This window comes from Homo sapiens, chromosome 4 (genome assembly GCF_000001405.40).
Source record: "Homo sapiens chromosome 4, GRCh38.p14 Primary Assembly".
In the NCBI taxonomy this organism is placed as follows: Eukaryota; Metazoa; Chordata; class Mammalia; order Primates; family Hominidae; genus Homo; species Homo sapiens.
In genome coordinates this window covers 133,091,387-133,235,565 of record NC_000004.12, presented here as the reverse complement: position 1 = coordinate 133,235,565, position 144,179 = coordinate 133,091,387, and the positions used below count along the sequence as shown (strand labels likewise).

Here is a 144,179-nt window from a genome sequence, read left to right as displayed (position 1 = left end):
GGGTTTCTTCTGAGAGATCTTCTGCTAGCCTAATGGGGGTCCCTCTGTAAGCAACTTGACTCATCTTTTTAGCTGCCTTTAATTTTTTTCTTTTTCATTAACCTTGATGAATCTGATGACTATGTGCCTTGGGGATTGTTGTCTTGTATAGTGTCTTGCCAGGATTCTCTATATCTCTATATTTCTTAAATTTGAATGTCAACCTCTCTAGCGATATTAAGGTAATTTTTGTGAACTATATCCTTAAATATATTTTCCAAGTTGTTTATTCTCTCTCCTTCTCTCTCGGGAATGCCAATGAGTCGTGGATTTTGTCTCTTTACATAATCTTATATTTCTCAGAGGTTTTGTTCATTTTTATTGATTATTTTTTCTTTTGTCTGACTGAGCTGATTTGTAGAACCAGTCTTTTAGCTCTGAGATTCTTTCCTCAGCTTGATCAGTTCCAACGTTAGTACTTCTAATTGTATTATGAAATTCTTGTAGTGAATTTTTTAGTTCTAGAAATTCAGTTTGATTCTTTATTTAAATGGTTATTTCATCTTTTTGTTCTTGTATCATTTTACCAGCTTCCTTATATTGGGTCACAACTTCCTCCTAGATCTTCATGGGCTTCTTTGCCATACAGATTCTGAATTCTATGTCTGTCACTTCAGACATTTCAGACTGATTGAAAACCGTTGCTGGAGACCTGTTGAACTTGTTTGAAAGTAGGAGACACTCTGGCTTTTTAAATTTCCAGAGTTGTTGCACTGATTCTTTCTCCTCTGGGAGGGTTGATGTTCTTTTAACTGTGGTGTAACTTGTGTGTGGTCAATTGCCTTCATTTCTAGATACTTTCACAGGGCCAGGGCTCTGGACAGGGTCTTTATGGCTGAATTCTTGCCCTTGATTTCACAGGGAAGTATGTTAGAAAAATACTTTTTGTATTATAGTTTAGGCTGCAATTCAGTAAATGGTGCAGTTGTGTTCTGCAGTTCAAGGGACAGAGAAGTGACCCCTCTTACCTGGCCCACTCCTGGGCTTTGAGGCAACCCCATCTTATCACTGGCCCTGCACCCACATTTCTTTTGTTAGTGGTTCCAGGCTGTGGGGTTCCCTAGGCAGAGGCCATAACAGGGAGATAGGCACACACCCTTTCCAGGACTGCCCTGTAGAGGAAGGCACATCCCACTCCCACTCCAGCCCACAAACCCACACATCTCACCCGTATTATTGCTGTGAGAGTGTGGGCTTCTCTCCCGCTCAAGTGCTGGCCATAGATCTCAGATTGGCCCTCCTAAGTTACATGTTGCAGCCCTGAGGGCCCAAGATCAGCTGGCGGCTTTGTCCTTTGGACCCTCTGAGTCAGGTTCTGGGTGTGACTGGGTATCTGAAGTGCTCCCAGGCTGCAAGGAACATAATCAGGTGGATCAAAGCACCCTGGCTAGGCAGCGGAGGCTGCACTGTGCACATGGTCTTGCAAGGAGGTCATACAGGTGCCACGGGAGGGCCTGCAAAACAGATGTGCCCTAGTCCCATGGGTAAGTCGGTGCCACATTCTCTTTGCCCAGCGGTCAGCTGGGACTAGAGATTATTGGACGGAGATGAGGAGCCCTGGGTAATGGAAGCCTATGGCCACACTCCACCAGAGCTACACCATGCACAAAGACCCCTGGTTCCACACCAGCTGAAACCCTGTCTCAATCTACTCTGTGGGCAGATCCCTCTGTCAGCTCAAATGTCCATGGAAGACATGGGATCACCTTCAGCCAGGATTCCAGAGGTTTTCAGAGAAGGTGGGCAGTCCCACACTCCCTTTACTCACCCATTTCCCAGGAGCCATTTGGAATACCCCACGTAGGGTTCCCAGCCTCCTCCTTCCTCAACCTCAGTGTCTGCTTCACATCTCCATCCACTATTGGTGTTTTCTCTCTGAAGATCTGTTCAAATTACATTTGTTTACTCAAAACCTTGGTCTGTCTCCATGAAAGTGACGTTTCCCGGCCGTGTCTAGTCAGCCATCTTATCCCTGCCACCAAAAAAAAAATACCTAAACCCACTTTAGATATAATGACATACACTAGATTAACCAAAAATTCTGACAACACCAAGTGTTTGCAAAGATGTGAAGTAATCCTCTTATGGTGCTGGTGGAAAATTCTGTCAGTGTCTACTCAAGATGGGTTTCTGTCATACAGTATATTACTGTCATAAGGAGAGCACAAGGGATTGCAATTCCAAATTGACTAATTAATTATCAATTGTCAGCATCTCTGTTAAGGAGAATTCAAAACCTGTCAAACTTGGAGCATTCGGGGCTGTGATACTTGGGGATATATTCCAATATTAAGAAATTTGGCCTTAACAAGAAGTGTAAGGAAAGTAATATGGATCAAAGCCTAACCTACCATGTTCCACCAAGGTTAGACATTTTGTGTAAATTGCCTATTCTACAAGGGGCATCATTTCAATTGCAAGCTATGTAAATGGAATGCTCCAGACCTATGAAGTACACTCTCCGATGATTTTAAGTGACGGTCCTTTCCATGAGCAGATAACTAAACAAACTGAGGACTGGATATAAAGAATCACATGTAAAAATTCACTTGGGTTCACCTAAAACTAACAGTTGAAAGAAAATAGAGAAGATGCCTGTAAGTATACCTTTGTAAAATATTTTCAGCAGACAATAACAATAACTAATAAGACCTTGACCATAAGTACTGGTCAATGTTATGAGTGAAAGGTCAACAGTTTTTGTGCACACTGCTAGATTTAATTATTAAAATAATAATTTAAGTGGCAATCATAATGTAAAATGAAAGATATTGCTTTCAAATAGATTATATATTTAAGCATTTATAAAAGAAAATAAAATAGGAAGCAGCCGAACTTACAAATGAAAGAGCGTTAACATTTCTATCTAACTTTACGTTAGGTAAAATAAAGCAGTGAAGTATTTTGTTGGTATACAGCAATTATGAGCAATTGGTGCCAATCACAGTAAATTGGATAGAAAGTGGTAATAACTACAGTATTAATAGATAAGTTTTTCCCCCTGTAGTATGATATGTCAAAATGTTGACCATACAATAGATTATATTTAAAAAGAAGTGCATTTTCCCCCACAATATCTGTGAAACAGTCTCTGTTAACACATTTTCCCACTAAAGTATTTTGTAAATAAATAAAAGATTTTTCAAAATGAAATTATATTAAAGCCATGCTTCATTATGAAATCTGGTATACACATATAAATTAGCTTCGTAAAGTATTCCATTGGTTCTGAAACTAGATTCACTGCCTAGTAAAAATACAGATAATACAGAGAGCACATTTATTCTTAAAAGTTACCACCACATGCAATCTATCAAAACACTGTGGCAGTAATGTGTTATGTGACCCCCGTTAATGTCTCATCATGTAGAAGCTTATTTTTGAAGAGCTTCTAATCGCTTTCATAATTCACCTATAGGGCACAGAAAACCTTACTCTTATGCTAGCCACTACTAGTTAAAATTCCCAAGCTTAAGGTAAATGCCCATCATCAGTATAATAAATTTTTGAAAAGAAAGGAACTGATTGTCTACTTTGTGGCCATATCTTAATGGGAGACAAAGTAGGGAATAATTTTAACAACTGGAAATTTATCTGTTAACTCTCAAGTCTGCATTTGTTTCTTACTCCTAGTATTAATTATTCTGGCAGAAAAAAGCCAGATGAAATACATTTGGAGAAAGTTATAAATCAAATACTGAATTAAGTAAAAAGGATTTGTATCACTTTTCAGAAGAAAAGACACAGATAGTGACCTATTATGAAAGACATTAAATAGTCTTTTCTATAAGCCCTGCAAAAATTGAGCTGAACATGGAATCATCTTCCATTATCTCCTCCATATATTTCTTGGGTACTCAACTTCTACGCAGGGGAAAAAGTAAGAATTTCCCAAAGATATAATCTTTGTAAATTGATTTATTTAATTTTTCAAATATTTATTTGAAGAAAAGTTATTAATTACCTTCTGTATTAATAAGAATACAGTTGGTGGCAAAGAATAGAACACCATCAAAAATTAATTAATGATAAAATGATGAGTTATTTCACCTGAATTCTAAGATTCAAATAAATAACATCAGATTTCTTTCTCTTTCATTGGCTCAGTTTTGCTTACCTTCCATTTTTATCTCATTCTTATTTCTTTCTCTGCAGATAGCCTGTGTTTACTTGCTTGGAAAGAAGAAATTCCAGCAGCTTCAGACTTAATATCCTTGTTAGGTAAAATCCAAAAAGAGAAGGTAAATACTACCTACTTACAGTTCAGAAAATTCTGGGCAATGGGACACTTTGGACTATATGCCTATACTCCAGGTATGGTTCAATGAGCAATAATCACACCAGGACCACAAGTAGTAGTTATCTACTCAGCCAACACTTTCCTAAATTTATGCTGTACTCTCTCAACTGGTTGGCTAGCCTTCCTTGTTGTGTTCCGAACACCTAAAACCATGCCTTGTACACAGTAATGCCTGGTCTACAATTATATGATTGTATACATCAGTGGTTCTTAAAGCATGTTCCAGAATCTCTCAGGATTTTTAGACACCTTCACAGGGTCCACAATATCAAAACTATTTTCATAAAAATACAAAGTTCAAAAAGTTGATTGACATGGCTTCAGAGTTTGCATTACCAGTAACTTTCGGAAACAACCATTTAAGTTTTAGTATAGTATCAGGAAAAATATCTACAAGTATCTAAGAAAAGTATTAAAATACCCTTCCCTTTTTCAACTATATGTCAACTATCTACTTTATATTCTTTGATCCTAAAATTACATAGCAAGAGATTAAAAATGGATGCATTTATAAGAATCCAGCTCTCTTATAATAGCTAGGTATTAAAAATTTGCAAAGATATAAAACAAGGCCACTCTTCTCTTTTTTAATTAATTTATTTATTAATTTGTTTACACAAGATCTCACTCGGTCACCCAGGCTGTAGTTCAGTGGCACAATCACAGCTCACTACAGCCTCATCCTCCTGGGCTTAAGCAATCTCCCATCTCAGCCTCCTGAGTGGCTGAGACTACAGATATGTGCCACTTCGATTGGCTGTTGATGCTTTTTTAATTTTTTGTAGAGATGGGGTCTTACTACATTGCTTTTGAACTCCTGGGTTCAAACAGTTCGCTCACCTTAGCCTCCCAGGGTGCTGGGATTGCAGGTGTGAATCACTGCTCCTGGCTTCTATTTCTTGTTTTGAAAAATATGGTTGTTAGTTATAAAGGTGTATTATTTATATCAACATGCCATGGTTTTAATTTTTTAAACTTTTCATAAGTTTCTACAGATATATTTACAATTTTGTTTGTTACTTTTAATACAGAAAATATCAGTACATAAAACCCATATAAACAAAAGGTCACTGGTGTCCTCGATAAATTTTTAGAGTGTTCAAGAGCTTTTGACCAAAAAGTTTGTGAACCACTGCTATATGCACATAAATATATAAATATATATAATATAGTAAACCAAATACAATTCTGCATGAGCAATTGAACTGATTTTACTAAGAGGCTAAATTGTTGTCAGCCTGCGCTCGGCACTTTCCAACAAAGAGTCCTTCCAGATCAGAGCATCAAGGGTACCAAAACAATATTGTGTATTTTAAAGTATGTACATCAGGTTTCTTCATGAGACTGAAAGTGAAATATTTTCCACAATTTTAAATTTCACTAGAGCATTTTCTTCTGTACACTTCTTCTGAGACTGAAAGAACGGCAATTATGAAAAGTCTAATGCAAATATGAAGTGGAATGTTTCCACTTCAAAATTTCCACTTTAAAATTTCCAAAATTTTAAATTTCACAAGAGCACTTTCTTCTGTACGCTGAAGACAGAGCATGAATAAGACACTCAGAATGTCTGCTCTCATAGAGTTTACGTACGTTTGGCTGCATACAGAGACCATGCAGGTAAACAAAATAGACAAGATACTTCCAGATTCTTATTAGGGTTTTTAGAAAAGAGTAAAAGAAATAAATAAGCTAGTAAGAGACTTGCGAAGAGTCCATAAGAATTTAAGTGAGGTACAGGAATGTCTCCATGAGGTGAATTTTGAACTGAGATTTGAATGACAAAAAGAAACCACACAGCAATAGATGTTTGGGAAAAAAATTTAAGACTTTGGTTTTGAACATAATATGTTTGAGTGTCATACGACAACCAGGTAAAAATTTTGAGTAAGCATTTTTATAGAAAAGTCTGTAGTTACTGGGAAACATAGAAGGCCATATTATCTCCGCTGTGAATCTGCAATCTAACAGAGCCCAACCAACTACACACTAAATGAATATTTGTTGAGTAAATAAATTAATGAAGCATCTACTTCCCTGACTGTTAATTTTTACTCCTCATGTAGTCTTCTATTTAATTAGTTCATTATTAATTACCTTCCAATCTTGCTCCATATGAGGAGTAATGACATAAACAGGAAATCTGAGCCTTCCACTTACTGAAATCTTGCTAAATAGGTTCTTAAATTGAAATGCTTCTTATCAATTGAAATAGCATTAATACTTACCTACTATATGAAAAATCACTGGAATAACTAAGAAAATTGAAGTTTCTGCTACTATATCTGCCTATTATAAGTGTTTACCATGACAGGCTCTGCCTAAGATGAACATATGTATTCATGTATGTGTTCGTTCATTCATTTATTCATTCATTTTTGATAAACACTTGTTGAGTCTTTACTCTGCTGCAGCAATTTCCTAAGTATTAAAGATACTCACACATAAGGAGATTGTCTGTCTCTGCTTTATAGGCCAGAGCTGGAGACTGTCTGTGCCTTATAGGCCAGGATGGTAACCAGTACTTTGGATTCAAGAGAATGGCAATTATGAAAGGTCTAATGGAAATATGAAGTGGAATGTTCTATCAACTTCCTGGGGAAGTTAGGAAATATTTTGTAATATTTACATGAAACTTGGAACACAGGGTGAGAAAGGCCAGTCCAAGCAAGGGCAATAGCATGTCATCTAATTGGCATATTATAAAAACATTGTGGTACTATTTATTTATTTATTTATTTATTCATTTATTTATTTATTTATTTTTGAGACGGAGTCTCGCTCTGTCGCCCAGGCTGGAGTGCCCTGGCGCGATGTCGGCTCACTGCAGGCTCCGCCTCCCGGGTTCACGCCATTCTCCGGCCTCAGCCCCCTAAGCAGCTGGGACTACAGGCGCCGGCCACCTCGCCCGGCTAATTTTTTGTATTTTTAGTAGAGACCGTGTTTCACCATGTTAGCCAGGATGGTCTCTGTCTCCTGACCTCGTGATCTGCCCTCCTCGGCCTCCCAAAGTGTTGGGATTACAGGCGTGAACCACCGCGCCCGACCGGTAATATTTTTAAAGAGAACCTGAAAAGGTTGGTGGAAGGGAAAGAGAAGAAAGCAGGAAAATAGGGACAGAGAACAGAATAGGAACGTTATTTGAAAAATTCAAGGGAACTCCCTGAACTGAGGCAGTGACAGCTGGGATGAAGAGTGGCTTCCAAGTTTCAGTCTTTGAACTTTGGGAACAGATAATGTCATTCATCTGGAGGTGCTGAGGGTAAAATGGAAGATTAGAATACCCAAATGGAAGTATCAGATGGGCATATCTGGAAGGAGGTTGAAATTTAATCTTTAAAGCATTGTTACATAAGTGACAATTTAAGAAATGACCATGAATATGATCACCCAGCAAAAGTAAAGAGACGATTGGAGAGGTAGGACCTAATAAAAACATGTTTAGATAAAGGAAAAAGAGCATATGTAAAAAACTGAGTAGACAGAGATACAAATATGGAAGAAAGGAGATGCAATGTCTTGAAAACCAAAAGAAGACAGTACTTTGAGGATAAATTAAATAGTGCCAGATGACACCACTGTGAGTTTTAAAGTATAATATTTTAAATCAATTTTGATGTAGTGATGCAAGATGGAAAAGAATAATGTCCTACTATCGTTTAGACCAATGTCTATAATTTTGCTGGGAGATTATGTGGAGTTTTGAACAGTGTAATTCAAGAAAATGGTCTTTGGAGAAGGTTTAAAAGATAATTAAAATGCTACAAGATTTGGCACAGCAACAGAAGATTAAAGAAAGTACAGATCTCCAGTCTATGGAAAGGATAATTTAACGTAGTTCCTTGAGTAGTTCTCACTTATATGGAGAACTCTTAAATGGAGATTGTCATCTGGAACAAACCTTTGGAAGTCAAGAAGTTGAGACCTGAATATTTCACTGGGAAATGCACTATTCTAGTTTAGAAGAGTAGAACTAGTTTGTGATAAATAAAGAGAAATGTATGTGTGAATTTGTTTGGGGTGGGAAGCATTAGGGAGGAGTTATATAGCCACACATTATGGTACCTAAGGAAACACTAATGTTTAATTCAAGAAAATAATGTCATATTGAAGTATTTTGGGAAGTTTTATTTTCAGAAAAAAATAAATATACATGATTGTGTTTGTAGACTACATGAATGTAGCATTTTATGGAGATTAAATAGCTTTTGCTTCAAGTTAATAAGTGAGTAATACTATGTCACTTTAATATTCCCTCTAAGTTTCAACTGTAGATGCAGCTTTATATTTCTAGAATGAGTATGGCAAGCACAGTAAAACCTTGCTTTTCATCTCCAGTGGCTTCTGAACCTGGAAGATATCGTAAGCATTAGAGTCATTATTTAATGTTTATTAGATACTCTGGGATCATATGAAGGTTGAAGCTATAATTTAGTAATAAAATAAATATAAGCCTGCTCTATTTTTGTTGCAATCCAATAAAATAATGTAAATCTAAGTTATCCTTATAATTCTGGTTTAGGATGTATTTTTATTGATCTTAATAGTATGAAAATAGCAAAACATTGTCTGCTTAGCTATACATAAAACTAGACTTTAAATGATAGAATAGTATATTTAGAAATATATGACTGGCCTTTCATAACTAATGGTTTGTGATTTATTATTTTACTTCCTTCCATAAAAGTGGACTTTAAGAGACTGACAGATACTTAAAAAAATTGAGGGACTTCTTCCTGTCCAAATTTATGATGGACTTTATTATGCTTCCAAGAAGGAAAAGGATAGCTTCAAGTATGGTGATCTTGAGTATAAATTCAGCCATTATTGATTATGTTTTACTCTAGTTGAAATTGCTAATCCTTCAGTTGATAGCAAATGAAAGTAGAGTAGTCTGATTATTTCACTTTGAATTTTAAAAGGCACACAGTCAAGTTTAAACTTAGCCATCTAAAAATAAAATAATGGAAAAAGGTGTTGTCAGCTAACTAAACAAAAATAGATATGTTTTCATTACTTCAAAAATAATGAAAATATATTTTAGTAAAGAAGAAATCAACACTCCATTTCCCAACATTATTTTAGAAACAGATCTTAGAATGACAATGTAAGAAGACCAGATGGAAAACACAGGAAATAAAAATTAGATTTTTGAAATAATTTAGTATATGGTATAATAGAATCTGGAAACTAAATCTGTGCTTTACAAATATAATTAATTACACAAAATTTACCAAATATCTTTTTCATTTGGGCTTACATAAAAAAATAAAGTGTATATGTGTGCATACATATACGCACTTATATAGTGTCTGCATATTCAAACTTGTGTAATATAAAACATACATTCAGGTACAATGTATGCAGATTTTTGTGAGTGTGTATGTGTGTATAAATATGCATATGTTTTAAACTATCTTGGTCTCAATGAAGTGAAACAGAAAATTGGAAACCATTCAGTTGTTTTATAAATTGTGTAAAAAATAAATTACAAAACCTTTTTTGAATGTCATAACACCTAGTATGGTACTAAATTTAACCAACTGTAGCACATTATAAATTATTTTCACAAACAGCTTTCTGTTATGACCATAATAGAAATCATTGCTAATAGTTTCCTCATTGGAACTTGTACTTTGTGTTTAAAGAGAACTTCAAAGGCAATTGCAAAGAAAATAATAGTAACAATCATTTCTTTTCAGTTCAATATGAGAAAAATGACACACAATCTAAATTAATATTAATGTATTATATATGTAATTTCACATTTTGGTTAAATAGTCCGTTTATCCAAACTTCAGGGCCCAATTTTAAAAATCAGTGTCTGTAATTTTTAAAATCAAATGCCATTGAACAGAGTTATTTGTACATTTTTTACAGCTGTGCAACATCAAATATGATCAGAACTTCATAGTTAAAAATACATAGAAAATTTATTAAATTATTTTGATCACTGAGATCAATATTTCAATGTAATTTTTTCATATGGCTTCTTTTGAAAAAAATAAAAGGGTGGACCATGGAATTGAAGCAATTGACTGTTAAAGGCTTTTATGGTTTCAAATAATATGATTAACCTTAGAGAAATCTATGCTGAAGAAGATGACTATCAGTCATGAGATAATTTCGACCTATTAATATATATTCTTGTGAATAATTTAAACTATGTATAAAAAGAAATCACAGAGCACTTTAATATATTTATATAAAGTGTTACAAGTAATTCATTCATTAAAAGCTATTAAACTTACTATTACCCTAGACTATAAAAGGTGCTTAGAATAAAGACATGCATAGAATGCGGTTCTTCAACTTGAGAATTGGAGTATCTCATGCAGGGGGTAGACACTGTAATCTAGCTTCTATATCTCTGAATCTATCATCTGTATACCCATCTTTCTCACTTCTATCAGGCCACAATAGCCTACCCTTATTCCTCAGTTGCCACAAAGACTTTCCCACCTCAGTTGTTTGTGCTTGAGTTTCCCTCTGCCTGGACTGCTTGACATGAGTCCTTCTCAGTCTCCAGATCTTTGACATCCAGTGCTATTTGCCTATACTTCCTTGTATAATAGTCAGTATGCCTCATCTTTCCTTAAAATGTAGTTTAGGAGACAGAGATCATATTTGTTTTAAGCCAAATATAACAGCAGTCTACAATTTTCTAAGCTCCTTTGCTGTTAGAGCACAAGTAGTTCTCAGTTGTGAGGATACAAATTAAGCAAAAATCTGCTGTGCACTTTTTTATGAAAGCTTTTGCTTCCCTAAAAACAGACATAGATGTGACTATTCCTTACATCTTTCTGCTTGGATCAGAAGTAGGAAAAAAAAGTTATTGCAGCGAGGTATGCAAAAAAGTGAAGGAAACTTCAATCAGGTTAAAGAAGTGTGATGGAAGAGGACTGATATATTAAAGAGACCTATGGGTTGAATCTATGCTTTAGTGATGAATTATAAGAAAAAAGATAATGCCATGCAAGTATTACAAAAGGAGAAACACTTTAGGCAGAACAATGAAATCAGTTTGATTCATATTGATTATGAGATTCCTATAGAACAGTAAGTTGCCATATGTCATGATGATTGCTAGGCAGTAGTTAATCCTAGATTGAAAGTCTAAGAAATTGTCAGGTCTGAAGATACAAACATACAGGTGTTTGTTGAGAATATGGGAGTAGACAGATTCCTTTCATACAGTGCATAGAGAATAAAATGAAAAGAAGGTCCAGGAGCAAACTTTGGGAAACCCAATATTGAATGGGCAAGGATGAAGAGAAAGAGAAAGAAAGTGAGAGAGAGAGATGGAGAAGTTATAGTTAAAGACCTAGGAAATCAGAAAAAAAATTCTCAGGATGCAATTAAAAGGACAGTACCATATTTGGTGATAAAATATTTTAAGTGTTAACAATATATCAAGTTAGAAGACAATGTCAGAATGCATGCTGGATTTAATATTTAAGACGTCTGCACTCAGAACAATAGAAAAATATATGTTACATATAAATTATTTTTTGACTGATACACATTTATGTACATAACTCTGCTTTTTGCAAAATAAGAGCAGTTAAAGAGGAAAGGTCCACTTTAGTGCTTGACAGTGGACATCTCTCCACTCTAGTCAATGTGATAGTAGAGCCAAATATAATTTAATTTCAGAAATCAGAAGATATTATACCTACAACTCACAACTTAAATTGAGAGCACTACTGAATATGACTACCTAGTGAAAAATAAAGAGTATATAACTCGTCAATGTATATAACTCTATCAGAAACAACCTACACATTCTCAAGTTACAGTTTCCAGTCGTTTTAAGAACATAAAATGACAAAAAACTACTAGTTCATATTATTGAGCTGGGAGCAGTAGCTCCCATCATTCCCTCAATATGAGAAAAAATCTCTCTATTTATTGAGGGATGTTTCCAACTTAGATTTATATAGCAAACACTGAATTTGGACCTCCACATTACATGGTACAGTAGTTTTTGTATACATGATTATTTGGCTCTGTATAAGTTATTTTGAATTCTTATGGCTACTTCCTCTTTATGCATCATGAGCAGTTTATTGCTGTAACAAAATTCTCTGACATTCTCCCAAGAAGGACCTTTTTATTTTTGTATGCCTTTTCAGCAATTGTGTTCTTTATTGTTTCTTTAACTTTTTGCTAAACTTTAAAATGCATATAGAAAATTGCACATATCATAATCATAAAGCTTGCTGAATATTTACAAACTAAACACAACTAAATAATCAGCACCCAGGTCAAGAAATAGGATTACTCCAAGACCCAGAATCCCTCCTCGTTCACCTTCGGATAGTCCCCAACAAAGGGTAGCCATTATCCTGAATTCTAATACCATATATTATTTAGCTTCTTTTTGTACTTTATATCAAGATAATTTATAATGTGTGTTACTTTGTGTTATATTTTATTAGCTCAACCTTATATTTGTGAGAGTGCTCATATTCTGTATAATTATAGATGATTTATTCTTATTGCTATATAATAATCCATTGTATACCGATAATTACACTGTATCTATACATCTACTTTGACTGGTCATTTGAATAGACTTTTGTTTTGTTTGTCTGTTTTATGGAAGCTATCTTTTTTGTTTTCTTTTAATGTATTGCTTTTTGTGAGTGTTTCCCACAAATAGAGATTCCAGAAATATTCTCAAAATGGGTTTTGGTGAACTTATATAACACTTTCTTGAAATGATTCCTTCTTAAAATGTGATGCTCAACTTTGGTCAATACTGCCCATTTTTCCATACTGAATAAGAGTTTTTGTTGCTTCATACCCTGCCCAAGAAATTGTAGTGGCTGTTTTTCACTGTAGACATTATAGTGAATTTGTAGTATATCTCACTGTGGTCTTAACTTGCATTTTTCTGATAACCAATGTAGTTTAGAACTTTTCATATGTTTGCTGATCTTGGCAACTTGGATCTTTTTTATTGAGTATCTGTTCAAATCTTTTGCTCATTGCGTTTATTTATCTTTTTCTTATACTATTACTTTGTAAGTGTTCTTTGCTTATTTTGAATACAATTTCTTTTTTTCTTTTTGGGTACCTATACTGTGAAACTGTTTCCCACTCTGTGGGTTGCCTATTCATTCTATATATGGTGTCTTTTGAAGAATAGAACCTCTTATTTTAAGGCATTCCAAATTACCATTTTCCTTTATCACGAGTTCCATTTAAGACATCATAATTCCTCCAAAGTGATAAAGATACTACATAATTTTTTTCTAAAATGTTCACTTCATTGGTATTTGATTTTTGTGTATGGTGTGAAGTAGTAGTCAAGACATATACATAAATGCATACACATACATATATGAATATATGCATATTTAAACAATGCATATTTAGCTAAACCTACTTACTTCAGTTTTACTTTGATAACATAAATGGAAAAAATTCTAAAGCTGCATATTATAGAACCCATTATTTTAAAGTGGCAACCTAAAACCTTTGAGGCTTTCTTACAGTTTTAACATGCAAACTATTGCAATAAGACAAGACCATGCTATCCTGACACCTACTATAGAGAGTTAATTACAATGAAACACAGAAAATCACATACTAACACTGCGTTCTCATTATGAAGATCCTGTAATGCAAAGCCCACACAGAAAGCACTGAGCCATGGAGAAATGGAGACACAGAGGCTAGAAGGCAGAGTAGAGACATATATAAAAGAGTTCTACTGGCCGGGCACGGTGGCTCACGCCTGTAATCCCAGCACTTTGGGATGCTGAAGCGGGTGGATCCCAGCACTTAGGGAGGCTGAGTTCGGGAGTTTTAGAGCAGCCTGGCCAACAGAGTGAAACCCCGTCTCTACAAAAAATACGAAAATTAGCTGGGCATGCTGGCGTGCACCTGTAGTCCCAGCTACTCGGGAAGCTGAGGCAGGAGAATCGCTTGAACCTGGGAGGCAGAGGTTGCAGTGAACCAAGGTCCACCATTGCACTCCAGCCTGGGTAACGAGCTAAACTCCGTCTCAAGAAAAAAAAAAAGAGAGAGAGAGAGAGATCTATTTAGTGAAAGTTTTCATAAGAAACTAGACATACTATAAAATTCATACGCTCTACTCTGTTTTCCCCACAACAATCTTTAGTAAATTTCTAACCCACTTAATAAAGAATAGTGATTTGAAAGAGCACCAAGTTAGTAATCTAAAGATGGCAATTGTATTTCTCAAATCCTTGTGCATAATGGATTTCACTTTATAAAGTCATGTCACATCAGTAGTCCTGGTAATATATACCCTGTAATGTTTCATGTGTTTGGGTATAAGTAGTCTCTTATAATGTCTGAAAATGTAGAAAACTGTGGTGGATACAGAATGACAAACAATATCAGGAGCAGATGTACACAGGAGATTTCAGCAGGCTTTCTTGTCCAGCACATCATTCATTAGATGGCCCAAGATATTTTTATAAGAAATGACAGAAGGCCGGGCGCGGTGGCTCACGCCTGTAATCCCAGCACTTTGGGAGGCCGAGGCGGGCGGATCACGAGGTCAGGAGATCGAGACCATCCCGGCTAAAACGGTGAAACCCCGTCTCTACTAAAAATACAAAAAATTAGCCGGGCGTAGTGGCGGGCGCCTGTAGCCCCAGCTACTTGGGAGGCTGAGGCAGGAGAATGGCGTGAACCCGGGAGGCGGAGCTTGCAGTGAGCTGAGATCCCGCCACTGCACTCCAGCCTGGGCGACAGAGCGAGACTCCGTCTCAAAAAAAAAAAAAAAAGAAATGACAGAAGACATAAAAGTTACACTGTTTAAAGTGTTTCTGAGTCAAATGACATTGATGGTTTAAGTTACTGCAATATACAGACACAAAAAAAGAGAAATACATTCTCAGAAAAAAACATTTGCCTCTTAACACCCAAAGTTCAATACTGAGGAATCATTAAGTTTATCAGAGATTTCTTTTAACATTTTAAGTGTAAAGATCAGTTACTACTAATGCCTAACTTGCTTCCATGGGAAAATAAAAGCAGCATTTTTTACCTATCTATATATTATGAACTTTATTAGGCTACTCACATTTTGCTCTATTTTAGACTTGATTTCAAACTCAAAGAATAGTTTGTCTGCCTTGGAGCTCACAGCAGATCGTAAACCAGAAAATATGCTCAAGAAACATCTATTCTGAAGTTTTACGAAATAATAAGTAATGAGCGTATTATCCTTTACTACAGAGAGGAGAAGTTCTTCTTTGGTGGCCGTATGCTTACATGTATATTGTAAAAACAAAAAAGATGCATTATTTTATTAATACAGAACTCAATAATTCGGAAAAATTCAATCATTCAATAATTTTTGTGTCTTGATAAAACTTTTCTTACGACAATGTAATGGCATCGTCCTGATTATGGGTAGTTTCTTGAGTATGGCAGTGGAAGAGCGGTCACCTGCTTATGATAGATACGACAGTAGTTCTCCTGGAACTTAATCTTACAGCATGGCTTTCCTAAAATCTCAACCAAAAATCGTTCCTGTTTTAGCACTACTCAGGATTATGTAAGCCATTTAACAATCTTTAACAAATTCCTTCCTGCTTAAAATACCTACAGGGGACTTTTTTTTTTCCCAATTGTATTTTGACCAACAGTGTTTGTGGTAAGAATTACATGTAATGTGTATTGTTTAACAACATGATTAGGATACAGTCAAGGTTCAACAAAGGTTAGTGAGAATCATGATTATTGAGAAGTTCTCAAACTTACATGAAGCATTAGCTATAGTTAACCAATTATAGATAAAATACATTCCTAAAAAGTTTAAAAACAAAGTAAATTCATGGGAATTTTGAAATATGACTGGCTGTGTTCTACAATTCATCCTTGTTGTCAATTGTAACTTACTTTAGAGATGTTAAATTCAGTGTGAAGAGTCTAACAGCATTCTGCCTCACTTATAATTCAGAAAATATTAAAAACTCATTACTGATTGCCTGCTTTGAAACAGAGTATGGAACATAAGATATAGTTGATGACTGAATGAAGGAATACAACTTATCTTTGGTTGTACTCCAAGCTTATTTTTCTAAATTTTGAATTCAAGCCAGAAAGGATGCTATTCTGCTCCATCTGATAAAAGGAGAAAATAAGTTTGTCAGACCAGATGAAGGCAATTCAGTCCTCGTTGCTTCGCATTTTAGTGTTCTTCACAATTATAGAAAATTTGTGCATAATGGGAACATTGGAATATAAGTTTTTGGTTTGTTTGTTTGTTTGTTTTAAGACAGTTTCACTTTGTAGTCCAGGCTGGGGTACAGTGGCATGATCTTGGCTCACTGCAACCTCTGCTTTTGGGGTTCAAGTGACTCTCATGCCTCAGCCTCCTAAGAAGCTGGGGTTACAGGCGCACACCACCCCTCCTAGCTAATTTTTGTATTTTTGTTAGAGACGGGGTTTCACCATGTTGATTGGCCAGGCTGATCTCGAACTCCTGACTTCAAGTGATCTTCCCACCTTGGCTTCCCAAAGTGCTGGGATTACAGGCATGAGCCACCATGCCCAGCCAGAATATAAGGTTTTGAACACCAGAGCTGTCTTACTTATTGAATCTCATGGTCTTATCTCAGGACCTGTAGTACTGGCTCACTTAAAAATCACTATTTTTGCCATCATTAATATCAGAGCAACAGCAAAAAGTCTACCAGTTATTGTCACTTTATAAAATGTTCATATGACAATGCTTGAGAAAAATCATTACAAACTCAAATTTACCTAGGGGCTCTGAGGCTCAGGGAAATTACCCACAGTTACAAAGACAGCGGCAAAACCAAACATCAAACACAGATTTGTTTAAAACAAATGTTAATGAGTGAATAACAGAAAGCAGCTTTGGTGTGAAATATTGTTTTTCCTATGGTATTCCAGAGATTATGCCACTATCTGCCTTTTCTATTATTTTTATCAGATAAGCACAATGGGAATTTACTGACCATTCTGTTTCTACAACTAAAGTTGTTATGGCTGTTCAAGTTTCTCCCCTAGCTTAAAGAAACAAAAATAAAATAAATAAGAATGTCCTGCTTGAAGCCAAATTATTCTCTGTGACTAAGTCAAAAAGATATTTAGAAAAAAATGTTTTATTAAGAAATAGAAAACTGCCAAAGAAAAAAAGATACATCTACATTGATTATGCAGATTCCATAGGGAAAAAATGACAAATATTTTCATTTTTTTATTTTTTGAGATGGAGTCTCGTTCTGCTGCCCAGGCTGGAGGTGCAGTGGTACAATCTCAGCTCACTGCAAGCTCTGTCTCCTGGGTTCACACCACTCTCCTGCCTCAGCCTCCCCAGTAGCTGGGACTACAGGTGCCCGCCACCGCGCCTGGCTAATTTTTTGTATTTTTTAGTAGAGACGGGGTTTCACCATGTTAGCCAGTACAGTCTCGATCTGCTGACCTTGTGATCCACCCACCTCAGCCTCTCAAAGTGCTAGGATTAGAGGCGTGAGCCACCGCGCCCAGCCCAATATTTTGATTTTTTAAAACATTAAAGTATAACATAAAATAGTGAATTTTTTTTGGAAAACTACTGTATGTCTATACAATTTTCTCTGCAGAATGTGTCAATTATTCCTAGAAGTCACATCATTTCATTAAAGACAAGTCACATTAGGAAGATACAATTATAAAGAGTTGGAACGCTATCCAGGTATGCCTTCTGCTCCAAAGTTAATTTGTCTCTGCTTTTATGGCATAATAAAAAAAATTACATTACTTCTCAGATTAATGCAAAACATCAACCTGAATTGAGCAGCTTTATTCACAAATCCTTTCAATTTATATTTATTTAAACCATACTAAGCACTGGACTTGGCACAAAGCTCCTGAGTAAAAAAATGAATTCTTTATAGTTCCTGATTTTGAGAAGATTTATTTCAAACAAAACCCTGCAAATAGAAGAATCCTAAATAGTAATCATCAAAATAGTAATTTAAATTAACATGGAAAAGAACCTTCAAAATGCTTTTCATTTTATTGCTCTAAAATATCTAGAGTTCATTTGGATGATAATACATAGATAAGATAGTAACTGATATATTCAGCAAAAAGTTAACTATTCTTACACAAATTTAAAATTCCTCTGTGGTTGTTATATTAAATTCTTTATTTCATCAACATATTGCTTTAATATGTAAGTATTATCACATCAACAAAATGAAGTAGTACCCACCACAACACTTACGGTAGGAGCATACATATTTATTACCTATAAATTATAATAGAGGTAATCTACTCACACATGATTGAGTTTCATTTGTCTTCTGTAATCTCTACTTAAATCTAATCTTCACAAATAAATTATCCTCTACCTGCTTTCACTCCAAAATCTCTTACCTCATAAGTACACCTTAGACAATTCTTATATATTGTCTTTCTCATTTCTAAACATTTTGTATATGGTTTTTTGTTTTTGTTTTCGTTTTTTTCCTGAGATGGAGTTTTGCTCTTGTCACCCAGACTGGAGTGCAGTGGCACGATCTTGGCTGACTGCAACCTTCACTTCACGGGTTCAAGAGATTCTCCTGCCTCAGCCTCCTGAGTAGCTGGGATTACAGGCATGCGCCATTATGCTCAGCTAATTTTTGTATTGTTAGTAGAGACGGGGTTTCACCATGTTGGCCAGGCTGGTCTCGAACTTCTGACCTCAGATTATCCTCCTGCCTTGGCCTCCCAAAGTTCTGACGTTATAGGCATGAGCTACTGTGCCCAGCTTGTATATGGTTCTTAGATGTCACTAGATAATAAACTCCCTGAAGCCAAAAGTCATTCTTTGATTCATTTTCAAATAACAATAGTTTTCATCAAATCTAGATAAGTCAAAGACAGGTCTAGAAAATTAGCATATGACCCATTAAGGAGTGAAGAATTAACAGGGATTCTCTGGGCAAAAAGTAATTGAGAATGTTTTATACACAATGAAGTAGTTTATGTTTTAACCAGTAAGGCAGTGCGGTGTTCAAGCAATATTAGCAGTGAAAATCATTTAAAATGTTATTTGATATCTTACATATGAAAGTAGAACGCTAATAGTTAGAATAGTAACCCAAATATCCAAATATCTTCTTGTCACAACCCCATCTTCAACACAACTGGCTCTATCTTCTAAGTTTAAAGATTTTTAAATTAAGATCATGGTTTCATGTTCATGCAAATAATGCCTTCAGTAAGGGGAGGACTTGACTCATTTGAGTTGGAAGAGAAGCTTACCAGCTCTGAAAACGTGGGCAGAACTAAAAGCCAATTATAGTTAGCAATTGAATTATGCATGTGCTAGCTTTAGAGGGGACCTGTTTCACTTCTGTGACAAAGATAAATCTAAAGCAAAGAGGACAAGTTCTAAGGAGATTCAAAGTGAGGTTTTAATTTTCAGATATATTGAGTTTGAGGAGCTGGCTTTTAAAACAAGATTTGAAGTGAAAAGGTGTCTGAGTGTTTGAGCTAGGGTATCTTAAGACAAAGGGAGAGACTACACATAACAATGAATTTAGATGTTGTGGAAGGATATGTAAGTTTGGATAGACTGGACATGTTTATGTACTGAGGGAAAATACACTGGAAGTGATAAAGAAAAGGAGGAGATGACTGATGGACATCCAAGGAGGCAAGCAGGAAGAAATGGGATTCAAAGGACTAATGAATAGATGAATCTTGGAATTTCAAAATTAGTCTTCTCATTTGGATCCTTGAATGAACTCATGCAGGAGCCTTCCAGTTACCTGAGCCAACGTTGTCCTTTTCTCTTAATCCAGTGTGGGTGGATGTTCTGTTGCTTGTAATCTGACAAAATAAATAACGACCAAAAAATGCTTCTCTTAAAATATAAGGATGGCTGCAGATGACGGTGAGATTATGAGTGTCTTAGAGGATGTTATAGAATCTTTTCTGATGCCTAAATTATTTCTCTGAACTAGAAAGCAAGATTATCCACTGAATAGCGTGGGTGAGGCAGGCCTGAAAATAGTAATGGAAACATTTTAACAATTTAAAGGAAAGAAAGGAGAATAGAAGTATATGTGATAATCAACAATGAAATGTCACTAACTATAGAGTTACTGAGAGAATATCTTTCAGATTATCAAATTTGCTTAAAACTCCTTGTCTCTTGAATTTAGAATATATGCATACTAGAGCTATTCAAACTTGAAAAAGTTGTTACTCACTCCTGCAATCCCAGCACTTTGGGAGGCCGAGGTCAACGATTGAGGTCAACTCACGAGGTCAACAGATTGAGACCATTCTGGCCAACATGGTGAAACCCCGTCTCTACTAAAAGTGCAAAAATTAGCTGGGCGTGGTGGTGCTCGCCTGTAGTCCCAGTTACTCGGGAGGCTGAGGCAGGAGAATTGCTTGAACCCGGGAGGCGGAGGTTGCAGTGAGCCGAGATCGCGCCACTGCACTACAGCCTGGCGACAGAGGGAGACTCCATCTCAAAAAAAAAAAAAAAAAAAAAAAAAGTTGTTACGTGACTTGCTATTACTGATAATTGCACACATCAAATATTAATCAGGTAAATCATGTTAGAAAGCCTTTCTGTAATAAAAGAAAAAAATCATAATTTCTTCCAGTGCTTACATTAATTCCTTTCTCTCCTCCAAGGTGTTATTTCAATCTCCTTTTTAATTAAGAATAAGTGATGAATATAATTTATCAGTGTCTTCAAGAGCTCCTTAGTGGCCTTGATTACATGCAAATCAATTACTTACTAATAATCTGTTTTTAAACAAACAGTATTATTTTTCACATTATTTCTGAAGAGCAATAGATATACTTTTAGATAATTCGGTAAAATATCATTACATAACAAATATATATGTGTACATATATATACAAAAATGGAAATATATGTGTGCATAAAATATGTGTGTATACATATACCCACACTCAGTATATACAGTCATCTTTTGGTATTTGTGGGGGGTGGGTTTCAGGACCCCCATGAATACCAAAATCCAATGATAATCCCGTCCCTTGTATAAAAGGTGTGGTAATTTGTATAACTTATGTACATCCTCTCATACTCTTTAAATTACCTCTGGATTACTTATAATACCTAATACAATATAAATGCTGTATAAATTGTTGTTATGCTGTATTTTAAAATTTGTATTTTTGTTGTTTTATTATTTTTATTGTTTTGGTTTTTAAAAATATTTTCATTACAGTTGATTGAATCAATAGATGTGGAACCCATGGATACAGAAGGCTGACTGTACAGAATGTGACCATGTATTTCCTGGACCCAACTTTGTAAAAGAATGTTTATTTAAAATTCTCATTTTCTGATCAAGAGAGCTAAAATATATTGAAGTGTGAAATAAAAATAAATTATATGTTTGCATTCATTGTACTTCTATATAAATTATCTAAAAAAAGAATGTTCTACAACAGTAAAATCAATAAAATGTGTTTTATCCATATATGGAGAAAGATAAGGCATTGATTATATTTTCATCTGTATTATTCAAAACATATGACTGAAGAACATTATTTTTGACAATCCCTGATTATAAATAATTTCTTTGCTAAAAGTTAATTTATAAGATGAATTTTTATGTTACTGAGGTGTTCCCAGGTCACCTGGCTACCACATGAAGACTATTCAGCAAGTAGATAAAACTTGTATATATTGATAAAAGAAAATAATTTCACAAAAGTCAATATAATTACAAATTGTTAGAATACTTAGCTAAAGCTCCTCTTACACAGGTATTCAAGGCATAGTTAGGTAAACTTCAAATATGACACTTAAAGTGTACATAGTTGATATAAAATTTGTACTATCTTTTATCTGATGTAGAGAAAAGAAGAAACAAGTGAAGATAAGCAATATTTTTCTGGAAAAAACATGAATGTTATTAAAAAGAGGTTTTAAAGGTGTTTTAACATTCTTATAATTATGGTCTTTTTAGATTCTTTTCTAAAGTCAAATATTATTAAACTGATAAGCAATTTGTATTATTTTCATGTACTTTAAACAATCTGTCTCCTTCCTTCAAATATTATTCTCACGTTAGTCTTCAAATAGGAAATACAAAAACACTGACATCATTAAGTCCCTGGTAGGTGATCTGACTACCTTTGACTTCTAAAATATAAATCATTGTTAAGTATGTAATAAGGATGAAGAAATAAGATTTTAGCACCTTATTACAAGTTATAATTTACAGAGAGACATTTATAATCGATATGGTCTGACTCTGTGTCCCCACCCAAATCTCATCTTGAAGAGTAATCCCCATGTGTTGGGACAGGGACCTCATGGGAGGTGATTAGATCATACAGGCAGTTCCCCCATGATGTTCTCATGATAGTGAGTGAGTTCTCATGAGATCTGATGGTTTTATAAGAGGCTTTCCCCACTTTGCTCTGCACTTCTCTCTCCTGCTGCCATGTGAAGAAGGACATGTTTGCTTCCCCTTCCGCCATGATTGTAAGTTTCCTGAGGCCTCCCAAGCCAGGTGGAACTGTGAGTCAATTAAATCTCTTTCTTTTATAAATTACCCAGTCTCGTTTATTTCTTCTTAGCAGTGTGAAAATGGACTAATACAATAATCCTCCAAAAATCTCATAAGTATAGTTGTTGCTACTTCCATTAATGAACTAGTGAGTGATATATCCAGGATCTGAACCCACACGGAGAAATTCCAAAGCCGTGTCACAATTTTAATTATTTCTCACCTGTCAGACATGTAATTCTTTAATGATAATGTCCAAAGGTTTTTTTTTCTTAAGGTGAATTCTCAGCAGTACCATTTCTTGCTTCCTACCAATACACAAATAAGATCCTAGAGCTTACTTGCAAAATTAATGAAAAGGAACTATGTAGAGCATTTAGTACCTTGTAATAATTCTTCTACAATCTGTCTAAACATATATAACATACTACAACATTTATTGTAGCCATGATACATATAAATTTTATATGCATTATCCATGGAACGTGCTGATAATACATTGAGGAAAGTTAAATAATTAGTCACAAATTACAAAATAAAAAACTAAGGCACAGTTTGGTTAAGAGATTTTTCAAAAGTCATACGGATTTAAAGTATTAGAAGACAGATCTCAACCCAGGACCTCTACTTCCATCTTTCAGGAATTGATATAGGATGCAAATCCATTTGAAAATAAAAATTCCAATACTTCACCTCCATGCCCACCCTCAATCTAGTGGAACTGAAGGCTCAGGGAGCATACATTTGAGAATTTTAAACAAGATCTTTAGATCTGATTTTATTCCAATGTATTCTACTGTGCTTCATTGTATACTATTCTATTCATTACCAATAATGTTACCATCTATCCTAAACTCATGTCCTGAGTTTGATGTATGCATACAACGTGTCAGCTTTGTGTATTTCAATTCCAATTCTGCTACTAGGTTGCCACAGGACTTTAAGTCACACTCCCGTGGGCCTAATTTTCCACTTCTGCAAAATATGTGGAACAATAAATCAACGTTTCCTAAAGTATGTCCCTCGTAACTATCATTTGTGGCTGCTAATTTTATAAAAAATAGTTTCATGATCAGTGGTTAGGAATAATAGGCTAAAAAATGTTAAATAAGATTTTTTTTAATTGAAGGACTCAAGACTTTTCTTGTTTTTTGTTTTTGATTTTGTTTTTTGTTTTTTTTTTTTTTTTGAGATGGAGTCTCACTCTGTCTCCAGGCTGGAGCTAAGGAATTGTACATCTTTCAGGAATTGATATAGGATGCAAATCCATTTGAAAATAAAAATTCCAATACTTCACCTCCATGCCCACCCTCAATCTAGTGGAACTGAAGGCTTAGGGAGCATACATTTGAGAATTTTAAACAAGATCTTTAGATCTGATTTTATTCCAATGTATTCTACTGTGCTTCATTGTATACTATTCTATTCATTACCAATAATGTTACCATCTATCCTAAACTCATTTTTTTCTCTCTCTCACACACACACACACACACACACACACACACACACACACACACAATATAATATGAGATATACTGTCATAGTTTGGAGATGTAGAAAAAAGCATAAAACCTACAACTTAAGTCTTAAAGTCTGTTGATCATTTCAATTATTTGAACCATGAACTTTGTTTAAATAACACAGCTATTTGGTTTAAATATGGGAGGGATTTATGTATCTAAAATAATTTCTCTTTAAAATTCAGTACATAAGATATGTATTTTAGACCTTTTTAATAAACATTAAGTGATGAATTGCTTCATTTTATTTTGTCTTATTTTCCATACCACTTAAGGGAACTAACAGCAGGTGTCATTTGGTCAGAGGTCACTTCTCAGCTCCAATACTCACTAGCCTTATAATTAAGAAATAAAGTGTACATGATCTTCACATCTTTATCATTTTTAAAAGATTAAAGATAGTACCTTTCTCATGTAAGTGTAGTGATGACCAGCATAGTACTTGTCACCGAAGGAGCACTCAATAAGTATTAGCTTTCACTGTAACTTTAGAACTATCTTAGTTTTTATTTTTAAATGAATCTTATATGCTTGTCATGGTTTGTGCCACAATTTGGAGTTGCATTTTCTTACAAAACATTTTTTATTACTTTTGGTGCATATCTTGGTATGGACTTGTATAAAAATTCATGGTAGAGATGCTCTTTAATTCCCTTTATTCATTGGAATAAAATGAGCTCTAAAGATCTTGTTTAAGAAGAGATGACTTGTCATGCCTGCTGATAATATCTAGAAACTACTACTGCCCATCATCAATGACTGGAACAATTTTAATAAGTCATTAAGAGTATTATAAGATTTTAAATGTTTATTTTGCTTTTTTATTTCTATCCAGAACTTCCATTGAACAGGGAACTCCACATGAATACATGCAATGAGTATGCCCCCAGATCATAAAAGATTCTCCCTATAAAATGGAAATTATTTTGTCTAACATCATTCTGATTAAAATTTAATTCATGACCCTAATTCAGATATAAGAACTAATTTTTGTCTCTGAGTTAACTAGCAAAACTTCACCAAGGTCACATGATTTTAAGTAGTAAAGTGAGAGTTCAGTTTGTAATAATTTTAGAGTCATCATGTTATCCATTATATATTGTCTGTGTATTTCCAAAAGTATCAATTAATTAAGTGGCACTAACCTAATGTATACCTTAAGGCATAGGTTTGAAACTTTTGAATTTTTAAAAAATTTATGTTAATTATTTCAGGAAAAAAGCATTTTAGTAGATTGGATTTTTTGAAAAATTGTAGTGTCAGAGCTAATTAACAATTATGTTTTCCTTGACTATTACTTGAGTTTTCATCATTTCTTTCCAATACATGCTTTACAGATTATAAGTGGTAAAGTTTGCAAAGTGCAAAACATGGTAGAATTTCCTGGCTTAGAATGAATAACTAAGTATTGTATTCCTCACATACACAATTCCCTTTGAATCAGCATTAGTTTCAAAGTGTATGCTTTGTTCAAAAAATTTTTGCCCTCCTCTTATACTGATTTCAATTGTACCTACTTAATATCTGCACATTCTAGAAACACCAGAATTAAGGGTTTTTTGTCTTAAATTTAAAAAATATTTCTTTTTACTGACAAACCCAGATAATGTGGATATTCAATTCCTTTGTTTGGATATAATTTCAGGAGAGGATATACACTGTAAGAAAAAAAATGGATTCTCTATGAATAGCTGATGCAAGAGAACAATTCTAAGATATATTTTTACTTAACTCAAAATAGGTATGATAATTATGGGATATTAAAAGTTAACACTATGTACTCTTCCAATATAAAGTTGAGTTTCTTTATAATCTGTTTTTAAATAAGCATAGTATTGATTTCAAGTTGTGAACATACAAAAACCCATTTTTTTAAATCTTCCTGCTGTTGGTAAGAAAGAATGTGGGTGCTTTAAATACTCTTGATGTGTCTGTCACTGGCTGAATAATCGCCCCTCCTGTGCAGAATAGGCCTTTGTTTGTCACTGGGATCACTATGTAGGTGAAGATTGCCATGTTGGTTTTCTATCGACTTCTTAAAATATAAGCACCTCATCTAGGCTGCCATCTCTAGAGTGACAGATTGGGTAGATGATTCCATCACTAGATCGCACTGTGTTTTGCCATTTGAAACCAGATGTCATTTTTGGAACGAGAGTTAATGCTTTTGTCACAGAGTATTTCTCTTGTTTCGCTTAACATCTACTCACCTTTCAGTACTGAAGAAATACAAAATACAAGCTGATAAGGCTATCCCCAGGCAGAGTTTTCATGCTACCCATGGCAATCTCTGCAGTTATAAAGACCCTTCAATAATCTGTCAAAAACTGACATCACTGTGTGAAGAGCCGTTCATTTCTATATCTCATTTTGGATTGATGTATGTGCACTTTTATATCCTTCAGTTAGACATAACATTTGGCCTTTCATGTTCTCAGTTTAAGCTACAGGGAATTCAGAGCTATTTCAAAGCATAATTATACCAATCTGCATATAAAAGGCTATACGTCCTACAGAGGATTCTATGGAAAAGCAAACTGTTTCAAAGAAGAAAATTAGAAGTAATTCCCACAACTAAAATTCACTAAAGTTAGTACATGTTTCATCTGGTAAGTACAGCTTTATTTTTTTTAAGCCAGTAGATCAATCCCAAAAATAGTGGGGATGATTTTTTGTGTGCAAGGTCAGGGAAAGAGGAGTAAGCAAGAACTGAAAATTGAAGACGAAGGTAAAGCAACAGGGTGTGTACATTATACATATTGGTTTTGAAAATGGCCACATCACACCAGAAAAATCAATACTTCATATTACTGTATCAGACAATAGGATTCTCACCTACATAATGTATTAACTATTTATTGCCACATGGCAATATACCCCAAAACCTCACAACATAAAACCACAAATATTTATTATCTCACAATCTGTGTGGTTCAAAAATTTTAGTGCAGCTTAACTGGGTGCCTCTGGCTAAGGACTCTCAAAGGTTGCAGTCAAACTGTCAGCAGGGGCTGTGGTCTCATCTGAATGCTCAACTTGGGAGTCTGTTTCCAAGCTCACTCATGTGGTTGTTGACAGCCCTTGATCTTGTGCCACATGTGTCTCTCCACATAGCTGCCTCCACAATAGCTCTGCAAGGAATCCAGAAAATAATGAGACAGTATATAAGAAGTTCCTCAAAATGGAAACAATAGCATTTTGATACCCTAACGTCAAGTGTGAAATCACTTCACTTTTATCACTTTGATTTTTTTAGAGGTGGTTTACTAATCCCACCTACATTCAGGGGAGAGGTATTACTCAAGGCTGTCAATGTTAGGATGTGAAAATCATTATGGGCCATCACAGAGGCTGTCAACCCTACATAAACACAGTCATGTTAAATTGCTTTAGGTACTTTTTTATATTACAAAAGACATTTCAAAATGCAATTTCTGCCAGTGTGGTTTTAAACTAAAAGTAATTCTACTACACAAATTCTGCAGTCTTTTTTCCCAAATATATTGTTCTCCAAATATAATCTTGCTAGTTTTAGAAAGTTTCATAACTTGTAATTGATGAGTACAGTTACTTACATTTTTTGAGTAACAATTTTTATCTTTTTTTAAACATGAAAAATTGAGATTTGAAAAAAAAACCTCACAAATATAATTGTGTAAATTCTGGAGCTAACAAAGTACTTAGCACAGAAGTTATGCAGCATATGGTTATCCTAGTCCCAAACAGTAAAATGTGTCTGTATGTGCCAGCTCTTAATTATCAGCTCATTAACACTCAGGTGTCAATTGCTGGTGGCAAAGGCAATGCCCAAATGGCCTAGTTTCTGTCATGCACAGTGTAATTAAATTGACCTCAAGTATTGAAGCTTGCTAGTTGCCTGATACTATTTGGACACTAATTTCAGGCCACTATTCAAAATAGAGTAATATGGTAAATAAACCAATGCAATGACCAAAAAGGGATATTGAGTTTTATATTATAATATAATATAATAACCTTAGAAACAATTGAATAAATAATCGCTATTCTAATCTATAACAAATCTAACAATGCATATTACCCCTTTGGTTTTAACATTATTGATTTAAAATTACTTTAGATATCATTTCAAGATAATGATATTACAAAAAAAGTAAAAATAAGTTATTAAAATAGTGGCATATGGAAAAATGAATTACATATTTTATTATTTTGTTTATTGACATGTAATGAAATAAACCAATTAATATTTTAAATTTTAATTATGAATTCCAAAATGTGATTCAATTTCAAACATGTCAGTGCTTTTCTATATAGCCCTAACAACAGCAATAAAAAATCTACTGAAGAGAATCCCACATTCAAACTCTCAATAATGTAAGATCAAATTTCCTCATGACATTCTGCATTATGCTTATAAGACTTTTCTTTTTATGTCCATAGTTTATTTTCAAGCTCCCATTTACAGAGAGGGGAGAGGTCAATTAATGCACTAACCTTTCTTCCTCCTAAAACTTTATGAATGTGAAAAAAAATTAATGAAAAAGCTACAATGACAAATAAAAGACAAACAATTGAGGAAATAACTATGACAACATTCTGAATGTTTGGAAGTAGATAAAAAGTTATAATTGACATAGTAACTGCAAAAGTTTTAAAACCTTAGCTGGAAGCTAAGAGTGTAAAGAAGAAACCTGGTTTATCCCACAAAAAATTCCCAAGGCTTAGTAATTGACAGCACAAATTAGTTCTGAAGTAGGGGTAAAAATAAGCCTAATAAAAAGGACCAAAAATGTTATTAAGAAGCAGTTAGACCTCCCAGATGTCCTCATCAACTGTGCACATATAGGTGATCAACTATTCCCTCCGGTTAAGAGACACGAGATTTATTATTCTCTAAGGAGGTTGAAACAGAGAGCTCCTACATTAGGAAATAGCAGGCACAGTTTAATGTGCAATCGTCATACAAAGAAGTTTGGATCTTGGGTCGTCTAGATTTTTTTTTCCCAATTAGTTTTCAGAATTCAAGTACCCAGGCTTACACCTCCAGGCAGAAGACCTGAAAATATTTCTCTTGGTTATCTAACAAGACCAGGAAGAAAAATATGTCTAAACATATTGACCAGGAGTTCCCCAATTAAATGTTACCCAGATTACCCTACAGACAAACATACTCAAAAAGCCCTCCACACAGGGACAGAATTTATCTTCAGCGTTTTAGAGTACCTACATTCTTAATTATGAGCTGACAGCCAAGTATCATAAGACATTAAGAAAAGTCTCTAACATAATTCTAGGAGACACTATTCGGAAAAAATAAAATGAAAAATAAACTGTCATCAATATATTGGATAAAATTAAGTATTGCATATGCAAAGAGTTAAAAATACTTTAAAAGAGGAACATTCTGAAAACAAGAAGAACTCTTAGAATTCAAGAAACAATAATAATAGTAGTAATAAAATAAAAACTCAGTAGAGGTTTGGAATAGATACATAAGAAAATACCCTAGAAAGTATATTTTTAAAATATAGAGAAGAAAAAGTAATGAAAATTGACAGACAAGTAGAGGAGGTTCAGCATCCAAATAACGAAGGAGCCAAAAAGATGAAGAAAAATAAGGGAAGAAATGATGAGAGTAATAATTTGAGAAAATTTCCAAAAGTTGAAAGGCTTGGATTTGAAGATTGAAAGAGCTCACAAAGTGACTGCAACATGGATGAAAATGGACCGTCAAGTTCCACAATACCAAATTTCAGACCTTAATCACAAAGAGATTCTCTCACAAGTTTACAAAGGAGCTGGGGGATCCTGTGTTTATGAAAAGTTTATTTACAAAAATGGTCCACTTCCCTTAGAAGACGATATGGAAACTCTTTCAAAGAATCAAAGCTTCACAACAGAAAAATTTGACATGAGTCAAGCCTGACCAAGTCCTTAATTCTTCAAGTGTTCACAGAGTTTTGGTCTTTTTCATGCTAGATACTGTTCACCCTTAGTGTCTGAGGCCTAAAATTAAGGCCCATTGTTATGTGTTGGCGTCACTAGGAAGGCCTCAAAAAGCCTAACTTCAAGTTCCCTTCCCACTCTGCTCCAGAAGATGAGGTCTCCTAACCAAACCATCCTCCTTATCAAGGAGACCATGCACAGGCCCTGCTTATCCTGGGTTTCCTGATAGTGGGTTTCAGTTCCCTGCTAACACAGGGAATTGTTCAAATAAGCTAATCACATCATCCCCTTGGAACCAGGGTGCACTTCTTGAAACACAAAGCTTTTCTCCCACAGTCCCTGGTTGTTCCCTTTGTTTCCAAGTACACACTCCAAGTGGTCCTGTGCAGAATGCAGTGTCCTCCTCTCCCAGGCTGTGAGAAGATGTGACTAATAAATTGCTGTAGATGCCATTTGTCCAGTGTCCAGTTGCAGATTCTCCATCCCAATAATCCCAGGGCAGGAATCCCTCCCTCACCAATAGAGTGAATAGGAGGCAAGTAAAATAACCTCTTAAAGGATGGTACAACCATGACCAAGGACACCTGGTCAACTTTAATTCACTGCTTTTGGATAACTAAGTGGTTTCATGATACTGGGAAGGCCAAATTGGAACAAACCACTAATTGGTTCCAGCACCACTTTGTTTCCTCTCTTCCCTGTCTAGGAAGCTCTTGTTTTTCTCCAAAAGAAGAATTCTTGTTAATTGACTATACATGGGCATGACTGATGGTTGGGTTTGGTCTGTTTTTGGCAAGTGTCCCTGAGTCTCCTGCCCATAAAAGTAGTGACAACACAGCACCTTAAAGGTAGGCTGGTGCTTGAGTCCTACCTATCAAGGGTAAGCTAGAGCTCTCTGCTTACAGCATCTAACGTAGTGACCTTCACTAGCTGCTTGGGACAGCCATGTGGATGTTAACTGTGACTGTACACCCCCAGGAGGACTATGGGATGACACGTTGTCAGGTTTGTAGAAAGGGAGGGGACCGATACCCTAGAAAGAATTAAGCATGGCTCCCAGGTTGCCTAACAAGAGCCGCCGTTCAGGCAAGGGTAGCCACCTTGCCCATTTCCTGTGTAACTGTTTCCCTCATTGCATCCCATGCATCCTCCTGACTCCCAGGGGTATAAAGGTAAACATCTATGGCAGCCCATGGTCAAGGCACTGATGGAAAAATAATGAGAGAGAGTTTAGGAGCATTTCTTGCCAGCCCGTCTTAAAACAGTGGAGAGGTAATGCAACTGCTCTCCCAATGAAAAACCCTACCCAAAATTCTTAGGCTTTTCTTAGTGTTGCTGTTTACCAGCATGCAAAAGTACTTCACTGCCATGCCTGCCTCACAGTCAAAATGACCTTACTAGATGCAGACTCCAGCACTGAGGAGATTTGAGTGGCATTCCCTGGGGAATGAGATAGCTGTCCACAGGTGGACTGCTAGGCTCCCAACATTTTTACCCTCAACCACACAGAAGGTCTGCACCAAGAGTGATCAGGAAACGGACTGAAAGCTGTAACTATTAAACTTTACATGTTAAGAAATTCAAAATATTCTGAGGAAATTTGTACAGAGAGAACAGAGAGATTAAAAAAAGAGGAAGGCTGCATGCCTATAGTAGACAATGGTTTTGAGAATGACCTCTGGGTCATGACCCCAGAACACTTCCATTGTGCCAAAATGTTGTCTGTTTCTCTGTTGCAACAAAGATCATGATTCTCAGCTTGATAGGGTAAAATACCCATGACACCCCTATGGCATAGCATAGGTGTTATTTAAAACCCAACTTAAGTCTGGGGCTCTTAAATCCTATGATGCAACCATTTCCTTGGAAAAGGCCCCTAACCTTTATGATAATTATTTGAGGCTTTCTAAAGCAAAAAGTTTATAACTATGAGCAGAGTATAGAGGGGAAAAACAAAAAAGAAAGAAAAAGAAGGAAGGAATCTTGAATACAAGGGGAGAGAACAAAATTGAAATAAAGATATAAAATTGGACCACTTCTCATTGCTCCTGTAATGTCTATACTATCTCTATACCATGGCCATAAGCTGACAGTGGACTTCTCCTTGGCCCTACACCATACATCTTTACAGTGGCAATTTTTGGCCACATACTGGGCTTTTCTGGAAATACAGAACTCTCATAGACATTGAGCTTCTGATCCTCCATACCAAGCTGGCCATTATGTCTTGGGTCATGAAATCAGCATTCCATAAGCTCTGCACAGCTACCTAGGATTTCCTTCAACAGACTGGCACCGAACTTGATCCTCTAATATACTCTCCCTGAAAGACCAAGTGGCCTCACCTCTCCTCAGCCCCTTCTCTGATGCCTCAGTGCTAGAAGAGATCAACTCACTTGTGGAGCTCTTGACAACCTGGGAACAACTGAGGGAACATGTTGATATACTTTATGGATCAATGACCACCATTATACATGATGGAGCTCAATGGACCTTTACTGCTTTTCATCCATTAGTCAGGATGTCCCTGATAAACAACAGGATAAAAAGGTCAGCATAACTGGCCAAACATAAGACAGTCAGTTTTGCACCAAAAGTCCAGGACAGGAAATGGCTTCTTCTGTACATTTTCATGAACTCTCAATATGTTGTCTAAGAATTGACCCCTTGGAGGTAAAGATTCCTGAGAATCTCTTGCCCCACAGAGACACAATATAAAAATCAAGGCAACAGATATCACTATATGTACTAGGGCCACAATACAAGGCCTCACCAGAACACCTCTTATTCCTTTAAAGTTGTAAACATTATTGATAGTGACTAAGGCATTTACTTTACTTCTTAAAATAGACAATGTTGGGCTCTTGAGTAAGGTACTCAGTGCAACTTCCATGTACCCTCAAGACCTCGAGCCGCTAGTTTAATTAAGAGGCATAATGCCATCCTCAAAGAATTCCTATTTAAGCTACTAACTGGCAAATAGAACCCCTGGTATTGCCATAGGTATAGATTAGTTTAAATCCACATCTGTATTCTCTGCAATAATGCCACACAGGTCCCTCACTTTTCTTTATTGGCCATAAAAAGGATACCACTAAAGTTTATGTTTTTGAAGATTACTTCATGCATAGCCCTCTTTACCCTGGTCAAGTGCCTACTTCACATCCTAGGGAGTTTCTTCCACTGCATAGCAATCTACTTATCACAAAGATATAAACTGATGCCAAGGCTTCAAGGAGCTAATGGGGGTCTAAAATTAAGGCCCAATATTATGTGCTGCCTTGATATCTTGTATAACCAAGAGAGCCTCAAATGCCCTAAGCCTTCTTCACTCTGCTCCCAAAGATAAGATTCCCCTAGCCAAAGAATTGTCTTTATTAGGGATCCCCAAGCACAATTCCTTTTTTTTTTTTTTTTTTTTTGAGATGGAGTTTCACTCTTGTTGCCCAGGCTGGAGTGCAATGGCATGATCTCAGCTCACTGCAACCTCCGCCTCCCAGGTTCAAGCGATTCTCTTGCCTCAGCCTCCAGAGTAGCTGGGATTACAGGCATGAGCCACCATGCCCGGCTAATTTTGTATTTTTAGTAGAGACGGGGTTTCTCTGTGTTGGTCAGGCGGGTCTCAAACTTCCGACCTCAGTTGATCTGCCCACCTTGGCCTCCCAAAGTGCTGGGATTACAGGTGTGAGCCACCCCGCCTAGCACAATTCCTTTTTATCCCTAAGTATTGAGGTTTCAATTCCAGTCCCAGCCCCACAGATTTACTCAAACAATTCAATTACATCCGCTAGTGGGAGGTTGTTTCCTCTGTCCCTGAGTGCAACCCCAATGTGGCCTTTTTTGTTGTGCAGGGCCTTCCCCCAGGCTGTGAGAATATTTGACTAACAAATATTGCTGTCATTCTCATCCATCTATACACTGTTAGGTGTGTGTGTCTCCATCCCCATAATCCTACGGTGAGAATACCTCCTTCGATGGGGTGAATAGTAGGTAATTAAACTATCCTTTACATGCCTTCCTATTTTTCTTTCAATGTTTCACTAAATTAGTTAAAGTAAGTTGAGCTAACTGGGGTGGAATTATTAGGTGAAATGATGATGGTTTTGTAAAATCAGGTTAGTCAGATTTACTCTTGGTGATGCAGCAGTTTGTTCAATGTGATTTCTCTGGGAGACGTACTCATATTTGGCTGTAATTGTGCTTATTCACTACCAATATAACATGTCATTAAGAGGAATAAAAATGCCTACATTTCATTTTAATATAAATCCATAAAAGAACAATAAGAACTGTCTTTAGTTTTTTAGGCCAAATTTAACAGTGCCTTATATGAGAGAATCATCGTTATGGGTGAACATAGCAAGAACTGGAAATTTTAAAATATAAAATGAGGTTCTAGATGCTATAATTTATTTGTATATTTTCAAATATCACTACTCCCAAGATTTCAATTTTAAAATAAGACACAGAGAATGGAAACATAGCCTGGCACAGGTGGAGAACTCAGAGTCAAGAGAAAGGATTAGGGTGGGTTGTTAAGTTTATTGTTAGGTTCTTCCATGAGTTGACTTATATTTGTGTCATTTTCTTCATAGGTGGGATTCAGACCAAAATATTTTTAAGGCCCTGTTCTGCATTAACATTCTATTATCCTGTGGGACCCGCTTAAAAAATAGAAAATAAGATTAATTGCTAGTAAAGGTTAGAAGATAGTTGATGAATATAGACTTAACAACTTGAAGGTGTTAAGACTTCTTCAAAAATATTTGTTGAAAACATTAGTTGAACTCAGATGCATAGGAAAGATTTTAAAATGTCTTTTACAATAGTTACATCTTTTAAATATTTTATTAACATTTTCTTTATCTTTATTACTTATTGTTATGGGTGTTTGTTACAAAAAAAAAGAAAAAAAATGCCAGAAGGTTTGAGTTAACCTGTGTCCTTTTTACATGGGTCAAGCCTAATTTTGGTACATATACTAGCCAAAGTTATATATACAAAAAAACTTTAAAACTAATTATAATTTACATATGATATATTTATAAAATTACTTCTAAACATTATTAATGAGAAAGTTTTGACAAGAGATATAATTTAAATAATATTAGTAACCATTAGTAGAGAATAAAGCAGAATACAGCATGAATAGTACCATTTTATATTAGAATAAAAATAAAAGGCCGGGCGCGGTGGCTCACGCCTGTAATCCCAGCACTTTGGGAGGCTGAGGTGGGTGGATCACGAGGTCAGGAGATCGAGACCATCCTGGCTAACACGGTGAAACCCCGTCTCTAATAAAAATACAAAAAAATTAGCTGGGCGTGGCGGCGTGCACCTGTAGTCCCAGCAGCTCGGGAGGCTGAGGCAGCAGAATGGCGTGAACTCGGGAGGCGGAACTTGCAGTGAGCCGAGATCAGGCCACTGCACTCCAACCTGGGTGACATAGCAAGACTCCGTCTTGAAAATAATAATAATAATAATAATAATAGTAATAATAATAATAATAATAATAATTAAAAACAACTGTGGAGTTGTTTAAATATAATGCAGTTCAGGCCCCACATGGGCAGCAAGCATAGTAAAATTAAATAATAGAGAAAATTAGAAAGCCTTTCTACAAATAAGATATTTTTTGCAGAGTTTTTTTCCTTTACATTAACTTGTTTAATGGCAGCATGGTCCTCTCCGGCAAAGAAGAAAACATCCGTCATCATCATTTCTCCCTCACCTTCATCAGCTGACTGACCAACATGGTAGTGAGGAAGTACATCCTATTTGTCCCCCCGAAATGCCTCTCAATTCTATCCTCTCCCCTCCATTTTTACCAGTCCATTCTAAGTCAATTGTGTTCATTTGTTCCTTACCTAGAGATTCACAGTAGTCTCTTCCTACCCCAATGTCTCTTTTTCTCTTTTCCATTTTTGCAAGTTATCTTGCTATTTAATTAATTATTATTATTATTATTATTATTATTATTATTATTATTTTGAGACAGGGTTTCACTCTGTCACCCAGGCTGGAGTGCAGTGACACAATCTCAGCTCACTGCAACCGCCACCTCTCCAGCTCAAGTGATCCTCCCACTTCAGCCTTTCAAGTATCTGGGACTACAGGTGCGGGCCACTACTCCCGGCTAAATTTTTTAAAAATTTTTTTTGTAGGGACAGGGTCTCTCCATGTTACCCAGGCTGGTCTCCAACTCCTGAGCTCAAGCGATCCGTCCACCTCATCCTCCTAAAGTGCTGGGATTAATTACAAGTGTGAGCCGCCAGCCAGGCAAGTTATCTTGCTACATCTAAATTAGGCAACTCTTAGTTATTCGTAGCATTTATTTTTATCTTTTATTGTTATATCTAGGACTGGGATAGACACTTCTATAGAGTGTTAAAAAATGCTTTCTCACACACACAGAAATACATCTTAAACTAAAAAAAATCACCTAATATACCTTTTCACTCCAAATAACTGATTTGCAGCTAGAAGCTTGCTTCCCACCTCAGCAGCAACATCTATAACCAATAACCACAGTGTTGTAGCCTTATCATATAGCTTGATAAAAAGCTATGCCAGTATTACATATTTTTGCATGATGTTAGTGGTGTCACCAATTTTCCCCTATTCTGGTTTCTAAAGTTATAAGTACACCATCTTAGAATTAGGAAGACACCTTTAAACGGAGTAATATTTGCAAACACTGTCATGTGAGGCCATACATCATTGTCAAAGAGGCAATGGAAGCAACGTAAGCATCTATGGAGGCATTCAATGAGGTGGTTTGATATTACCACATTTTAAAATCAAATTTAATATACCTCTTAATGTTGCTTAAGGACTATTGTACCACTTTATTTCATTCTTTGTCAGGTTAAAACTAGAATTACTTATCATTTGTTTTCATTACTTTTTTCCTTGTTTTAACTTATGTATGTTAAAATATAACTCTCACACACATCTCTCATTCTCTCTGCCTTTAATTCAATTTTGTTTGGTATATTCTGTTGCAACCATTGTGTTGTTTTTTTGTAGTCTTTGTAGCCCTGTCATAAATAAGGGTGGTTTTCACGCAATGTTAAAATAAATCATTGATTGCACGGGTTGAAAAGCCCATGCCAGCTTGTTGATGATCAAATACTATTGCTTTCCAACCAGGCATTTTGATACTTTAAAGACTAATATTAAAGGGGATCAAAATGCAGATGTTTTACCTATAATATTATCTTTTATTTTCATGTATTCTTTCATATGAGCCTGTTATTACCTTTCCCAATCACACACACACACACACACACACACACACACACACACAATTTTGAGAGAAATACTTTGCCAGAAAAGTTTGAAATTGGCTATTCACTCTATTATTAATTAGGAAACACAACTGAGAATAAGAGAATTCTCACATTTTTGAAATAACATTTAGAGTTGTGGGCTTACACAATTCACCATGCCAACACTTCTTTTCTTCCTTTTTTCATGATCAAAAGAAGAGTTATTCACAATGATAGGGAGAAAATGGAGATGGGGATTGTGTTTCAGATTAGGTGATTGCAATGTTATCTAAATGTTCCTATCTTTCAGACAGATTGGTTGAGGAGTTGCCCAATGATCATCAGATGTTTTCTATGAAAAATAAGCAAACCAAAACAAAAATATCTTCATCTACACAATATTTTCATTATGGATCAATAAATTCCCTTCACAATATGAATACTTAGAAATGTCAGTTAAGTTACAGATTATTTTGAACTACCTTAACTGGGAAATTTAAAACCTAGTTTTCATGACAAGGAGATAAAACTTTTAATTGATTCAAAAGAAAAAAATAAGTAAAGAGGAGGACACCTCTAGGGAACAGAGCCTGTCAAGCTAAGTAATGACAACTTCAAGAAGTCTACTATTAGAGCAACTTTTAAAATTCAATTCTATTGAGCAGATACCGAATACTGCCCAAATTCATTTTTATGAAAATCATATGCAAACAAAATGATTCTGTCAAATATGCAGTATTTCCAACAAGCATTTATTTGTATGGAAATACATATTCAGAAAGGCCATTGGGGTCAGATAAATATGTCCTAGTGCAAACATACACATGTATTTTTCAATAGTAGAGATAGAGGACTATTTGAGAGCTATAAAAGGAAGTGGAGGAAGAAAGCGAACCCAGCCAGATTTGTTTTATTTCCTGTACTCCATACCACTGATAAATGGAGAGGCAAATATGAACTGAGCTGATGAGTGGATACCAATGGCAAGTCTACTTTCATCTTGAGGTTTTGAAATTTGCACTGCTTAGACACAGCTCTGTGGCAGGTTGAAATTTTGAGAAAAGAATTTCTTTTGTTTGTAGACTATATTCTATACTTTTGGTAACCAAGATCAGTGGTTAAATGTTGAAAAAAGTTTAATAACATATACTACTTGCATTGTGAAACTGCCATTGCAAAATTTTAACTGAGAAAATTATTGCAGTTAAAGAGATCCGAACTAGCCAACTCCATCTTGCTTTTAACTTCCAATCTGTCCTTGTTCACTCCTGGGCATAGGCCAAGCTAACTTTGGGAGGAACTTGGTTTATAGTTTAACTTTGAAACAAAGATGATAACAGCCCTTTCCCAAAACAAACCACTTTCCTGTCTGGGGACTAGACTGCCTTTGTAGGACTAACAAATTAGCCACAGGATTAGAGATTATGGTTTAGGAATCATGCAGCTGGAGGCTACAAGATTCTGACCTTTTCTGAATTGCTTCTGGGGATAACCTCACTATTGTAATACCTAAGATCACTGCTTGAGATATTTTGGAGACCCTTCACTTAATCAAATAGCTGGCACCATCCAGATTGATAAACCGGTGCATCCAGTCTTGTGGCCCCCAGCCAGGAACTAACAGTGCAACATGACAGCTTAACAGCTTCTATTTCCTATGATTTCATCTCTGAACCCTCCAATCAGTACTCCTGATTCACTGGTCCCCCCACCCACCAAATCATCCTTAAAAACTCTGATTCCCCAAATACTCTGAAAAACTGATTTGAGTAATAATAAAACTCTGGTCTCCCTAACAGTAGGCTCTGCATGAATAGCTTTCTCTATTGCAATTCCCCTGTCTTGATAAATTGGCTGTGTCTAAGCAGTGGGCAAGGTGAACCTGTTAGGCAGTTACAAGTCTGTGTTAGAATTGTGCTATGCATTTCAGATTCATCAGTTCACCTAATCCTCACAGCAATTCTACAACTAAGTGTACTTATCCATATTTTACAAAGGGTAAAAGATTAAGATTCAGATGTGAGGTAACTTCAGAAATATCTTCCCTGTTTCCACAGCATTAAATAAGTTTAAATTTGAAAAACAGATCATATGGTGCAGTGCTTTTCAAATATTTTGGGGAGTGATTCACAGTAAGAAATATATTTTACATTGTGACCTATTTTATATATGTATATATATCTGAAAAAAGTTTCACAAAGAACCATTTGCTTTTACATAAATGATGTATTTTGATACTTTTCTAATCTATTTTTCTATTTTATTTACTTATTTTTTATGTTATAATCTAGGGCCACTGATAAGTCTCAACCACAAATTTTGATCACTTAATTATTTGATGATTTAATATTTTCTTCCAATTTCCCTGGAAACTGTAATTTTCCTAAAGGCAGATAGTACCATTCATTCTTACTTTCTCGCACTGTTAGACCTCAGTATATGTCTGTAATCTAATACAATTTAATTTTACCACTGAAAATTCATAATCTTAAAGAGTCTATATTTCCCAGAAAGAGTGAAAATAAGGGATAAAAGGTAGTGATACACAGGGGGAAGCAAGGCAACTTGTAATCATAGCTGTTAACCTTTCATTGAGAACTATCATTCTTCTGTATTTTATTCGGTTCTTTTCCACTGAATTGGTTTATTAGATGTTCAAAGCAAGAGAAACACCTAGCCACACCCTCCCCCTGGCTAACTTGTTGCCTTATAAAATGAACCTTGGTCCAGATACGTGCAGTTTGCACTCAAGAAAATCAGTTACAGAGAACACACATGAGATTAAGAAGAACGTTTCTTCTATTACCTTGTAGTTAATTCAGACTTAAATTTCTATAGGGTAAATTCTGATTATTTTCATATTGTAAAAAGTATCTATCCCTTAATTCATATTTTCTTCTTGGAAGATGATACCCATACGGATTTTATTTTTCCTTACATTTCTATCAACTTTAAATATGAAATGCTGTGTTTCTAAAGTTATAGATAAAATCCCTTTCTTTTATTGCTTGAAGGTACTCATATCTTATGTACAACCTCTATGTTAATCTTTGTGGACCCTTGGTATTACTACACATCAAAAAAAAGTTAAAAAGTAAATACAGCATTAGGTGGAAAAATATATACTTCTATGATTCATTTTGGGTATCATGAGAATCATATACAACTAAATGTCTACTTTCAAAGCTATAAATATAATGAAATCCTTTAAAACCTAGCATATGCTGCTTCAAATGAGACTCAGTTTTGAACAGATGTCCCCTTAGACCTGTTATATTAAGACTAAAATTACTAAATCAGCATTAGATGTTTTTAAACTTAGAGCCATATTTGCCACTGATTTTTATTCAAAGCTCCCACAGGCGTCAGTGGAAGATCCATGCATGGAAAAATGGCATAATATGTATCCTAGTTTTATTTATTTCATATGTATACAGCAGTATAAAATAATTTATTACATTTACACTCATTTTACTTATGTATTATTATAGCATTCACAGTAACAAACACTGTAGTTAAGATTGAAACTCATCTTTTGTTATAATACCCTGTTTTCACTCACAGATAACTGTCTCAAAAATGTGTTTAGAGCTGAAATTCCCTGCTTACTTTCAGCTCTAGCATGTATGAATGTATTGGAAGTCTGAGTTCCATCATTCAGAAATTTTTGAGTCTCATGTGAAATTTAGTATTTTTTGAATGATGAATGCAAGATTTTTATGCAACTCAAAAACATCTGGAGAGTAAAACTTCAAACTAAGCATGTGACAACTTTTCAAGAAATAAAAGCAATTTTTCTAATTTTACAAATACTTAAAAAATAACAGTGATTAGAAATACACGCATGCACACTAAAAGTATTAGAATTTTAGTCGTATTATTGCCTGCAATACTCTGGCGGCACCCATCTACCTGCATTCATACAGAATGCTATAATCTAAAACCTATGCCAAGATTTGAAGAAAAGAATACTCTACTGAACAGTTTCACAAATTACTGTATAAGGATTTTGTCTGACTTAGCAGAGGGATGTTTGTTGAAGTACTAACAATATATAAAATAATTTTACTACTCCATGGTGTAAAAAATATGGAATTCCATTATTTTCTGTTTTTCCTTGTTAAAAAGGAACACAAAAGGATGTTAAGTGCAAAGCCTTTACCACTACAAAATTAGACTTGAAAAAGATAAAGAACTCAAGAATTTGTAATATGAAAAATATAAGATTTTCAGAAAAATCATCAAGTATACCAATATTTTAAGTATTTTTGAGTTCCTTGGGTATCAATAGCACACATAGAAACATGAGGGGGAAAAACACATGCAATGACAAATAACAGTGCTATGATCAGTCAATAACTTAAATACTTTTCTTGATCTTGCTGAACTTTTGCCACACTCTGCCTGAGTAATTGTTTTAAAGACTAACTGAGCTCCAGTAAATAATGTTTAGAAGGTAAAATGGTACAATTAACGTACAGTTGTTAAAGATTATATTGGGAATTGTGAGATTCTTTTTCCTCCTCTTATTGAAGAAGCAAGATAGCTTCTATAATACAGAGAATCTGATGGCAAATTACAATCCAATTAACAAATAAAACAATGAGAAATTAAAATATTTAAATATTCTACTATAGTTCTTAATTTGCAATGTTTGATAAAGGCAGTGCATTTAATATCTTTAAAAAATAAAATACACATATTTCCTTAATATTTGCCAAGAAAAGATGATACATATATCATTGACGCTATTATATCTGTGAAGTAATTCTGATGTGATATTTAAATTTGATTTAAGATGATTTCACCAAACTATGTTCACACGTTAAAAATTAGAATTCTACATGTGGATGAAATATTTTCTAAAAATTGTCTTTTGACATACCTTTGAAACATTAAGACACTGTTTCCACAGGAAATTTTTTTTGACTTTGACTGCTCTAAAACTAACCATGTTAACAAGGAGTAAATGACATGATTTTTTTTTCTGAAATAATTTATTGACGAAATACTGTCTAATACGATGGATATTATTCTTTGATGTATATAAAATTATGTAAGATTGGATATTAGAATGACCAGATTAAAGAGAAAACCTATCCTAAAATTCCTTGATATATTAATCTAGTAAATGCTTAATTAGAAACCTTCATTATTTGTTGGTTGCACTTTCCATTTTATAGTCCCCCTCATTGGAAGAAAACATTTTAACCAACTTACAAGAATCATATCCTTACTCTGTTGTAACTTCTAATTTACTTTGGATGCAACAGATAAGTTGATTAATGACCTAATAATGTAGCATTTTATCCTTAAACAATTCTATTTGTCCCGCAAATTAGGAAGAAGTTCTGGTTTTGGTTTTGTAGATTGATGATAACTAAAATGTAAGTTAGTATAACTAGTTCCTAGGATATATGAAAATAACTAATACACAAATATATAATAAAAAAGTTGGTTCAAAGGAGATTATATACAATGATATAAAAGGTTAAATAATTAAAGAAAATGTCTTTGAGGTAAATGACAATATAATTACTATACATGAAGTGAGTATAATCTTATTTTCAATGCATGCAGTAAGGAAGATGGATGTGGATATTCACCCATGATTGCAAAATGATGCGTGAAACATTTTAATTAAAGCAGAGTGACTCAACAAGAAAATCATTTTCTTGCTAAAAAAAAGAGTTGGAACAAACAGACTTTTTTCCAGTTAAATTATGTATAAACATTTCCTTACTAAAATAGTCTATCATTCAAAATATTAATGTAGTAATGCCAAAGTTTAAGAAAATGTTACTGCTGCACTTAGTGAATTTATGTGCTTTTTGTATTACATATGATCTGTTAGCTTCATATATGTTTAAAGAGACTTCAAAAGGCTGGAACATTACATACATTATTTTGATATATGAACTGATTGGAATATGATATATTAATATCTAATTTGATAACAGTCAAATGAGTGATACCAATATATCACTCTAAATGTACATATCAGGACCTAAGTGTGTGTGTGTGTGTGTGTGTGTGTGTGTGTATATATATGTATTTTAAAGTTAAATCTAGGGAAAAATTTCCACTTAAGTTACATAAAATTTGATGAAGAACATTTGTCAAATGTTAAGTTTTAGTCTATTCTTTAATAACACAGTGCAGCTCAAACTGTCATTGAATATAAGATCAGTTAAAAATTAAGGAAAGTATTTCAAAACAGGTTTCTAATTTGAACTGGGCAAACATTTTGATATAATGTTGAAGCTTTGATATGATGTTTTGATATCATAGTTTAGAGGGCGAGGGGAGCTGTGACAATTCTGTTTTTTGCTTGAAAGATTATCTTATATTCTCTGATTTTTTTCCTCTCTCGAATGTGTTCTAACAAGGCATACACAACAGTAGAAAAAATATATAAAAGAAAGGAAAGTGCGTCTTACTAAATTTAATAATTAATATTGTTGACATAAAAGTAAAAGGCAAGCTTAACTTTTGAAGGCTGACTCATGAAGAATTTTTTCATTAATCAAACACTGACTACATTTAAGCTATAAAATTTTCACATGGAATACTGAAACAATAATGTACCATGATTCTATCTCTAAATTTATTTTAAATTTAGAGCTTTCATATTTTATAGTTATTCTTTACCAGTTCAGATGTTTCTATATCTCTATATATTCATATAGAATTATAGATTTTATATTCATGTGTAATTAAGTCACAAAACTATGTAAAATAAAATTCTGTGTGAGTGATATGACTGATGACTTCTTAAAATAGTAATCTTCAATTACATATTTTACACCACAAAATGTACAGACACCCAGTTTTTTTCTAACAACAAATACAGGTGAATTTATCGATTCTTTATAAAAGCTTTAAGTGATTCTAAATTCAAAGTCATAGAAATAGAATCAGACTTATGCAGATTGTTAGATAGTTTGATAGTACATAGTCAGTGCTCTGTCTGATAACATCAATAGCTACATCTTTGGCATTGAAAATTCAATATGAGTTTTTGACAAAATTTTGTAGCTTAGAGCATCATTTTCTTTTAAACAAGGAAAAACACGGTTGAGTAAGATATGGAAATTGGGAGAAAACTATTAATGATTTTTTCTTAGTAAGTTTGTCTTTGGGACCCTGAATTACCTTTTATTTTATTGTATGATGTGGACTGTATGCATCCATTTAAAAACCAACTGAGTTGTACCACATTTTAGGAAAATTATATAATATAATATATATATTTTATATTTATTTAGAAGCTTTGAAATAGTACAGTAAACACTTTGCAACACGGTGTATAAACTACAGAATGTCTTTGATATTTTGTGGGTCTTCAGAATACAACATTTTTTATAACCCACAGGTGAAAAGAACATAATCACAATTTCTCTTGTAAAGTTGGAATAGCTTGCGGAACACTTGATCACACAAAAATAATATAAAACAGTCAAGTTTAAAACAGTGATATTGCATTTATAATGCACAAATTTCCTTTATCTTTATGACTGGCTTCTCGTGGTGAATATAAACATCTAAAGGGCTCAGTGACATTTGGAGAGAGAAAGATAGATAGTGCTGTAAACAGGCACACACTGATCGGGGAGGCAAAATCTGTTGCCTCTAAAGTTTCTACAGTTCTGCACATTTCAACTCATTTCTCAGGCCTGCTGAGAGCAATTAGGTCCTATAATTGGCCATGATGACTCCATCCGAAATCTAATACTCAGTTACACATGACTAACTGGATGGCCAAGATAATGAAGTTGAAAAGTTGATGCTTTTGTTGGTCGACTTTGTGCAAATCATGCTGCTTCAGGTAAGTCCTGTAGAATTGACTAGCATATCCTTTTCCGTGCTGTGAAAAAGAAAGAAAAATACTCTAAGAAAAAGAGGTTGACTTTTGGAGTTTAGAATTACACATTATTGTAAAAGAAAGAATACAGTTAGAAACTAGTTGTACCCTCATACCAAACACATGTAGTGTCAAACTTTTTCACTGCTAGTAGTCACAGCCATTCTGTTGTTTGGTTTTCTGAGAATGATAATTTTGATATTCTTATAAATTAGTTTTGCATGGGAAATGTACATTTTATATACCAAAGATGAAATTTGTGAAGATTAACTTTTTAAAGTTATCTACATAAAACAATCCCTACACTTCACTATTTATGCACAGAGTATAGAAAAAAATGTGTGGCCCTTACATTTCTAGAAAAAGTTTCTAGCAAAATCTATAAATAACTTGTTTTATATTTAATTTCATAAACTATAAATTATACATATTAAACCAATATTTATTATGGAAAACTGTACCAGAAAGTGTTTATGTAGTTAAATAATTTAAAGATGACTCACATTTTCTAGGTTTATTTAATCTCATTTATAAAATTTTAAAACCAAGTATTTTTATGGCCCATACATTTTTTTAAAGTATTCTTACTATGAGAATCCATTTTCTCATAAAGGAATTAATAAAGGCAAAGGGGAGAAAGATATTATCAAATTTGCTCTAGTTGTATAAAATATATTAAATTACAAAGCAGAATGCCCAGATTTGATTGCCCAGATTTCATAATTTTAAGTATTTTGTTTATTTGTAATGATAAATAATATTTCTTCCCTTATCCATAAACTTTGTAATATTTGACCATAAGCACAATGAGAGCAGAAGTTGCATCATATCTATCAGTATATGGCACATAACAGACATATAACAAAAATGTGTTGAAAATAAAGCTAGTTGAATTTAGATTAAATTTTCACATATCTCATTAAAAGTTACAAAGTACATTAAATAGCAAAACAATTATTTTAATCTCATAAATGGTTGCTTTTTTTAAACAAAGATAAGAACATGTTGATCTTCTCAACCTTATTCTCTGGTATTTCAACTCATTTCAAGACTATCTAATTATCTATTTATCCTAATTTATTTTTCCTCAAAAGCTCAGTTTCTGACCATGAAACAGTTCTTTACTAGTTCACCATTTAGCAGGCACATCAATCAAAACCATAGCAGTCGGCCGGATGTGGTGGCTCTCGTCTGTAATCCCAGCAATTTGGAAGTCCGAGTTGGGTGGGTCACCTGAGGTCAGGAGTTTGAAACCAGCCTGGCCAACATGGTGAATACCTGTCTCTACTAAAAGTACAAAATATTAGCCTGGCATGGTGGTGGGCGCCTATAATCCCAGCTACTTGGGAGGCTGAGGCAGAAGAATTGCTTGAACCCAGGAGGCAGAGGTTGCAGTGAGCTGAGATCATGCCATTGCACTCCAGCCTGTGAGACAAGAGCGAAACTCCATCTCAAAAAAAAAAAAAAAAAAAAAAAAACCCATAGCAGTCAGGCACCATCATCAACAGAAATGAAAGTGAAAATAAGTATCTACATGTATTGTGTAGTATAATAACTAGTATTGAAAGTAATCAGAACATATTTTGTAATGTATGATATCCAGAAGAATAAAATGAATTCGATACAATATATGGTAGTCATTATAACCAGGTCATAATATTCCAGAGAATATTCTACAAGTAAACGGAATTATTATTTTAATAGAATGAAATCCTATTTTTCTGTGTCCTTGAGTTCAAACTGTTTCATGAGAAACTTATATGTGAAATAATTCAAACAAATTTGTTTACACCAATCAGAATTGAAAATTATACAATAAATTAGAATAGTGAAACCTTAGAAGTCCAAGTTTATAAAACAAATCAGAGCAAATCATTACGGTCACCAAATAATTTGTTGTCTAAACTGGACCCACTGGTGAGTGAAAAGAAACACTATTATTAATTACAAAAGATTTTGTGCTTTCTGGACAACCCAGGAAAATATTGTCACCGACAAATAATATTACTCCTTTCAAAATAAGCTGGGTTGGGGCCTTTCCTGTTAATAGTAAAAATCAGAAAATGCTGATTTAGAGGAAACATTCTTTTCTTAGTTCAAGAACAAAAGAAACTCAGGAGTGACCTATAGTCAACCTATAACTAATTCATTATGTCAAAAAACTAATATACTGAAAAACTATGTTTTAGTATAAATTCAGAAAGTAGTCAACATAGCATATGTTTAGAGTAATAAAAATATCATTTCTAGTTCTTATGGCTTAAAGGCCATTAACATAAATATTATGTGTTCACTTGATTTAGTTAGGATACAAACAGAAATTGTTTCTTTTTAATAAAAGAAATTATTAAAATGGTTCACAGTTTTAAGAACACAGAAGCTTAGCACACATTATACTCAATATCTTAAATATAAACATAAACTTAAAAGACATCTTTTAATTGCTGCTTAGAGTTACGTGTTTTCTTTTTTAAAGTTCACCTATTGTACTTGTTGTCTGAATAATATAATCACCTATTATTAAATTTACTTCCTCCCACCTATGTGTTAATTCAGTAATGCAGATTTGGATAGGACAAATATAAGATCTGAACTTAGATCTGATCTAAGTTCCGAAGGTCAGAATTAATTAGATTGAGGAAGGAAGATTTCCTCCATGTTAGAAGAAGCTAATCTTACATTTATGAAGAGTTATCCCTCAGTGTCTGTGAGGGCCTGTTTCCAGGTTGCCCCCAAAATCGAAGGATGCTCAAGTCCCTTATGGCCTGTAGTGTATGCATATATCCTATGCATGTCCTCCTAAATATGTTAAATTATCTTCAGGTTACTTACAACATCTAATATAATGCCTAACACCAGGCACATCACTTCATTCACATAAATTCAAGGCAGTACTCTGTGCATGGCAAATTCAAGTTTTGCTTTTTGAAACTTTGTGGGACTTTTTTCCAAATATTTTTAATCCACAGTTGATTGAATCCACAGACAAGGAGCCCAAGGATACAGAGGAGCCAAAAATCCTGCCAACCTAGAAATAGTTTATACTATTACTAAAGTTTTAGTCACATCCGCTTTATTTCAAACCTTCTACGGGTTGAGTTTAAACACTGAATAACTATTATTCTTGGCTGGGCACGGTGGCTCAGGCCTGTAGTTCCAACAATTTGGGAGGTTGAGGCGAGCGGATCACTTGAGCCCAGGAGTTTGAGACCAGCCTGACAAACATGTCAAAAGACCATCTCTACTAGAAATACAAAAGTTAGCAGGGTTTAGTGGCACAGGCCTGTAATCCCAGCTACCTCGGAGGCTGAGGAACAAGAATTGCTTGAATCTATGAAGTGGAGGTTGCAATGAACTGAGATCTTGCCACTGCACTCCAGCCTAGGAGACAGAGCAAGGCTCTGCCTCAAAAAACAAACAAAACCTATTATTCTTTTAGGGTTGTATGGCCTAATGTTGGACAAGTAGCAAGCAAATATTATCTGACCCTCCCCACAAAAAAAATATTAATTGATGACATTTTAGAGCCAGTACCAGGACAATTATTCCAGTGTTAAGTAACATGGCTATATATTTGCTGATGCATTTTAGGTTTGACAGAATGAGTCAAATACACAGAGAATCTCTATGCTTTCTAATATATTCTATGTATGTTTTGGAATTATCAAAGCATGCTTGGAGGATTTCTTTTTCTTTTCATTTCACAAAAGCATTTTTTTCTTGTGATGCATCAGCATGTAGGGAATTGGTCACTTGATAGATAGGGAGGTTTTATTTTCAATCAAATGAAATCAGAAGTAATAGGAAAAGGACTGTGTTCCTTCTTAATTTTATTCATTCAGTGCATTTATTCTTCATAGTGAGTCATAAATGCTAGATTAAGATACTTATCTTAATATCTAAACCACAGGTGAAAATGTATCCTTAATGGAAAAGAGATTCTCAAGTATCTACCTTCTGATAACTTAGCATAGATATAATTTTTAATAAAAGTTCCATGGTGTATATTTTTCTTTATATTGTGGAATCCTATTTTTGCCTTTTATAATTTGCAACTGAATTAAGCTATGAGAAAAATTAAATACTTAAACAAATTAAAATTTTAAGGTATTAAATTGACTAATGACTTAAGACAAATGACTGTCACATGTATGTTGCAGAAATAATTGTAAAGTGGTCAGTACTGATACACTGTTCATTGCATGTAATTGCCTGGTAAAAATTATTTTATTTTATACATTAAAATAACAATTTAATAAATTGAATATTCACATGGTCAAACTTGCAAAAGAGGAAAGAAAATACCCTTTATACTTTATGATTGTATAAACCGCAGAAACTAAAGCAATACATTAAGATTATGAAATAATCTATTTCTGCAATTTAAAGAAAGGACACCCTTCGAATATCTCTGATGCCTGAGACTCTCCACTACAGTGAAAAATTTCCAGAGGCTGCGATCAGTAACCTACTCCAGAGCTTATTCAAGTGTTCAATAAGCCTCATCATCAGGACACTTCTTTACATATAAATGCATCTAGCGTACAAGAAGTTGAACAAATTACTCCCTGTGGAAGTCAGAAATATCTGCTCTCCGCTCTATGTAAAAGCACATCACACACTTCAGGACAGTTTTAAAGTGAGCCTCCATTAGAAATTTGTACAGTTAATCCATTTTTTTAACTTCCTCTGTCTTATTCTTGAGCCATGTTTAACGGTTCCCTTTAAAATCTTTTTGAATTTTTTTTTCAGTTTAACCTTATATCCAGAAATGAGCACAGTAGTGTTAACTATTAAAAGAGGGTAACTGCTTGATTTTTCATTTGCCTTCCATTTGAACACTCATATTTGCTTTTATTTTTGAAAATATAGTTGTATATTGTTTGGATTTTAAATCATATCTTTCTCTCCCCAGAAAGTATGAATAGATTAAATTCTAAATTTAAATATATATATTTATATATTTATTTATATGTGTAAATATATAAATATATACATATCTAAATGGAAAAGTTAAAAATGATTACTGTGTTTTTAGATATGTTCCTCAAATCAATTCAAATAATAATATTCAAAGTGTTTTGTCTATAGGAGTTAATATACTATCACTAGTTTTTGTCATAGTTAAAAGCACTCTTCATTCATATAATTAATTAGAAGTAAGTATGATTAAATCAAACAAAATTGAGTTACTATAACTGCATCTATTCTCTTAATAATATGAGAGGTAGTTGACACAGTTGCAGTAGTCCACTGGGTAGATATTTCCTGGTGAAACAGTTGTAAATGTACTATTGCCTTGTGAGAAGGTAGTTCTCATGTGTAAATATATAAATATATATATATAAATATATATATTTATATATATATTTATATATTTACACATATATACACAAGATTATATATAATATATAAATATATGTAAACAAATATAAATATATATATTTTATATAAATATATGTAAATAAATATAAATAAATAACTTATTTATTTATATTTATAGATAATAAAACCGGTTTATTTATTTATTTTTGAGACACAGTCTTGCTCTGGTGTGCAGTGCTGTGATCCTGGCTCACTGCAACCTCAGCTTCCCGGGTTCAGGCGATTCTTCTGTCTCAGACTACCAAGTAGCTGGGATTACAGTTGCGCACCACAACGCCAGGCTAATTTTTGTAGTTTTAGTACAGATGGGGTTTCACCATGTTGCCCAGGCTGGTCTCGAACTTCTGGCCTCAACTGATCTGCTCACCTTGGCCTCCCAAAGTCCTGGGATTATAGGCATGAGCTACTGTGCCTTGCCAAACTACGGTTCTTAATTTTAATTCATAAGGTTCATACTCTCCTAGACTAAATTTGCTTTTTTCCTTTCATCAGACAGAATTCTTTAATGCTTTTTTATTCTATTTTGACAGGGATAAGGGATTATAGAACATAGGTGGAAAACAGGAGTTTGGAGATGGTAGTATTATAATATGTACTATATGTAAACTTTATTAGTCTTTTAGAAAGCAAATCTTGTAAAATAAATGACTCAAACAAAGCTTTAGACCATTAATGTGAGAAATACATAGTAAAGGCAGGTATTTATTTTTATTTTAATTTATGTGTATATTGAATACTTACAACATAGTTTGCAATTAATAGTTATTAAATTAAAATTTAAATCCAGGGATATTTAAAAATAAGAAATCGGCAAACAGTTTTGTGAAACAGAAATATACATCAATGAATGAATAAAATGTATAATTTCAAATAGAAGAGAGAAGCATGTTGAGCATAATAATTGTCTCATAGACATTCTCGTTCTAGCAACCCTGGCACCCTTAAATAGTTGGCCATCTCTCCTAAAATTCTAATGTTACCATTGTGAAAGAGACTATTTACAACTTCAAGCTATGAATTAGAAATGGATCCATCCTAATTTTCTCACCTAGCAGAGTGTGTGCAATGAATAAATTTACTTCATTATCTGGGAGATACCTTCCAAATCAAGTAGAGCTGATATACTGTGAAAGGCCCTAAGTTTACTACCAAGAGAATTTCAAAAATTAGTATTGATCAGTGCTTATTTTTAAACCAAATTTCATTGCTATGCAAAAGACTTAACAGCTTTAAAAATAGGAGCTTTTATTTGTCCAAAAGTGTACTCCACAAATACAATGGTATACAATTACCCTCACATAGCTTTGTATGACAAAGTGAATCCACTGAAACATTACAGATTTTTTTCTAGATGGAAGATCAGTAGGCACTGAGAAATTTCTATGTATGTGTGTGTGCATGCATGTATGTGTATGTGTAAATCAAAACTACCTTCTCATAAGGTAACAGTACATTTACAACTGTTTCACCAGGAAATATCTTTCCAGTGGATTACTGCAACTATGTCAACTACCTCTCATATTATTAAGAGAATAGATGAAGTTATAGTAACTCAATTTTGTTTGATTTAATAATACTTCTAATTAATTATATGAATGAAGAGTGCTTTCAACTATGACAAAAACTAGTGATAGTGTATTAGCTCCTATAGACAAAACATTTGAATATTATTATTTGAATTGATTTGAGGAAGATATCTAAAAACACAGAGTAATCATTTTTAACTTTTCCATTTAGATACAAGAATCGTCAGTATTCTAAAGATCTATTTTTGAAACTCTAAAAAATTAAACTTTTAAATTAAAATATTTGTTTAAAAAAAGCCAAGACAATGTACTAGCATAGAATTTTGTAAAACGTTCTTCAACTTAGTTCAAGTTTCTCTAAAAATGTGAAAAATTATGTTTTAGAAGCGTAATAAATTTTCCCTTAGGAGAAAAATAACAGGATATGACCCTAACCTGGGCACGTTGGCCACCATACCAGGCTCTATTTGACAAACAGAACACCATTGCCCAATTAGTATCTCAAAGTAAAGTTTGGAGACTGAATTATTTTTCAGATGTTCTGACCCTATGCTGGTGTACATTTAGGAAATGTAAATATAACATATCTTTCTCTGCATGTTTATAATATCACTGAAAATTTTTCTGGAATCCTTCATCAGAGTCCACTAAAATATGGAAATTGTGATTTGTTCCAGAAATATTTGAAAATAGCATTGTTTACATTATCAATGAAGTATCCTTAAAATTTATTTTGAAGACAATTCACTCAGTTATATCTTACTTTAATAAGAACAAATGATACTTTCATTTAAGTTACTTTATCAGTATTGTGTGTATCTGAAGTTCCAACAAAATATCCCTACTTAAAAAAATACACAGTTCCTTTTTTTTGAGAAGTACAGAGCTGATAATATTTAGTGACATTTAGACACTTTTCAAGTGTTTTCCTTCAAAACAATATTATAAGAAGACTATATTAGCACCTTTCCTGTGAGGTTGAAACTAGCATTGATTTTCAAAACAGAAGGCATGAAAATGCTGAATGGGATTGGTCATTCCTGACTACAGGAATGTTGTGCTTGTATAAATCTATTTGCACCTATTGTATCACAATATTCACTCCAGCTACTTGTGATGTGCGCAACTTCATCTTTTATACGAAAATCAAGTATAAATTCCAACAATGTAAGATGAGAAAAAAATACAGGCAAATAATAAGACCTTCATTAAAAAACATATAGCCACGTAGCTAATGTATTAACCATCAATAACCTACTTAAGAAAGGGTAAAGTTTCAAAATAATTTAACCACAACCCAACAGATTTAAGAAATGTAAACAATTGGAAGTTCTGGGTTGGTAAATATTTCTAAACGCCTATTCAAACATATGTTCAAAGAAGACACAAGACATACAACGTAGAAACAGTGTGTAAATGTATGGCTATTTACATACTTGATGATCAGATTTTCCCTAACATAATTCAGTTACTTCTATGTCAAGGCAAACAGAAGTTTAAAAGCAGGAAGGGCAGACTAAGAAGGGGGTTAAAAATGTTCACACATTGAAAACTGGCCACAGAGAAGAGATGCAGAAAAAACAACCCTGCACTAAAGCACCAAGACTACACGTTCTGATAACCCCTTGAGTTGGGTTGCCAGAAAAAATACAGTGTGTACGATAATCTTTGAATTTCAGATAAACAATGAATAATTTTTAGTAGCTGTACGTCCCATAGAATATTTGGGTGCTAAGTATTTTTTGTTTGTTAAGTCTGGCAATGCTGTCCTCAGGGCATCTACTTCATGATAGCACAGATGACACTACTTACCACTAAAGTCAAAAAAATGTTGCATTGTGTTTTTAAATTATAGTATAGGACGAGTTTGTATAATAAGTTATCTATATATTTCCATCAAAATAATTTAAAATTAAGGCATGAGAGTTCAGAAAGATAAAAAAAACTAAGTTATCTAGAATATAAATTTTTAGTTAATGACTAATTGTCTGATTATTGTATAATCTTAACTGTTATTTAAATTATTTCTTTGTATTATGATTACATTTTATCCCTGTTTTTTTGAGTAAAATTTTTGTTTTTATGAGATGGATATAGCATATTAAATAAATATTATTTCTTCTTGGCATAGAAGGTATAATTTTTAATTGCCTATCCTAAAATGAAGGCCTGGGTACATACTTTAGTTTTAGTTATACTCTAGAAACTCATTAAACCACCTCTTTTTCTTCCTTTCAATTTAACCTGTCATCAGATAATTAGAGATTTGAAAACTCATAAGCAATGAATTAAACTTAGCTTTAAAAAAATCACAAAAATGTTAAATTATTGAAACAAGATAATATCCTGCTTGTTAAAGGTTAAAATTTATTTAATTACATTCTAATTAGATGCCAAGATTTAGATCCTTAAATCATTATGTTACTTTTGGAAACTTTAAACTTGGTTTTGAATTAGAGATCATCTTAATTATTATAAACATTTAATTACATAGCAAAGTAAAAATGTTGCATTCATATTTACTATCTATGCAAAGTATTACAATAAATTTAAATAAAAGTTCAAATTTTAATTAATCAATCTTTCTTGGGGCCAGTAAAGAATTCTGGTTAAAAAGTTTTGAAAATGTATACTCACATATATGCTTTATCATTAAACTATCACAAGTGTACAAAACTACCTACATATCTCATAATAATGTTCTCGTAAAGAAAGCAAAATCCTTCAACATGATATTAAAAAAATAGCATCTGATGTACCCATTCATTACTACAATGCCATAAAACAAATATAACTTATGCAATAATGATGGTAAGTAAGAATGCCATATACATACAAACTGTTACATAAAAACTTCAGAAACCTGAAGGAAAACTCAGGTGAATTGCCTCCAGCCATAGGTATACAGTACTATCAACAACCTCCTGTTCATAAATATTATACATATCCACAATGGCTCACCCTTTATGTTTATATTTAAGATTACCTTATATTTACTTAGTGTTTACGTATACGTTTTCCAATGATACGTGGCAGACAACTGAAAAGAAAATAGCTTAGTGAAATTAGCAGGGAGTGATGGTGAAACATGAGCTTAAAGGAGTTGTGAAAGACAAAGTGATATACCAGAAGAAAGAATAAAATAACTAGTATAGTTAGGCCAGAATAAAAACAGAAAATTATGAAAATTTGAAAGAAGATAAAATAGAGTGGAGATTATTTAGGACTGGAAATGGTTAAGATTTTTTGTGGTTTTAGTTTGCTTTTTTTAATGTCATTCAGAGACTACTGTAATTTTATTATTTATCTAAGTCAGGGTAGAGGCCTAGACAAACTATCCTGAAGAAAAAAGATTTGCACCTCATTTCCATTCAGAATATTTCATTTATTGACTCATTGATGTAGTCTATAAGCATTTATGAGCGTCTACTTTGTTCCAGACACAGTTATGGAACATGGGACCCTTAAATGGAGCAAATGATTCAGCTCTAAAAGATTTTACAGTCCAGTGGACCAACAATTGTTTCACAAAATATTCTAAAGACAGCAATTATGTTTAAGAATCTATAAGAAGTTACAGTTAGAGTGTCTGTATCTTAGTGTCTGAGAAGTCTTCTCATTAAAAGTAAAATAAATTGAATCTTGATTGATGAGTAAGAGACGGTCATGCAGATGAATGGAGAGAAAAGCGGGTTTTCAGATGAGAGAGGATGTCAGAAGAACAGAATGTATAAACACACAAGGGCTTGAGAAAAAGTATCTATGAAGAAGCTGACAAATTATTAAATGATGTGAAACAGAAATGTAGGCAGAGCTTAAGTATAAAAGTCTTTAAAAACTAGAATAAACATGAACGTTATTGTGGCTTCAACAGAGAGCCTCAAAAATGTGTTAAGAGGAGAACATGAGTCAAATATTTTGGAGAAATAGTCTAATTACTTAATATTAAAAGCTAGATAGTAAAAGAGAGGAGTCCTCATTGATTTTCGTAAGCTAGTCAGAAAGGACTGGATTTGAGGAACACAAAGTATACGCCTGCCTTCCCACAGAGCCCAGTGGGAGAACTCAGGGTTAATACTTTCCATATCTGGAAGTAGTTTGCATTCCATTACTTTAAATCTTCAAAATGTAACAAAACACTGCACTCAAAAAGACTGCCTGGCTACTTTGTGGCCAACTCAATTCTAAGGATGACTGTGAAAGGAAAAAAAGAGATGAAATGAGATGCTTAAAGAAGGGATTCCATGCCACTATCTCAAGCCTCAGGTAGTGTCCACAGCAACAAAATTTAGGAAACCTATAAAAGAGTACAGGAACTTTTTTCCATAACATTTAATGAAGAAAAAATAAGGCACATAATGATCACAGACTAATATTGAATTCACTTTATAACTGTGAGACTGAAACTTTTTAGAATAAATAATTGCTTCTAGGTTTCTTCTTTCATAGAGAGACACTCACAAGTAAACCTGACCCTAGGAAGATCTCATCTGTAACTCACAGAATTAGTGAAAACACATGGATAATTTGAATTATAGCATTTCAAATAACATATTTCAAGTGATTAAAAGTAACATACATTTGATTGTTTCCTATGCAAAAATAACCCGTCACATTTCAATTTACCAGTATTTTAAGTTATCATCTTTCCTCATGTCTGTTTTCTGCTTCCAAAAACTTTAATTAAAAAAAAAAAAGTCCAGGCCGGGTGGCTCATGCCTGTAATCCCAGCACTTTGGGAGGCCAAGGCAGACCAATCACCTGAGGTCGAGAGTTCGAGACCAGCCTGACCAACATGGAGAAACCCCGTCTCTACTAAATATACAAAATTAGCCGGTCGTGGTGGTGCATGCCTGTAATCCCAGCTACTAGGGAGGCTGAGGCAGGAGAATCGCTTGAATCCGGGAGGCAGAGGTTGCAGTGAGCCAAGATAGTGCCATTGCACTCTAGCCTGGGCAACAAGAGTGAAACTCCATCTCAAAAAAAAAGAAAAACAAAAAACAAAACAAAAAAAAACACACACTGGCTTTTTGTGCTGTCTCTATAAATGTTAGCTACTATTACTATTGGTATTATTATTCAAAATGTTTCTTGGTCTACCTAAAACAACTTTCAAATCTTAACCTTAACTATACCTCTGGATATATCTGATAGATTGGACAAGCTAGAATATTTACTTCTCCATATTTATTATTTGCTCTCTAATTCTGCATTTTGGTTCATGCACTTTCCTGCTCCTAGAATGCCCTTGGTCTCTATCCATTAAAAATCACACAGATAGTGCTTAAATAGTGGCCCCAAAGTGAGCTCTGCAAATTCTTCCTTGATTACACTGTAAGGAGTCTTTTCCAAAGATAGTCAAAGATATTTTATTCTAATAAATTAAATATCACGTTCCTCTGTTAATGCGATGAGAAATTTAACACAGACTCATTGAAAACTAGTGCATTTTGATAAGAGGAAAATGCTTAATTGCAGGTGACTATGGCAATTGCATTCACAAGCATATTAGATTAAAAAACAATTACATTTGTTTAATATTTAATTTCTTCCATTGCTAGAAATAGCAATATTAAATGCAAGAACTTTATCATTGTAAAAAAATGAGAAATTTTTCTTTTCATATGAGGAATAAACATAAATGAGAATGATTCTGAAATGAAATTGGGCACTAAAACTTAGTTGTTAGGTCTCTTGTTATTTGGGCAAACTGGTGATGTACATGCAAAACTGATGTAGAAGTTAGAAGACAGAAACACATAGAATCAAAAAAACATGAGAATTACACAGAGAGCCCATTGAATAAACTATAAGCTGTAACTAAAGTTTGGGGTTTCTTTCAAAGGGGTTTGTGACACTATTTGTTAGTTCTGTGTCACTTTGAAAGACAAATGTACAAAAATATAAATAGAAAGCTGATTGTGAGAATCAGGTTTATTAGATAATAAGATTTTAGTGAAGAACAAAGGAGGCAAAAGTATCTCTAGGCTTTTATGTGTTCAAATATTGATCTGTAACAGATATAGATATATTTGGTATATGTTACAGAAAGACAATTTTTCATACTAACAGATGGCTTTCATTTACTTTGATCATTTTCGGGCATCTATGTCTTTTACACAGGGCTATCAGAACTCTCTAGGGTAACAATATTTTGTATAAGGCTAGAATTTGCACTAATATGCCAATACAATTCTCTAAACATAGATGAGTCAAATTCTATATGGACATTGATTTTCATTATTTTAATTTTTTTTTGCCTGAGCAAATAGAAATCCTTTATTTTTCTACAATTATCAAATATAATATGCTATTTCCTATACTGAAATAAAAATCTGTTGCTTGAAAAATGAGTATTCTTCATACGATTTTCACTGTTGTATATAACCAAGTATCTTTACTTATTGTAAGCATACAAATTAAGTAAAATAATGAGAATATGAACTTTTAAAAGTTATAATCATGCTTTGTGATTAACACATGAAACAAACAAAGCTTAATCTTTGCTGAGCATTATGTATTTGGTTCTATAATATCTGTTCCATTGTTTTCTTGAATGGAACAGAAAAATAGGGAGACTGTACTTTTAAAACATGTATTATGTCAAAGAATATATACACTGCAGATGTAAAATAGTGATATATTGTGAAAAGAACATTTGGAGTCTGATTTTTCTCTGGGAGTAAAAGAGAGCATAATTAGTTCTATTTAAGCCCAGAATTGTAATTTTGTCCATACTCAGGCTGATGTCATTGTTCCAATTTTAACTGAATATATGGTTGCCTTGAACACTTAATGAGTGCCTCTTTTGGGCAGGCACTCACTGCTTTAAATATGTTAAATAATTTAATTTCCACAATGAGCTTTGGAGGATGCATGTCACAGATGGGGAAAAGGAATTATAGGAAGGTTAAAGAAATTAGAGAGGTCCCACAGCTAGTATCTGGCTGGGTCAGTAGTTGAAACCTGGCTGACTGATCCCATAACTCGTGCTCTTCACCACATTGCTTCTCTGATGTGAGAACATGTACAAAGGTCACTCATAAATCCATAGTAGGCTATAAGTTCAAAGGAGGTAAAGGTATACTTGGAGAACAAAATAAAAATGATACCTTCTAAAATTAAAAATGACAAGTTATAATAAAGTCAAAATGGTAAAATTAGTGATGCTTAGGGAAAACCTATTCTGAAAGCAATAAGAATAGGGTATGTTTCAAGCATGTATTTACTAAGTATACCACATCCAACCAGGTGAGCACGTTGTGCTTCAGGCACATTTTAAAGCTGAAAACTTTTCAGGAGTAATCCAATATGCCTAAGGTTGGTTTACTCATTGCTAAAAATCTCAAAGGAAGACTGTTGATTTGCATAAGGTTTGGAGAAGGGAAGGAGGATACAATCATTCAAAACACTTTTGCATTTTTTCGTGTTTTGCATTTTTCAGTGTCTCCAGGATGACCCTGAGCATATCACACTGAGATAACCTGATCGGAGTATTTTTATTTGTGCAGTAGGTACAGATCACTTAACATGAAATGAGGATGCATTGGGCCATGTGTGGTCACTAGCAAGTAAGTTGATCTAATTCCCTTTACATTATCAACCAGAGTTCTGATAGTATTTTTATTTTTCCTATGGCGATCTCTTAAGAGTATTTCAGTTTATTTGGCTATTATATTGGTATTTTAAATTAAGATAATAATCTTATTTCCATATATCAGCCTGTAATGAGTTCATGAAACATAAGCATTTTCCTATACTCCAGGCCACGAGAACATTTCTATAACCTAGTTCTAGGCCAAACAAAACTGAAGACCACTGTGCTTGGAAAACAGTTGTGCCCAACAACGAGTTTTCTTGAATGTAGGTCACACTGTTCTTGTCAGTAGCTTGGGAAGACTTGCTTAAAGCAGTTGGTTAAAAAGTTTTTACAGTTTTAAATTGTTATGGTGCTTCTTTACAATAAATAATACTACTAAAAATAATAGGGCCAATTGATGTCCCTTTGAAATTAGAGAGGAAAGTAAGTTAAATGAGAAGAAACTTAAAAGATTAGAAAAAAGAACACAGACTTAAAATTAACTTCAAAACAATATGATATGCCTTTGTAACTACTTTAGATGTTTCCTTGAAAAAAATAAAGGTAATCTTTCTCTATATTGGATATATAAGCACACTTTTTATAAGCATTATGAAAACAATTTCTATAAAAATTACTACAAAGAGAGTGATTTACATTATCAAGGAATATGTTACTAGATTTCAAGCTCAATTTTTTTTTTCAAGCTCAATTTTAACTGTGAGAGGCAAATATTACATTATTCAATGTTAAGTATTTTCTAAAAATAATTCTAATATAAGCCTGAATTTTTAATGTTTGTAATAATTTCCATAGGAGTTAATATTATGTTGTTATAACTTGAGAAATAATTATCTTCACATCACTCCATAATATAACTTAAAAGTATAGATTTCCTCAATCATTAGCTTAATTCAAGCTCTAAGAAGTTAGAATTCACTCTAATCCATCAAAAAAGGCATTTCTAAATTGTCTAATACCAGTCATTTTGCCTATATAAAATTACGTATATTTATATAATAATATAAAGTATTTATAAATTGATTCTAAAATTATTTAGCCTATTTCACAGGACATAACTGTGATTCTTGACAGAAGAGAACTGTCACCTTGTAACAATTTACAAAAGTGATGTCTTTATTTTGTCTTATTTCATTTACTCATGCCTATAAAATGGACACTCAGTAGGTAGTTACTTCTGTTATTATTAAATTTAGTATTAATGTTTAGCCAACATAAGTTTTCCATTTGATTATTTTCTCTTTCATTTTATTTTTCTGAAGTGTATGACTAATTCATGCTTCCACATTACCAAGCTAGGATATATTATAATTTAATCTCCAAATATCAACTCCAGATAGAATTATATATGGCATATAAGATCTGCTTTCTATATCTTCCAAAGTGATGAAGAAAGCATGTATTACTTCTGGGTTTAAGGGTAGTAGGCAATTATGACTTTGGATGATTAATAATAGGTGTTTCATTTTTATTTAATTGTCAGCTGTTCTATACTAACTGCCACCATGGATTGCCTTAAACTTCAATAGAGGATGACGTGATACCAAAAGTGAAAATTCTCATTCAAGCCAATCCAGTAAAGAGAAGACTCAATATTAGACAAGGTTAAGATATTTTTCATCTAGAGTAAACTGACTTCGTTGTATAATAATAGCTTAATGTGTAAGCTATTATTACATACAATATGAAGTTTTAAACCTGCGAGTTATGATGCATACTTTTTAATACACACAATCTATGGTATTTATTAGATGTGTATATATTTGACATTTTCATACTCAGCATTTATACTCTATGCATCTCCCCAAATCTCTTTCTAAAACTACAATATCTTAATATTTGTTCCTGGACATTTCATTCTCCATTGCAATTCAACATGTGAGATGACAAAAAAAAAAAAGACTTTAAGAAACTAAATCTTTTTCCTCTAAAAAATTCCAAAGAAAGAAAAATAAAAAGTCATTCCCAGAGAAACAGGAAGGGAGGGAAATGAAACCAATGCTTTTTCAATTGTCTCTTCTTCATCTTCAAGTAAATTGAACCTTTCCCTCCTTTGCTAGATGCAGATGAGGAAAGGCATTTCATGGGAAAATACAATGCACAGCTAGAACGTGATATTTCACCAAATCACAGATGGCATACGTATATAGTTTATAAAGCTTTCTAGGTAAAATGTTTCCATATCCCTCAGGAGCAAGAACCGATGTCAAGGTTAGGATATTTCCTGTAATGTGGAATTTAAATCTCACAGGACTATATAGATACATTTCCTCTTTTCTGCTCTCCATAAAGACAGATTAACTGATTACCATCTTATCTATATAGCATTTGTTTAAATGCTTAACATTTATTATGTCACCTCTTTACTTTTCCTCTCAATTCAGAATTCCTTGAGCCATTTAAACTCTCTTCAGATACGCCATTTCTCAAAATGTTAATCTCTTTACTCTATTTAAAATTTCCTTTAAGCATCATAGTCCACAATTTGTCACAATCTTCTAATCTGCGTTCAAAGAAAAATGAAATACAAACACCTCAATTTTTCTACTCTTTTGCTATTAGATGGTATTCAAGTTAGTATATTTAAATATTTGTTTCTATAAAAGCCACTAAGTTAACAAAGGATTAAGTTTCAATCAATAAGAAAGATATGAAGACAAGTATAAAGCATTTCTGATAGACTAGCCATAAAGAGAACTCCAAAGATAGAGAAATGATATCCAAGGAGAACACTGTATTTTCCAAAATGATGAAGAAAGCATGTATCACTTCTAGGTTTAAGGATAGGAGGCAATGGGACTTTGGATAATTAATACTAACTAAATTGTCTCTTTGCTCACACACTGGTATTTATTAGGCTCTGCAGATGGTTTTCCCTATATTATCAAGGAAATAACTGTCTGTTAAATTTTAGTGGAACTCAAACATACTCCATTATTTTTCCAATTATATAAAGTTGAAACCCCAGAAAAACTAATTTTTGGTTAGAGACTAGGATAGTAGTAATGCTTTGGGTGGTAGTAACTGTAAGTGGGCAGAAGAATGGATTTCTTGACATACTACAGTAGTAATATTTTGGCTACTGGACAAATATGTGGTAATGTTTTTGTAACTATACAGGTGTACTCATTTTGTAAACATTTCTTGAGTTATACATTTATGATTTTTGTACTTTTCTATATGCATATTATACCTTGATTAAAAAATCTTAAAATAAAAAAACTGCTACCTGTAAAGCTGATTTCAGTCATGAATCAAATCAATTGGGAATATAAATAGTATATGTGAGAAAATTATGGAAATTTAAATAATAAGTAGATAACCAATGATAGTAAAAAAATTATTTTTAAGAAGAAATATTGCTCTTGTGGTTATGTCAAAAACTTTATCTTTTACAAGCAAAGTGTAAATATTAATGGATTAAACAGTAGAATCCTTCTGGATTTGCTTTGAAACATCTGAACGAAGGAGCAGTTGTATCAGTGTTTGGATGAAACATGTTTGGTCAAGAGTTGTCATGTTCAAGCTGAGTGATGGAAAACATGGAAGATTTAGTACACTATTCTCTCTACTGTTGTATGCTTGAAAGTATTCATCATTTAAAAAATATTTTAAAATATTACTTATGAGAAGGCTCCAGATTCTGTATAATATTGTCCTCTGTTACCACTTTTTTTTAATAAAAAGATTGAGGTAAGTAAAGAATCAGGATAAAGCTATTTTATGGCCTCTAATGTAATCATCTGATATGCATTTCTAAAGAAAATAGACCTAAAATCTGTACTACTAGTGACTAACAAGGCAATTAATTCTGGAATCAGAACTAGGTTATTAATGGTGAAAATAATATACAAGAATTTTATCCTAATTTTTCAGGTCAGCCTCAAGTTTTCTATACATTTTCTAAGTATACAATGTCTGGCAACTGCCAAGCTGTAACATTAACTCTCTTATCTATAGACTTATTCCTACCATTCAAATTAAATCTACCTGTGAAACATTTAAGCTTACATACACCATCAGGTATATATCATCATGACAAATTTATTATATCTATTTTGTCTACTGTTGCCATTGTTGACTCAGAACTTTCTACTACATGTTGCACTTTAAGAAACAAACCCATATGTTTTGTTAGAAGAGGAGAGCACCTCTATCTTGACTATTTCTGTATCCAAGGTGATTCAGAATTTAATCCAGAAAATATGTATTTAATATTGATTTTAGTTATGTGTTACTTCTATGCTTATGTCTTGTTTAAAGAAACTTAGTTGAAAAATATGATGAAAACATTTTAAAATATGTTTTTATGGAATAAAGTGGTAATTTTCAGCCCAAATATAGTGACTGACATATAGATGAGCCTTAAAACACTTGGTGATAAATTAAAGCTAATTTTCTAGTTTGTGTAAAATATATGATGAATATCAAACACAGGTAATATTGGAATCTAGTGTAAGATTCAGGCCAATCTTAAGGTGGGGAAAACGTCCTACTGACTACAACATTTTTACTAGCAGTTAAAAATACTGCCTTTCTCATAATACATAAACACTAGAACCAGAAACCTGTTTCATCTACAGTGTCATAGTTTTTTTTTTTGCTATACTTAAGCACTGTAAACTTAACAATCAATACCTTAAAAAAAAAATAGACTACCTGGGCGAGGTGGTTCGTGCCTGTAATCCCAGCACTTTGGGAGGCCGAGGCCAGGAGACAGAGACCATCTGGGCTAACAGGATGACACCTCGTCTCTACTAAAAATACAAAAAATTAGCTGGGTGTGGTGGCGTGTGCCTGTAGTCCCAGCTACTCGGGAGGCTGATGCAGGAAAATCGCTCGAACCCGGGAGGTGGAGGTGGCAGTGAGCCAAGATCGCACCACTGCACTCCAGCCTGGGTGACAGAGAGAGAGACTTCATCTCAAAAAAAATCAAAAACAAAAAGAATACACTAAAATGAATTGAATCATGTATCTGTTTCTCAACAAGCACCATACTGTCATGTTAACAGCTTCTGATAATAAAGTAGCCATTAGTTAAATACATTGACTCCTATGTTGCACATAATCAAAGTCTGTTCGATAGATATAATTAAAAATTAAATTTAACTGATTAAAAATTTAATGATTCTATATGGGATGTAAATGTATGTGAGTGTATCCATACCACTGAATCACGAAACCAGAGCATATAAAATGTATTTATAATCCCTTGTTGAATGACTTAAAGTTATCATTGATAATTTAAACTAACACTGTATTGTGTAACAGTGTATATATATATAGACACTTTACCAAAGTTAATTTCAAATATTGTCTCTTCATACAGTCAAAAGAACTGTATCTCTAAGAGAAAGAATATGGGTAAGTGCCTTGCTATTACCATACATAATGTATATACATGATGCTATATAAGGTACGAGTTATAGAATCATAAATAAAATCCTAATTTTTATCTGCAACATTTCTAGCTTATAATTTGTTTTTATCTATGTCTTTTGGTATGTAATTACGTTTTGGGAGACAAGGTTTTTGAATTTCCTACACTCTCCTCACCTAAATTGAAGTAGGTCAAGCTTTACGGTGACTAGGAAGTCTTATTGAAACTCAATACAAACCTAAAATATTTTGTTACACTCCAGGAAACATTAAAATGACTCACATTATGCTGAGTTTAATCTTAATTCAGTAATATTATTTAAACTTGAACAGTGAATCTCAGTGTTCGAAACAGTTTCTAATCTATATTATCTAAATGACATGATCTAATTTCTATTAAAAGGATTGAAGATGACGAAGACTCACCCAAAAAATGTCTGGCACATTGAGTACTGAATAATGTTTAATGATATTTATAGGCAAATGAATTTGTAGATTCCAGACTTATTTACAATATCTTTATAACTTAACACATTCAAATTTTGACTCATAAATCTTCAGTATGATGAGGCAGGAAAAAATTCCCAAGTAGATATTTCTTTTCATTGAATAATTCTATTTATATTTTAATTGATAGTCTTATTTTGTTAAGCTCATATGATGGACAAATGCTTACACAGTTTTACATCAATGTACAAAATAAGAAAGAGGATGAAAACGATATGTAATATAAAATGAGGTATATAAATAATGTTAATACGCTAAATGTTAATTCTAAGAAGTCCTAAATATGCGTGAGATAAACTGCTTTGAAAAACAGTTGAAGAGTCATACTAAAGAACTATAAAGTATTGAATAAAAGTGGTGTAATTAACTTTGATCGATTATGTTTTCTCTATATGCCCTTAAATGACAATATTTTACTTAACCATATATCTGTGAACTCAAAAATGTAATTTTAAAATGCAAATAAATAAATCCTACATAGGAATTAAATAAAGAAAAAAGTGACTAAACTAGAGGAAAATATAAAACTATTAGCTTTATAAAAAGATGAAAGATGAGAGCTAACATATTAAGCTGCTAGTAGACAAAAGAAAGATGGTACTGCAGATGGGGAAGAATGGGGTGTAATTAAAATTCTAAAAGGGTTAAGAAATATGAAACAATTTAACTCTGCCTTAGGATATGAAATAAGTTCTTAGAACAAATCAAAAGAAATTTAACATCTCAAAGTCCTGAAACACTCCATGATATTTTACACAAACGCCCTAGTTGGGTGCATTTCAATAGCTTGAATTAATTTAAATTCTACTTCCCTATGTAAAAATCTGTAGGTGTAGCTAAAAAAGAGTATAACTAATTAAAACATTTTTTAAAAATTAGAAGAAAAGAATAAAGTTTGCTTGGAGGTATCAACAACTGAGTGTGTGCATAAATGAATGAATAAATAATGACAACATTAATGAAATTTTGCATACTTTAAAAATGCCCATTAATTCATTTTTCATCACATAATTATTTAGCATTTATAATATGCATAGCTGGATAATGAGTCTAAATATGCCAAGGGAGTAATTGTATTGGGAAGAAAAATCGTAGTAGAGCTGGAGCAGATTTTAGCAAAGTTAATAAATGGTGAGAAAGCAGTTGCAAAACATAGTACTTATAATTGTGTAAGTTTTGAATATTTAGAATATAAAGGTTGGGGTGAACCACAGGTCAAATTGTCAAAATAAAGTCAATTCAATTTGAAGTCATTAAAATGGCACTTTTAAATATTACAGATAATTATAAAGATAAATATATTGATAAAAGAAACTATGAAATTGTTCTTTAACTGGGGGAATAGAAATTTATTGGATGAAACTAGTTCCAAATTACCCACAGGCACAAATTTTAAATGACTTGAAATAAGTCACAGGGAAGTACTGATGTCTGAGTAAGTAAAAAAAAAATTGCTTACAGAAGTGACCAGATATTTATATATAAAACAACTGCTGTGTTTCATATCTGCACCTCAGATTTTTATACCTTTCACTTTAAATTCTACTAGCTGAGATAGACGACTATACAACAACTAAAGAAAAAGAAAAAATATTATAATATCTCATGTATCTAGTGTTACAGAGAAGTTCCCATCAACTGCTGCATCAGTTAGTTAACTGGAGGAATAACACGAACTATGAATAGATGACCATTTTTTCAGAGAAGTAGAATAAAATAAAATTCACCAAATACAATAAAATAAGTAATATTTTTAAAATAAGTAGCATAAAATATAATAAAATTCAGATAGAGAAAATGAACAGGGTTCAATTTTTTTTCTGATGTCAAGTTACCATTTGTTTCCTATTCATGGAGTTGAAGTGACTAAACTTTTTGATAATGCCAGATTTATTCATAATTCCTGGATAAAGGAATTTAATGAAAAAAATATAATGACTAGTATATTTCTAAGGCCATAAAACTGTCCCAAAGAAATAAACTGAAAAAGTGAGAAAATTAGGTTCACCAATCTGTATGTATATAAAAGAGTAAAAGAACAGGAACAACAAAAAACCCACCCTCAGAAACAGAGTACACATAGTAGCACAACATGGAAGAGAACTAATCAGAAATTAACATATCAAGTTAAAAAGAAAAAATCCTACAAGAGAGGTCCATTCATTTAGCGGTGTATGGGCCTATATGAAAGCAAGGCCTTCTATAAAAATATTTATTTTTGGACTTTGACATTGGATAGTGAGAGTATATTTAAGACATTAGAGGAAAACACAAATCCTAGAGAAAACACTATACAGAGGTACATAAGTATGAAGGTAATGTGTATCTATAAGAAAAGTCATTTTATTTTGAATTCTATGTACGCTCTTACTGCACTACTGAGTTCAACAAATTATGAAAACTCACAGAAGGCAGGCTGAGATAATGAAGGGATTGGAAGAAATGTTACTAAACAAAACATGTTCTACAATTTCAATCAACTAAAAACTTGAAGTGCACATAGACATAATATAGATGTCTAAAAATTTCCCTCAAATAAAGTTTATTGATAAAAGGTCTAGATAAGTTTTAGCAGTATTTTAAATGCACTGTTTTAGAAATTTATTTTTTTAATCATCATATGGGTGCGTCAAGTTGAAATTTCAATAAGATTAACAAGTTGGCAAAAATAAAATTAGGTCAGGAGACAACCAGAATGATTTTTAGTATACTTGGACTAGTCTAAATGTTGTATAATATGAAGGCAAGATGGGCCATGAAAATAAATGGTTCCCTTTAGACTCTAGAAAGCTCCATTGATTTAGAAATTCAGTCATTATCATGCAGCTTTTTTTCACTTTATTCAGTTCAATTTATCATTGTATGACAAAGAAATATTTTCACAAGTATATTTTGATGTAATTGTATTGAGTTTCTTATGATTGTCTTCAATTTTTAGGAATTGATTATGTTTATTGGCAAGAAATCAACAAGTATCCAAATAACACATACTTACGCCTTTATTACTGTATAGTTTAAGCTGATAGGAACTGAATTTCATGTTCATTTACTGACAAAAATCTTAAGAGATGGTGTTCAAAGTATAAAGCCAAAATCATAAGCAGGAATGACTACAAAAATATTAAAGTGTTTTAACTAGTAGGGTTTTCTGAAATTATACTAATAATATAACTTTTGTCAATTACATTCTTGACTTTATATTCATTTTATATTTTTATTTATGGAGATTATCCAGATGGTTTTACACATAACTTACTGTGCCATTTGAAAGACTGAATCATTTAAAATAAGATGTCTGATTCTAAACAAATCCTTAAAATGTTCATGATAAAAATGCAATGTTATTTTAAAACTCCAGAAAATATTTTCTTTCATTTTAACATGATTATTTAAAGTGCTGTAGGCAATTATTAATTTTAATTAAAAATGAAATGGTATTTTTGTGTTTTTAATTATGCTAATGAAAATTAAAGGTAAAGTAAAACTGAAATTCATTAACATTTAAGGTAAATCTAAATACGGCATTTCTGAATATATGGCCATGTTCTACCTGTTTAAATTTATTTACTCAATCTTTGAGTGTATCCCTTTGCTCCATATCAACTTAGCAAACTACAACATTATAGGAAAAATAAGAGAAAGCAAGCTCAGAAAGTGCTCATGAATAACTCAGCAAGTATTGAATGATGTGTTCAAAATTATTCCTGATTTTTAAAAAGTCTCCTTTTATTAAATACATCATGTATACTCTTCATGGGTCTTTTGTTAATACATTAAAATAAAAAGAAATGTAAGTGTAAGCATATTTTTAAGAACATGAAGTACATTATTTAATGTTTGCATCCATCTATTTTTGTGTAAAAGTTGTTTTCTTGCAGTTTTTAGTTTTAACTTTAGCAATCGGAGGTATAGAAATCAAAAGTTATTTGTACTGACATTGATCTCTTTTGTATTTTTAAGCATATCGTCATTTCCTTGTCATTATTGTATAAATGACAGTGACAGTCTCATTAGGCTTTTTAGAGCTTTACAAAAACATAACTAAATATACTGCTATTTTTCCTAACATCAAAATGTACATTATATTCATTATGAAACTGCATATTTAGCAAAAAAACTCTACAACTTTAATAATTATTCAAACATTCTGATTAAAAGCAAGTAGTGTCAATTTTTAGCTTTTTTAATTATGCAAGGGACTTACTTTAGACTTAGAAGATGACACTATTTCTATTCTGAATGAAAAAGGACACAAGTATCAAAAACTATCACCATATGAATTTGAGGGGCAAAATGGTCAGGAATAGTTTTGTTTTAGAGTTTGTATTATCAGACTAACTATAAATTTTTTATGATTATTAAGTCAGAGTCATGGTGTAATTTTAAATATAATTGGATGACTCTAAGATGACATTAAATACTAAAAGTTAAATTAAAAAAAAAAACCAGTCTAGACATGATTAAAGTCGTATGAAGAACTAAGAAGAGCAGAAGTGAAAACAACAAAATAGCTATTCTTCTGCAAATTTTCCACCACAGGTCACACGTCAACCCAAACCCTAAATTTTGAGCCGTGTGAACTGGCTAAAACAGATTAGGGAAAAAAACTACAATTAAAAACTAACTCATTCCAACATATGTATATTCATATATATATGAATATATGTATGTATATATATATGTGTATATATATGAATATATGTTGGAATGTGTTAGTGCATATATATACACATATATATGAATATATGTGTATATATATGAATATATGTATATAATGAATATATGTGTATATATATGAATATATATATAAAATGAGCAAATAATTAAAATTTTCCTGGTGAAATAATAGATGCATTCTTTTGATTTTTAGCAACACACATAACTGTTAATAAATTTCATAATCCCTGAATCAGATTTCTAAATGAAAGACCAGATTCTTAAGAAATAGAAAAATTTGCATTAAAATATATGCAGCATTAATATTTTAATAATAAAAATTGTTTCCATTAGTCTTATTAATAAAAAAATCCAGTCAGTAAAGAAAAGACATCTGTAAATGTTAAAAATTCCAGGTCTATGTGTAAGTGTAATTTCACCAAGATTAGTACTCACTAAGAGCAAAAGAGGGCAAGTTGATTTTCCCACTATATTTGAAGTAGATTTACCTGTTATTATATGGTAAAAGCAAATATTTGTATTTATTTAGAAATGCAAATTTTTATTAATCTGAATCATATACCCTTCACTTTTTGCCTTGAAATGATTAATAATGTATTTCTATAATGTACATTCTTAGTTTAAGTGAAACAGTAGTTAAATATGCTGTTTAAAATTTGGAAAAGTTTTACTTTTAATAATAAATAAAATTTTGAATCCAGAATTCAATTTCAGAGGCAAAGATCGCATCATGTTCCTCACTTATTAAAGTTTGATTTTAGGCTATTTTAATTCACTAGCATGTGTGGATTTGTGAGTTAAACTTAAGACATTAGCATCCAAATTGCATTTTAGACATCTCAATATTTCCTGTCTTTAAGTATTTGTTCTCTCTTTGTATAACTTTAAAAAAATAAAGCAAAACAAATGATTTTTTGGTTCTGAAGTGCTAAAGTGGTACATCATGCTGGGGTATTTGTGGTTCTGAGTAATTTGAAAAGCTGAAAACAATCCTTCATAAAACACCACCTATTGTTGTCACTACAATGTATGCATCTAATAAAAGACCATTCCTTTAAGCATATAACACTTGTCTATTTGCTTTATCTATGTCCAGGTTAATAGCCACAACCTCAATGCATTCAATCTTTGCTTTTCACGTTATACTTCATAAAGGCTAAAATAAATATTCCTCTGTTTTTTTCCTTTAAGTTTTTAAAAACTCTTTTACTTTTCAATTTCATCAGTCATAAAAGAAATGACATATCTACAATCTGTCTCATCTTTCGTTCTAGCTTATAAGTTCCACAGTTATTTTTGTAGTAGATGAAATAAAACATTACGTAGGATGGATCTGCTATGTAAGTCATCTTTTGATTGAGTTGTTATGAGTTTTATCTTTATCAAACATTATTTATGTAGTTTGACCAAGATATTGAATTGCCAGTAATATTTATCCATTAACTAAAAGAAAAATATTTCTATTTCTCATTACCAAGATCCTCAAAGGAAATATATTATGGAATCTCAAAGCATTTTTATTGTTTGCAATGATTATATAAAATAATCAATTTGGAGAATATAGTCCTATATTTTGAAAGAGCTCAGTGCAATTATTAATGTCTCAATGTTAGAGGAATCTATTATTTTAAATAAAGAATATTGCCCTAAAGTGCTGCCAGCATCCAGTCACTTTTATCTTTATTTCTTAAAAAAACCTGAACTCCATTTTTACCAAAAAGAGTGGAATGTTGAACTTTATCTCCTCAAAGGGAACACTTTAACAGAGCCCTTTGTGTAATACTTACTCAAATATGGTGGTTTGTAAGGCGCTCGCGTATTAGTCAGCAGTCCATCCAGCTCCTTCCTCTCCAGAGTGCTGTGAAGGGCCTTCTCTTTGCCAAAGGTGGAAAAGGACCGCTCTGCCCCAGGCTGGGCTTCTGGAGTTTCAAACACCTCAGTGTCTGGAACAGAGTCCATGCCAGGAACATGCAGATTGCTGCGATAATCAGCAGCCTGGCGTCCATCAGAAGGGACAAAAGAAGGCATCCAGCACCGATCTGAGTGGCCCAGAGCTTTACATTCCTCAGTGCAATTGGAGAAGAGATCCATACCTGTAAGCAGAAAACAGAAACTACGGATGTAGTCTTCACCAACATGACCAGTTACTTAGCAGTGTAAGATTACAGGTAGCATAAAGGGTGACAAGTGAAGTTGTCTTAACAAATTTTTCCTGGCTTATCCTGACAGGAACCAAATATTATTTTGTCTCATTTTTGTTCATCACTTTAAAAAGGGAAAATGATCTGCAAATGTAAAAGATAAGACTCTTCTGGCAAAGAGGCCTCTGAGATAAATGTTTCTAAACTACTTAGGGTATTGGGCAAAATATTGGCTCTAAACAATTTAAATAACTGGGAAATGGTGAATAAAAATGGTAGACATCTTTTAAAAAATCTCTTGTGAAGTTCATAACAGATAAAACAACAAGGTGTAAAAGCTTTAAAATCCATGATCCCTAACAATGATAAATATTTGACTTTTTTCCTTAAAAACAAATAACATAAGAAATATGCCAAGCACCAAAAATGATATTTAGATTATGAAATTTGAATATGAAGCAGAAAGTGAAATTCAACAGAAATGTGGCATACACAGAGGAAAATCAGTAAAAAACAAGAATAAAACACAATTTCATTAGCAGCTAAAAGCATATTTTCCGAGGTTTCTAGGAAATGACTTCCTAAAGGTATTCCTCAATGACACTCTGGTAGTCCATATTACTAAAAACCACTTATTATTTACCACCTTAGACAAATCCAGAACAAATGACTGTAATTAATGAAACCAAGGTAACCAAATGCAGTGTAAATCAACTGCAGATACTATTGACAAATACGTTATTACTTGCTCTATATTGGAACACACTTGTCCTAGTCAACAAAGAGTTGTTTGCTTACTAATCCTATAATACCAAGATTTCAAAGGACAAGTTCAAATTTCATTGTCTTCCTTAGATTGACAAGATTACAAATATTATCTGATTATGATCAAGAAAGGTCATTCAGTTTCTTAAGCAAAGCATAAGAATTTTCAAGCACTACAGAATACTATTTGATATTAATGCTGATATATATAGCACTACACAGAAAAACACATAAACAAAAATAGCATTTTAATGTTTTTCTAAACATAGTAACATATCTATCAGATATTTTAAAACAGGGCCAAAGCAATCTCAACCTATTCTCAAACTTTAAATGGCTAAGAAGCTCCCCAGCTCACTGGCATGGAGCTGGGTGTGGAATGACAGTGCCTAGTAGGCCACTTTATTTTTTAAATAATATTTTAAAAAAAGAAAAAATAATAAAAAAATTTTAAAAGAGGATCAATTTGAAAAACAAAAGTATATTATTAGTCTGTAGAAAAGAAACTCGAATCCATGCACAGTCTGGAAAAACATTTTTTAAATCAAAAGAATATTTATTTAATGAACATACTTGATTGTTACTTCTATTAATATCACAAGTGATTTGAGCTCTTGAGCAAGTTTTAGTTTTTAAATTCCTGATAGTATTCTGTTACATATTGATTTATATATATTTGTGTATATGTTATCTGCATATATAAAATAAAATAATTTTTCAAAATTATGAACACTCTGGTTTGTCTAACACTATCTAGATTATCTAGATTATCTAATACTTAACTCTAGTATTTTGGAGTTAAGAATAGCAAATTACATAAATTTTAAAAAGTAACACCAAGCTTCTTATCATATATTAATCTCACTGCGTAATGACTTTTTTAAAATTTTATATTAAACTATGTAGAATGCTAAGTCTGACTTTGATTATAATATTTCACTGATAATTTTCCTGTTTAAGTCTGGAAATAAATTACTGATCAGTGAACTGTTGAGGAACGGAAACGTCAGCTGAAGCTGGGATTAAGGAATCTGACTGAGAACAGCATGTAAAACATGTAAATGTTTCACTAGACACCAGAGAAGCTCACTCCTTTATCCTAATTTTGCAAGAAGATATGTGAAAAGAAAAAAAGAAAGGGAACTAGAATGTCCCTGATACACATTTACATACTAACTAGGTAGAGGCTACAGAACCAGAGAGAAGATTGATACTTTGACATGATAAGTGCTGCCTATTTATTAATAGAATGATGGGGGAACATAGATTTTTTTAATAGTAGAAACGTCTTTAAGAGTAAAATTATTATGAGCCATTATTTATTTCTAAAATAAAAATATACTCAATTTGAATAGCTGATATAATTACATTCCAATATACATTAGAACTAATATCATTTTTCTTCACGACGACTAAATATCATTTTCTAGATAAGGCAATATACAACCTTTCACATATTTTTTTTGCACCTAGGCCCAACTACTCTTCTAATTGTGAATATGACGATTCCACACATAATTTTAATAATCTAGTATGTCAACATATATTAGGATACTGCTTGATTTTGGTAGAAATTACTTTTACGTAGTTTTTACTCCAATGTGCCTATTTTCCTATCTGGCAAGTATGTTTTTCTTCTGCCTCTTTCGATTATTTGAGTTTGGTTAAAATTTCCTTAGATTATGTAGTAAAGTTCACACAAGTTGAGAATCTGTATTAAAAATAAACTATAGCATGTGCATGGCAAAAAAAAAAAAGTGAGGATATAGAAAAAGTTTTTTGTTCAATGAACAGTATCACTCTACAGAGGCAATAAACATGTAAATAATGTTCTTAATAAATCTATGAATTAATCCTTTTAAAGTGGAAGTCCTTTAGTAATAATATACAGCTTCATATAACTAGAAGGAAAGGTAAGGTGGCTCAAATTGTACATAAATGTTTCACCAGTATTATTGATAAGTGTACCTATTTCTCAGGAAGAAAAATCAGACATAGAAACAAACATTTAAAACAACGTAAATAGTAAATCAATAAACTTCAGATAAGTAACAGAAAAATTAATTAAAAATTGATTTTTTCATTTGTTATGTAGTTATATAGTTTGAGAGCTACATAAATTTATTCCATTACGATTCCTCACCTTTGGAAGATACTGTATAACTAACATTTTATCTTTTATCTCCTGTCCCTAGTCCCATTAAATATAGCACTTTAATTACCAAGTAAGCAGAGGCATATTTAAGTTTTGTTGTGATAAATGACTTTATGATGCACAGGGATGCCAGATATTACAGTAGCTAGGATATATTAAAATGCATAACTTTAACACTGCTCTTACAATTTTTTAATAGCTCAAATTGGCAGCTCAAAAGTTAATAAGTTTAACTTAATTTTTCTTTTTCTCATTCAAATGCCTTACTATGGAAACTGTGGGATTTTAGAACAGAAAATTACAGACCAAAACTCAATTAAATTAAAAAAACAATTAAATAGACTTTAGGGATACAAGTGCAATTTTGTTATGGTGGTGTAGTCTGGATTTTTAGTGTAACCATCACCTGAATAATGTAAATTGTACTCATTAGATAATTTCACATCCCTCACCTGGCTTCAGTCTTCCCACCTTTCAGAGTCTCCAATGTCTATTATTCCAAACCTCAGTTTTGAAATTTTGGTAATATCTAATAAATGTTTCAACATATACCTTTTACTTGCAATCTCTTTTTCTAGTTATTTATTTTTTCCACTTTTCAGAAATAATCTGTTCTGCAAGGGATGATAGCTGATGTGATAGACTGCCTGTTATGCAAAGATATATTTAGACAAATTTTAAAGTACATGGTTTTCAACTGGCAAGTAACTTGTCCTGTACACTCACAGGCAGTGGATATTTCCATTGAGACCAAATTGTGATTTCAAAAATTTTAGAATTCAATTTGTGCTACTTTTTCGGTGACTGTCATAATACAATATTGCGTGAACATTTCTTTTTGTGCAACAAGCTTTCATTCAAAGCGTTTATTTTTTTCCAAATATGATAAATTAATTTTAAAGAAGATATAAAACTTTTCATTTTTTGAGATTTCTAGTCCTCTTTTAACGACTTAAAATACATTAATTGTAACCACAAAAATTGCAGTATGTTTTAGAAAAACATGGTTTTGAAGCAGATAGTTATTAACATAACTCACTCATGAAAAAAATCAAAATATGCCCATCAAAATTTTCTCCCTACCAATAATCTTTCAAAATGTATATATTTTTCACCATTTCCTCTCAATATTTCATCTTCTATATTGCCTCCAGTTATAAATCTCTGCACATTTTCAAGTTGCAGCTCAAAGTTTCACCAGTGAATAAGGTTTTATAAATACTGGTGTAAATCCATTTTATATATAAACCCAAAATCAAACTTGGCAATTATCTAAATTCTTAATGGAGTTTGGAAATAGGTATTTGTGTTTATAATAAACCAAGAATTCTATTGCTGACACTGTAGTAATGCACTGGCTTAATGCATTTCAATGGTATATTTTATCTACTAATTTGAAATTATTGACCAATCAAATCACTTTATTTTTAAAATTCATAGCCAAATTTTGACCATGCATTATATCTATAATTAGTTAGAAACTAAACATATTTGGAAGATAAGTTCTCCTATAACTGAAAGAAAAAATTATTGAAGAGAAATTTGACAATTTTCAGAGAATGTCTAACAAGTAATTCAATCACTTATTAGGATTATCTCTTCAACATATTTTTTTAAAGGCACAAGGTATTAAAAATAAATCTATAATTAAGCTTAGCATTATTGACAATGTAGGTATTTTATAACGGGAAAAGCAACCTCTCACTACTAAACAGATCACTTTAGATATACCTCAAATAATATTAAAATGTTTAAGAATATACAATTTAAAATATTCTATCTGTATCCTAAAATAGAAGAAATAATTATGCTTTAATGATATAATAAAGTTGAAAATATATTTCTTTAAAGTCCAATTCTTTGGCTGTTTAAGCTGTGATTAATCAGTTTTTCCTCTTGTGATGGTTTATGTCTGCATTTGCCACTTCTCCTTGGACTACTGCCATATCTAACCAATACATCAATAGTTCACTGAAAAAAACGGGAAGCACCTTGACAAGGCTATAGAAAGAAAGTGCCACAGAGCAGTGGTCAAGGCGAAGAATTTCACACATGGAGCCAGGTGCAGTGGAAAACTGAAAAAGCTTATGTGATTCTCTGTGCAGCTGCCTTCGTGTTTAAAGCCCTTCTATGAACAACATTGGTGACGGCAAATGGCTTAGAAAAAAGAAAAGCAAGAAGGAGGGGGTGGAAGATAGAACAAAAAAAGAAAACTATTCATAAAAGAATAAATAGAAGGCATATCTAAATAAATAATACAGAATAATGTTAATGTAGAAAAAGAAATAGGAATAAAGAAAAAGGAAGTTTAAACAGGTGAAGCACTAAGCTAAATAGTCTGTACACTATAGTGTGGAATATGGTACAAACTGAAAGAGAGAATTCGGAGTCTCTATCTTTCCAATGTTAGTTTTGCTTGATAATCTAACTTTTCCCTACTAAAACCTAGTTAAGTGAGATTTGCTTATTATAACACAAGGTTTTTTTCCTATCCTGAACTTAGAAAGCTATGCTATGAGTAATATTACCTAATTTTGCAAAATTGGAAAATCATTAATATCTGGCTTTACAATGAAATAAAACAGATTTATCTGAAATGGGCTTAAATTTTTGGAAATAGTCTAGCTGCCTGATGTGAGGTTTATAGTACATAACAGCAGTATGGATTGAAAAAAGTCTTTAAGCAAATGCATTTTAATTCTCTGCATTTGAGGTTTTATACTTAAAAAAGAAAACACTTCAAAATTATTCTTACAATAAAATTAGACATTAAATCTGATTGCAATTCAGCACACAAAGGTGCAATCACTTCTTAACATAAGTGCTTTATTACAATCCTAAAATAGCTATTATTGTGCCCAGTATGTTGTGGCTGCCGTGTAACTACTAATAAGATACATAAAAGGATTGTTAATTCTGTAACACTTTTACATGTTTAAGAACTTAAAGATACAAAAAAATTTTAACATTTTGATAAAAACAAAAACTGCCTGGCTGAAATGTTTTCCACAACACATTTTAACATTTTAGTATTCTTTTAAATGCTTTGACATCTCCAATAATTTGAAAGAAACATTACAGAAATGGTAACACTGAGTGACTGTGAAATAAAGTAGCTACTGGGAAGATGCACTGATAAGAATATGTTCTCATCTATCTTCCAAATTTGGCTCTTTTGCAGATGTTTATTCATTTCTCTTTCTTCAGTTAGGTTATTATGGGTCATTATGTCTGAGGGACTAAACTAATTGAAATGTTCATTGAGATTGAAGTGCTACAGGAAAAACAAAGCGGGGCGTGTGGGGTGGGAAAGGAGTAAAATGCATCCAAAGAAACATGCAACAGATACTCTTTAAAACATTAAACATTTTGTTTTAAAAGTTTTAAAAGGTTGACAGTTAAATTAGAAACTCTGAAAAAGAACAGGAATGAGCAATGCTAAATGTACAGTTTTTAAAGATAACAATAAATCATATGCCATATATAGGGCAAAAATGAAAGGGACTTTGTACGCACATATAAACTTCTGGCAAGATCTGGTTTGTTGTCAGGTTCCCAGACACTAAATAGATGCTCTGTTCACTTAGCGTGAAGGCCCGCAAGGGGCAGAGACCTCCGGGGATTCTTGGCAGTTCTCAAGTCTCATTAGGCCTGCATATTAATGACTCACAGCAATATAAAGAGACCCTTGAGCAGCCTTTTTTCCCTTCCTCCTGCCTGGGTTTCCCAAGGCTAAGGCAGCCACAGACACAGCACACATTAGCCAAGTGAGAGGCTTGTAGCAACCACTGCTGCCAGGCCACCATGGGGTGTACGCTGCCCTTTGACACACTGCCTCAGCACCATCCAGAGGTCCACAAGTGTGTTAAGGAATGGGTGCTCTCGAGGACTAATATCACCTTGAAAATGAGAACCTATCACTCTATGGTTATATTATTAAGTAAAATAAAGGTCCAGTCTCAAGAGAGTTGAACCCAAAGACAGTCTAAGATCGACATTTTCAGGAGTTAGAAAAGTTGACTAGCCTTTCTATTTCTTCATGTGTCAAATAAACACAAAACTAGATAGAAAAAGTAAAATATTCAACAAACACCCTTCAAAGATGAAAACCAAAAAATTAGGAAGGACACCAGAAGTTTATTAAATCATTTTCATTTTAACATACATATTTTATTTCATGTAAGAGTTTCCTTTTAGTATTAGTAATAAGAGTTACCAGGATCTCATAAAACTTGACTTTCTAAAAAGAAAAGTGAAATAAAATGAATATATAGCACATTGAAACCTATCAGTGACTACCATCAAGCCCACAAACAAATATACTCAGAGTTCACCTTTTGATGTGTCATGGACCCTGTTGAAAATATGAAGAAACCAAGGACACTTCAAAAAATACACATTATCACATATTACCTAACGTTCTGAAGCCTAAGACTCAAGATTAGAAACTCTGTTTTCAATCCATTAATGACTTTTAATCACCATTACTTTTCTCATTCAATACTTGGTGGTGTGTAAAATGCATTGCCCTGGAAAACAAGAAATGTGGATTCTAGTCTTCAATCATCCATTTATCTTCTTGTGACCTTGTGCAGGTCAATCAATTTTATTTATCTTCAGTTATCTCATCCATAAACAAGTTTAAGAATACCTTAATTGACTGAAGACTGGTAACTGGACCAAGTGAGAGAGCTATGTCTTTCTGTATGCAATGTGTCCATTAAAGAACATTACATAAGCAAGATATATTTCGTATTCTGACACTCTCTACAATGAATTCCTAACATTAACTCTCCAAAGGAACATTGCATTTTTACAATTCTCTTTAAGTCTGCAAATATCAAAGTAGAGTGACACTATTTTTCTGTAGAGTTACCAGCATTAGACCTATGGAAAATTGCCTAGGACATCATCCTTCCTACGTTTATTTTTAAAAACAAAAACTATAAAAGTTAGCATTTAGATTGCCCTTTGATCACACTTACCAGCTGACTGGGCACGGTTGGTGGCATCATGATCACTATCTCCCTGTTCACTGTCTCCATGACCACTGTCCTTAGAGCTTACTATGTCGGCTTCCTGGAATGCAGAACTAGAAGTACAAAAATGTGAATATTAGAATAAAAAAGGTGAAGAAACACAGAAAACATTCTTCTGCCACCACATGGTCACAGATGGTGCTGCAGACTCACAGACCTCTTAGTTGGCTTTGTTTCTGCATAAAGCTAGTTTTTATAGCCTAAGCTTAACTATTTAAAAATGATCGATTAACAGTCATTTTGAGCACTTAAGTCATGTAAAGTTTAGGCATTACTCTATAATTGGAGCTAAATACATGTTTATATCATTTTCATAAAATAGATATAAATATACATTTGGAACAGTGAGGAAGACTATCGGAAGCTGTGTAGGAGTGTAAATTGACAAAATATTCAAATATAGTTTAAGCGTTGTATATAAATGAAATATAATGTATAATTTTTAATGTATTGTCTAGGAAACACAATATAGTTCATATTTATGTCCTGCCTTAATTGAAAATATTTTATACATTTCAATTTTAATTTAGAATAATATACCTACTTCCTACTTTTACTAGGTTGTAAATTGTCCATTACTGCTAGGGAAAAAAAGAGTCCATACCTGTTAACTCGGCGAGGTCTGTCAACTAGATAGCTGAGCTCTGCTCGCTGGTGTTTAGTCTAGGAAAAAAATAAATAAATCAAGAGCATTTGAATGCTATGGGTTGAACTAGCAGTCTACTTTTGAGGTTAGGAACTATATCTAGCTTAAGTAATTGTATACATTTTTATGAATTTCCAAGCTCTCCTAAAACCTCATCCTAGTGATTGCTGTGTAAGGGCAGGGGAGATATGCAGGGACACTTAAATCCACATTTTAGTCACTTGTAAAGGTTAAAAAAAAATTGGCTAACTTTAAATGTGTGTGTGTTTTTTAAAGAGAAAATGCAAATGACCTCATGGCTAGAGCTCATATACTATTGTCTCTAACAGAGTCAACCTGTTTATATTCTGCTGTCTTTTCCTTCAGTGGCTTAAAAAAGTGTTTAGGTGCATACTGGTTGACACAAGAAAAACAGCACGCTCAATAAGCAAAAAGTTTGGATATTTCATGGAATTATGTTGTTGTTTATTTTCAAAATGTGCTTAAGATACAAATGAGCTGTACAAATATTCATGAAAGTCAATTAATAATATCTAAGACTCAAATAAAATAACCTGCCAGGAAAGGAGTTCATAATCCTGCCCGCCCCCCACCACCCCCATTCTTTTCCCCTCCAAAGGCCCTCTGCATTCGCCTCCCCACCTCTACCACCCACACACCTTTCCGGTCCAAGCTTTCTTTCACATAAACCAACTTTGTTCTCCCCCCAACCCCCACCCTCCGACTTTGTCACTTCTCCATCCTTTTAAAAAGAAGTCAGAATTGACAAGCCAAATTCTTTTATGAAGAAAGCCAACAGCGTGATTTATCCAAAACAGTGGCAAGAAGGTGATTATTAGCTAAAAAGATATATTTAAGACAACAATTGTTTAAGCCTTTCGTTAGTTTACTCTTAACAGGGGTTTGTGCCAACGCAGCTTCATTCAAATTCACACTGTGTGGGCGCTCGGCTTCAAGAGCGTCTGTAAATGCTGTCCAGAGCCGAACTGAAGGCTTTTTTTGCAACCCGAGTTCAGAGGAGAAGGATCTGGTAACTTGTTCACTAAAACATGAATTCGAGGTTAGACAACTGTGTAAAGTTAAACAATCTATAGCTTACTTGTACACGCGACTAAAAGCATCGTTAAACAAAGCAAAATAGAGCCAACTTTATTAATGCCTGGGACAGACGCAAAGAAAAAAGACCTTTGCCAGTGCTAGAAAGTAAGTCCCTCCTCCACATTTCCCTCTCCCTTCACGCAGTTTCCCTTCATGCCCAGGTTACTGAGAAGGGAAAGGACTGACAGGATGGAAGAGCAAAGGAGGGAGCTCCAAGGTGGCAAAGTACCAAGGGGACGGAATGAAAATAAATGTGAAAGGGTGGAACAACGCGAAAGTTAGGTTACACACGAAGGAGTGGGAGAAGGTGACCGCCCATCTCTGCTCCCACAACGATACACATAAGCTAATATCCTAAAAATAGATACAGTGCACCAGAGATACAAGGGCCGGGCTAGAGGAGGCTTTCTGATGGAGGAGATGAGAGATGGTGGTCCTTTCGCTTCAGCCTTACCTCGTTGGACAAAATGCTTCCGTTGGAGATGATATCAGGCTGCTGGTCGGTGTAACCGGTGACGATGGCCCCGCAGGGGTTGTGCTCAGTGTCCGTACTCCGCGAAGGGCTGCAGGGCTTAAGAAACATCAGGTCGGTCTTGGCGGACTCAGGGGTCAGGCATACCTGATAGCAGTAATTCTGGTTGTGGTGGTGGGAGCCAAAGCCCCCGGACTCCTCTATCGGCACCTGGGCCGGGTTACTGGGTACATTGGAGCTCTGCACCAGCATGATGTCTGACTTGCTGAGTTTCTTCTTGCGCGCCCGGGCTTGGCGGCCACAGCAGGTCGAACCTCCGCCACCGCAGCAGCAGCAGCAGAGGCAGCAATCGCTGGCCAGACAAGTATAGATGTTGAGCTTCTTCTCTTTTTGGCAACGCACGGCCAGCACGATCATGGCCAGCAGGAAGATGAAGGACACCGAGCCCAACGCGATGATGAGGATGAGGGTGAGGTCTAGCGAGGTTTCCCCGCCGCCAGAGCGACTGGGGCGCTGGTGCTCTCCTGACCCTCCGCCTCCGCTCCCGCCCCCGCCCTGGGGCTCCACGGCGCCATCCACCAGCTGAACCACCAGGGTGGCGGTGGAGGAAAGGGGCGGCTGCCCATGGTCGCGCACCTCGATCACCAGCTCATAAGGCCGCTGGGGGTCGCGCTTGGCCGGGACTCGGCGTGCTGTGCGCAGCTCCCCGGTGCGCCAGTCCATGCGAAAGAGGTTCATTTCGTTGCCACGCACGATGCTGTAAGTGAGCCGGGCGTTCTCGCCGTCGTCCGCGTCCACGGCGGCCACGCGGGTGAGCAGGTAACCCGGCTCCGCCGAGCGGGGCAGCACCTCACGCGCTGGAGTCCCGTTGCGCCCTGGTAGAGGCGCCACGATGGCAGGGGCGTTGTCATTTTGATCCACTATGAGGATGTTGACAGTGGCGTTACCAGCCAGCGCCTGGGGGCTGCCAGCGTCCCGGGCTTCCACCTGAAAACTGAAGTCCTTCAGCTGCTCATAGTCGAAGGAGCGCAGGGCGTACAAGTAGCCGTTCTCAGAGTTGATAGAAACGTAGGTGAAGACGCTCATGCCCTGGATCTGGCACTCGAGGATAGAGTAGGCAAGCTGGGCGTTGGCGCCCTCATCCCGGTCGGTGGCGCTCACCGCGTAGATGTAGGCGCCAGGCACGTTGTTTTCAGTCACATACACGTCGTAGACCGGCTGGCTGAAACGCGGCGCGTTGTCGTTCACATCCGACACTTGTACCTGGATCGACTTACTGGTGGAGAGCGCAGGCTCGCCCCGGTCCCGAGCCACTACAGTCAGGGTGTAGGAGTCCCCCGCCTCTCGGTCCAGGGGGGCTTCGGTAACGATGGTGTAGTAATTCTTAAAGGAAGACTTGAGGCGGAAAGGCACGTCTCCCAGTAGCTCGCACTGCACCTGCCCATTCTCCTCTGAGTCGCGGTCAGTCACGCTGAAAAGGGCCACCACAGTGCCGGGCGCCGCGCCCTCACTCACCGCTTCCTTCACGGTGCTGAAGCTGATCTCTGGCGCGTTGTCATTAGCATCCAGTACTCGCACTAGCACCTTGCAGTGCGCAGGCACGGCGTTGGGGCCCAGGTCCTTGGCTTGCACGTACACTTGGTACACTGGGCTCTCTTCATAGTCCAACTCGCCGCTTACCTCCAGTCTGCCAGTGCGCGGCGAGAGTCCGAAAAGCTCCCGCGCCCGGGGCGAAATGTGGCTGCTGAAGGAGTACACGACCTCACCGTTCTGGCCCTCGTCCGGGTCGGTGGCGTTGAGCTGGATCACGAGAGTGCCTGGGGGAGAGTTCTCTGGTAGGGACACAGTGTAGACGGGTTGGTCGAAAGCGGGCACATTGTCATTGGAGTCCAGCACTCGGATGGTGAGTAGGGCCGTGCCGGTGCGCTGCTGCTGGGGGGGCAGGCCTGCTCCCCCGCCACCTCCCCCTCCTTCTCCTACTCCTCCCCCACCTCCTCCGTCCACCGCGGTCAGCACGTAGCGGTGCACCGCTTGCTGCTCTCGGTCCAGTGGCTTCTCCAGCACCAGCTCAGCGAATCGGTTGCCATCCCCCTGGGTCTGCACGTCCAGGGAGAAGTAGCTGTTGGGGGTGATCTCGTAGTCGCGCAAGGAGTTGGTGCCCACGTCTGGGTCGAATGCGCTCTCCAAGGGGAAGCGAGTGCCTGGCGTGGCGCTCTCAGAGATTTCCACCGTCAGGTCTGGCTCCGGGAAAGAGGGGGGGTTGTCATTAATGTCCAGCACCTCGATCTCCACCTGGAACAGCTCCAGGGGGTTCTCCAGAAAGACCTCCAGGTGCAGGACACAGGAGGGGCTCTGTTTGCAGATTTGTTCGCGGTCTATTTTCTCGTTCACGTACAGCACCCCTGTCTCCAGGTTGAGGTCTAAGTAAGGGGTCCTTGAGTTGGGCACCGTCTGAAACCCGCGAGCCGAAAGTTTTGTAATGTCCAGACCCAGATCTTCAGCGATATTCCCCACGAAAGTGCCATGTTCCTGCTCCTCCTGTACCGTGTAGTGAAGCTGGGAAAAGACTCCTTCCACCATCCAGAGCAAGGCAAACAATAATAGCACAATCATCTCCAAAAGGAAAGGAAGTAGCTTCCCGCAGCCAGTCAGCCACCCAATCACCTCCCCCACCACCACGAAACAAAAAAAAATCTGAAAAAATACAAATAAAAGTGCGCTACGTGGGGGCTCCTGTGGCTTTCTGTCTTTAAAAATCTTACTCCTTTTGCTTCATTTTAGAGCTTCCCGCAATCCAGCCTCATTTTTTTTTAAATCTTAGCACAGGAAGGGTGACAGGCGTCCCCTTTCCTCATCTGTAATCTTTCCACTGACTAATTAATAAAATAACAATAATACAATAGTCAGCGTCCTTTATTCCGACAGTCTTGGCGCTGGCAAATCCCAAAGAGGAAATTTCGATATTTCAAGACTGTCCTCGGTTTGTCTTCTTGCTGATGGGAGGAGAACGAGGAGGAGGAAAAAGAGGAGGAGGAGGAGGAAGAAGAAGAAGAGGAAGAGGAGAAGGAAAAGGAGATGCTGTTGGCACCGTTAAACATGCCTCTTAATGTCAACGGCTGGCAAATGCAAAAGGGCTTAAAATCAGCGATATAATTTTGTGCCGGAAAAGCACAGAACGGCTCTGCAGCTTAAAACTTTCATTCTCTTCATTTCTCCGGATGGATGTTCTTCTTGACATTTTTTTCCTCTTTCGCTCTATTTGTATTTTTTGTCTTTCAGAGTCTTGGTTCCCTCTGTCCTCATCTCCACCGTTACTTGCCTCTCTGTAAGTGTAATGAGCAGTTTCTTTTCTGCTGTTTTCTTCCCAAGCCTCTTTCCCTCTAACCTGTCTCTTTTTCCTTCCAGTCCTTCCTTCCTCCTGCTTCAGCCTCTGAGCCTGTGGTCTGGGCTGGCAGTTTCTGAGCTCCGAGCGCTCGGCTTCTCCGTTTTTGCGCAGCGCCCTCATTCTGCCAACCAATCGCCCAGGAGCACCACCCACCGAGCTGCCGATGATTGGCCAAACTGGCCGCCAAACAGACACGTCACGCGGCAGCCGGGCGGGGCGGGACAGAACTCTCGCCCGAGCGGCCGGGGTGAGTGTGAGTGTGAGAGCGAGAACAGCCCCGCAGGTCCCGAGGCGCTGGCTGGGGACAATGCCGCGGAAAGTTCCCAGTCCCCAGCCGCAGGTAATGGGGAGGGAATAGAGAGGTTCCCCTGTTTGCATCAGCAAATGCGAAAACATAATAGCAACAGCTGCGATATCCTCTCCTAGGAGCGGGATTTCCAATGATGCTAACATTCTTTTTCCTTTAAGGTATTTTCCCTAATACGCATCATGGAAATAAATCATCGAGAAGGGAAAAAGTAGCGCAGGGCCCACTAATTGGCAAGGGTTACCTAATTAAGGGACCCTAGCAGAGACTGGCAGGGCATTTTAAAAGTGAGTATTATATGGCATGTGTCAATCTAAAGGTGAGGGGGTCTGACGGGGCCGTGAGGAAAGGCGCGAAGCATACGGAGTAGGGGGTGGAGGTGACTCCTAAAAAGCGGAGGAATTCACGCTAAAGGATGTGGGGATGACAGCGCTTACAGACGGGCAGACGCGTTCGACGTGCTTCTTTCCTCCCAAAATACATATTCACAAAATACTTACCAAGTAGATTAACTCACTCGAGGACCTAGCTTCGAGCCGTGAGCGCGTTCATCAGTGACTGAGGAGTTGATTTGAGCCGCTTCCTACAAGCCCGCCATCCTAACGCCGGGCTCTGGGGCATCCGGCACACAGCACCGCCAAGCGCTGCAAAGCGCCTCTGATATCCCTGCGCCTTGTGCGGCCAAGTGCCACGCAGCGGCTGGGAACACCGGCTATTTTCTATTTTTTTTTTGGCAATTGGAGATCGATCCCTTTACCCACCATGCTAGATTAGACCACTGATTTCTGCCAATCCTGGGGTCAGCCCGCGGGATGAGGACAGTGGGGCGGCGGCGAACGCGGGCGGGGTGGTGGGCAGGGCCCGTGCACACGAGGGGCCCGAGTGTGCACCGCTGCGGGTATCTGCGAACACGTTTGCACATGCACGGTACTTGCATCCATCCTCCCTGGCCCAGGGCTTAGCTCTGTGTAAGCCCCAACGGAGCCTCCCCGAGTTCCGAAGGACGCGCTTGACCAGCTGTGAGTGCCCCTTCCGGAGGCGCAGGGGCAACGCGGCACATCCACATAGCTAGTTCTTGTGAAGTTAAAACACAGCGCGAACTCTTTAATGCTGGAGAGTGGATAGAATGCCAGTTCTCTAAGGAAAGATCTATAAATATATATTTTTAATTAATGGGCCACTAGCAAGGAATTGGTTGTTTATTCACGAAAGAAGCCCCTATTCAATCTCCTTTTTATGCAAAGAGATAGGAAGGTCCTTTGCTGCTTTCTGGTAATGAATGACCCAAGAATACACCACCACAACCTGCGGGAAAAGTAGAGTCGTTTTCCGACCTGGAGATACGTTGCCATTTCCTCCTGGCAAGGAGTTAAGGAGGGCTAGTGTCCATGGGCGTGATAGTAGCCTGAGACGTGCTTCTGAGAGTCCCGCGAATGCACGTCTACTGCCCTGATTTCCGCGCCCCAACTCCCCGCAACGCCGGGTCCCCCCGGCCCCCGCACTTGGCTCTTTCATGAAGATGGGTCCTGCCTTTGAGCGCTTAGAAGGAAAGGATTCCAGCAAAAATGGCTAATCCTTTTCCAGCTGCAGTAAATTGAAGACTGGCCAAAGCCAAGCGAAAACCGCTGCAGTTAAAATGATTTTAGCATCACGTCTGCGGCTGAGAATGGAGCGGCAGTGTATAAAGGGACCTGTGGATCAATGAAAAGGAGATTATAGTGTATCTGAATATTAATACGGTATTGCATCTGTACTTCCACCCCTCCCCCCTTTCTTTTTCTTCAGATCTGCAGAATTGAAATGAAATGTTTTGAGCTCTTCAAGCTGACTCGTCAGAATCCTGGAGCCTTTTAAAAAATGACGGTAATTTTCTAATGCGTTCATTTGTACGTATGGAAACACTTGTGTGTGTGCGCGCGAGTGCGCGCGTGTTTGCATGTGGGAGACATGCAGCTGAATGACAATGCAGATCCAGAAACTGGGGAAGAGGGTTTCTACCCCTGAAATGTAGATGAAGTTTGAGCTGACTTGGGGCATATGCTGAAAGCCAGAGAGCTTCCAGAGGTGGAGATGAGATGGCCAGATTTGCCTGTAAATAATCACTACATCCACTGTAACACTTGAGCTGCTTTTATTTTTTTTTATTTTTTATTTTTATTTTTGGTAGCAGATGTGTTTGAATGGAACTCTCTCCGCAAACGTGGGTTACAGGCGTCTCCTAGCGGCGAAATCAGCATAGGGCAGGCCAGAGAATTTTGCTTTGGAGAGCTCGCCTTTTGGGGGCTCTACAAGATTTCTTGGGTCATAGGGGTCTGTGTCCGCACCAGCGTCGCTGAGCCCAGGCCCCCTAGAGGTCTCGCCTCTCCGACTTCTAGTCTTTGTGGCGCCAGCCAGGGACCGGCGGAGTGACGGTAGGGTCTTCTTCCCGGCCGAACAGAACAGAGCCTGGTCCTCCGCCTCCCGCTAGATAGCTCCAGCCAAGGGCAATTCCAAGAGCATTTTGTTTGGAGCCAAGATCAGATAGTGGCATTAATAGCCTTCTATGCCCCTTTACCCTAGAGCCTTTAAAACAACCATGCCCCGTCACCCACAAAACAAAACAACACTTTAAATTTGCCTTTTAAAATGCCTCTAAAATGTAACAGGTTTACTTTTTCCCTTGCTGTGTCAATCAAACAGATCCCTGCCTTTCGTTTTTCTTTTTCATTCTTACTCCCGTGGACCCCAGAATTTAGTGAGATGAGGTTTGTATATACGGCAGCCTCAGTAATGAGGCTGACTACCTCTTTGAAGTGTAGAGCATCATGTATATTCTGTGTTCCTCAATCCCCCCGTTACTGGAGCGGAAAAGGAGAAGGAAATATTTTGTACGTAATCCCTTCTTCACCCTCCCCCGTCCACCCCCTAGGAGCGCAAACTGTTTGAGCCAGGACAAACTGCACCCTAAGAAACAGAGGAATAGTTTTATTATTTGGAGGGAGGTTATCAAAATCAGTTTTCATAAAAGTCCTGGTTTATATATTAGAGTGATAGTGCACATTTTTTATTTCATTGGGCTTTAAGTGCAGCAGAAACAGGGGGGCGCTAAGGATCCCACAAGTGTGTTTTACAAACTTTGAAACTGGGTTAAGGGATTGCTTTCTTCTCTGCCCTTTGCTGCAAAGGGTGGGGCAGAAACAAGTTTGTTAACCAGCCTTTGGATAAATGAGTGTTTGCAGTGATTTAACATGACTTGAAAGCAATTTGTTTCTAAATCCTCTTATTATTGCTATGTGCCCAGAGCTTTGAGGGAAGTTTTTTTTTTTTTTTTTTTTAGAATTGGAAGGAAAAATTACTTTATCAATAACCAGGCTCCACCAGGATTGACCTAGATGGTTGTTCCTGGCACTTGTCATTCTCAGCAAGCACAGCTCAGAGAACAAATACAAAAGACCCAAAGTGCATTGCATCTTTTATGGGTAAGCATGAAATAGGTTTATTTGTGGTAGTGTAATCTAACTTAAGAGGTGGGAAGACAAGGCTTTGGAACCAATGCCACAAACATTGTGTTAGTTTTTGTTCATCTATAGTAAAAAGTGAATGCTGACTGGAATTTCTGGGAAAGATTTATAGCATATGCAATTTTAAGTATTCAGGTAACTCTTTAGTTACTGTGTTTTAATCCTTCAAGCCCATCAGAGAACAAACCAATCCTTGTTCTTGGGATTGAAAATACTAGATATCCCATCAAGCACCATTATCTTGATATTGAAAGTAGAAATGTGCTTCTCCATTTTGTTTAACCTAGTTAATATTGGGGTGGCTTCACATTTCAGTGCCTTTTCAGTTATCAAGCAGGGACAACATTTTGTTAAACTCTAAACAGTGAATTAAAAGCACTGAATGAGCTGAAGCAGCCCTCTAATGCAAAATGACAAATTGCACTTAAGCAATACATGAACAAAAAATGATTTATGGATTTTTACAATGGTCTGAGCAAATGAAAGCAACATGAATTATACATCCTAATGCTCACAATATCATTTTCTAATAATACTGTTTCAGTTCAGATACTATACTCTGCTCCTTTCTGTAAGAGAAATTGATCAATAAGAGGTCCAGGAATGTTTTTAAATTGGGCACTGGTTTGTGATACTGATTCCAAAGTGTGTGTGTGTGTGTGTGTGTGTGTGTATACATATGCATATATATATGTGTGTGTGTGCATATATTTTCTTTTGGTTTTGGGGAGGTGGGTTGATGACAGACATTGAACATGCATTCTTGTCAGATTCTTCACGTATTGTGTCTTTTGGTAGTAAATAGTCCTTTGAAAACTTTTGTTTGTTCCATACTATCTTTCAGAATGCAGATAAATGGATTTCAATCAAAATGACAGTCTTTATTGCCTTATGACTTCTTTTTCTAAAAATTAAAATGTATTACCTCATCTTACCCTTTTCTTCCGTTGCTTTGGATATTAAAATATCTTATTTCTCCAAAATGTCTCTTAACCTCTTCATATTTGTTTTATCCTCTCTTTTTCAGATCATTGTTTTATTCTTTAGAGCATTAGAAACATACCTGGGCTAGTAAAAAGGTCATGGCACCTTAGTTTTGTAGCCTTAGTAGACAAAATACACACTATGGGTTGTCTTAAATTACAGAAAAAAAAATCAGTCAAATAAAATTTTATGTGCTGTTTGTGTTTTGAGTCTGAAAAATACAAAAATCTAGTTTCCTTTGTGTTATGATGATTGACTACTCCTAGCATTTTTATTTAACCGTTTGTGGTTTGTATAAGTGGTTATTTTTTGGGAGGTATGTAGAATTTTAAGCGAGGGTGGTGTCTGTGCTGTGTTGCATCCTCAACCACAGGAAACTGCTTAATCACCCAGAGGCCTCTAAAGTCACATTATTAGGCTTAATCTTAATTATCCAGGTTTATTTAAAAAAAGAGAAAACAACATTGAATCCCCGTTTCTGCTTTTGACAGCATTAATAACTACTTTTACTGAAAGATTACTGAAATCAATGATGTGATTAGGATTGTAAATAAGAACTAAAAGACATCACATTTAAAAAGCCAGCTGCTTTGCTTAACAGGGAGATGTGTGGGTTTTACTGACATGGCCCAGAGACAGAAAATGAAGCTTCAAATATAGAGGTCTATACAGAACAATTTCAAAAATTAATTGCAAGTCCTGATCAAGTTCATATGAGTAAGAGAGAAGTTGTCTAGAAAGAGCTCTTTTTTTTCCTTACCCAATGTTTTTACTTTTTATTTGATAGTGATACAAAACCTGCATAGTTTTAGTGTTTGCCTGGGAAGTGTAAACTATTTTCTTAAAAGGAAACCCCTTGATTTTTAAAATACAGAATAAGATTATTCTGTATAATAAGAATAAGAACCCAAATTGTGATTAGGGTTGCAAGTCATAGAGCTATATTCTTATTCTTATAATAAGATAAGAACCCAAATCGTGATTAGGGTTGCAAGTCATAGAGCTATATTCTGAAGAGTTTTAAAACATTATTGGGGACAGACATTATCAGAATAATATAAAACACAGCTTGAGAATTACATTAATAATTAGAATTACATTAGAATTAAAATAGTAAATCAGAACAAACAGTAAAACAGATACTTCAATTTAAAAAAAAAGTATTTCTCTCAGTTTCACTGCCTGCTTAGTATAACTCTTTGTATAAGAAACATGATTTCCATGATATCTTATTTAAACGGGCTTGGCAAATGCTGTACTTTATCCTCTATTTTATTGCAATTTCATCTATTCTTTTTAGGTGAAAGTTACTAATGGTTTTTAAACAGCTTAATATTTACCTAGAATTGTTATGTAAATTATATTTGGTATTCTCCATCTATATAGGTTTTATTATCCTAACATTATAATTAATGTTATAAGGATGTTCAGAGTTTAAGTAACTCACTACATTATTACAGAATTCAAATCCAGATCTTTTGCTGCCCATATACAGGCTCATTTTATTACCCCATGGGCTTTCTTCAGTCTAACTGAATTGAATTTACTTAGGAGGTAAAACAAACAAAAATCTCAAATTAACTTAGAAATGGAGTTAATCCAGATTTTTGACTGACAGAAATGCTGATTTTATCCTAGTCAAATTGGCTAGTACTTTACTGAGTTGAGTGATGGAGGAATTCATAAATATGTTTGAGGGTTTTCTTCTTTAGGGATTTTTATCAGTGAAACAAAGCTTGAATATGTTTTCTTACAAGAAAGCAATATTATAAGCAGTCATCTTTTTCTCATGCAGAAGTGCCCAATGTGGAAATCATAGATTTCAAGGAAGGAACAAGAAAATTGATGAAACAAGTTCAAAAGAAAGGTACCTGTGCCTCATCATTCCTAAAGAACACTGATCAATGATCCCAGAAGTATGCCATGTTCTCTTAATTCATCAGAGACTGAAAGCAAAGGAAAATCAAGAAATGTACACAGTTTACACGGTGCAAATATTGGTGTTTATTTTGTAAACATTTCTGAAGCAGTCTTTAAAAAGGGAAATGTGTTTTTGTTAAATGAATTTCAAGTATCACTTCATGCTAATTTCGTCCTCAATGTTGCTTAAAAATGGTTTTAATTATAAAGTTTTGAAAATTAAAAAATTAAATTTATTCATGCCAGAAGAAAAATGGACAGGAACTTAAAAATACCTTTAAATTTTGAAAGACATAATCAAATGAAGATGATTGTGGCATCGTATTTACTACTATAAGTAAAATTTATATGAATATTTTGGTATAAGAACTGACAGAAGAAAAACATGTTTATTTTAGAAGTGAACTCAGTAATTCAGAAGATACATAATGGGCTCTATAGGGTAGGTTATACCTCTTTTTTACTCATTTCTGAAGGTACCCGACTATGACAGGAGATGATATGGTAAATTTATGAGGAACATAACTTTGAGAATTAAACCAAATTGGGTTCATATTCTTGCTTCTCTAAATATTTGGACTTGGAGAAATTACTTTGAAGCCCTATTAAGTGTGTCAAACATTTGAAACATTTATTAAACTATGATGATACATTGACCTTGTTATTTTGAGGCTTCAACTGAAATGATATAGGTAAAATTCTTATTCTATAGTGGATTCTCAGTAAATGTTAACTATTTGTATGGTAAGATGTTTTGGATGAGGTAGTCTATAAATAGATATTTGTTGAGAATACTCGGCATTAATTTTCTTGGGGGTTTTATTTCCTTTATCAAATATATATTATTTACTAAGCAGATACCAAAACATTTAGTGTCCCTGTTTTGAGGGAAATTGCAATATGATTTTGAAGACTAGATGCAAATGATAAGTGAAGAAGATAACTAACTAAATTTTAGTTAAGCTTCAAAAATATAAAAGTCAATTATGAGCTTTTCCCATAATTATATATCACATTTACTTGCTTTCTTTCAGATAAACTTTTATTTTCAGTAAGTTAAAATTTATATGATAAAACTGATAGGCAGATAGATTATAAAAGTCATTTTCGTAAGCAGATAGCTCATTCATTTTAAAATAGTTTTCTATTTAAATATTTATCAAAATTTTATTACTAAAGGGCTTTAATTTGATAGAGTCATTTAGTTTTTTTCCAATTCTTTAGAGTAATATCTTAATACCTTCTCCTCTATTCCTGCTAATGAGTGCTAAAATTCTCAAAATTAAAAACAAATTGGTGAAAAATAAGCCTCCTAAAATAGAATGAATTCATTAGAATACCCAATTCTGAGCTTTAAGCCTCAATTGTATTTGAACTTTCTTTTCAGCATTTTCCTTGCCATTTTCTGCCTATGATTGCTTTTATTAACATTCTCTTTAGTAATTATGACAATTTGAGAGGCAAAGACTCTCAAAAACATGCATTGGTGTTGCATTGGCGCCTAGTCATAGGAATAGTGAGAGAATGGAAAATAAATGTAAATTATGATATATGTTTCTCAAGAACTTCATAGTCCTTGATTTTGTAATCAATTTGATAAGGAATATATATATGTTCAAATAACTTCATTAAGAGTATGAAAATTATTAAAACATTTAATGACTATGAGTGCTAAAGGCATGGAGAATAAAGAAAACACTTGGATAAAATAAATTAAGCAAAAATTTCTAGAGAAGGACAGCTTTTGTTATGATTTTAATGGCAACAGTGGTGCAGATTGGTAGAAAGAAATATCTGAATAGGGTTAGATGGACTTGAGCAGTAAAGAAATGAAGGCAGGGATAGCAAAAACACTTTTCTAGAAAGGTCATAGAAACAGCAAATGAATGTATTCAATTATGGGCCAATATCCTGAATTTGGACCCAGTTGCTTAAATGCATAATTCCAGCAGTCCTCAATTTTGTTTCATTGATTTATGTTTTCCCCATCTCCACTAGAAGCTTGGCCAATTTGATGTCAATGGAAATGCGTGAGATTTTTATTCAGCATTCACACCTGAGCAATGCTTTTGGTATGTCTTAGGCTAATAGCCAATGTTCAGTCTTAGAATTGTGATAAAACTTAATATTATTGCTTGTTCCTTAGCATATATATTTGAGAACCTTGGCAGCTGCTGCTAATTTAATGGTAAAGTGCTGATTGCTGATTTTCTCAAAGCTTTTTTTTAAACCATACCTAGTCAGACTACCTAACCAAGTACCTAATTTAACAATAATATATTTACATTTTGCTGGATAACACCAGTGGTAAAAGTATTGTTTAAGCCCAAGGAACCTGACAAGCATTCAGTTGGTCACAGTTTTTGATGGATTTGTTGGCTGCATAACTAATTAGTACTTAATGAAGATGTGCTGACTGGATGAATGAATGCTTGACTTTTTACCTTTCTGTTTTAAATTTTAAAATATATTTCTAAGATATTATACCTCAGTTTCACAAGCTATGTTTTTAATAATCTGATTTGTAACAAGTCTTTTAAAATGTTATTTTTAAGAAACTTTACCTAAAATGAAAAATTCACTATACCTAATTACAAGTGCCAATTAATACAGTGCATTTCTCAAAACTGCCACTACTCAAAAGTGGTATCTCTTCTTATAATTTTCTTTTGTTTTCAGATTTTCTTCTCATTTCATAATACTATGTTGAATATATAAATATGTATAGAGTAAGTACAATGGCCAATATTCTGAATTGTTTTGTTCATTTTATAAGGTCATGATGTCATACTAAGAAGAAACCACCTGAGATGAGACTGTTAGATGTTCAGAGTAAGTATGGCTGATACAGAAAGACATTTGCTGCCCCAGGTAGAATCAGGAGGTATTTTAATTTTGAAGCATGTTGCAGGGTTAAGTTAAAAAGAAAGGTTGATTGACCTGTTAGATTTAAAATGATGTCTTGAATTTCAAGTCAGAGGGGACACTGTTTAGCTTCTAGTGTCTCTGTTCTTCACCCTTCTGAAATGGAGATATTTCAGTTCAAATATGGTACGTTGGTTGCCATAGTATATTTTCTTTTTTCTTCTCTTGGGTTGATGGCTAACCCCAGTCTTCTTTATTCCATAACTGACACACTCATATTGTTTGTGGTTTAAATATTATGGAGTTTGTAAATACTTAACTCTGTATTTTGGCCACCTAATAAAGCGTAGGTCGGTTGTCCAGAATGCAAGAGTTTAAGTGGAAATGTACAACACATGCTCACGTGTGTACACACACATACACGTGAGGAAAAAATGGCATTGCAGTTAAAACTTTGTTTTTGTCATAATAAAATAGAAACAGATCTGTGAAACAGAAGTGATCACAAAATCAGATGATGCTACACACAGCGTATACTTGGATTACAGTGGAGAACTTGCACAACCGTTGTGAAAAAGAAGGTTTAGTTTTTTCGTTTTATACAATACACAAATATTAATTACGGATGGATTTAAGCATTCATTAAATATATAAAACCACGGGGTAACTAAATTTATAGCGTACTGAATATTTATATCACTCAGGTATGTTTTTTAAAACCGGGCTTAACATTGTACCTTTTCATATCTACTCCCCAAGGCAAACAAAAACAAAAACAGACCAACAAAAAAAACCCAAAACAAAACAGAAGTTTCTGAAGGACAGCAGAAATGGTAAGTTTTTTCCATGGTGCAAGACACTAAATGGAAAGTAACCTTCTCTTGGGAGCTACACCTAGGTAGACCTAGTCATGTGAACCAGTGATGATAGCAACAGATGAAGATTCTGGATGGGGAAAGTAAGGCTTGAAAATTTTGGATATGTCTGTTATTAAAATGTAAGCCTCTTTTGACATTGGAGTAGCAAGAGGGGGTAAGTAGAATTGTTAGCCTTTTAAAATATTCCTCATTAAGAGGATTTTTTAAAAACCCAATTTTTGGTGTTAAAATCCAAGACACTCTGGAAGGTGGCTTATTTCAGTTGGAAAGATAGTAAGCTGGTTTTCAGGGCCCAAGTAGACAGTATATTTTGGAATCCTGAGGTCTGTTATTTCTAACATGCATGGATAGCATTGACAAATTCTCTTCTGACTGAAAATCTAAGTTGCTGATGTTTTTGATGGTTATTTATTTCTTATCGCAATTCACATTGGAATTTTCCTAAAGGTTTTTTATGTCTTCATTTATTTGTTTTAGTATAATGGTTCTTATCTGATTAATTATATTTTTTCCTAGAATTAAAATAAGATTATATTTATCTCAGAAAGGCAAAGAATGAGTAAATATTTAACCTAGAACACATGATTTGTTTATTTTAAAAGTCTATTGATCTTTATCGTTATTCTTTTTAACAATGTGTCAGAACTAGGCTATGTTGAGATGGGAAAATTCATTTATAATTTTAAAACAATTGCTTCTCTAAGTAAAAATGTTTCTCTTTTTTCTCTTTAAAATTAGTAGTTTGGGTTTAGCTGGCATTCTCATGACTTACATAATATTTATATGTTTAAAATAAGGGTATGCTTGGGAGCATGAGATCTGATTCTTAGGTTGGGGACTGTAACAGTAACTCCTATTTATGTCTCTGTTTTAAAATCAGATCTATTGTATACAAAGAAGAATTTTTATAGGTAATAGCAGAAATGTTAATAGATCTTAAAGTTTTAATTTTAAAAATTAATTAAAAAGATAAATGCCATGATATTTAAGGACCTCTATTTAATATGGTGCTTTTGTCTTAAATTGTTGATGTTCACACTGTCCTTGCAGAATTTTATTGCATTCAGGAACATTTGTGAATTTTCTTTTATCTAAGAAGAATGTGTTATATTTCAGTGAATTATAGGTGGCAGTATACACAGCTAAATTCCATGTGTTACTGCAGGTAGACAGAAGATTTTTCAATTGTTTAACAATTTTATATTTAAGCTTATTGTCATTCTAGCCCCGTTTCTTAACCACCTCCTGTTTTTGGTCTTAATATAAGAACACCAGATAGCCTTCCTTTGATAAGAGAATGCTGGTGAGAAGTATTTTGAATCTCAAGTTTATTCTGAATGTTAGTTAAGATGCATTTAAAAAATTTTGCTAAATAAAGATACATTAGAAAGAGTATAAAACTCATTGACCGCTTGATTTAATATTAAAATGAGAATTTAAAACTAAATGAACTCTTAAAATTACATATCAAGCCAATGACAGAGAATTTTTTATTCTGTCTCTTTCATTTTCTGTTTTAAAAGTTACAAGCAAATATGCTTTGACTGCTAAGTTGTGAAAATACAATACTTTTCTGATTTATTATCCTGAAGTATGATACCTATCTATGAGAAAGTTAAGTACAAAATTGCTGTTCTTTATGCCTGATATACACCCTGAAAGTATTATATTCACGAGAATGATGAGAAAATTATATATGGTATCAAGAAAGAGAATAAACCTTAAATTGATGATCGATAGCTATACTGTGGCATCTCATGGAGAATAAAAATGTTGAGCATTAGAGCAGTCTATTAACTTCATTCCTTCGAGAAACTTTTACAAAGTGTATCTGAAGGTTTTAATGACAGTTATTCAGACACATATGGGGTAGTGTAAGTGAAAGTAAGCGAGGTAAACAGGTCAAACTCTGGTGCCCTGCATGCTTTTCCTGTTGTTTTGTTTTACATACTGAACCTTGTAAAATGTGACACCCCTTTTCCTTTGAAACTGAAATTATTTTATCTAATCAAAATTTCTCATGTGTAGAGGAGGAAATTGAGAATGAGATATTCTCAGTGTAGGGTTGACATTACAGAATAAACCTCTGATAAGTAAACATTACTTCGTTTTTATTTATGTTTACTTGTTTTTTCTTCTGTTTTGAGACAGGGTCTTACTCACTGCAGGCTCAAACTCCCAAGGCTCAAGCAATCCTCCCCCCTCAGCCTCCCAAGTGGGTGGCACTACAGGCGCACACCACCATGCCCAGCTAATTTTAATATTATCATCATTTTGGCCGGGAGCAGTGGCTCACACCTGTAATCCCAGCACTTTGGGAAGCCAAGGTAGGTGGATCACGAGGTCAGGAGTTCAAGACCAGCCTGGCCAACATGGTGAAACCCCATCTCTACTAAGAACTACAAAAATTAGCTGGGCGTGGTGGCACGCGCCTGTGGTCTCAGCTATTTGGGAGGCTGAGGCAGAAGAATCACTTGAACCCGAAAGGCAGAGGTTGCAGTGAGCCGTGATCGCATCACTGCACTCCAGCCTGGGCAACAGGGCGAGACTGCATCTTGAAGAAACAAACAAAAAACAAAACAAAACAGACAAACAAACAAATATATATATATATAATCATTATTTTTAGTAGAGATGAGGTCTCACTCTGTTGCCCAGGCTAGTCTTGAACTCCTGAGCTGAAGAGATCTTCCCACTTCAGCCTCCCAAAGTGCTGGGATTATAAGCATGAGCCACCACACCTGGCCTATTTGTGTTTTCTTGAGTGTGGGATTCTTTTTTTTTTTTTTTGAGACGGAGTCTCAGTCTGTCGCCCAGGCTGGAGTGCAGTGGCGCAATCTCGGCTCACTGCAACCTCTGCTTCCCGGGTTCAAGCAGTTCTCCTGCCTCAGCCTCCCGAGTAGCTGGGATTACAGGTGCCTGACACCGCACCTGGCTAATTTTTGTATTTTTAGAAGAGACGGGGTTTCACCATGTTGGCCAGGCTGGTCTTGAACTTCTGACCTCGTGATCTACCCGTCTTGGCCTCCCAAAGTGCTGAGATTACAGGCGTGAGCCACTGCGCCCGGCCCGAGTGTGGGATTTTTATTTGTTTTATTTGTTTGTTCTTTCCCTCACCATAATTTGTTTATTCATTTTAATATACTCAATTACTTTATAATTATTGACTCATAATCAACTTACAATTTTCCAGTAGGTATTCTTGTTTGCATTTGCTCACATTCATGCTGGCCAATTGTTTTGCACCATTTAACACAAGCAGATATATCAACATTATTGATTCTTATCTGAAATAAGCAGATTTAAATAAAGCCAGATTGAAACTATTTCTTCATATTATTTCCGTGTTCTTTTTCAAGGTCCTTAAAGATAGAGTCTGAAAACTTGTATGTTCCTTAAGTACTTTTCAATGAATTTTTATTGCTTTTTGATAAGATATAGTTCTTCAGCATTTGAAAGTCTGAACACTCCAGCATTTGGAGTTAAAAATAGGGATACATCTATAGAAACCCAAGGAGATTCTAGTTAAATGTATTGAACTAAGTTCATTTTAAAATGTGAAGCCATGAAAATCTGCTAAAATAGGAGACCGATCAAAGAGTCTCTTTTGGGATGGAGACATGTAATGGGCCCCAGGTTTTATCTTCCCTTTTTGAATAATTTACTCACCTTGATAGCTCTTGAGTCAGATAGTGTGTTGAGAATGAGCAACTTTTCACCTGAAACTAATACTAGACCTAAAACTACCACAGTCCCACAGGATATGTCTCCCTAAAAAGTATTTTAAATGTACTAGTTGAGATTTCAATACTTAAACGGTTGCCTAGGTTAAAGTAAAATAATAAAATAAACATCTTCGAGATGTGGATGTTGCCATAGAAGTACAACTGACTTATTTTGCATATTTAGCTAGGGCCTAAGAAAAATCATTTATATATGTTGTGCCTACATGGACCTGTATGATAATCTAGATATTAGACCCTTTACTTTTGTGGACTCACATTTATATAATATAGAGCCTTCCAGAAATTAGTAACTTGTAATGCCCCATGTAATTTCACTTTGAAATGAAAAATGGCAAGAAATTTTGATCAATTACTTAATTCATTTATTCAACAAATATATATAGCACACCTGTAATATGCCAAGATGCTTGAACACATTAGTGAACAATGTTCTTGCCTTCATTTGTGTGTGTGTATAGACAAAAAATATCAAATAAGTATATCAGATAAATAAATCATCTTGAATGCTAGGACATTAAAAGTGCCATAGAGATCAGAAAAAGCAGAGCAAGTTAAAGGAATCTCTTAATTTTAAGTTAAGCACTTTTTCATATGAAATTTGTGGAGGTTATAAAATACAGATGTGAGGTTGAATGGGATAATAAGTGAATATGGTTGTTATGCCATGAGAAGAGAAAACAAAAACAAAAATTTGGTTGTTCTTTTTTAAGGTTTCCTTCAGGAGTTGCTTTAAAGCTGATTTCTCAGTAGCCACCAAATTGAATGTTTTCCCACTAGGCAAATGTTTTCCCACTGCCACTAAATTGGTGGCAGAAGCACTGAAATAACTTTGTCATTCTAATGGCAAGAAGGCTTTTAAAGAGATTTTGAATAAGTTTCTATTTTTTGTTAGTTGTCTTTTTTGCAGAAATTTGAGGTAGTATTTTAAGTGTCAGTGGAGATAGAACATTGGTTCCGGATGTTGCGTACCCAGCAGGAACCCTTGGAGGAATTTCTTGTTTACCTTAATAACACCGTTATCATTTATGGGGAGTAGCTAACAGTAAAATACATGCAAGGAAATAAAAAGCAAAGACAAATCTAGTTACTGTTATTTGAACAAGTAAATTTGATATAGAAACTGATGACAGTGAACTGTCAAACTTGACTACTCTGTGTGCCTCCATTGATTGGCCTTTGCAAAAGTCTGATTTGTAGTCAAGTAGTAATGAAAATGCTTAAAGATGCTGAAAGTCAATATAATGGGCACTTTTGGAATGTACCACATGTTCAGTGTGCTTCCAATATACATTTTATAAGATTTCTCTCAGTTCATTTGGTTATACTATTAGATAAGCACTAATCTTAGAAAATGTTATTTCCTCTGCATGCAAAATCTGTAGTGACAAAATGCTCATTTCGTGTAGTTCTCTGGAAGATTTTGTCCTGCTAAAGTTTCATAGTTTTGTTCTACCAGTGTGTCTATCCACCCAAGGTTACTTATTTATTTGCTTACTGTCTTCACATACTTACTTATTTTAGAAAAACATGAAATAATTAGGTTGGAACTTTGTGGTAGGTGCTTACAAGTACTTTTCTGGATAAAAATATTCTCAAAGGAAAAGTGGTAAGATGGTAGGGCCAGTGTGAGTACCCGAGTTTTGAACCACCAGTTAGTTATGTCTGGGTCATAGATGTATGTAGACTAGAAAAGGAGGGATGGATCCCAGGATAAAGGTGGGACTATCACTAGACATAATAATATTAGAGAAACAGAAACCTGGATAAATTCAGTCAAGTTCTACATATGTGATGTTCATAATGATGACAGTCAAGAAGAACATGTTAAATATTGTCACCTGTATGCCTTTTAACAAGGCAGAGATATTTTTTAATTCATTTCAGAAAGATTTCTATGAAATGGTCCATATTTATATAAAGTAAATAAAAAATTACATTAATGAAAATAATAATTTCAGTATTGTGTGAAGTCCTTGACTAGTTATTTTAAAAGTGCTTTGATAAAGAAAATTTTTTTGTATGTATTATCTATTTTTAGATTCTGATGGATACATTACATCATTACAGATTGTATTCAATCTACTTTTAAAAACTGCTCCATATATATTTAGCTTACTGATTTGCCATGCCTCATTAGCTGCAAACCTGTTTCTCAATGAATTTTCTATTATTTATAGGCTTATAGTGCAATGAATTAATATATTTACAATTATAATATATTAAAAACTTTCTCAATCACATTTAAATCATTCTTCCTTCTGTATACAATGAGCTCTATTTTAGCGGAAGATATATGGAATTATACAAATTTACTTGTAGATGTGTTTCTAACTTAATTTCATCATATAAAGTTGAAACTATATGTCTTAGTGTCTGTAGACAGATTGTTAAATTTATATAATGTCTTTCTGGGAGAAATGAGAGTAATTAAGAGGCACAATGTTACCTATTTAATTAGCCTATTTGTATCCTCAGAAGAATCCTTAGTTGTGAAACGTATGAGAGCTTGCCCTTAGTTAATTGAACCAGAGGATTTTTAAAGTCATTTACATTTCTCCCTACTCATTTGGTTTAGTTTTGTTCACTCTAAAATGGCTCACCAAAAGATTCCAGACCATACACTTTTGTCTAAGTAATATTTTGTTGGAACCTGTGTAAATCTATGGTCAAATCTAGGGTCAGTATCAAACCTATTTTGTTACCAGAAAGCACTGAGTATATTTTTACAATAAAGAAGTATTCAAATATAAAAATATATCACCTAGATCTTTAAGAGTAAGGGATTTAATGTGTTGACACCCATTGAACAATTCAAAATGCAATTTGAGAGCTACTTAATCTGTCTTTCTTGTGGATATTGCTAAACCACAGGCACAGAGAGCTTAGTTTACATATGGATCCTCCCTTCCCCAGATAATTGTATTTACTAAGATAAACTTTACCTATTTTACTTTAATATTTCTTTGAAAGGTAAGTCCCAGTTTAGAAATTAGTGACTGAAAGGCATCACGCTTTTAATTACTCTTAAAAAGAACCTTATCTATCTCCTTTGAAAACTCTAAATTAGATTAAACTTTTGGGAGAGAAACAAAAGCAGAGGGGAGTTGCCAGTGAAGTGTTTTGAAGCCAAATGTAAGTTACCAATCCTTTTATGGAATAAAGGAAACTAAGAAAAACAGCAGCTGCCATTTCAGCTCAATAACTCCAGTACCTCCTAATGAAATCATTTTAAGACTGCTGAGTAGAAATAGTTTAAAGGTCTATTGTAAAAGAAACAAGAATTTTATTCATTAAATTAGACTCGTCAGAGACTGCTTTGAATTTGCAAAACTGAATAACCTTTTATTCCATGGTTATAGTTAAATCCTTAAACTCATTTGATTTCCTATGTCCCATTTGATTTCACTTTAAGTTTTCACCTTTACAAATGCATTACAGGCCAATCCCATAATATTTTCATTGCTCTCTCACTTTAGTAAAAAGGCAACAGAGTAACTCTTCATAAAATTAGCACACGACTGTGGGAATATAAATTGCAGAAATGAAGTCTCCTGATAATGCACAAGTAATAGAATGGAGAACATTTTTGTTTATGTGTTTTCTCAACTTCAGATAGCTAATGGAGACTTTCTTTTTTAAAAAAATTTTAATAGTGACATTTTTATGCTGTAGAATATTAGACTTGTACAGAGATTACTTTCAGTTTTGTTACTTTTCAGTTGAGATTTATTCAAATGCAGAATTCATGGCAGTATTTGAGATTTTGCCGCCTAACAGATATGAGACATTAATTTGTACTTCATTAATTTAGAATTTCTGAAAATTTAAGTCTAGTATGATTTTTTGACAGTGAAAAAGAAGGTATGCTAAAAAAATAGTGTACATACTAAGTATGTAAAGTATACATATATACTTATGTATATACTAAGGAAAAGTATACATACTTAGAAATGAGCAGGTTTCAACATTTTAAGAATAGTTGAAAATGTTCAAAGCATTATTTTTCAATAACTTTATGTCATGGTTACAACTTACTAATTATATCATTTATCTTCGTAAGAAATATTTGGTTGTTCTAGAGCTTAACATACTTCACATTATTACAGTTTCTTAAAAATACTTAAATTTTTTTTTCAATGTAATACATTAGAATTTTAATCAAACAGTACAGTGAACAAAACAGAGATCTATTGCTCCAGCCTCCCTATCAAGACACCCAATCCCCAGGGGCAATACTGTGAATCTTTCAGCTGTTTCTTCTGGTATTTGTGCATGGCCCAAGCAGTACTCTGATATTTCTGTTTCTTGATTTTCTACTTTAGAATCTATGTTTCTATTAATGTCTCAGAGTGAGATTTCTTTTAACTATCTGCCCATACATATAAAAACATGCTTCCTCTCTCTCCATTATCCCAAAAGAGCTTTATTATATTTTTTGGTTAAAATATTATTTAGTGTTTACATTATTATGAGCATATAAATTTGCTTTTATCTGAGCTTAGTATTATACTTTGAATACAGTTGGTTTCTTGAGCAACTGTTTTTATTGGAGTTTATGACTTGTTTTATCATGTGTTTAATTTGCATATACCTACCACTCCAACACTCCAGAAACACTATAAATCCTGTCAGTACAAACACATCAGGTAATCTCCTGGGTGTTTTTTTTTTTCCTTTTTTGAATGCCAGCTTCTGGAACAGCTGATCTCTAGGTCAGCTACATAGCTGCTAACCCCAGACTTCCTATCACCGACATCCCAGACATTCCTTTTGCCTTTTTCATGTGTTCAGTCTTTTGCTTATCCTCTTTCTATTATTTCTTAATTTTAGCAAACATTTCCTCCAGAAACTTATGAGATAGGAATCATGGGCATTACATTTTTGAAATTCTACAATTATGAGAAACATTATTGAACATGGTATTTGACTGAAGATGGAATTCTAGTTTAGAAATTAGTATTTTTCCAAATGACGAAGTTGTTTCTTCTAAATCTTAGGACGTTCCGATTCTAAATCCAGATCTGTCTAATGTGAACTGTTGTGCTTGTTAATCTCTCCAGAAGATTTTGTGATTATCTCTTTATCTTTGGTATTCCAAAATTTCAAAATGGTACATCCTGTGTGCCACTCCCCATAAAAACACAAACAAAAAAATACATTTCACTGGGTTGAGTACTCAGCAGGCCTTTGTACATTCTGAAAGATAAATATCTTTCAATCTTTGAAAATATTTTGATATCATTTATTTGATGATTTTATTCTTTTCTTTTGTTGAATTTTTTTTCCTTAAAATTTAAATCAGTGCTCGAATTGTATTACCTTTTATTGTCTATTTTCCATATCTTTGTGATTTTTCTGCTTTCTAAAATGTATTCTTAACTGGACCGTCCAACCCTTCTGTGGATATTTTTATGTCTGTTATTACATGCAGTAACTTCTAAGAGTTATTTCTTTTACTCTCAGTTTACTTTTTTAATAATCTCATTGTGCTCTTATGGATACATTATCTTCTATTATGTCTCTGGAAAAATTAATATTTTCTTTTGAATTATTATCCTTCTATGTTTCTTCTTTTTCATCCAAGATTTATTTTCTATTTATTGATTTTGTTCACTATTTTTCATTTAGAGGACTGGTTTATATGTGTTACTCATTGACCATCCATTCAGTTTTGAATGCTGAGCAAAAATGTTGATTTACTGCTCAGAATAAAAGTTGATTGGATGCTTAGTGTGCATGAGTCAGCTTGCAAATGGCTGGTCTACCTCACAGTAAGGAGAGTCACTTAATTATTTTTAAGTATAAATGTTTAGGGCCCATTTATCCTGGTCTGATGTTCATAGAGAAGAATTTTCTAATCTCCTGCAGGTGAATGTATGAAATTGGCTGGGGAGTTCCATTTTTGATGATGCAGATGTTCATATTAAGCCTGTTGTTTTTATTTGGCTCCCGTATTCCCCTCCACTCCTGTCAGCTGTGTCTGGTGATCCAAAGATAAAACCTTCTTTTGCTTAACATCTCCATAAAGTTAATGTGTGTTGAGAAGAGAGGGCTACTTTAAGGACTGGTAGGAAAGTTAAAAGTATTTTTAGAGAAGTAATCTTTCCTGTCATTCAACAAACCTCATTATTTTCAGTCTCATCCCACAAGCTTTAGTAGTTCTTTACAAGTCACTAGTATTTCCCATTTCTGAGTAATTCAGTGGTCTGCAAAGAAGGACTTGGTTTGCTTCCTTTGGTTTTTCCCTTGAGGGAGCTTTGGCATTGGCTTTCTTTACTATACTGTATCCGTTACTATGTATCTATCTACTTTTCTTTTACCAAAACTTTTTGACATCTCTCATCTGCTGTAGTTTCTTCTCCGTTTCTTGTATTTGTGTGAATGTTTTGCATTCATTCACTTGTCACATGAATGCAATTTAGAAAAAACATGCTCAACCAGAACTCAGTGCAACTTCAATTTTGTAAAACTATTCTGTAATTCAACAATTTTCAAATTTTATTTTAGTGACTTCACATTAATGACACTTTGCATTAGCTGAGATAGCAAAGTGTTCGCGTGAGGAAATGGTTACTTGCTAGCTATGGAATTCAAATCTTGTCTTCTCACCACTGGGATAAAGTTGATTTGAAAATGAATATATCTATATACTGACTGAATTCTTCAGTCAATAAAGAAATATTCCTACAATATACCAGAGTGTTTAATTGATTTTCTGTAGTACTCAATTCCAAATATGAAAAACAATGTTAATGAATGAGACAGCCTATCAGTAGTATTGCAATCTATGGTTAGCTTATTCCTAGAATAATTGCTACTGTTATTGTACATGAATTTTAGACATCACTATTGATGATTGTTAATAAAATATTAATAAAATTGACCAATATCATAAAATGTCTTACCCAAATATATAAGATTCAGTGAGCATATTGATATATACTATTAAATTGCTGTAACTGACAAAGAGATAAAAAGAATATACTATTGAAAAGGGGGTAAATTCAAGGAGGAAATGAATTCAAAAATTATTTGGTGATAGTATTTTTGGCTATTTTCTATTACAAAGGGAAGATGAAACGTAGTTTAATGTTTTTGAATTAGTGGCTAGATACTGGCATTTGGTTTCAGGCAGATTAAGCTTGAGGTTCTTTTAAAATATTAAACAGCAGCCTGTAATACAGTACTGCAGCTCATCAGAGATGTCTAGGTCAAATATGTAGAACTGATCAGATTAGCTTAGCTACACAGAACAGATATATTCCCATATCACAAGTGTTTAAGCAAAATCAAAATTTATTTCCTCTAGTCGAAAAAGGCTATGGAAGGCAACTCAGGCTAATTTGAGCTCAACAAAGTTATCCAGGCTTTTTCCAGATGTCCACTCTGCCATCCCAAGGGCTGGCCCTCCTCTTATGAGACCCAAAATTTTGCATGTAAATGCTTCATCACAATGGTGTCTCCAATAGCTAAATGGAATAAAAGAAGAAGACATCACCCTTCTCTTTTAAAGACACTTAATCAACCTCCATCACCATTCTGTTTACATCTCTTTGGCCAGAATTTATTGTATCTCACGAATCTACAAAGAAGTCCTGGGAATAGAGTCTTTTAATCTGTATGGTAACTCGACAGGCTAAAAACCAGCTTTCTGTATTTAAATAAAAATAAGAGAATAGAGGAAGGAGTAGGTACCTGACAGTTGTGAATTAAGTTACTGACACATAGATTGCATTTTGAAATGTAGACGTATATGAACCAGAAAAAGTATGTTAAAAATCTTATTTTTAAATCAGATTTTTGCAGGTTGAGCAATGAATGCAGATGAGGAACTAAAGAGAAGTAGAGACAAATCCTTCAAGGAACTTGAATGAAAAATGAGGGACAGGACAGTATCTCAGAAATATAGGGTTTGTGAGAGAGAAAAGTTAAATCAGAAGAAGGCCAGTCAAAAATGGGGGACATGATGAGCCTGATGACCAAGTCGAATTTTTAAATGATGCAATATAGTGATTCTCTGCTTAATGAATGTATGTGCACTAATCCTTTACTTTAGGTATTATCATCTTTTTTATGTAAGTGCAAAATTGTAGGCCTGAAAGGTTAATTGAGACACAGAGCTGTGAATTTAACCAATGCCCCAATCTCAACTCGTAATTTCAATCTATCCCACTACCTCTTCTTCATTAGGAGGGATCTTAACTCTTAGACATAATTAATTTACATTTTTATAAATTAGGAAGTTAAAGAGCTCAGTGAAGGTGAGATGGTGTTAGAATGAACAATACAAGTATGCTTTCAGTGGAAAAACACTTTTTAATGGTGACAAATTTCAAAACAATTTATCTAGGATCAGGTGCTGAAGGGGCACATTCTAATTACATTTCCAAAGTGGAAGCTGATCACTATATATTTTTTTCAGTGACAGAATTTTTTTATATTTAAATGCATAACTAACTTTCCTCCAAATAAGCCCCAAACAAACAAGAAACCAGATTAAATAAACTTCACATTGAATATGCCCAACCAACATTTGTATGTGCAACTAAACACTGTCTATTACTGCAGTGTCAACCTTAAACAATATAAAGTGTTCTGGGGAGTTGAAGAAGCCCAAGTTTTAACTCTGTGGTATTTGGGGAGAGAAGATGCCGTAAGTAAGAGAAAGGGGAAATAAATTTTATATTTCTTAATTTTGTCCTTCCAATATATTCATAAAGACCAAAAGAGAAAAGGAAGCTTGGGATTGTAAATAAATAGAGGAATAACGGAGTGTGGGACCCTCGCAATGCTACCTGACCAAAACATATGAAAGAAATTAATTCCTTTCATATTGAAAAGGTGGGAGAAGAGATGAAAAGTGACTGAAGAGGATGGGAAAGAGACAAAAGGAGAGGGGACCATCCAGGGGAAAAGAAGAGACCCATGGCAGGGGAGCAAGGTGGAATTCAGTGCCAGTGAGTGCCTGTTTCCATCTGTATCCTCATTATCTTAGGCTCCACTTGAGGGTCTGTCTCCTTTCTTCAAGCCTCTGTGCTGTCAGGATCCTCCGGTCCCCTCCACCCTGCCCCCGCCCCTACTGTGCCGGTCCCTCCCCTCTTCTGTTTACTAGGAGTTGGCTTGTTCCATAACCCTCAAGTCATAGTTCTTTTTAGCCAAAGAGGGAGACTCAGGCGTTTGGTACTGCTCAGAGCCAGGAGAAACCCTACATACAGAAGGGCTCGTACCATTTGCTGATTCAGTGAAATCTGGCTATAGTACACTGGTATGCCACCTGCCAGGAGGCCTCCTTGCACAGACTGGCTCACAGGGACTAGCATGGGTAGCTGGAAGGGAGGCTGGACCACATTTTGGTAAGAAGGACCAAGCTTGCATCTGGCCCCCCATTCTGCTGCTCTGGTTGCTGAGCAGGCCCTGGTACTGGGGTTGTGGATCCCATTCAAGCCTCTATAAGCTGCCTGCTCCTAGTTAGGCATTATGGGATATAAACCATTATAGGATGGTTGAGGTACTCCCAACTGTTGATCACGTTGGGAGCTGTAGACCACGGGGCGAGAGAGAGAGGTCAATATTTCGGGTTGGAATTAGAATACTGTCCAAGAGGACAGTGAAAAATCTGGATCTGTTGAGGGGGCTGCATGTAGTTCTGGGAAGAATTGCTGAGTGGAACAGTTGGAGATGGGGAGGAGCTGTCCTGTGGGGAGGAGCTGTCCTGTGGGAAGGGCTGCACTGCAATGAAGCTTATCTGCTGAGGATGCTGAAAGATAAGTGGGGACCAGAACAGAGGGGAGGATGGGTCAGCTGCTTCTGTAGAATCTTAGTGGTAAAGGCTCATTTCTCCGAAGGGGTTGCTGATGTTGTCTGCCTGTGAGATCTTGCAATTATTCATGGGAGGCTGTTGCTGAGGCATGGGTGGGAGGGCAGGAAGTTGCTGCTGCTACTGCTGGGCAGTATAGGGGAGAAGGCCCTGGACAGACAGGGACGAGGTTACCTGGTTGCACATTTCCGGGGCACCTAGTGCCATACCTGGCCTGGAGATCCTTCTTGCACTGCCACCTTTACTGCTTCCAGTGCTATAGTCAGGTGAAGATGGAGATTCTGCTGAAGTAGCTGGCTTTGGTAGCAAAGGGTCACATGTTTCAAGGCCATGGCTCTGAAGATTTGAGTTCACTATTGATGCTGCTCTGTTGGCTGCTTAGGGAAAGCTCAGCGCCTTGAGTGGCAGCTCAGCCCCTTAAGCTAATCCCCAGCTGTCATGTAGATATCTGTTCCAGACAATCTCATTCTGTACTGAATTGTTTCTCTTGAGAATCAATCTCTGCTAAAATTCTATATTCTTCTCATCCTTTGTATGTCTTGAAAACTCTGTTCAGGCAGTCTTATGTTACTGGTTTTGTTGATGATGACAGATTTTCAAGTTTGAGCAACATTGTGGTCCATCCCCAAATAGGCAGCTATCCAGTGTAATTGCCTCCAGTGATATGAAGTCATCTGAGGGAACCTCTTAACTAGTTATTGTTTTAATAAATTTCAGAATCTCCTACTTTCATATTAGTAGCATCATTTTGTTCTTTGGGTTCTTTTTCAGTGTACTTACAAGAAATTCATGGAAGTCTCTTCCAGCGGAGTGTGTATAATTTTGGCTTGGGTTTCTGGACAACATCTTCCTTAGGACCTTTTTTTTGTTTGTTTTTGTCCTTGTCTTCCTTTTCAGAGACTTCCTTTGAGGACTTTTATTCCTCCTTGTCAGAGGGGCAACTGATGTGCAGTTGAGTTATATCCTTGGCCCATCACCAAATAGGGTGGAGAGCTTCTCACATTCTGCTAGGCTATACACAACTTCAACTTGGAACTGGACTTGGCTGTTTTTTCTGATGTGACCATATTTGATGTCCATCTCTGTGTCTCCTGAGTCAAACTGATATCTTCCCCTCTTTCTCAATTGCTTTCTTGCCTGGAGTCTTAGATGTAATTTTGTCTTTGATTATTGATTCTACCATCAGTTTTTTTTCCTGATTCTTTCATTAATTCAGAGGATCTTTTGAGCAGTGTTACTGTTAGACATTGACCAGCAGTGAAAGACTGATATACACCAGTAGTATGTATTTAAATAAATTATCAATAACTAACAGAGATGAGAATGATAAAGACCTGTGTGGTAGAGAAATATCCTTACTTTGTGTAGGTAAGCCCCAGCTAGGGCTTGGTGGTCTGAAATAAGACTACAGCATATTAATTTGATTCAGCATATTATTAATACAAGGTTAGCTAAAATATTCCAATGCGTTCAACTCCTAATATGATGTTCTTACTAGGAGTTGGCTCGTTCCATAACCCTCAAGTCATAGTTCTTTTTAGCCATAGAGGGAGAATAATCCATTCTTTATGGCTCATTGTGGGGAGAAGGTATAGATGTGTGTAATTATTTAGGCCCTTAATATGTGCTAGTGCATTGAAGTCTTTTAATGTTTTTATTTACCTTTTTTCCCAACATTTTGAGGTGGATAAGATTATTCTCCTTTTACAAATGAGAAAACTGAGATTGAGATTGAGATTAAAAACCTTGTAAGTGGTTGAATCAGAGTTGTACTCAAGACCAACTCAACAGTAAAAAATCTAAATAACTCACTATATAATATTGTCTGCTTGGATGCATGTATTTGATTCCTGGGGCTTCTTTTAAAAATTAATTACAAACTTGGTGGCTTAAAAAAAAATGGAAATTTATTTTCTCACAGTTGTAAAGACGAGAACTCCAAAATCAAGGTGTTAGTTTCCTCCAGAGCTTTCAGGGAAGAATTGTTGCTTGCCTCTTCCAGCTTCTGGTAGCTTAAGGATTCGCCTGCCTTTTGGCAGCATCACTCTAATCTCTACCTTCGCCTTCACGTGGCGTTTTTCCCTGTGTCTGGGTGTGTTGCCTTTTCTACCTCTTATAAGAAAGATTGTCATTGGATTTAGGACCCACTGGGACCCCTGGGTGATTTAGGATCACCCAGGATGATCTTGTCTAGAGATCCTTATCTTAATTACATCTTCAGAAACTCTTCTTCTAAATAAAATTGCATTCTGAAGTTACAGGTGGACATATCTGTTGAGGGCCACTATTCAGCTCACTAAAATGAGCATGACCAAATTTTTTAAAACATGTTTTTGAATTGTGAAATATAATAAATATACAGAAAAATATATATTACTAATGTATGATATAATTAAAAATTATGACGTGATCACCTGTGTAGCTACTACCCATATCAAGGCATAGAACATTCCCAGAACTCTAAAATATACTGTTTCCTTTAAGGATCACCTCATTCCTGTTCATTGGATTATTATGACTTTATGGGAATTACTTTCTTGCTTTTCTTTAAAATCTTACTACTCATACTGTAAAATAAGACAGTTTTATGTATTTTTCAATTTTATACAGATGAAACTTTATGTTTTACTTTGTGTTATGCTTCTTTTAATTAATATGATATTTATAAGAACTATATATATCGAGAGTAGCTGTAGTAAATTTATTTTCTTTACAACCTAGCTATATGTTTTACATTTGTTGCAAAAGTTTATCACATTCTATTTTTGGCTATCACAAACACATATTATAATCATTTTTTGTTTATTCTGGTATAACTGTGCACAGTTTTATATGAGATGTATGCTCAGTAGATGACAGGTTTACAAAGCAGTTATGGCAATATACCTTTCGTTAGCAGCTTATGTGAATTCCCAATGTTCTCACATATTTAATAGCACACAGTATTGGCTGAAATTTTAGTTTTCTTATAATTTCATACATGTGCAGTTATATTCCATGGTGGTTTTAATTTCTTTCTCTTTTTTTGAGAAAGTATTTTGCTCTGTTACTCAGGCTGGTCTTGAACTCCCAAGTAGCTGGGATTACAGATGTGTGCTACCTTGCCAGGCTTATGGTAGTTTTAATTTAAATCTCTCTAATTACCAATAAAATTGACAATATATCTTCATAGGTTATTGGATTTGTACTTTCATAAACTTTTTGCTGGTTCAACTGTTTTTCCCATTTTTTCAATTTGACTGTCTTTTCTTATTATTTGTCTTTCTTCTTATGGTATGATTCTGGATAGGAGTCCATTTATTAATCACACATACTATAAATGCTTTCTTTCATATAGTAGTTGTCTTTGCTCTCTTTTTATTGTGTGTTTTCATGAGCAGAAGTTCTTTTTATAATGTAGTCAATTTTATTCATTTTTTATTTATGGTTAGTACTTTTGGTACTTAAAAAAAAGCTTTTTTTACCCTATCTTACCAATGCTTCTAATTTTAATTTTTCTTTTTCTGTGCATCTATCACCAGCTAAACCCTTTGCTGATTGACATATTCTTTTTCCAGAGATGGTAATATATTTAGGTTGTAATCAAATCTTGCTTAGTGGGAGCAATTCTGTCACTTTAAGATGTGTTGTATAATTCTTGTACATGATTTTTCCAACTTAACTTGGAAGCCAGTCTTAATTTGCTCATTTTCATCTTCTTAGCAGATTTGTTATGGTGGGCCTTAGCTATCCAGTAAGTATGAATAAAAGAGGGTTTCCTTTGAAATCGGTTTGCTCTGATAGTGCTTTGGTTAAAGAATCTCCCCAACTGATTTCAGAGTTGATGATACTTTATATTACTTAGGTATTTGACTACATGAAAAAGTTTACTGTTTATCAAATATTTTATATATGACACTTCAATGAATTATCTAGTGAAAGCTATAAATACATATAACTATGATAATTTTATTGAAGACTCTCAGATTCATTAAATTACATAATCAAGGGCAAGCTAGGAAGTTAAGTGCTGAAATACGAACTCAAGTCTGACTTTTTTTCAGTTCTTCCCTTAAAGTTTTAAACTTTGGAGTGACAGATTCACTTATTTTAAATTATATCACCAATTTTAAGAAATAAAAGAGCCATGTCATTTAAACTATGTCCAGATTTCTCCCTACAAGCATTCTTTCTTTATCCAGATTCATGTAGACTTACTCACTTTTATGATCCTTTTGGTTTATATGTTAGTTAAATGTAATGTGTTTTCTTTCTCTTTGGGAATTTTGGGGTGAGGTATAGGGAGCCTCTGTCAGATAAAACTTGCTTAAGCAAGTGGATTTTATTTTTTTCTTGTTTGCATTTTTTTTTCTTTTTTTCTTTTTTGAGGCAGAGTCTTGCTCTGTCGTCCAGGCTGGAGTGCCGTGGTACAATCTCGGCTCACTGCAACCTCCGCCTCCCAAGTTGAAGCAATTCTCATGCCTTAGCCTCCCAAGTAGCTGGGATTACAGGCATGTACCACCACATCCAGCTAATTTTTGCATTTTTAGTAGAAACGGGGTTTCGCCATATTGGTCAGGCTGGTCTCTAACTCCTGACCTCAGGTGATCTGCCCCCTTCGGCCTCCCAAAGTGCTGGGATTGCAGGTGTGAGCCACCATGTCCGGCCTCTTGTTTGCTCTTTAGCACATGTACTAGATGAGTGAAAAAGGGCAGTATGGGCAAGAAAAAGAAAAATTATTCAATTCAAGAAGTTTATTTACTGTTTGTCTACAATACCATTTGACTATGGTTGCTTTTTTAAAAAATTCTAGTTTAGCTTATATGGTTTTAGAATATATAAATGCCAGTGCTTTAAAATCTTAAAATCAGATTTATATATTTGTAATGGGCAATTTATAACCTTCTGTCTCAGAAGTTACTTTTTGAGAGCAGATTCAGTGATTCCAAACTCTTCTACTAGCTCCAGACTAATGATGAAGATACATAGTTATCTCTGAGGTTATGGATGGGCTAGGGAAGAAGAAAAAGTGGGCATACTGATATTTTGACCCTATTTGCAAGAAGAGATGAAATATTATAATGAGCAGGTAAGATTTTTAAGAAAAACAATATTTAAAAATGCAGTGTCTAGACTAATATAGCACTTTTGGATAAAAATGCTCACAGTTGTGTAGTTGTGTAATTTTTCTAATCCCCTTTGCCTTCTAGCATAGGACCATGGACAATTTATCATGTAATTAATTCTTTAAATTTATAGTATATGTATAATAATAAATTGTAGTGAAAATTTTGGTATTTGAAATAACATCTAACATGTCAGACTAAGGTTAATCACCAAGTAGTAAGCCATCTTTTACACATGTTTCTACCTATGGTTTCTTCTTAGTATTATTTCTCATTCTGAAACATTTCAGGAGTTCCTAGATTTGAAATCCTAGTATAAATACACTTCTTTAAAAAAATTCTTTTGTTTTTAATTATAATCACATCTTTTTTAGGAGAGCAATAGAGAGGGTAGCTTTTATGTGTCAGTTTCTCCATTGAGTTATACCCTGTCATGCTTTCAGGACATACATTTATTGTACAAATATATGTCCTACTAGTTGGTATAGATTGAAGTCAGAGTAAATCTTTATCATTCTACTGGGTGTTGGGGGATTCTCTTAAAATCATGCTTTTCAATTTACTTGGAGCCTCCTTGGCTCCATCTCCTGCTGTTGTAATCATTAGTGGAAGTTCATAGAGAGTGGAATTTCTCAAAATATCGACAGTTTTTTTATTCAGAACATGAGTCCTGCAGGCATTTCTTTTCAGTTTTACTTAGCTTGAGATATTTAGCTGCACCTTTGACTTTAATATGCTTATTACAGAGCCTGAACACAGAATATGTTTCCTCCTGCTTTAAGATACAGATGGCAAAAATCCTTAGTCTGCCAAGGAATTTTATTTGCTTTTAAATCCTAACGGTCCCACTATATGACTTTGTTATATTAAGATTTTAATAGTGCAAATAAGGGTCAAGGCTTCTTTGTTGATGAAATTTTAAATCACCCTTTGGCTTTCTTGTATTTGACACTTATTTTCTGTTTCATCTTTAAAAGCGGAAGGCCATGAGCTTTTTTTTCATCCAGTGATGTAGTTGGATTTTATTCATGTTCAGACTCATTGAAACATGCCAACCATATAAAAACAGTTGCCAATATGGGAGAAGTCTTCCTTGTGTTGTGATAGAAAGGATTTCACTGTTTAAAAGTAAACTTAAAATAAAAATGTATTCCCCTCTTTAAAAGAGGAGCATGTGCCTGCTTGTCCCAGGTGGCTTTCTATAAGAATGAGAAACAGGGTAGACTTATTTGATAACATCTTCAGTTGTTTTTCAAATTGTTTGTATTTATACACATACATACATAATATTTATATATACATACCCATACACAAACATCACCCCATATATATATACATATATATACACACATACATGTACATATATATGTGTGTGTGTGTGTGTGTAGTGTGTGTGTGTGTGTGTGTGTATGTGTGTATATATATGATGTTTGGCCTTAGAAACAATCCCCATTTCAATGCCAATTTTGAATTGGTTACAAACATTACTTAGACTTGATTTTCGACCAACTTGGAATGCAAAGAAAGCTTTTTCTTTTTCTTAAATTAATGCTTCTTTTTTTTGACTTGTAATTGTGATTTATGTGTCTGGATTTTAAAATTATTTAAAATTAGCTGAATTTTGAGTCAGTGAATTTCTCTTGACATTACACTTAGTATGGTTTTGCTCTACTACCTGAGTTCTTTTTGGTAGGTGGGATTGTTACCTATCTAATCTTCTGTAGCAGCAAATATAGGATCATAGTTAAAAAAAAAAAGTCCTATTGATTTTGCCACTTTGATGTTTCCCTATCACTTCCATCCCTTCCATTCATTCTGTCACTGCCCTAATTCAGGTCCTCAGTTCCTCATATCAAATTTTTGCAAGTTTCTATTTAGCCATTTTGCTTTCCAATTTATCTCCATTCTAATTCATTCTAAACATTACTTTCAAAAGTATCATTTTTCAAAAATATAGTCTTATCACACTTTTTTCTGCTACAGAACCTTCCGTGTCTTCTCATTGCTTTTGGAGTAGTTTCAAATTCCTTAGGAACTGCACGGTTCAATACAGCAGCCACTAGCCATATGCAGCTATTTAAATTTAAATATAAACAATTAAAAGTAAATAAAAGAAATTGAGTTCCTCCATCACAGTAGCCTAGTTTCAAATACTCAAAAGTCACATGTGGCTAGAGATTACTGAATTGAACAGCACCATTCTAGAATATTTCTCTCATCATTAAAGGCTCTATTGGACAACCCTGCGTGGAATGTTAAGACACCCCTTCCAACTTATTTTTAACCATGTTCTAGCTTATTTTTTCAGCCTCTTTTTCTTCTACACAGTGTTAACATGCCTCTGTGATCCAGTCGTATGCATCTACTTATTGTTGAAAGCATCAGTCATTCAATCAACAAACTTCACTGAGCACCTTCTATATGCTAGGCACCAGTCTATTGGAAGCACAACTGTGAATTAAAAACAAAACAAAGCAAAACAAAACAGCTGTCATGGAGTTTATATCAGTGGGGCTTATAAACATCCAAAATGTTTAAAATGTAAAATCTTTTGGCAAAGAGTACTAGAAAGAAAAATAAAATCTTGTAATGTGTAAAGAATGATGGGTGGGTGGTTAGATGGGGTGTTCAGGAAAGGCCTTTTAGATAAAGACATATTTTATCAGAGGCCTGAATAAAATGAGGAAATGAACCATGCAGCTCTCTGGGGTAAGTGTAAGCTAGTCATTCTACTGCCTTCAAGCTTTTTGCTACTCTTAGCTTTGTGGAAATATTAATAAAGGTCATAGCGTTATTAAGTGGTAGCCTTTTATCTTGCTCTAAAGTTTTTTTGGTCTCAAGCCAGAATGTCATCGGAATCATAGACTATTAAAGCTAGAGACATCTATAGAAATCATCTAATCCATTTTGTGATTTTTAAAAAGGAGGTACCTAAGATTTAGATAGGGTAATTGATTTGTTTTAAGTGACAAAGTGAAATAATGGTAAATGGCAATTAGAACCCTGGACTCTTAGTATTTTCTGAATAGAACTGAGTTTTCTGAGTAATGAGATCCAGATGAAGATGACATCTTGAACCTTTTAAAAACTTTTGAAAATGTAATATTTAATTAATACTTTATTTTGGTTTTCTTCAGAAATTTGTTGATGTTGATATTCAAATGAACCATTTGTTTTTCTCTTTACACTAATATTCCATATGGTCATTGGAAGACATATTTACAATGATATACACATGTGGCTATCTTTTAAATTTTACTTTCCCAATACTGTAAAACATTTATTAGCATTATAAACATGATACACACCTATATATATATGCATGTGCATAGTGGGTATATGTGTATATCTGTCATAATTCAAATATCAATTTCATGTTCTGCCTTTGTATTCACAAAACTCTAAAATTTCTTTGTGTGTAGTCCTAAATGGCATAAAGTCATGAATTTTAATTGAATTATGGCTTTATTCCCCTGATGGGATCCTGAGGAATTGCTCTAAGAACTCACGGAAGGTGGCTTAATGTTTTTTTGTTTTGTTTTGTTTTGTTTTGTTTTGTTGTTGTTGAGATGGAGTCTCGCTCTGTCGCCCAGGCTGGAGTGCAGTGGTGTGATCTCAGCTCACTGCAAGCTCCGCCTTCCGGGTTCACACCGTTCTCCTGCCTCAGCCTCCTGAGTAGCTGGGACTACAGGCGCCCGCCACCACGCCCGGCTAATTTTTTTGTATTTTTGGTAGAGAAGGGGTTTCACCGTGTTAGCCAGGATGGTCTTGATCTCCTGACCTTGTGATCCGCCCGCCTCGGCCTCCCAAAGTGCTGGGATTACAGGCATGAGCCACGGCGCCCGGCCCTTAAGAAGTCTTAAAGTCATCTATGATGGGTGAGTGCTCAGATTCCTCTCCTTTGTGGGGTGCAAGTTCATGACAGATTCCTCAAGGTTAATAGCTTAGTAGTATAATTTTATTGCAGTCACTATATTGTCAACGCATAGTAATCTCGTAACATACATCTTTATTTAATAATTCTGAAAACATTTTGAGCACCTAACTTCAGCTATTGAGAATAGATATAAAATTATACATTATGCTCTATAATTTTAGGAAAAGAAATTATCTTGTTACATCAATAAATCTTTCTTTTACATACATCCTTTCCATATAATAAATATCCATTTCTCTTTCATATGTCCATAATTAAATGCCTTAAATGAATAAAATATTTCTTTTGAAAATACACAAAATGATTTGTCCAAACATGTAAAATGCATTGTATGGTTCCAAAATCTGTTTTTCATGTTATTCTTTGGGGTGTGATCTGTTCCTGATTAGTTTAATGTTTGTGCCTTAATTGTAGTATATCCTTAAGGAAATTGAGTATCGGTAGACTATTTATTGCAGTTGAAGATATAGCAAAAGAAATAAGTTTCTAGGAGGGAAATACCTACAAGTGAATGATAATACAGTGTTAGTGTAAAACAGTCTTTCACTAAAGAATATATATACCATTATTTACTCAAAAAATATTCAGCAACAATTTTACCCACAGGTGAAATGCACTGGAGTGTCCTAATTTTGTATCATGTGTCCATTCTGCCATTCTCAGGCTAATGGCACTCTTCACGACAAGCCTGATTGCACTGTTAAGCTCCAGAGGAAAAAATGTGGCTATAGAGTATATTAAAATACATACAATTGAAAAGGAAGATGTTCATTTTTGCAAGCAGAAGATTACCAACAGAATGCTAAAATTAAAGGTCAGTTTTAGAATGAGCTCTCATATTATGGAGTTTACGAACAAACTATGTATTATATAAGAAAAGAAAAAACAATTTTATACCGAAGTAGTGCTTTCAAAAAAGTATTTTAGTTTTCTTATAGAAAAGTAGAAAAATGAAAAATACATGAACCCTTTCTTAACCCTAATCTATGTTTTTTAAGAATTTTTAAAATGTTTCCTGTGTGAACTAAAGAGGCAAGAAAGTGAAAAGTGTTTTTTAAAAATGGAGACACTATGGGAAAATATAGGCAAATGAAGGAGTACAAATAGAAAATGTAATTTTATTGAATAACAGAAAAGAAAATAGTGCAAAACAGCCTCTCTATTCTTTTGTTCTTGGTATCAAAGCTTTTATTCCTGGTGATTGGTGGAATCCTTTTGGTTACTAAGCTCCCTTGAACAAAATCTAAAATCATATTAACTCAAATTCTGTGCTATTACAAACCATCTCATCTCATAACAGGACTTTAGTATATTTTTCTTAATATCAAAGAAATTATATGGGCTAAATAATTCTCAAAGCACCACATAAAGTTTAGGTATTTCTTTAGAAGAAACAAAATATATGTTCTTTTTCACATTTGTGTTTGATTTTATTATAAAATTTGACAGAAGAAACCAAGGAAATGGAAAAGAGAAACCTCTAGAGACTTTGTATTTTCTTAGCTGACAAAAAAGCTTCAGTTTTAGCAATTTTTCTTTCTCTATTTCCTTTTTATAAGGTCTGACTGAAACCAGACAAGAAAAGAATATTACGTTCTGTTTTTGGCTTTTTAGGTTTTTTTTTTTCAGCTAAAAGAAAGATTTGAAGTGCCTTTACAAGGTTATTTCCAAGGTAATTTTTCTTTTATTTTTAAATAACAAATTTTTTGAGATTCAAAATCAACATCCAGTCCATACGCCACTGAATATAAAGTTCCCAGTGGTGAAATACGCACGAAGTTAGCCTTGCCAGACTGTGACTGACAAATGTGGGGATAAGGAAAGGAAAGATTTGAAATATAAAAATTCCAAGACTAAGCTTTGGGCTTTGGTTTTTGGTGATGAGAGTTAGAGGCACAAGAGAAATCAGTTGTATTACAACTGTAAACAACACACACCTTGCTTTGCTTTTGTGTCTGCCTACATGCTTATAGTCCTAAAGATTTATGGGAAGTGCAGAAAGAAGAATGCAAGGCCTCTTTTAATATAATCAATCCTATTGCCGTCACAGAAGAAAGTATGTTACCTGTGATAGCAGCTTAACGTCACAAAGTTTCCATCTTAACAGTACAATCCACAGCTTGTATTGCTCTAAGGAGCCATTTGGATAGTTAATATGGAGGGTGCAGAAGTAAAGAATGTAATAATGCTATAATTGTTCTAGTGAATACTATGCTTAAGTGATGCTCAAATTAAGATGTTTGACCAACAGAACTCTTTCTTGAATTCCAGGTAGCCATGATCTTTGCACATACTTTTAATTTAAAAAAAAAGATTTTTAAATTTTAAATATTATGTTATCCAGCAACTCAGATCTCCTTGAGGTTACCAATAGACATGATTCATTTGCTGTTGCTGTTCTTTTCTATATCACACCATATGACATTTCTTTGAAAAGTCATAATCTTTTCATTTCAGCGTTAGCAAAACCATCAAATTTAAATCATTGATAGTAATCCTTAAAAGGTTTTGAGATGATAATGACTCTATCTGTGAAGTATCTAGTCATTTAGTTCATTTCAAATACCAATTATCATTTTGATTTACTTGAGAATAATGAATGTAAGAAGCTTTGTGGTAATTTTTATGTGGGTGGAAAAATATAGCATGCACTCATGAATGTCTTGGTATTTGTTTCAGATAGATTTTTTTATTACAGCACATGGTAAAAATTATGCCACAAACTATAAATAAATTAATTATCATAGATAATGCTCCCATACATAACATTAGGTACTTTAAGTAGCTAGGATCAAGGAGGCAGCAATGCCCTGACTTTTTTTTCTGAAAGCGAGACAGTTACCTGCATTTATCTGGTTTCTGATTTTTTGAATTCCCCCAGAAAGTGGGAAGAATTTCCTTCCTTTAGAATCTTGAAATCTGTGTATATAACCCTAACTAATATAGTTTAGTTTTGCCCTGTTTTGAACTTTATATAACCAAATTTTGTGGTATGCAGTATCCTATGGTGTTATCTTCACTGAATAACATGTTTATATAAAATTCACCCATGTTGTTGGTTGTAGCTTTTGATTTTCCCCTTTATGCTGCATAGTATTCCATTATATGCTTATACAACAATTTATTAATCCATTTGATTGTGTATTTGGTTGTTTGGTGGGAGGTATAATAGTGCTGCTATGATCAATCCTATATATTTTCTATAATACATGCACAAACATTACTGTATGTATGAAGCGGAAGTGGTGACTCGAATGTATGCATTCAAAAGTTATTACAGCAATATATGCTTTTGTCTGCAGTTTTAATGATTCTGGGTGCTACATACAGTAAGAATCAACTGATGTTTTCAGGCTTTATGATTGTTGCAAACTGGTGGCTGTTTAGTGGTATTGTGATTTTAATTTGGAATTCCTTGCTTACTAATAACCTTGAACACCATTTGGGTTTATAGGGTATTTAAATTTTCTCTTTTTGTAGTTTCTCTTCAAGTCTTTTGACCATTTAAAAACATTGTTTGCTGTGGTTTTTTGATTGATTTTTTTTGAGTTCCTTTCATATTCCACTTTTAAATCCTTTGTCAGTGTTATGTGTTGCAATTATCTTTTTCTGTGCTGTGACATCCTTTTACTTTCTTCATCTTTTTTTGATGAACAGTTTAAAGAAAAAAAGAAACTTACTCACTTTAAAGTACTTTTGGTGTTTTGTTTATTTTTTTCCCCAAGATTATAAAGATACTATCCTGTTTTACTATGTTATTCTCTTAAGCCTTCGCAGAGTTTTTTATTTGCTTGCTTTTGCTTTTTAATTATTTTTTGACATATACGTCTATAATCTACCTGGTGTTATTTTTGCCTAGTGTGATTGGTTTGGTCCTGTTTAATTTTTTTCATGTAGATACCTAATTATCCCATTTCTTGAGAAGTCTGATATTTCCATACAATTCTTTTCTGACAAATCTACATTGCTTCTTTCTCATAAGTAAAATATCTATAATGCATGGGTCTGGGTTCAAGCTCTCCATTCTGTTTCCTTGTTCCATTGTCTGCCTTTGTGTCAGTACCAAACTGTCCTAATTATTGTGGCTTTATAGCAAGCCTAAATATCTTATAGAGTATTTGCTTCAATCCTGTGATTATTTTAAAAGATCTTGACCATTGATTTCCACATAAATATTTGAATTAACTGGTCAAATTCCACACATACACCCTACTAAAAGTTTGGTTTATGATTACATTAAATTAGTCTACAAATTAGGAGGAGATTCAGATCTCTGCAGTACTGATTTTTCCAATCCATGTAATACTATGTATCTGGATTTATTTAATTCTTTAAAATTCATCAATAATTTTTTTTTAATCTTGCACATCATTTATGTATTCATTACTGAGAACTTGATAATATTTTATTAATAACATGCAAAATGATTTTCATTGATTTATTATTGGTACGTGTGCTACAGCATTGCTAAATTCTTGCTAATTCAAATAATTTAACTATTCCTTACTGGGTATTTTATTGAAATATAGTCTTATTATTTTTCTTAAAATTTGTATAAATTTTTATTTTCTCCTCTTGCCTTACTACACTGATGGCAGATTCCAGCACAGTGTTCATTGAAATCCATATTTTCTGGTTCCCAATCTTGTCACCAATCTCAAAAGGAAAACTTTCAAAATTAAATATATTTTTGTAAAGCTCTTTAGATCTTCTAAGTCTAAGGAATTTCTCCATTAGAGTCTGCTTACATTTTTATAATGAGTACTACAATGTTTTGTCTGTCTGTATTGAGAATTCCATGTGATTTTTAAAATATCTTAAGATGGCAGAATACAAATATAGATTTACCAATATTGAGACAACTTTTCTTTATTGGTATAAATCCAACTTAGACATGATATATTATCCTTTTTATGTAATTCGTCAAATGTATTAATGCTTATAAAATTATAAATATTAGTAAATTACAAAAACTGCTAAGTATTTTCTTACATGTATTCATAGGTGAGATAAAACTATAACTTTTCTTTTTGGTTTTGTCCTTGTCAGGTTGTGGTATAGAAGGTGCATATCCTCTTTTTCAGTTCTCTTAAATGATTTATATATATTTAAATTGTTTTTGAGATTTTAATAAAAATCTCTAGCAAAGACATTCAAGCCTGCTGCTTTCTTTCCAAGAGGATTTTTTAATTTTAATACAATTATTTCATTAATTGATTGTTATTATTACTTAAATCAGATATAGATGAATGTTAATGGTATAGGAACTTTAGGTTTTGCATGTTTTGAAATAGTTTTGTTCATGTGTAATTGTTTAAAGATTTGTCCACTTTTGGCAAAATTTTGAATATCTTGGAATTTTTTGTTCATAATAAACTATCATTTTGTGATATCTACAGGTCATCTGTCTCTTTTTAAGAGAAAAATAATATCCAAAGAAGTTCCACCACTCAGAAGACTTTTACATTCCATGTCTCATTTGCCAGAATTTCTTCTTACAAGCTGTAAACCAATCATGGTTAGGGTAATGTAATTACCTTGATTTGTTTTTAAGTGATAGAGTTTTCCTTCCTTTTTGATGATTTTACTAGGGAAGTGTGAACACTTGAACAACTCAGTCAGCAATAAAGAATGAGGTTAGGACTGGATTTAGCTGGACAATCAACATTGTCTAATATAGACAGAAAAGAGAAAAACAGAGAGAAGAAAAGTGAGTTCGTTTAATTTGTTGCTTAAACTGATTGGAGTTGGAATCCCGACCCCTTGTAGCTGGAAAAGTCCTGATTACTTTTCCTGATTGCTTGCAAAATAGTGGTTCTTTATTTCTTATTTTGGTTATAGTTTATTTACATAATGTGACTTGATATCTGAGGGATAATTTTAGTTTTTAAGCCCAGTTGGGATGCTGTAGAATCAGTGGAGAATGAGCATGTGATATTTTAAGGAATGATGTCATATCTTTACCTGAGCCAGTTTGAAAGTGCACTGGGACTAAGATGAGACACTTTCTTTGCTATATTAGTATTCAGGAATGCTAGTGGCTATGACAAAGAGGCCAAAACAATAATGGTTAAGACAAAATAGTATTTTATTTTTCTAAGTCTGAAGTATATATGTTAATACTTATACTAACTATATACAATATATCGTTATATATAATAATATAACAATACTTATATTAACAATATATTAAATTGCTTAATTTCACAGGAAGGTGAAAGAGAAAGTGATCTTGAGAGCCCAGATTGGAAGTAGGATACATCCTTTTGTATGCATACTATTGAAACAATTTATTTAAATGGCTACATCTAACCTCAAGGGACACATGCAGTATAGTTGGACATGGATATACATAGCACTTCCATTATTGAAAGGAAGAGAATTTATTTTTTGGTAAACAACTTGTAGTCTCTGCTCTACTGCCAGTCATTGTTTAAAGTTAGCGTATATATCAGAAAAAGAAAAAAAAATTCTTAGAACTAAATTTTGCAATGTTTCTAACAGTTTTTCTATGACACTAAATATTTATAATATGATATAAGTAGAATAATGTTTCACAGTTAAAAAAACTAAAACTCCTACCACTTGTATGTCTTCGTAAAAATGTCATTTTGCATTGTATAAAACGTTATATATTTCCAATTTTCTTTCAAAACTAGTATGTACTCTTGGTTTTGATGTGAATACCAGCCATTTCATCACTGGGTTATCTCTATTTATGTGGTGATGGTAGCAAGCTTTTCAATACTCAGGAAACTTATTTATCAGTGAAATAGTCCTTCACAAATGTTAAGTCAATTGAGAGTTTTTAGGTTGTTTTTGTTCTTGTTTATTATTTCTGATCTCTACTTTCATGGATGTATTATTGTGTTCTAATGAGGTGAGGCTAATCTGACAGAATATGAATACAGTAGAAATTAGATAAAAGATATTATAAAAGTAAAAATACCTTGCAGAAAAGGAAACATCAATATTTATTATGTTCATTTGTATTCTGTGAACTACATCTAAAGAAAATACTCTTTAAGATTCTTTGTAGATTTTGTACTGGGTGAAACACTGTCAAAATGGAAGCACATTGTTGACACACAAAAATGTTAAATTAAAACAACAACAACCAACACTGTGTCATCATACTCTCATCTAATTGTTATCAAAGCACCATACTGACTTTAATGCTTTACTCTTTTAGATATATTTATCAAGAAATTAGGCTCAAATTTTGGCAACATTGCAACAGTGGAAATCCTATTTTGTTTTTTTCACTTAACCTAATCAAATATGGTTCTTAGAAGGTGTTTGTTTCAACAAAGTATTATATGATAATTTTTGCCTAATTTAGTCCCCTTTCTTAAAACATTGATCATGAGTAAAAAAAAGTTTATCATCCTGCCTCTTAGTCTTCTTGTTATTTTCTTTTTAATAGGAAGATGACATTACTGAGGTTATTGAGTTTACTCCTATTGTTTTTAAATCTTACAAGAAATTACTACAATTTCTAACTTAGTAAATAAAAACCAAGATAAATTCTTTTTTTGTAGTTATTTATTTATTTTAATAGGCTTTAATTTTTTGAGCAGTTTTAGGTTTACAGCAAAACTGAGTAGAAAATACAGAGATTTTATTTACACTTATTTATTTTAATAGACTTTAATTTTTTGAGCAGTTTTAGGTTTACAGCAAAACAGAGTGGAAAGTAAAGATATTTCCTGTTTACCTACTGCTCCCACACATGTGTAGCCTCCCCATTATCAATATTGTCCAACAGTTGTAATGATTGATGAACTTACAGTGACATCATGATCAGCTGTAGCCCATAGTTAACATTAGGGTTTATACATGGTGGTGTGCATTCTGTGGGTTTGGATAGATTTGTAATGGCATATATCCACCATTATAGTATTATACAGGGTAGTTTCACTGCCCTAAACATCCTCTGCACTCTGCCTGTTCATCTTCCTTCCCTAGTAACCTTTGGCAGCTACTGATTTTTTTTTATTTTTTTATTTTTTATTTTATTTATTTTTATTTTTTTGAGACAGAGTCTCGCTCTGTCGCCCAGGCTAGAGTGCAGTGGTGTGATCTCGGCTCACTGCAACTTCCACCTCCCGGGTTCAAGCGATTCTCCTGCCTCAGCCTCCTGAGTAACTGGGATTACAGGCGTGCACAATCACGCTCAGTGAATTTTTTTGTATTTTTTGTAGAGACAGGGTTTCACCATGTTGGTCAGGCTGGTCTTGAACTCCTGACCTCGTGATCCACCCGCCTCGGCCTCCCAAAGTGCTAGGATTACAGGCATTGTGAGCCACCGTGCCCGGCCGCTACTGATCTTTTTACTGTCTCCATACTTTTTCTATTTTCCCGAAAGTCAAACAATTAGGATTAAAGAGTAATAGCCTTTTCAGACTGGCTTCTTTTACTTAGTAAATGCTTTTATGTTTCCTCCATTTTTTTTAATGGCTTAATAGCTCATTTCTTTTTAGCACAGAGTAGCATTACTTTGTCTGGATGTGCCACCATTTACTCATCTATTCACCTACTGACTGACATCTTGGTTGCTTATAAGTTTTGGCAATTATGAACAAAGCTAATATAAGCACCTTTGTGTATGTTTTTGTGTGGACATAAGTTTTAAACTTTTTTGGATTAATACCAAGGGAGCATGACTTCTGGATTGTGTGGTAAGAGTGTGTTTAGTTTTATAAGAACCCACCAAACTGTTTTTCAAAGTGTTGTATCATTTTGTATTCACATCAGCAATTAATGAGAGTGTCTGTTGTTCCACACAGTAAACAGCATTTAGTGTTGTTAGTGTTCTGGATTGTGGCCATTCTAATAGCTGTGTGGCAGAGAGGTGGTGGTATTGCATTGTTGTCTTAGTATATTTATTTATATATATATAATTTATAGACTTATTTATGAGCATTTCTACAAAACAATGAAAACATTAACCAAGATGGTATATTCTCTATCCTAGTTTTTGTTTGGACTGAGCAATTTTTGTTGTCTATTATGTTGTAAAATTATTACAAATAACCATATTTGTTCCAAATCAAATTAACTGTTAGTTTCATTCTTTGATACCTGGGTCAGCAAAATAGTCCTTGAGTTATTAAGCCATAAACCAATATGCCCACTCTTCAGAATAGTAGTGTTAGAAATATTTATAAAATTGCTAACCTAAGGGTGGTCATATTCAGTAATGACAATTTTTTAATAAAATTAAACATCTATATTAATTTTGTATTGGTTTTGTATTAGTCTGTTTTCACACTGCCAAGAAGACATGACCTGAGACTGGGTAATTTATAAGCAAAAGTTAATTGACTCATAGTTCCACATGACTGGAGAGGCCTTAGGAAGCTTACAGTCATGGTGAAAGGCAAAGGGGAAGCAAGGCATGTATTACATAGTGGCAGGAGAGAAAGAGTGAAGAAGTAAGTGCCACACTTTTAAACCACTGGATCTCCTGAGAACTTATATCAGCAGAGAACAGCACAGGGGGAACCACCCCCATGATCCAATCACCTACTACCAGGTCCCTCCCTCAACACGTGAGGATTACAACTGGAGATGAGATTTGAGTGCGGACATAGAGCCAAACCATATCAGGTATCAAATATTCAAACATTTATTGCCCTCATGTAGCATTTCCTAACATTAACTTTTGGAACAGGCTATTTTTGGCTCAATTAATTTATCCTAGAGAATATTCATTTTGGACACTAAAAACAAGTGTTTTCTTCTTAGTCTTTATTCTTTATGATGATCAACCGAATATTTTCACTTAAAGTACTAATCAGCATGCAAAAGCTTAATTTTTTTTCCTCCTATTCTACCTTCTCATCCTCCTCCTCTTGTCATTGTCTTCTCTTTCTTTAGCAATAATAATTGCAGTGAGGAAACAGCCATGACAGCCTATTTTAATAGAAATGACATATTTGATTAAAACTTGATTACTTTTAAAAGAATATTATTTATACTACTTTTCAGCTCCATTTTACATCTTTATCATCTACTTTCGTAGCTGTCTTAACTGTCAATGTATTGGCACCCTTTACCCATACCAACTCAATAGTCAAGTATAATAACCAGGATGACTATTTATGTTTTCCCTTTTATCATACTAGTTAATTTTAGCATTAAGAAATATGAAGCCTCTGTACTTAGTTCTTAAGTTTCAGTATGGGTCCTCACACTTTTTGGTCTGACATTACATTATTAGAAGTTGTTGAGACCAACCCCAAACACTTTTTTAAAGTTTGTTTTTCTGGCTTCTATCTAACAGTGTTTACTGTATTAGAAATTGAAACAAACATTTCCAAAACATTTTTATTGCATATTAACATAAATATTATGGAAAATAATGTCAGTTTTGAAACAAAAATGAGAAAAGTGGCATTGTTTTACATCTTTGCAAATCTCTTTAATATCTGCCTCAATAGGAGATTCATGGATTTGTATATCTCCTTCTGCATCGGTCTGTTGTCATGTCGTATGTCATGTAGCCTTTAGAAACTTCCCCTGCATTCTTGTGTGAGAAGAAGAGTGTTAAAAGCAAATAATGCCTTATTATTATAAGAAAAATACTTCTGACCTTGTGGATCCCCCGAAAAAGTGTTGGAATCTCTAGGAGTCCTTTGACCATACTTTGAGAACCACTGCTACTGAAAAATATTATCCTGCTGATTCAATACATCTTGCTTTTCTCTCAGCTTCACATCTCTTATGATCAGTTGCTTGTGAATTTTTACATTCCAGTGCTACACTAATGGATTTCTGATGATATCTAGGTCAAAGTATGGTGTTAGAGTTATCTCTAACTTTGCATGTGTAATTCCTCTGCTAAGGAAGCTTTCACTCATCTTCCAAACATTACTCAGATGTCACTTTCCCTGTGATACATTTATCACTTGCTTATATTTTTCTTTTAATGTACTTCACAAATACTTTTCCTATTTCACAACCAGTCAGGTATTAATTACAGTTTGCAAGCCAAGATGTGTTTAAAGTATTACTTTATTTCCTTTAAATAAAGTTGATTTTTACTATTATACTCTGGCTTTCTAAATTTACAGGAAATTATATCTCCAGTGTGGTAGGTTCTCCTTCCCCAACCTAATGTCCATTCAGAATCTGAGATGCCTACTTTGTGCGCAAGGAATGGACAGGAGTTTCTGATGACTGGTGATGGTCCATACTGACATTCTCACTGCCTGTGCTTACAGTGGTTTATTCAACTAACACTTTTTAGCTGTTCCCATGCCATGTGTGAGGTGTCAAATCTCTGCTGTGCCTGGTGACCAGCCAACGAACATTCTTCTTTGAGGCCTTGAAGCAATGTCCCATTACTGTTTGGATCTGTACCTCTGGGCCCCACCAAACAATAGTTTAAGGGGAACCTCAACTTACTTCTTGCTTTTCCAAGACTCTTATTATCTTGCCACAAAAACTATTATTATCAGTAGGTATAGGACTTACAAAACAAGTGTTCAGAATTCTGACAAGCTAATTTTAATTTATTTTTAGTTATATACCTATTCCAAGTACATGAGGCTTGAGGCATACTACTTTCTTGAAGAAGAGGCAGAAAAAAGGTAACAATCTGGGAGAGGGAAAAGAGCAATAATTAATATACTAAAGTTTACCCAACCATACATATATTAGACATATTATTTTATTTGGTGAGTATTAGCTTTGTAGAATATACACGCGTGGATGGACACACATGCCAGTACTAGATGTGAAGTCCTGATGTAGGTAGATTCTAGTGCCAAGCATAGTGACCAGCATTTATATAATAGGACCTATATAAATGTTTGTTAAAGTCATCTAGAAAAATATAACTAGGTATTTTTAACTACAAATACATTGTTTATATCTTAATTCTCTTTCCTTTCTCTTTTTTTAAGAGGTGGGTTTTTAAGAGATGGGTTAAAGGCTGTAGTGCAATGGCTCTTAAGAGGTGGAATCACAGTGCACTATAGCTTCAAACTCCTGGACCCAAGCATTCCTCCTGCTTCGGACTCCTGAGTATTGGGGATTACAGCCACGTGCTACTACGTTGGCTTTGTCTCTTAATTCTCTTTGAAAAAGGATGTAAGCTATAACTTGTTCTTTATTATTTGAATTGAGAAACTGAAGGACTAAAAGACCACATATAAAATATTGATACCCTTCTTTAAGGATTTTAATATACTAAACAAGTTTTTAATATACTAAGAACATTTACTGAATATCAATGCACTTTAGACTCTTTATTGAGGTACTGATAGGAAGTATGCAATAGGTAGGCAATATGTTTTCTGATCCAGAATTGTTTATAAAGTAAAATTTCCTTGCCAGTGCTGGAAAATTATACCGAACTAGCATACTGAAGTATGCACACTAATCTATTTGTCTACTGGAGTTTCTTCTGAGCATTAAATGAAATGATATTTTAAAATAGCTAATACAGTATGTCATGGCTGTTAGATTCTGCTCGATAAATGACAGCTATTTACTTTACTTTTTTATTTCCCTCTAACTATAGACCTTGTGGGTGTATAGCACAGCTAGCTATTATAGAGCTATGAGGAATACCAGTACCTGCTGCTGCCAATAATTCCTTGATGGATTATCTCATAAAACTAGTCCCAGATTTCAAAAATTTGTTTGAATTTAGGAAATGAGTTAATATTCTTAATTGTAAGTATCATTTTTGATTTCTACCACACAGATTTTTTTATTGGCATCACTATTGAAAATACTTCCTTTTGTCTGACAATAAATCAAAACAAACCCTCATTGTGTTTATGTGCATGGTTACATTAAATATGTTTTAAAGGTCTCTTTTCTCTGAACTGGGTCTAAATATGTTTTTCATTCTTAAATAGTTACAGGAATAGATGAGCTTTTCCTCTGTTTTCTTTACCAAATGGTAGTTCTTTCAATCCCAAGGTTTGTTCAGTGATCACTATCATTGAAATTCTGAGATGTATTTCACTTTTATACTCACTGTTAACTTGCCTAACTTAGTTCATCTAAGCTTGTGTGCAGGTCAACTTTGACAAGTAATTTAGAAGGTTGTCATATTTGACATGAAACTCCTGCGATCATGGATTTTCCACTCTATTAATGCTGTCAACTGAGCTGTTTTCTGACATTCTAAAATAAATGTGAGCTGTATTTACTATTATTCATAAGACAGATCACTCAACTCCTCTGAATGAAAAATATTTTACTGGCTAGTAAGGAAAGTTATATTAAAAAAATTTAGTGGGATGATCATTAAAATCCCCACAATGTAATTTAATTGGAATTTTCTTTGGATATACTTAAATTTAACCATTGTGTTGTTCTTTCTTAGGCTAAATGAATACAGCAATAATTTTTTAAAACTTCAAGTCAAGAGGTTTTAGCCTGCCTTTGTTCGTTTCCATTTTGAATCAGCAAATAATTTCTCTAAAAGTTGCAGTGTAAATGTACCATGGGAGGCAAGCCTCTGCCTCCCCCTACCGCTTGATGGAGAGGGAAAACTCTGGAATGAGTCTTTAAATTAAGCAGAGGCTCTCTTCCAGAATGAAAGGTTTCTGTAGATGTAGTTCCAGGAAGTTTAACTGTTTGCAATAAAGTGAGTGCAGCAATCTATTAATCAGCGTAGAATAGTGGTTAAAAGCAGGTTCTTTATAGCCAGATGTCCTGGGTGTACAGTCCTGTCTCTACCACATTGGACCTTGATTAAGTTACTTTACCTCCCTTTGCTTCCATTTCCTCAATTGTGAAAGGGGGATAAAAATAAAGCAACCTGATCAAGTTGCTATGAGGCACAAATGAATGAGTTTTCATTTCTTATTTTTAAAACATTAGGAATTATGGCTGGCACACACAGTAAACCCTATATGAGTTAATAATTATATAAATACATGAAGTTATTTATTACTAAGGTATGCCAAGTACTGGGTTTAGAGAAGAGAGACAGACATGACTCTTGTTCTTAGGAAGATTATAGTCTGGGCAGCAGGGAGTCGGTACACGTGAATAGACTGAGATGGAGAGGGAGGGTGCCACAAATTTCTGCAAGTCAGTATACTGTAATGACCTATTGTCCTTCGGCATTTGTGTTAATTCCATATGCTTTACTCACATGGCCTCTGCTGGGGCTTCATTTTTTCCACTATGAACAGCGAACTTACTCCGTTGCATACCCTCACAAGACAACTGCCATCAATCTATTCAGGAATGATGGTGTCCCCTGCTCATCAATACATTTATTAATGCCTCGGAAAAGGAAAACTCTTAGTCATTATTTCTTTTAATTTTTTATGATCCTATTAATTATTATGCTCTTTATTGATTTGTTATCACCCATATTCTTCTAGTATGTAATCTTTCCAGCATGTTAGGGTAAGTCCTTCTCTGTCTTATTCTCTTTTAATTCTGCAGAACCTAGGATAGGTTCTAGTATATGGAGGCACTTAGTAAGGAATGCATGCATTCATGCATGAATGAATATGCCTGTGTTCTCCCGTGTAAATGTTAATGTTGGATAGATTTCCAGAAATTTGAATTGCTTTATCTAAAGTTAGGGACATTCTAATTTTATGATGTACCATCTAACTATCCTTCAAATGGATTTTACTAATGGACATTTTCATCAAATATGTATGAGAATGCACATTTCTATAAATTCTTACCAATACATGACCTTAGTTGTATTATCAGTCAATATGTGAAAAATATTTCTATTGATTTAATTTGTATATCCTTGATGATTGGTAAATTTGAGCATTTAAAAAATATATATATTTTTTATATGTATATATATGTATACACACACACATATACTGGCACTTTACATTTCTTTCTCTGTAAATAGTCTGTTTACACAATTTGCTCATTTTCTTATTTTTAAAAAATTATTGATTTGTAAGAAGTCATTTTGTTCTATTGATGCTATTCATTATATATTGGTTTGTACTCTACAACCTTTATAAAATCTTGTGTAGTTATAGTATTTTAACTGTGGTTTCAATTGTATTTATGATATAGTATATCTTCTTATTTTTGAATAACAGCCTGTTTTCTTTCTTTCCATTTTTAAGCATTCTGTGTTGTTCTTGCCTACCGCCATAGCTTGTACTCCTATATTCTTCAGAATAGGAAAGGCAATCACCAGCTACCTTGTCTTCTCCTTGATCTTAGAGAAAATGTCTTAATTATGTTTTTATTTGTCGGTTGTTTGTTTTTGCATGCTTTTTATCAAGTTTAGGAAGTCAATTTATTTTTCTAATTTGCCAATAGATTTTTTTAAAGTAATGGATGGATGTTTAATTTTATCACCATTTCTATTGAGAGGACCATATGATTTCCTTTCATTAATATGCTGATGTAATGAATTATATTAATTGATCTGTAAACATAAATAAACATACTTGCACTCCTGAAATGAACCCCACTTTGGCATAGCTATTTTATTGTTATTGTTTTTAAACTTTGATTGACCTGAGTTTGTCTATATTTTGTACCTAAATTTTGTACCTAAATTTAATCATGAGTTTTGATTAGTCTTTCTTGTGATGTTTTCATTAGTTTTTAATTTCAAGTTTATGCTAATAAGTGATATTTCCTTTCCTTTTTTCTTTTAATTTCTTATTTTCTGTATATTACTATAATCATTAATACATGATTATATGTATATGTTTATATATATATGTGATTTCAACAACTGTGAAAACATCCCTAAAATCATAGGGAAAATTAATTCTTTTAGTACTATTTGTAAAATAGAACCTAAATTTTCCACTGATGTAAAATGCCATTTTCTTATAATATATTAAGGACAGATGCTTCTGTGTTCTTTTCTGTTTCATTGGTCATCTTTCATCAATAATATATTCCTTAATAATGACTTTTTAAAATAAAAACTCTTTATAGCTAAAAGACCATAACCCCATCTCTAACATTTTGTTTGTTCAAGACTATCTTATGGATTAAATACTTAAATGTAAAACCCAAAACTGTAAAAACCCTGGAAGACAACCTAGGCAATACCATTTAGTACGTAGACACGAGCAAAGATTTCATGACAATGTTGCCAAAAGCAATTGCAACAAAAGCAAAAATTGACAAATGAGATCTAATTAAACTAAAGCGCTTCTGCACAGCAAAAGAAACTAGGGACAGAGTAAACAGACAGCCTACAAAATGGGAGAAAAATTTTGCAAACTATGCATCTGACAAAGGTCTAATAACCAGAATCTATAAGGAACTTAAATTTACAAGGAAAAAACAAACAACCCCATTAAAAAGTGGGCAAAGGACATGAACAGACACTTTTCAAAAGAAGACATACATGCAACCAACAATCATGAGAGAAAGCTTAACATCACTGATCATTAGAGAAATGCGAATCAAAACTACAATGAGATACCATCTCACACCAGTCAGAAGGGCTATTATTAAGAAGTCAAAAAATAACAGATACTGGCCAGGTTGTAGAGAAAAAGGAATGCTCATACACTGTTGGTGGGAGTGTAAATTCTTTCAACCATTGTGGAAGACAGTGCAGTGATTCCTCAAAGGCCTAAAGATAGAAATGCATTTCACCCAGCAAACCCAGAACCCAATACTGCGTATATACGCAAAGGAATATTAATCATTCCATTACAAAGACGCATGCATCCAAGTGTGCATTGCAGTACTGTTCACAATACCAGAGACATGGAATCAACTAAATTCCCATCAATGACAGACTAGATAAAGAAAATGTGGTACATATACACCATGGAATACTATGCAGCCATAAAAAACATGAGATCATGTCCTTTGCAGGGACATGGATGGAGCTGGAGACCATTATTCTTAGCAAACTAATGCAGGATCAGAAAACCAAATACTGCTTGCACTTATAAGTGAGAGGTAAATGATGAGACCGCATGGGCATATAGAGGGGAACGACACACATCGGGGCCTTATAGAGGGTAGAGGTTGAGAGAAGGGAGAGGATCAGGAAAAATAACTAATGGGCACTAAGCTTAATACTGGGGTGATGAAATAACCTGTACAATAAAGCCACATGACAGAAATTTACCTATGTAACAAATCTGCACATGTACTCCTGAACTAAAAATTTAAAATAAAAAAGACTATCAGGACTGGACATGGTGGCTCAGACTATAGTCCCAACACTTTGGGAAGCCAAGGCAGGAGGATCACTTGAAGCCAAGAGTTCAAGAAGAGTATCTTGGCTATGTTTTTGGCATTTTGCTCTTTCACATGAAGTTAATAATACATTTTCCAGTTACAGAGGGGGAAAATACTAGAATTTGAATTAGAATTTCATATATTCTATCTATTTATTGGGAGAGAATTGACATCTTCATGATAGTGTGTTTCTCTTTGTTTTCCATGAATATAAATAAGACTTTATTTAGGGATTCTTAACTCTCTTTCAATATTATCTTAACATCTTCTGCATTATGGCTGTTTCTTCTTTTGTTAAGTTTATTTTTAGCATTTCACACTGTGTATTGCTATTTATAATGCTATTTAAAATAAATTACCTAGCTACTTCGTGCTTGAAATACATTTAATTTTTGATAAGCCCTGTTACTGAATGCTTACCACTTCTAGTAACTTATCTGATTATTTTTTAGTTTTCAATTCTGATAATTATATGAATTTCGAATAATTAGAATTTTGTTTCTTTTTTTTCCAGTGATTTTCTTTCCCCCTTTTTTGTGGCAGACCTCTGTAAGATTTTGAATAAAAGTGATGATAACAAGCATACTTGTATTTTATATTACTTCCAAGTTAATGATAGTAACTGTTTCTCATTAAAAATAAGGTTTGCTTTAGGTGATTATTTGAACATCCCTTTTGTCAGCCTGTGTAAGTGCCTTTCTATTCCTAGTGCACTAAGTTTTCACTTGTTAACAATATTATTATGTATAAATTTCAGCAAATAACTTTTCTACATTTATTGGGATGATTTTATATTTTTTCTTTTAATATATTACTGTACATTCATGTTTGTAAAATAAACTCAGTTTGGTCATGTTGCACTTCTTTATGCTACTCTTGGTTTGATTTTCTAATACTGTTTTTAGGATTATTATAGGTATGTTCATAAACGAGAAACGTTTATTTTTTGTATCAATTTCAAAGTAAGGTATATGCACTCTTATCTAGTCTCTAAATTGCCCTATGTATTGAAATATCTTATCCTTGAAAGTCTGTTTGAATTGGCCTATACAAAAATCTAGGCCTGGTGATTTTTGGATTTCTTTTTTTAATTACTATGCTAGTTTATTTAATAGTTATTATAGTACAAGTGAGGCTTTATTTTTTTCTTAATCAGTTTTATATTTAAAAAATATATATTCAGTTTCACTTAACTTTTCAAAACTGTTGACATAAAATTTGTTTATTATACAATATGATTTTATTTAAATCTCTAGTGTATCTATTTGTCTATCCTTCCACCTGACATAAGTTGCCATGCTTTTTTTATTAGCCCAGCCAAAATTTATCGCTTTTAGTCATTTTTTTGTGTATGTTTGTTATTGTTTAAAGAAGCTATGTTATATTCTTTCTTTCTTTTAGCAGGGAGCTATAAGAAAAGCAAAATCTTAGGAAAACATGACCAATGTACAGAAAAAAATAGAAGTGAATAGAGAAAAATTAGTAGGTACATATGATTGGAAACACCTATTTCTAGATTTTAAAAACTATGAAATCAAATTGAAGAGAGATTTATGTAAAAGACGGAGGTCTTAAAATTTCTCAGATAATGTGAATAAGCCTTAAAATAATCACCAGATTCAGCGTATGATATTCCTACTTAAGCCTATTTTCTAATAACTATCCCTGGTAATTTGAAATAATGATCTCCTGAAAGGGGCAAAGGAGAAAAAAATAGTTAGACTCTAGAGTTTTGTCTACGAAGGATCTTTATGAATGGCTTATTAGCACATGAAATTGACTTGAAAGAAATACATCCAAAGTCTATTAAGTTTTTGAGGAAATTGTTTTCTCAAAGAAATCCTGAGCTAGGAGGAAAATTACACTCAAAGCAATCCTCTGGCCCCTACATTTTCATAAGAAAGAAACAACGAGTATAAGATGGATAGTTCCCAAGGGTAAAGAACAAGCAAGTGTTTCCCAGGGAGCAGAACCTGAGGTCATGGAGAACAATAAACAAGGAAGTAACTTTTAGCCAGGAATGTGGGTCTCATTAAGGAACTTTCCCCACAGAGGGGCAAATCATGTGTGTCTCATTAGGGGTGCTTTGTAAGACCTACCCAGCAGGATTGTATGGTTATTATTATCAGGTGTGTGTTCTGTGTTCTTTTTTCCCTTTCTTAAATGTTACTTGTCTACTATAGTTATCTTATCCCTGCTCTACCACTGACAGCATACATAAGACTGATTGTTTTTATATCAGGCTTTGCAGGACCACAACAACCACTCCCAGTCATGATGGAGAGAAGTGTTCAATACCCACAGATCCTGAACGTTGAGCTGATTATACTAACTAGATGGGACTTAGTTTTGTCTACCGTGGGGTGAGCGTATACTACCTGAGGGAACAGGTACACATGAATATTTATTATTACAATAACTGTTTTTGCAGAACTTGCTTACTGCTTACCAACATCCTGATTCTCCTCTTATTGATGTTAGAAATAGACTTTTCCTAGCTATTCTTGCTTTTTTGTGTGGACATTTCCTGAGGTCTAACCAATGAAGTATGAACACAGTGGATATATATCATTTCTAGACTTGACTCATTAAAAACTCCCATGTATGGTCCTTTAAGCTTTATTTGCTCCCTGTCTAGTGGAATGGAGAAGACTGTCAGGGAAGTCTTGGATGGCATAGGGTGAAGATGGCAGAGTATCTGTTGGCCATTTGGAGGAGAATTGTTCTCTGATCTGTTTACTCTTGTAAACAAGAAATACATTTCCATTATGTGCTATTTCATATTTTGAGTCCATTTGTTGCAGTAGCTAGTTGATCTTGCCTAATAAAAACAAGATTATTGAAGAAGTAACCGTAAGCACATGTATTAATAAATTCATCCTGAATGAAACATCATTTACTTCTAGCTTCACATTATTGTTTGTAATCAATTTTACAATAATACTTGTATAACTATGTGGTCCTAATTCAATGTCTAAATCACCAAATTATTTTTTATGGTGAAAACAGTAAGTTTTAAGTGAAATAATTAAATTCAGCATGAAAAGAGCTAAATTAAAAGAATATTTCTGGCTTATGTCATGATCTATTAAAGTGCATTTTATATAATCAGAAATCTGTCCTACTCCTTTCCTTTGGCTTAGATTTTCTCTATGTTGATTTCTTTTCTGCACAGGTTCTCTATGGTGAAGATGGCAACTTGCTGACTCAGTCTCAGAATGCGTTAAATCCACATATTCTGGCAAGTGGAGTTCTGCTTCTCCAATATCTCTTCCAGACTAAGTCTCGAAAGGACAGTAATTGATCCACCCTGAGTCATATGCCCATGTCCAAAGCAATGAGTTTGGGAAATTTCATGACACACTCCTAATTTTGTGGTAGGAGACACATCAGAACCACACAATGAGTCAGTCCTATTTATGAAATAGAGGTTCATCTATCAGATGAAAGGGAAAAAAGTTGTAAAAACAAAACAGATGTTCACTAATGGGGATCTATCTGAATTTCACCTGTAACTACAAATGCTCACAAGTAGATTTACAGTTTTCCTAGAGTGTCATGAATTTAAAAACATATGCATGGAATCATAAAGTAATATCCTAATCACCTCTCACAACCTTTCTCTCCTTAACATAAAATGAGAATATTTTAGCAGCAGGAGAAGGATTTTCATTTATAGACCTTTATCAGACACTAATGTAGGATTGAGTTTGACCTGATACAGTGTTCTATCTCTGAGTGTTGTCACTCAGTTTTATCATAAATAAAATTTATTTTATATGATATCATATAGAGAACAAATTTACTTATTTTTCTCATGTAATCATGTAATCAATTGTTCCAACATAATCCATTGAATAGATATTGTGGCATTTCCCTAATTATTTATAAAGGCACTGTTACTAGATATGAATATTTATATATGAGGATATGAATCGTGGCTCTCTGATTTGTTCATTATTTGCTTGTCTATTCCTGTGCCAGTATCATACAATTGGTACTAATATAGTGTTCTGATATTGACAGGATGAAGTGCTCCTTCTAATGATGTAGCTTTAAATTTGTCTTGGTTGTGCATTTCTTTTTATTCTTCCATAGAGATTTGTGGTTCAGTTGTCAGCTTTGAAAATCACTTTTGGGATTTGAATTTGAATTGCATGAAATTTGTAGACTAACTTGTAGAAAATAGACATTTTTATGATATGAATTTACACATCCTTGTAACCATGGGTGTGTTATTTATTTTCACTTTTGAATATTATTGTGGGTATTTAGTAATAAAAATAACAATCGACGAGTTACATGGTGGTTACTATGTGACAGATGTTGTCAAAGTTCCATCCATATATCAACTTATTATATATTCTTATGGGAAGAGACCGTTATTATCTCCATTACACAAGTAAGAAAATCGAGGTACAAAGAGCTTAAGTAACATGTGCTAAGTCATATAAGAGTAAAGCTTTATTTGAATCCATGCAGTTTGTCTCCAGAGCTTGAAATCCATTTTATTTTATTTTATTTTTGCTTTTTAAAAAAAATTTTTTTGAGACGGAATCTCGCTTTGTTGCCCAGGCTGGAGTGCAGTGGCACAATCGCGGCTCATTGCAACCTCCACCTCCTGGGTTCAAGCAATTCTCCTGCCTCAGCCTCCCGAGTAGCTGGGACTACAGGTGGGCACCACCACGCCCAGCTAATTTTTTGTATTTTTAGTAGAGAATGGGGTTTCACCATGTTAGCCAGGATGGTCTCGATCTCATGACCTCATGTTCCACCTGCCTCGGTCTCCCAAAGTGCTGGGATTACAGGCGTGAGCCACTGCATCCAGCCTGAAATATTTACCAGTATCTGATATTGCCTCACTAAGAACTTTGCCCAACTCCTTAGTGATTCTACCATTGGCTTAGTATTTTGGATTTTCTAGTAGACAATAATATCGTGTGCATAAAGCAAATACAATTATTATTACAATAAAATTTTTAAACTACTCATTTGTACTTGCTTTCATAAAGCCTTAGCTAATTCCAACAAAATATTGATTACTGTGGGAGAGAGTGGTAAATCTTATTTTGTACCTAATATTAAATAAAATGCTACTAAATATAAGTGAGATGCTTGCTATAAGTTTTAGTAGTTAAACACTATAAAGTTATTTCTTGTCTATTTTCAAGAATTTTTTATTATTTTAAATGCATGTGCAATTTTTTTAAAAAGTATTGTTTTGCATCTAATGTTAAATAAAATGCTTCTAAGTATTAGTACTAAATATCAGTGAGAGGCTTGTTGTAAGTTTTAGTAGTTAAACACTATAAAGTTATTTATTTTCTATTTTCAAGAGTTTATATTATTATAAATGCATGTACAATTAAAAAAGTCTTATTTGCTCTTCTTTTCTAATGTTAAAACATTTGTGCTTTCCTGAGATGAATGCTGTGCTCTCATGAAAGATTGCAGAGTCAAAAAGTAGCCTCTGGAGTTAAGACTTTCTGGTTTTAGAGCCTCCTATGGCCACTTACTAATTATGGGTCTTAGGAGAGTTACTGAACCTTCATAATGGGTACCAATCCTAGATCCTGTCAAAAGGGATCCTTCTCTTGGCGATGACTTTGGAAGATCCTTTGCATGACAATAAAAAAAAAAGTATTATTAGATCTAATTTATTAGATAACACTTGGGTGTCTCTAAGTGTTATGGTGGTAAACGTTCAACAGGCTCTCAAAAATGCATATATGTATATGTTTATATAGATACATATACACTCAAATGTGTATATATGTATATATACACACTAATATGTTTATCATAAATTTTATTGATATAAAGGTTGTGTAACACAAGTTACAAATAATAATAAAATATTCAATATTATTTATTGTAAATTCTGTATAGCCGATTGCTTTTCATAGAATGCTTTCATTGACTTTTGCTGAACTCCTGTATATGGAGCCAGCTTACAAGTGTATTCACTAACAAGTGTAGTCCTGGCATGAATGTTGGTTGATATTTTCATTTACATTAATAAGACAGTGAAATAACACAGACATGTATTTGAACTTCACTTGTTCATCAGTGATGTGAGCAACTTCTTTGCCGAATTAGATAATAGGTTTAGAATAATGGAATAATATTTTCTCATTTTTTTTTCTACTAGCAAGGTAATAGCTACAGACAAGACACATTTTTAGGCTTAATGCACGTTATTAACATTTTCTCTATGACTTTTTAAAGTCTAGACAACAAAACAGTAAATGAAACCCTGATCTATAGTATTCGCCCTGTTTTTTTATGTAAATTCTCCCAACATGGCTAATTTCAAGCTTCTAGTGTGGGAGGACATGCACAGTGCACACCATTATATGGTAGCCCCATCTCACAGGTGAGATGAGATAAATAATCTCAAGAGCATATAAAACAGCAAACTGTATTAAAGTAATTAGGAATTGATGAATTTTGAATATTCCTTTACTTTTAATATAATTTATTCAAATATAAGTTTATAAAGTTCAATTTCTAGTAGTATCTATATTAAAAATTGGCTTGCAAAATTTTTGAAAATTTAACAGTTCTTGGGAGCCTGTGTGAACACACTCCAACACGTACATCCCTGGCACATCTGCTGGCGGAATACAGCTCCCACTGCTGCCATATGACAACCCATTGCACTAGACAGATACTTTGCTACACCTTTCAGATTCCAGAAAAACATTCTTCACATCTCTTGGCCTATGTTTTAAACCAAAAAGGTGACCACATTCATTATGAAATGTATAGATTGGGCTGCTCCCTTTGTTGGATATGGACTTTGCTCTTGAGCACAAGGAGGATCTGAGAAGCAGAAGTGCAAAGGAAAAATAGAAGACACATTAATTAACTTGACAAATCTTTCCTTCAGAAAGGACCAGAGCAATAGGTTTTGCACAATGGCATATCAAGTTAAATAGTACAGACCTTCTTTCTTTTGGGGCTGCAATTCATGGTTTAGAGTTACACATTCACTAATGTTACACAAAGCAAAAAAAGAAACATTTTGCAACTCTCAACAGTTGAAATTATCTTGAAATTGTGTATGTGTCCTCTACACAAAACATGAAAGACAGGTAAAATCATTGACAATGAAATGACCATTGAACATTTAAATTGCAAATAACATTGTCTTATAAAATACACATTAATATTTAATTAAAATTTAAAAATAAATGCATAAAATTACATTTATTGAAATAATATGATTTCAAATACGGATATTTATTAATTGTAACTTGTATTTTATCTTTAAGTTGTTTGGTATAAATGTTTACTGAACTATGATATACTTCGAGAAAAAGTACACCAAATTTAAATGTTAGTCTCGAATTTTCACACGAGAAAAGCACGTTTGTGGAACCACCACCGGATGCAGAAACAGAACTTCACCAGCATTCCAGAAGTGTTCCACATTACGCTGACCCTTTTGGAGTCACTGTCAATTCCAAAGAGTAATCTTTATGCTGACTTCTTACATCAGAGGTTACTATTGCTGCTGTTGCTTCTTTTCTATGTATGAAACTCTACAGCCATCTTTTTGTGTGTCTTGATTCTTTCTCTCAGCATTGTTTGTGAGATATATTCATGTTGTAGCACAAAGATTTAATAGTTCATTTTCCTTGCCATATAGCAGTCCATTGCTTGAATATGCCACTATTTCTTAATTGTTTTATTGATGGACATTAGAATTATTTTCCAAATTTATGATAAATATT

General features: G+C 34.2%; 1 protein-coding gene, 1 long non-coding RNA gene and 1 pseudogene across 4 annotated transcripts, besides 2 other annotated features; 1 reads left to right on the top strand and 2 right to left on the bottom strand.

Annotated features, from left to right (window-relative positions):
• Positions 1 to 26,959: 26,959 nt before the first annotated feature.
• PCDH10 (protocadherin 10) lies at positions 26,960 to 86,272 on the bottom strand. 3 transcript variants are annotated; one of them, XM_011532150.2, is made up of 5 exons: positions 82,795 to 86,272; positions 81,201 to 81,259; positions 80,543 to 80,649; positions 72,284 to 72,589; positions 26,960 to 27,490 (listed from the first exon to the last, which is right to left on the bottom strand). In XM_011532150.2, the coding sequence occupies exons 1-5, from the start codon at positions 85,423 to 85,425 to the stop codon at positions 27,420 to 27,422; spliced, it is 3,174 nt and encodes a 1,057-aa protein (XP_011530452.1). In that variant the 5' UTR covers positions 85,426 to 86,272; the 3' UTR covers positions 26,960 to 27,419. The 3 variants fall into 3 exon arrangements, with proteins under 3 accessions (XP_011530452.1, NP_116586.1, NP_065866.1); NM_032961.3 differs by lacking the exon at positions 26,960 to 27,490 and adding an exon at positions 40,866 to 45,425; NM_020815.3 differs by lacking the exons at positions 26,960 to 27,490; positions 72,284 to 72,589; positions 80,543 to 80,649; positions 81,201 to 81,259 and having other exon boundaries at positions 81,678 to 86,272.
• Positions 86,219 to 86,358: a silencer, noted in NCBI's record as "silent region_15691". NCBI's record gives its function as "represses an Ori minimal core promoter by ATAC-STARR-seq in GM12878 lymphoblastoid cells {active_cell/tissue: GM12878}" and the evidence as "EXISTENCE:reporter gene assay evidence [ECO:0000049][PMID:35858748]".
• Positions 86,450 to 141,706, top strand: PCDH10-DT (PCDH10 divergent transcript). Its single transcript, NR_125885.1, has 9 exons — positions 86,450 to 86,537; positions 88,290 to 88,367; positions 89,821 to 89,962; positions 92,784 to 92,855; positions 94,907 to 94,980; positions 95,685 to 95,740; positions 96,533 to 96,606; positions 138,683 to 138,830; positions 139,616 to 141,706. It is a non-coding gene; the product is annotated as a PCDH10 divergent transcript (long non-coding RNA).
• Positions 86,469 to 86,528: an enhancer, noted in NCBI's record as "active region_21907". NCBI's record gives its function as "activates an Ori minimal core promoter by ATAC-STARR-seq in GM12878 lymphoblastoid cells {active_cell/tissue: GM12878}" and the evidence as "EXISTENCE:reporter gene assay evidence [ECO:0000049][PMID:35858748]".
• Positions 109,557 to 111,462, bottom strand: R3HDM2P1 (R3H domain containing 2 pseudogene 1; annotated as a pseudogene).
• Positions 141,707 to 144,179: the final 2,473 nt, after the last annotated feature.

Excerpts from the sequence above, each read along its gene's own strand:
- PCDH10 (XM_011532150.2), bottom strand. The coding sequence starts at position 85,425 with ATGATTGTGCTATTATTGTTTGCCTTGCTCTGGATGGTGGAAGGAGTC. Across the intron at positions 80,650-81,200 it reads AGACCTCGCCGAGTTAACAG|TTCTGCATTCCAGGAAGCCG; the intron begins GTATGGACTCTT and ends TTGTACTTCTAG. Across the intron at positions 27,491-72,283 it reads TTACAAACCACCATATTTGA|AGCTATTGTGGAGGCAGCTA; the intron begins GTAAGTATTACA and ends GATTCCTTGCAG.